Source organism: Acartia tonsa, chromosome 4 (assembly GCF_053477335.1).
Source record: "Acartia tonsa isolate MP-2025a chromosome 4, ASM5347733v1, whole genome shotgun sequence".
NCBI lineage: Eukaryota > Metazoa > Arthropoda > Copepoda > Calanoida > Acartiidae > Acartia > Acartia tonsa.
In genome coordinates this window covers 7,596,857-7,741,035 of record NC_137263.1, presented here as the reverse complement: position 1 = coordinate 7,741,035, position 144,179 = coordinate 7,596,857, and the positions used below count along the sequence as shown (strand labels likewise).

The following is a 144,179-nucleotide window of genomic DNA, read 5'->3' as shown; positions in this document are numbered from 1 at the left end:
AGCCGGGAAGGGGATAGGGTGAAGGAGGTGAATGGGGGGTAACGTTGTTTTAGCCAGCTTGGAAATATCACTTTATAAGAGTACATGAAAATCTCGTGCAACATCCAAGTAATAATATATCGATTACACCAACTTATGGACGACACAGACAATCAAAATTATAAATAAATTGTCGATTTTTTCGTTAATTTAGGCATGTTAGAATTGTCCTATCGATTTCAAACTTTGAATGGTGATTCCTTTAGATGTTACGATTTAGAAGGCGTAGCAACTCTATAATCATTACAAGAATGTCCGTACGTCCATTTTAAACATGTTGATTTTTTTACTTTTTTATCAACAAATTTCTATGTGATCTAATCATCTGATTGATCTGATTTTTGGTATGCTGATTCCTGGGACAACAAAGAATAATGTTATAAGCGAAGCAATTCTATAATCAAGTCCTAAAAATGTAAGTATGTCCATAAACATATTTCAATAAATTTACATACAATTTTGCTTCGACTCGTATACATTTATATTCTGATTATTCAGTTCTGACACTATATAAGTGTTAATGTCCGTTTGTCCTACCGTTTCAGTGCTTCGCTTTTATGGATGTTGTCATCCTTGTTTTATCAAAAATACTTGTAATGGATTTACTTTATTAAGTTTCTGGACAGCCTCAAGGGTTCCGTAGCGTAACGAAGGGGTGTGTATCAACCCATCTGGCTAAATTATAGGCATTTGTCAATAATGTGCCCCAGGGGCTTCAACCTAGATACCCATCTAACCTGCCTTGATACCTCACCTAAAATGTCAAAGAGGGATGTCAAATTAAAGGTCAATATACAATTATTTTTCTTTTTTTATTGAATCTCAGTCCCTCGTCCAAGATATATATTTACACTGAACAGCCATAAAAATTAGAATAAAATAAAGATTGTAATGTTGTTATCAAAGAACTTTCCTTCCAAATTTCTTATTTGTCATTACACCCCTCCTCAACTAAAAGCAATGTTTTAAAATATATTGTAAAGTTGATCTGGTATAACACAAGTCTTATTCTGGTATACCTATTCTAATCATGCTTTTGATTACGTGTCCAACGTCTTATGGACAATCAAATCTTTGATTGCACGAAGTTTGTCATATTTTACCTTTCATGGTCCATATCCCTTAAAATGGTATGCGCATTAACGATCGAAATAACACCATATTATTATACTAGCCTGCTGCATCTAGGGGCTTTGTAGTCGAAGGCAGAAAGGAATTGTTAGAAAAATAGCTTAAATACAATTCTAAAACCATCACGAGACCTCTGTAAAGCTTACCCAAAATAGAGAACAAGTTTAGTAGATATCAATATCGTAATATTCAGACAAAAATCTCTTACTACTTTTTAAATACCATACCATAGAGTGATCAACACAGTTTAATTAAACATATTATTTTTATTTGATAGGATAAGTATTAAATATACATTTTTAGGAATTAAAATTTTGTCTTTATTATATGCTTTAACTTTTCATCTTTTGTTTCTATTTCATTTTTTCCAATTACTTTTACTTTTTTTCTAAATATCTCTCATGATTTTCTTCCCTTATATCTTTTTTTTCTTCATCCATCTTAATCTTACTTTGTTTTTAGAAGTATATACCTTAGGACAATGAAAAATTAAACAAGTATTTTTGGTACAATCTTTTTGAAAGTATAGCTTTTCTTTAATTATGGTTTGTCCCTACACCCGTCAGTACGTCACGGTTAGTTCTTATCATTAATCTAACAATGTTAGAATTGTCCTATCGATTTAAAACTCTAAAGAGAATTCCTTATAACAGTTCGATTTAGAAAGCGGGGCAATGCTACCAGAAAGTCTCTCTGTTCATATAAAACGAGCGCATTTTTTTTTACTTTTTGACAACATTTTGTTGTCTGATAGATTTTTCCTATTGATTTTATTTTTGGAATATTCCTAGGACAACAAGGTACAATATTATAAGCGATGCATTTTTATAATAAATTCCTAAAAATTTAGGAATGTCCGAAAACAGTAACCTTTATTTACGCTTTTTTATTGCATTTACTTAAAAATTGAAATAAGTTCTTACACTAGTTCGTTTGTAATATCGTTTAATTTTGGAGCTTCGCTTTTATGGATGTTGTCATCCTTGTTGTTTTTTAATCAAATAAATTTAAAATGCTTAGTATGAAAATTTAAAATAATAGAGAGAGAAGAGTCTATGCAACTTTGCTCCTTTACACCTAGTCGCACCTTTTTTTCGGCCAAGACATTCCACCTTCTTTTACTAATAAATCCATAGCTCTCACACACATGTATTAGGCCTTTCGACAACGCTTAAGTAATAGCCTTTGCTTAAAGTTTAATGAATATAACATTATTTTCCTAAAATGTGTATGTTGTCCCAAACTACCCAGTATGTTTTCAAGTAAATGTTGACAAGCAAATCAGCGATGTTACCAGAATTTCAGGCAATAAACACGCTCATTATGCCATTGTAAACTTGTTTCATACAGCTGTAAAAAAAAAGTCAGGGTACCATATAAGTGTCCCACCTCTATTATACATGTCCTAATTTATATGGGAAAATTAGAAAACTTTTTCTTATTATTTAGGCCAAACGTTACATTTTTGATCGTTTGAAGGAGTGTAAATACATTTAAAACAAGGATGAAACCATCCATATGTTCATAACTCAACAAATCGGACGGAAGGACCGGCCTTAAAAACAGACAAAATTCTTTTATTGGATGACTACATCCATAAAAGCAAAGCAAAAGGAACTGGATAAACGAAAGTTGAATAAAAATAAATTATTTTGATGCTACGCTTATAATCATGTGTCTTATTGTCATAGGAATCATAATTTTGACATAAAGCTTAATTTTAGAATGATTTTTATTTCCATGCTATATCCAAAATCCTACTAGAACAAGTATGGCAACATCCATCCTAGCAGGGCTAAACTTCGTCAAAACAGAAAGTCAGACAAACAAACATAAAACAAATGTAACAAAGTTAAATTTAATAATTAAATTTTTTGAAAATATTTTAAATATATGTTTCGTTTTTAAATATATTATAAATTCTTATGTAGATAAACCTCAGAATGATTTAATAACATCCATTTGAGATGAAACTATTTTTAATTTGATAATTCAATTAAAATAAAAGAATATTATGCACGCAATATTGCACAGTTCATGGACGCCAAATCTCGGTTTTTATTTTCGTCATTTTTGTAGTTTATTAAATACTAGAGTCGGGGTTGGGTAAGCGAACCTCTACTTTACATTTTAGTTTTAAAATAAGTTTTTAAAAATTTGGTGGGGTATCTTCTCGGATGATTTCTCTAACACAAGGAAGAAAGGGGGGGTATAAAAACCTACCTGAAATTTCAAAACGATTGTTTTTGACGTTTTTTGGATCTTACTGAAGATATAGACAGACAGACACACATTTTGTTACTTAATTATATAGGAATATGGTCGATAAAAAGCTTTTACTGACGCGGCGTTTTAACGACGACCTTAATGGCCACATACACAAACAATCATTCAACAACCTAGTATATTTTTATTAAAAGTTGGCAACCACGCCCATGCTTGATTTGAATATTTTGAGGATAAAACTTCGCTGTCAGCCCATGTATGTCAGCTGTAGACATGCACAATTAGATTTGGCTTGTAACAATTCGTCTCAACAACATGGGCGGCGATATAAACAAGCATGTTTGCATCCAAAGCAGAACTACAGACGGACAGACTGAGCAAGATTACATCCTCGTTTGGGTGAGGCTGCTGCCGTGGACAATTTACTCCAGGATAAGGAAAGCATGGCAACTTTTTTTCTGTCTTAACACCTTATGTTATAGGATTAGTAACACCCAACAGACAACCAACGGTGCATTGTTAATATTAGGGTTGGGCCGGATATCCGGTGTGGCCAGATATCCGGCCGGATACCGGATATTGAAACTATCCGGCTGGATATCCGGCTCTATATTTTTATACTTTACACCAAAAATCTCTGCTTTTTAAAATTTTAAATGGCTATAATTTTCTTATTATTGAAGCTAGAAGAACATTTTTTCTGAACAAGTTTAACTTTATGTAAATTTATATAAGATTTCTGAAGAAATTTTTTTTTGCTATTTTAGTATCTGGTAATTTGGCCGGATATCCGGTAATTTGGCCGGATAACCGGTATCCGGCCAAAAAAGTATCCAGCCCAACCCTAATTGTTATCAGTTGCGCGATTTTGAACTAAGGCATTTCACCTGCTAATAATCTTGATAAAGCAACAGTAGATATTATTTTGGTGTTGTTTAACCTGATACCTCCTCAAATGTAAACATTTACCTCTGGAGTAGCTGTGTGCGCCTAATAAAAAGAGTTCAATGTTGCCGACTCTCAGTGTGTTCACTTAATATAATGGAGATAGATAGAGTGCCCGTATATTTTTAAAAATAATTTTTTTCTTCTGTTACAGTTAATCTACAGTTAAATTATAAAAAAATCGAAGCACGATAAAATAATTTTTTTAAATTTTAAATTTAATTTTCTGCTGGGCAATTAATGAGCTTTCATTATTTTAGAAAATTATCGCTTCGAAAAAGATAAACCTTTAAATCATGTCTCTATGATGCTGTGAGTATTGGTGCAAAAAATATGACGTAACAGAAAAAATTAGCCAATGAGAGGCCGTTATTGACCAATGGTAAAATTTATAGTGGCTTCTCATTGGCTATTTTTTTTGTTACGTCATATTTTTTGCACCAATACTCGCAGCATCTGTCTCTATGTCTAATATCTAGTGTCTACTACATGTTATCTGCATATTATACATATTTAAATACAAAAAATGAACATTAATAAAAAATGTGAAAATGCATGTTTGTTTTAATTATATTATTTAATATACTTTGCCACAACAATTCTAATATGCTGTAAGAAGGTTTTTTGTCTAAAGCTAAAGCTCATGGAAATTCCTGCTTTTAATGATTTATACTTTTCAGGGGGTTGTTTTAGACGATTTTCTAGACCTCCAAAATCTTCCCCACTAATAGGGGCAAAGCAACTAGAACTAAACATAGAGCTATATATTTCTGTCTTCAGTCAAATCAATTATTTATAGAAGCTTGATGTCTGTCCGTCCTTCTTTCCGTCCGTCTGAAGCTTAATATCTAGGTAACCACTAAACCGAACGGATTCTACTCTTTAGGGATTATAGCTACTGGTCCTGTGGTGGTTTTAAAGCTATTTTCTTGGCGGGTGGGACAAATGATAAGATGTTAAAACAAAAAGAGAAAATACGATAAATCATAGAAAAACACGGAATCTTTATCATAAATGTCAGCTGTCTAAATAAAATAGCAGCCGAGAAAATCAGATTTTCCCAATAGCGTTAGAGAGTGACTGATGAACGGACATAGAGAGTAAATTATAGAGTAGCCTCACTACTAAAAAATATTAAAATTATATCCTGGAAACATTCAGATAGAAAACCTTTACTTAATAAATTATAGAGTTGCTGCGATACTAAAAAGTTGAAAATTATAGTGTATTGCAAAATTAAGTCACAAACTTTTATAGATTTAGTACATTTTCTCAACTAAGACAACATATACAGCTAAAAATTAAACTTAAACAAGAAATATTACTTCCAATAGCAGCAAAGCTTTTTTATACAATAAAAATAAAAGTAATTAATAAACAAAAATTATATTAAATATTTGTAGATGAAAAAGAATAAAGAAGAAAATAGAAACATAAAAAGGACGAACGTACAGACTTTAGTTGATTTTTAGTTTAGCTTCGCTACTAAAAAAGCTATATAATAGAGGCATTTTACTTACAACTGAAGCCAAAAACTAGCCGATACAACCGGCTAATGAATTTTTCAATATCGATTTCCCCAGAGATAAGCCTACCGATAATTAAAGATAATTACAACTAATTTAATTTTCTCACCTATAAATTATCCTATTAAAAAGCACCCCGCTCCTTATTGATTGGTGAAATTAATGAATGATTTAATTATTGTTGAGCTAATATACTATTTATAGCAGTAGCACTAATACAATTTTACCTACACGTACATGAGAAATAGTTGTTTGTTTGTAATTGTTTTACTTCAGGGTTCCTAGGTGATAAGACATTGGAGATCAATTGACGTAAAATATAAAAACATCCCTCCGGTACCAACCACTCAATTTTCAATAAAAGTGTGAACAAATGTAATGCCAACGAATAAGCGTTTCGATACCAGTATAATTTACGTCTTTAAGTACAGAATACTGCCTAAGGACATATTTACATTCCTAATACTTGATTTTAGAGATTCTTCGCTCATAATATATTACCTAATTGTCTTTGGAATCCTTATTTAAAAGATCAAACGAATTTGATAAATATATACAACTTTTGTCAAAATTAGTTTTCATTGGTAAAATGGTTATTTATTACCGAGTTTTTTTAAAATTGTTTAGTCCCAAAAAAACAAAGCCAAATATTTGTTGGGTAGAAAATTTGTGGATGATAAATATGTTTCATTAGTGTTAAATTTACCAGTAACAAAGAAAGCCGATGTTTATTTTATCCTTTCATTTACCACAATGGATCAAAAGAGGTCAAAATTAAATTAATAAATGGTGCTTTGAACCCAACTTTCTTCTTGGCCACTGTAAAGCACCTGCGAAATTTATTACTCCAATTATAAAAGCTTTATTTTAGCCCCATCAGTGTTCCCTAACACAAATTTATGATTTTTGAAAAAAAAGTACGTTTTGGTCTACAACTGTGCTTCATTGAAAATAACGCAAAAAAATTAATATAATGAACATTGAATGATTTTATTCAAGCCAATAAAAAAAATACCAAACTTATTCAATTCTATTTATGACCAAATTGGTTTATCCAAGAAACTTTTTCTTCATTTTACGATGTTTACTTATGAAAAGATGTAATCACTATTTTAAAATTATGTTCTAAAACTTCCAATTGTGATTTTAGATTAAATTTTCGGACACACACACAAAAGCACACAAACACACACACACACAGAGCATCCAATGAGAAAGTTCATTAGTTTTAATTATCCACGCACAGGGGTTACTATTTCTAGTAGCGTGGCTACTTTAGTTTAGAATAGGTCAAAATTTCATAAGAAACAACTTTCCAGTATGGCTTCAAAACTGATTGCTTTCCGCTGGATTAGAACTGGTTCTCATCCAAACTGAAACTTCGTAAATATCATCGTATGATGGACAGCTTTCAACGAATAATAAAATAAAAATCATAAAATTAATACCAGTTTTGTTACCCCAGGGCTTACAAACTTGTTTTTAATCTTTTCATTTTAATATCTGCAAAAAGCTGACTATAATACGAGGCGATAAATAACTATTCTTGTATGTTGGTTTATCATGAAAAAAAATATCCCAAAAGTAACAAAATGCATTACTCTCTAATTGATAATTTTTGATCTTTCCAAAATCATATATAATTACCTTGATATTGCTTCGCTTCTTATAGACATAATTGTTCTTGTTATATGGGTATATTATTTTATTTCTCTCTCTCTTTAAATCTTTTTTTTTCATTTAACAGTATTATTGGCCGTACACGTATTTTCAAGGATGACAAAATTCATAAAAGCTAAGCTATAAAATAATACAGTAGGACAAACGAACATTAAAACTTGTAGAGTGTCAGAACTTAATGAGCACCTTTAAATCTTAACAAAATTGTATATAAATTTACTATAAAATTGTATAAATACAGGATACAGTATAAGGACATACATCTTTAGGACTTTATAGAGATGCTTCTCTTAAAGTATTTTAAAATGTCTGAATAATTTCTTTACTTATTTAGATATGGTAAATAATATAAAAATATATAAAACGATTTGTCAATAAGTATCAAAACTTTAAAAAGTTTTTTAGGCGAAATTAATGAATTTTTGAAGTTTATTTGTCATTTATTTTTTCTCCGCTCTTTGTTTAGGCTAAGATTTTCAGGGATGGAATGAACTTTGGCAATAATCTTCAAACCGTTTTTCTTACCCATTAACTACTGGCTATCAAAGGCAATCTTTTGTTGAATTTCTTGTTGATTTTGCTATGCCTGTTTCCCTGAAAGTTGCTGCTTTGTCTTCTGGTCTTACACTTTAATAATAAATTATTTATTGAAAAGGATGCTATTCTATAACCAGGGTCTGTACGTTACCACGACATTTAATACCAAAGAATTATAATAACCATTTCTTATTCGTTGGTTCAACAACTTTGGGGACTTTTTTAAATTTGATTAGTTGGTTCATTAAGTTAAGTGTCCAAACATTTCAACCACTAATTGTAATCTACAGAAGGGGTTATTGTGTGTATAATCTTTGGGGATGTACATCAATTTATCGACCAATGTCATATTCTTTTAGGCCCTGGGCAAATGTGACTTAATATAATTTTAGCTTTAAAAGTTTTGAAAGAATAAAATAAATTATTAAGTTTTGTAATTCATGTGAATTTTGTCATCCTTGTTTATATTTTTGGATGACCCATTTTTATCATAAATTATAAAACATGGTATCATAGCAAAACAAGGATAACAATATCCAGGAAAGCGACTATAGCTAGTAAAATGGTTTTATCTTATAACATAAAGTATTATTTTTTTGTTATCTGAAGCCAAAGATCCCGGAAACTGATAGTTCGAATATATTGTACTTCTCAGGGAACCTTTAAAATGTTTTTGGTGGTTTAAGGCTATTTTCCTGACCGTAGACTGGGGGAGAAACAACAAGTAAGGTTATTAAAGTATTAAAACAAATATAATAGTTTCAATTTAAAAAAAGAATTACAAATAAATTTTACCTCATTTAAATGACATTAAGTTAAAAAAATTAGATTTCTGATAAAAAAGTTATCATACTATCAAGATAGGCCATGTAAACACTACTATAAAAGTTGAAAAGCTTTGCCTTTAAAAATGATGAAGAGAAAAGTTTATTAAGACCAAGTCATTGAAAAAGTTTCATTAAGGCTCTTTTATTATACCAGCCTTACCCTCACATCATAATAGTCAGGAATCCTATGGGATAAGTCAACAGATAATTAATATTTTTAAAAAATATATTTCAACATAAGCGTACAAAAAATAATATTATACACATATTTACATAATTTTATGCCAGGTTTGGTACTTTCATAACCTGGGTTAACATTCAGTAGATTTATAAATATTGGTCGAAAATTTTGGACATTGCAAGTTTGTACAACTAGAATAAGATTTAATAAAAGTACCCATAGTTTTCAGTCAATTAGAGCGTGTTTATAAAAATTTGGAGACTAATAAAATTTGGTGTCCAGTGTCCTCTACCTTCCTGCAAATAATGCACTTTCCACCTATTTACTACAGGGATAGAACAATGAATTAATTTTTCCTCCAATCTTTCCTTCATTGTTTTGTGTGAAATTCCTCCTTTGATAGCCTGGAATTATTTGGAAGAAAAAATGGTTGTAGATCAATTGTCATTGTCATTTTCCTCCTGGATTTTTTGCTCTTTTCCCTTCATAATGGAAAATTTAGACGGCCCCCCAACCCCTGAAAAATAATACCCCCCCCCCCTACATCTAGTGGCGGCCCCCCTGACTTCACACTCACGAACAAAATTCGTGGCCGTAACAAATTTGTGAAGACAAATTGTTGTTGAAACAATTATCTATGTTGTGTTTGAGTTTCTGTGTGCGTGTATGTGTGTGTGTGTATGTGTGTGTGTATGTGTGTGTGTTTGTGAGTGCACATGGTTTTGTGTTCACACATACACACACACACACACACACACTCACACAGAGATAAAAGGCCCCATATAAATGTTAGATTAAAAATATTTTTTTTCTGAACTTACAGAGTTTTTAAAATGTTTAGATGGTACCTAACTGTTACATGAATCACCATTCCAAGTTTGAAATTGATAGGACATTTTATATATAAATTAAATTATTTATAAATTAACTATAAGTGCTGTCCGATACGAACAGCCGTAGGTACCCCCTAAAATTTTGAAGTTTGAAATTTTATCCCCCCCCCGGCCCCCCCCCCTTGCGTAAGAAAAAAATTAAAAAGCTTGGACGTCCTTACCTATATTATATAAAGATCCCCCCCAAAAGAAAAAGCTTTGACGCCCTTGACGTACGGACCAACTCTAATTACATAAAAGTTTCGGTTTAAAATAGTAGCCACTAAACATTTTGTAATTTATTTCAAGAACAAATTATTTTTCCCTTTTTAAATACCTAACGAAAATAGCTAACATTTATATATTTGATAAAAATACTCCTTTATCTTAGCTTAATATGAGTGGCTACTGACTGCATTGCTATACAGTTACAATCCTCCTGGTCCCAAGGAGTCTTTCAGTCACAGTAAAGAATATGCCTTCATTTACTTTTTTATTGTAATAATGCAATTAATAGTTTATTTTTGAACTATTGTAAGAAAGTCCAGGTGTTTTTTACGAAGCTTTTCTATAATCGGTCCGTTCGTAACTGTTAGCTATATTCGGTAATTTAAACATGTTTAAACATTTAAACGGGGAATTTCTATACTCAAATCATAAAAAGTTCTTTAACCGTATCCTGTATTGACACAATTTTGGAACAAATTTTACGTACAATTTTGTTCAGACTTACATATAATTATCCTGCTTATTAAGTTCTGACACGCACCGTACAAGAGTTAGTGTTGGTTTGTGAATACTTCTGATTTTATGGATGTTGTCATCCTTGTTTTCATTATAAGCGAAGTTACACTTTGTGTATGGGCGGCTCTCATTCAAACATCAATTCAAGTAAATAATGATCATAATCTCTTTAGTCTCAGGTTAATTCATACAGCATCTACGCAGTTTCATTTCACAGAATAAAGTGTGAGCAGACTCTTGGCACTAATACAAGAGGGGACCATAGTTCAAAAGATGAGCTGTCATCATGGTTACTTTCATACCTTCCAGGTGACCATCACTACAAATAAGAGCACCTTTTATATAAAAAATCAAGGTTTAGGAATTTTTTATTGACATACTACAAAAAAATTTTGTATAAAATGTTTGCACATTTAAATTGTAATAAATGTGCTTTTCGATTCGTGTTTTCGTTTGATGTTTCACTTATACAGATATTTTACTAAACTGGTCCTGTCATAGAGTTTTCTAATCTTACTGTATTTCAGTTCACTGTTCTATATTATCTAGACTTTTGTCATTTTTGTTGTTCATCTTAGCATGTACAAAATAGTTTGTGCCTCTTTAATTAATCAGATATACGAGCAGTAATGAATTCAGTGGAAAATATTTCTGCCGCCAATTTTAATTTTATTTATTCATGTTTTACTTTTAACCACTGGCAGTTGCATCTAGAAGGACATATAATTTTTGTCTTTTACAGCTTCAATAAATATTTAAATATTGCTAAATCAAAATTTATATTTGTTTTAAAATTAAATTAAATAAATCCTAAATATGACATTTTGTGTTAATAGCAAATTCTGACTTGAAAATTCTACAATAAGCAAGAAAGATATGGTTCATTTTCCTAACATTGTGGCGAACATACCCCGGTTATAAAAGCTATAAAAAAGCTAGGAGAAATCTTTTCAAAATTTTAAAAACTACATTTTTTTGCTTCCTCAAGTGAACACCTTTTTTTGAGTCGGCCCCATTTTTGGACAAAGGGATCCTTAAGTGAAAAGAAATGACCCCAGAACGTGGGGTTATCAAGAGGCAGGCGGGGGGCACATGCAACATAAATACATTTTCAGTAGCGCAGCTACTGTACACTAATGGTATGTCTGTACGTCCGTAAAAGTTTACCTGGAATATAGTTATCAACACACGAAGAGAAAATTTATTTTATAGTTTCCATTTTTCTCTTATATTTTTATCTTGCTGCGCTTTTTGAACACAAGTGGCCTTATTTCTTTAATTATGACACAATTTCAGTTTAACCCTAAATACTTTTGCTTTAATGATAATGATTTGTTTATCAAGTAGCTCCCCATAAAAAGGTAACTATCCCAAAATGTGGCAAACACCTTGACAGAAAAACATTTTCAAAACTAAAAACCCTACTTCTAAAGAGTTTGGAAACATTTCTTAAATTCCTAATAAAGGAAGCAAAATGTTATTTCAGAGATGCTAATTTACCTTTTTTATTATCTATATATAAATTTAGAGTAATACTAGACATTCTTTCATTGATTTATTTTATTTGGACAAGGGATTGGCACTTAAAGGTTCAATTAAGATAAAGAGCTAATTTTTTTTTATATTTTTAAAGCTCAAAAAATATTTCCTTGAAACTGGATAAAAATGTATGAGGTACAGAGTTATATAAATATTTGAGTAAATACTTGTTTCTGATAAGAATTAAGAAATTATGTCCCTAGGTAACACAGATCTAGGGATAGGGCAATAAACAATAAAATAATCTTCCCACTATAAAGGCAGACAAAAATCTGCACTTTTGGGAGTAAAACTAGGAACATGTCATTTTAAATTAAATTATACAAACAACTTCCTAAACAATTTTAAGCTACCGAAGGCAGAAATTAGTTTTAGTGTTTATTTGAAATATTTCATTATCCCTTTTCCCCTGGTGTAAGTAAGGGAATACATAATATTGTGTGGGGGGATATGCCTCATTGAGAATACAAGTAGCCACCAAATTATATTATCCCTTTTCCCCTGGTGTAAAGTAAGGGAATACATAATATTGTGTGGGGGGATATGCCTCATTGAGAATACAAGTAGCCACCAAATTGGCCAACAAAATATCTACTTCCCCTACAACATGACCTCTTACCCCACTTTTTTTAATAGCAAAGCTACTCTATAAATCAAATATCTGTCTTTATCTGTAAATATAAGAGAAATGTTATGGAAAATGCTATTTTCTCGGCTTCTATTAAAGATAGAAGACTGAAATTTATTCAAAAACATATTTAAGATTGTTGTAAAGGTTCCTAAGATTATAGAGCAATTCCTTAATAACTTACTTTGTCTGTCTATCCATTAAGCAGTCGAAAAAATGTTGAATTCATGCGATCAATTATTAGACTAATGGATTTATTATTACTTGGATCTTGCACCAGATTATTATGTATTCTAATAAAGTGAAACTTGTAGCTGGCCAAAATAACTATCACCCTCATCCACCCCCTTTACCCCATTCCCTCTCTTCTTACTGGATGAACGAACTGACAAATAATTGATGTCAATGTTAGCAACCTACAGTTTTTCTTCTATCATGCATAATATCCACGTATATTCTACATACATTTATACTCTATTACGCCAATAGTTAGTCAGTCCTTATTATTGTGATTTATTATTTTCTATCTAAGATCTTTGCTCCTACTGGAAACTTTAGTCCTTGGTTCTCCTTGCATTGCTCCGCTCAATTCTTAATAAATGAATTATGCCCACACGTCTAATATTTCTACAATTTTTTACAATTTGTCCGATATCTGGTGCATAACATTCGGGGAAACGGATATATTTCTAATTTTAAAATTATAAAAATTGAGATTTCTTCAATGAAGCCTAACTTAGCTTCCCCATAGAATATAGAGCTCCTCAATGCTAAGGACGCAGCATCTACTTTTTGATTAATGAAAAAATTAGGGAAAAGAATAGTTATTTAGTGCATCGTATTATAGACAGCTTTCTGCGGAAATAAATGAGTTTTAACTTATTATTCGGAAAAAAACTGTCTGTAATTTATACATGATCTTTCATTATGGGTAAGAACCAATTCTAATACAGCGGGTAATTACATCTTTCGAAGCCATACTGAAAAAATGTTTCAATGTTTTGAAATATTTGTCTCTGTCCCATATCAGTTAATTTATTACCAATTTGTTAAAACTAACTACTTCAGCAAAATATAGAAATTTAAATCATTATTAGGTCACAAGCGGATTCGCCTCTGGCTTCTAGGGGCTCTGTATTCAAAAAGGCAGAAAGGGGTTAGAAAAATATCTTAAAATCATCCAAAGACTGAAATCTGAAATAAACTAGCCTAAAACCATCACGTGACCTCTGTCATCACGTCTTTAGTGCGACACATTTGGTCCAGATTTGAAACTGGCAATTCCCTAACAGCAAGCAGACATGGTAAAAATTTACTCATTTGAATATTATGCTTTTTTATTTACTAGCGGCTTCGCCCCTAGCCTCTAGGGGCTTTGCCCCAAGAGGTCTAGAGGCTTGATCAACCTAAATTTTCGTATTTTAGATTTAAAAAGAAAAAGTAAAAAAAAATTTTTTTTTTTGGGGGGGGGGGTATTTTTCATTTTTCGGGGGGGTTGGGGGTGTCCCACCCTCCAAGAAAATAGCTTAAAACCATCACAGGACCAGTAGGTATATTCCCTGAAGAGTAGAGCCCAATCGGTTCAGTGGTTACTGAGATCTTAAGCTTCAGACGGACAGACGGACAGACAGACGGACAGACATCGTTCTTTCGCCCCTAGCCTCTAGGGGCTTTGCCCCAAGAGGTTTGATCAACCTAAATTTTCGTATTTTAGATTTAAAAATAAAAAGTAAAAAAAAAAATTTTTTTGGGGGGGGGTATTTTTCATTTTTCGGGGGGGTTGGGGGTGTCCCACCCTCCAAAAAATAGCTTAAAACCATCACAGGACCAGTAGGTATATTCCCTGAAGAGTAGAGCCCAATCGGTTCAGTGGTTACTGAGATCTTAAGCTTCAGACGGACAGACGGACAGACATCGAAACACTGTGTATTGGAGTTATCACCCCATGTAGGCACTGAGATATAAAATTCCTAGATATATATTTGATTAAAACCATTGATGACATGCAGAGCTGTAGACATATAGTCGTTTTACAGGGACAGTACGCTGTCCGCGGTTCAAAAAATAGTGTTCAAATTTTGCCTTCCACCAGCCCAAATTGTGATTCAATTAGGTAAAAAAAATTAGCCATGCAAGCAAAATATTTTTTTTTCATTCATGAAAACAAATGAAGTTTAAAACATCTGCAAAAATACAAATTTGTTCCTCCTTTTTGAAGCTTTTTTACCGTCTCAGTTTGAAAGAATTCTTGAAAATTTTAATTCTGTAGGGTTAGAAATTTGAGATTTAATTTTTGATAATTGGAGTAATCTCAAATAAAAAGAGAGAAAGCCGTAGTAAGTATTTTGCTTAGTCAATATTTGGGATTATTGATAATAAGAAAAAAAAGTAAATAAACATTTAAAATCCATAAAAATATGTTATTTTTAAATATAAATTTCATATATATCCATAGACACATCATCATGGCTCAATTCATCAGAGTATGGCTCAATTCATCAGAGTTAATATTACACGTTGCTGGGCTTGAACTGGGAACCCAGATTACCAGTCCAACACCCTACCAATTGTGCTATTAAACCCATGATGAGTAAGGAATGAAATTTTGACCAAAGAGCTGTCATTTTGTATAAATAATCAACCTTTACACAAGTAAAATACTACGCAGGTGCCATACCTCTGTCCCTGTTATATTCACTAAAGCAAAGAAAAATTTTATTGATAGAATAGAGATAATCTAGAGACATACTCTATAAAGCAGCCAATAAGACAACAGTGGAGGTACATTCCGGACATGTCATTGGCTAAAATTGTGTACAGATTTGGGAAGGAAAAGGCTTAATTTTTTCATTTTGTTCGCATAATGAGTCAGCCATAAATATTAGCATATTTTAAAATAAGCTTTTCTTTGGTTAATAATATCGTATAATAATTTATTTGCTTGTATAGTGTAAAGCACATGACAAAGCCAATAAGTCAACTCTGAATAGTTGAATTCCTTAGGATAAGATTAGCTTTCTAGAATCCTTTTTAAAGTTTGACTAATTTTGGGGTCAGATGGAGCATCTAGAAATAATAAGTCTATTATGAAAGGGAAAAGGAGGGGAGAGGGTGGAAGGATAAAGAAAGACAGTTATTAATTTTGTGAGAAGGTTTGAAGATTGGTTGAAAGTGAATAGGCTACACGATATGGCATGTAAGCGGGGGGCCTCTCACACCACCCCTGTGTGTGTGTGTGTGTGAGGTGCGAATATCCTGCCAGGGGGTCCCATTACTTTCAATAAAACAAAGGAAGCGCCCCCCCCCCCCACTCCCCACATATATTGTATTAAACCTGTGTACCCAAACCCATATTACAAAATGTTAATATCCGCTCCTCTCTCCCTTTTATTTCATCCCTCATATTTCAGGGGTGTCAAAATTATTATTTAGAAAACCAATATTTATTAATTGAAATAAAAATTTTATAATTCATTTGTCAGAAACAACAGGCAAAGAAATTAAGATTTCTATTAAAAATAGCAAAAATATCTAAGGAAAATAGCCTAAAACCGATCTAAATCCTGATGAACACATCTAGTAATTCTTTTAAACCGTAATATTTTTAACTTGTATTTTTTGGGTATCTGACGCCCATGTTGAAGTTTTCAGAAGCCACCAACATCCCAATATCTTGAGTTTGAAAAGATGAAAGCAATTTTATATTGTTGGGTAAGCAGGAGGGTGGTCCCAGGAGTTATATTTATTATGAAGTAGGACCTTACTCTATGCTCCTTGCTTACCTTTCATATATATAAGTTTATTTTTGTCAGTCCATTTAGATATCACCACTGATAACCACTGAATCGACTGAGTTCTCTACTTTAGGAGTGTTTCCCATAGGTTAAGAGATGGTTTTCAGCTATTTGATTAATGGGTTTAGGTCTTTGGGTGGTTCTAGGCTATTTTCTGCTTCACTCACTCCTTCGAATACAGTGTTTTTAGATGTTACGGGCGGTGCCACTACAATAAACCAATAATCAAACAAACACTGCGTCATTCTAAAGACATTAAATTGATATTTTTACTACTTTTACAAATACCAAACAATGAGGACAAGGACAATCTGAAATAGCCTTTTTAAAACTATTATGCTGTGTGTTGTTATTATTTCAACCAAAGTAAGTAGCTATAATGTCATAAGACTGTCGATTAGGATATATAAGTTGGAAGGAATTTTAATGTTAGAGGGAGATTTGAAATCTGCATCAAATTTTAAGGATTTTTTATAAAATTCGTTTTTTGTATAATTCTTTATCTAAAAGCGTAAATACAATTTAAGTTCATAAATTTTGACCAATAGGATAGGTGGATTGGAAACTACCTGCGCTCTAATTGGTTGAATGATGTGCGTCACTTAAGCTTCTCCAATCAGAGCGCAGATAATTTTCAATCCACCAATCACAGATGTCAAAATTAATTAACTTAAATTGTATTTCCGCTTTTAGATAAAGAATTATACAAAAACGAATTTTATAAAAAAAAAATCCTTAAAATTTGATGCAGATTTCAAATCTCCCTCTAACATTAAAATTCTTTCTAACTTATATATCTTACTGTAGATATCTCGATATTAAAAAAACCATGGCCACTTTTTTATTTATGCCATGTAGTCGTTATAAACAACAGAAATTTAATATTTACTTAATGCCAACAGTTTTTTAAGGCGTTTTGAAAATCAATGATGATAAAATGTAATATTTTTGACCGCGAATATAAATATAAATTTTTGAGCACCTCTCAATCTATAAAACTAATAATAAAATATATGGATCCCTAACAAAATCACAGTCAAAAAATGAATACTTTTTTTGCTCTAGAATAGTTATTTATCGCATCATATTATAGACAGCTTTCCGCGGATATTAAAATGAAAAATATAAGATTAAAACCAGTTCTGTCAGCCCCGAGGGGCTGAAGTCCTTGGCCACCAAACTGGTATTAAGTTTATATTTTTAATTTTCATATTCGCAGAATATTGTCTGTAATACGATGCTATACATGACTTTTCAGTTTTCTGAGAACAGGTTTTAATCCAGCGGATATTGATAGGTTTTGATGCCATACGGGAAAATTGATTACACCATTAGCAATAACATACAAAATTATATTTTAAATAATAATATAAGCCTCAAAAACATTTTAAAAGGGTTAATTTCAAATTTTACAATCCTATTTAACAAAATAAAGTTTGTCTGCATGTTAGTTAAGGTTTTGTAAACGGCTTTATAAAAACTTTTGACACAAGTGTTTTATTCCTCTGAAACGTTGGTAAACTCTTTTGAAAGACCAATTCTTTTAAATTTTCTAATATTTTTTTTCGTGTTCGAGTTAATCGATTATTTATGAGAAATCCTAAAAAACATCTATTCTGTGTAAGAATGTTAATCCTACAACTCCTATTTCCACAACCCAAGTCTGACCGACAAAATGATGTTGGCAATAGGAACGCTGCTCCTCAAAAATAGTTACCCATATGTTAGTGGCAAAAAGAATCAAGTTTCGGGGCAATTTACTTAACCCTTGCAACGACTTTATTTCCACCTGCTGTTCCTGCACTTTAATTGCAATCATTCAACATTTACACTTTCTCTTTTATATGTGGAGCTACTATTCAATCAGTATCCTCTAGTATAAGTTTTATTGTTTGTCTGTTAAGATCTCGCTAACCACTGAACCAATTGAGTTTTTCATGTCATAATGGCTTTACATAAGGCCCGAAATAATTTTAGTCTATTTAGAAAAAAAGTCTTGGGATTGTTTTATGCAATTGTGCTGTCCTCATACTCCCCCCTTATTAAACTCCCTAGACGCTAGGGGCCCGCCGCTAGTATATTTATATAGTTAATAAGTGAAAAAAACAAGAAATATAAATTCTTTAAAATCAGTCTTTTGTAAAATAAAGAAGTATTATTTTAATATGGTTAATTTGTTATTTCCGGCCAACTACTAAAACCTTTTCTTATATAAAAACAAAACTCTTAGTTGTAGTTTTTAAATTATTTTCAATTGTACCTATAATGGATGTTGTCATTCTTGTTTTTTATTTCATGTATGCAAAGTAAAGACCGTCAAAGGCCACGCAAATTTATTTCAATCTTTATATATTAACATTTTATATTGCAAACCTTTAACACTTTCAACTTTTTAAAGCGTAGCTTTTTTATAAAAAAAAGTTGGGATATCCGTCCGTCCGTTACTGATTGCTCTTATCATTAACGTTAGAATTAAAGCTTGGAATGATGTTTCCTGTAACAATTCAAAAAAATTTACGGACTACTTGGTTAGTTTGATAGTGTTATGACATACCTCATGGTTACAGGAATCTTCATACAAGGATAACAATATAGGACTCTTCTAACATGCCTGCATTGTGATTAAAATTAAAGCTACCCGTTAAAACATATGGATGGACATACATTACTTGAAGAAAAGTCTTAGCCTCTAATGTGAAGTGATAAATGAGAAGGGGAGAGAATATGTTATAGAGAAAATAAGTTCTAAATCCTGCTTTAATTGAAAAAGTGGCGCTATCGGAAATCATTGATCACTGAACATCCGGCCATGTAACACCTACCATCTCCCACCCACACACACTCACACACACCTACACACACACACAGACACAGACACACACATAATATTTCGTGGTGGTGGTATATTAGTTTTTGTTTCAATTGAACATATAAAATTTGGAATTTGAGTGGATAGGTAATTTATAAAGTGACTGTATAGTACATTTTTTAATATATAGTTTAGACTATAATCAAAATTTAAGGTTGTCTTTTTTGTTGGATCAAAAACTTTTATTAAATTTTGATTAGATGGTTCGAATCAGTGACCCAACTTCTCAACCAATAATTTTAATCTACATAAGTGGTAATTTTGTTTTTTGGGTCTTATATAAATTTATCTTCTATTGTCTCATCTCTTTAGTTCCTCTATCTCTTAAAGAAAACTGTAATATTTGTTTAAATAATTACTATTCAACTGAAGTACCTCACTAATAAATATATGAGAATCAATTCATGATGTTAATATGTAATAAAAGAAATTAGCGGGTCACTTCAATGTAGAGGCTACAGGGTGGTCCCGAGTTAATATACAGAAAATATTACAAGGAAAATATTATACAAAGCAAAGTCTCTCACTATGTGATCGTGTCTGTCTCTAATGGTTCTCAGTGTTTCTCTCTCTCGAATAGATGATTCAAGTTTCCATTTTCTTAATTTTTAATTCACTTTCCCTTCTCTTCTCTTTTCGCTTATTACTTAACTCCAACATATAAAAATTGTTTTTAAAAAGGAGAAAACTTATAACACCCTTTTTAGTTGGATTCATACTATATGTAGGAAAATTGTCTGTAATACGATGCTATACATGATTTTTCAGTATAGCTTAGTAACCGATTGATATCCGATGGATTAGAACCGGTTCTCAGCCAAACTGAAAAATCATGTACAGCATCGTATTACAGACAATTTTCCACGAGTATCTAAATAAAAATCATAGAATAATAACAGTTATAATGTAAGCCCTCGCACATAACAAATCTGGATTTAATCTTATAATTTTTTATTTTAATATACGCGGAATACGATTCGATAAATAACTCTTTAATATTAGTTGTAATAGTCCTTTTTATCTTTTGCCGTTCTAAAACGATTTTAAGTAAAAAAAAATATTTACAAGAATGAAAACCATTTATTAACAATAACAATTATATCTATATACACAAGAATAATTAGGTAAATTAATAAAAAAAAACTAATTAATAGTTAATAATAATTAATTTTTAACTATCTGTGGACGGAGTTTTGATCACATTAGCTTAAATTAGATACAAAATATATTTGACTCTTTATCTGGCCAGTTAGGTTTTCTTAAGGGTGTTGATAGGGACGTTTAAGCTTTTTATTTTGAAGAGGTAAAATAAGGGGGGTTATCTAATGTATAAGTAAAACTTTTGTTGGGAGTAAAACATAGGGTTTCCGACTTTAAGGGGGGTAAACACCCCTTTACCCCCAACCTTGGACGTTTATGGTTGGTGATGGTTAATTGTTAAAATTAAAGTAAAAGTTCACTATAATAAACCTAACTCAAAAAGGGCATCACAAAAACTTTTTAGGGGTCCACCAGAAAAAAATTGGAATTTAAGTAATATAAAAATAATAATGACAATTTATTATAGTTAGTAACATGTATAAAAATATAATTTGAATGACTTTATGATATAATATAAAAAGACACGCTTAGTGGAAAGCCTTTTGTTATAGTAAAATTGTTGTAAACATGAAAGCTGTATTTTTATTAACATTTTATGAATATAAAAAATATTGGATATTTATACTTTTATTTTGTAAGCATTTAAGGCAAAATATGACATTTGATTAATCAAATTGTAAAAATGTATATATGTTACATTTTTACAGCTAAATAATGAGTAAAAATATTTAAATAAATTATTACGTTTCTAGTACTGCTGAAACCGATTGATATCCGCTAGTTTAGAACCAGTTCTCAGCCATACTGAAAGATCACGGATAGCATCGTCTTACAGACAATTTTCCATAAATACTAAAATAAAAATCTTAAGATTAATACCAGTCTTGTTAGCCTAGGTCTACGGACCCTAAAGGCATACAAAACTGGTTTTAATCTTTTATCTTCTCATTTTAATATACCCGGAAAGCTGTCTATTATACGTTGCGATAAATAACTATTGCCAACAAATGAAACACAATTTGTTTAAAAACAGAATGAATATGATATATATATGAATACTTGCTAAGTTAAAAATATGATATAGCACCTTTTTAAAACAAAATCTAAAATCAAAATACAGACTTCCGGAAAAAGAAGCAGCTTATAGTGCCTAATAAAAAATGACCTAATACAATACAAATGACCATTAATAGGCCATTGACGTCATTTTTTATTTGGCACTATAAGCTGCTTCAAAATAACCATTTTTTTTTCAAACTGTCCTACCATTCGAAAAAGTTATTCTGTTGATAATAATTACAGCCTGCAATTACTGTAATTAGCATGCAAAATCAAAGAAATCTTTCTTATGTCGCTTTGTTCCAGTGCAGTGTAATTAAATTAGTAAAAGTCAAAAAATATTAAGAACAATTTTCTTTTTCAAAATTCTAAAAAAAATTGCAATAATTAAAATGAAAGAAAATTATTTTGAGCAAATTTGTACACATGTTCACAGTGTTCATCAATTCCATGTGTAATTATTTTGCACCTGCAGTTTTAAGTTACATTTCAAAATAGCACAGCTACTATATAACTCAGGCTTATCCGTATGTTACAACGTTGCAACCTCTCTGGGGGTAAGTTATTCAATTGAAGATTCTAATTTAGAAAGTCTTCAAGATTTTCTATAATATTACTGTTTGACAGTTTTACTTTTATTTATCTAAAATATTACTCTTTAGCTGGGCTGCTCATGGACAAAATTCTCTTGATTTTACATATAATTGATAACATTTTCTTTTTCTAGCTTAAAATATGTTAAATGATCCATAAAATTTGAACTGGGTAAGGCACAGTAAACTATTATACATCTCACTTTGCTAATAATTATTCACCTGACAAATTGTTTATAAAAATAGGCAACAAGAATATAAAAAAAAATAATTTGATTGATAACTAAAGTTTGTTTAATATTTACACTATCTGTTGGTTATCATAAAATGTTCTATTTTTTAACAGATTTTTTTAATGGTTTAACTAAAACACTTTAAATTGTTTGATTGTCAGTGGTTATAACATTAGTACCAATCATACATTGTAGATGGCGCGCCTGTGCTAAACTGTTGGCGGGGGAAGGAGCCCGCCGTGTTTGAGGGGAAGGTGGACTGCGACAGCGACACAGGATGACCGCCACCTGGAGCTGACGAGAAGCTGCCTGGCGGCGGGGCCGACCCGACCATGTGGCCGCCCAAGGAGCTGATACCGGTGGGTGACGGAGGGTTGTTGGTTAGCCCGGGGGGCTGGTTGTGCAATCCATTGTGGTTGGCGGGGTTATCACTGTTGTTGCTTGGGAACATGTTCTTTGACACGTTGTTGTTCACGGGAGATATCTGAAATATTATTAATGTAGACGATTATGATAATAAATATTGATTAACAATTTATTTGTAAGCTTAACACAGATGTTTTTTTCTCAGAAAGATAGATTTTTAGTGCGGTACTATTTATGAACATAATTCTTTGTTGGAAATCTACACTTAAAATGAAAAATAGGTATATTTTATGAATAAAAAGAGTAGTTTTTAAAATTATGTCTGAAATAATTATTAAAATAATAAGTTAATAAGTTGCAGACAGAATATTTTTTTAAAAATTATATCTTGCTGAAAAATGCTTATTTACCTGGGTAGTTAAGAGAGAAGACTGGGCAGCATACTGGTTCATAGTGTGACCCATTATATTATTGGCATAGCTTGACAACCCTTGCATAGCACTGTTATACAGTTGACTTGATCCCTGATAATTATATATAATATTATTAGTATAGCTAGATATACTATACATAGCACTGTTATATAGTTGACTTGATCCCTGATAATTATATATAATATTATTAGAATAGCTAGATATACTATACATAGCACTGTTATATAGTTGACTTGATCTCTGATAATTATATATAATATTATTAGTATAGCTAGATATACTCTACATAGCACTGTTATATAGTTGACTTGATCAATGATTATTATATTAATAAGAGGTTAACTCACATACAAAATATGAATTTTACATATTCATTCAGAGATTACAAGTTGTGTCATTCATGTTTACAAACTTTACACTCTTCAGATGTCAATGTAATTATATATTGTTTATTTACATAATATAGGTACCCTTGTGGGGCTCTAATTCTGTGGGGATACCCAGCACCCAATATGATGTAACCTAACTTGATCAAATATATTAAAAACAATCAACCACCCTCCCTTTTTTTAATTTCTTTTAAAAATTATGGGAGTTTTTTGTGCTAAACAATGAACTTTAAGGAAAAATGCTTAGATGCTTAGTAGATATGAAAACATAATTTACCTGATTTTCCATAATTGACTGTTGCATGTACGGGGCAGGGTAGGACATTGAAAGAGCTAGAGGGTTGTACCCGGGAGAAGAACAGGTTTGGGCAGTTTTGCGCAGCCGGGCACGACGGTTGGAAAACCAGACCTAAATAAAAATTGTCATTAATATTCATTTCATTACCAAAATTTGAAAATATTTTATGCTGAAGAAGAGTTTATGAAGATCATACAAAAACTATTCTTTTAACTTATGTATTGTTCATTAATTCAATTTATTCATTTTATAAAATAGTTTAAATGATAAAATTTAATTATTTATATTACTTACATAATACTATAGCAAAAAAAGAAAACGAGAAGAGCAAAACATAAATTTGTACTCTTAATGCTTTAATTTCAAAGCATGGTTGCCAAATTTTTATTTTTAAGTCTTCTAAGATAAATTTGTGCTTTCACCCATACCTTCCATTAAACCACTGAAATTTCTCACTCCCAATGCCATTTTTTGAAGGAAAAAACATGTTTTAGCCCCTGCAGGATTATAACCCTAAACAGAACTCTCCCTTAGGGGCACTTCTTACCTTTACTTAACCTAACCTAACCCAAAATAAGCATATGAAATACCTTTGGGAAAAAATAATTTGCAATATGAGGGGAACGACCAGACGAAGACCAAAATACATAACTTTTGCACCACTTTCGACGTCATATTCTGCATTTTTTTTTTAGGGGTTTTCTTTCCCACTTCTCCTCTCATCTTCCTCATTATATGACGTCACAGGAATCAAAAGTGACACAAAAGTTATGTATTTTGGTCTTCGTCGAACGACCAAATTGAATTTTAAAAATAGTTTAGCAAATGTCTAATTCTTTTATAAAAAATTGCTAGCGCTGTTTGAGAACGTGCCTTATGCAGACAAAATAGAATCAGTTCCACTCAATCAAAACTAAATAAATTCTATATTCAAAACTCAAAAAGCAAGATTGTAGGCTTATTATTTTAATTATTTTTAAATTTTTTTTCTTTGGAAAGATAAAAATATAATTACTAAAAGCATTTCTTAAATAATTGTTTATTAGAAATCTGTTTGATAAGTTTTAGATAATATCAAAAAAACTAATATTATATATGAGATTTGTTAAATATTGCTCGGTAGATGAAACTTTTTCAAGATGTTTAAAGTCTAATTTTAATGAAGTGAATATTGCATTACTTGTTAACTCATAAATCTATTTGCAACTATTTATAACCCTTAAATCGCCAATGAATCACCAAACATCAACCATTCCCATCATTTGTTCTTGTTTTATGTTAGGTAAAACAAGGTACAGGAAAGCCAGAAATTATTAGAGATTACTAGAAAAAAATTAAATTTAAAAAAGATTTAAAAAGATTTTTGTTGATTTTACAGGATTACTTAAGGTTATTTTTCACCACCCCCCCCCCCCCCCTCCCAAATGCCCAATTAGATAAAAAAAATACTTGAGGGGGGGGGGGGATGTGCTTTAAGTCGATCTAAGAGATTAACCCATAATTTTTATCTAAATTATTAAATTAAATATGTAGATTACTCTTTGACCTCTAGTTAGCACATAAAATATCAAACATATTTTAACAAATAATAAATCTTTCAAATTTAATACCAAAGATTAACTATACTAAACATTTGTGAGAAAATTTTAAATAGCTTTAAAAAGGAAGAAAAAATATGAAAGGTTGAAAACAATTTTGAATATAATTCACATTAACAAGAGAGAAGGATATTTTAAAGAAAATTTCAAATAAAATTATAGTGTAGCTTCGTTACTAAAAAAATAGGATCATGGAAAGAAAACGAAGTAGCGGGTTTTGTCTTAATTCACAATAGCTTTTCTCCTATTTCTAGCTCCTGCGGGGGGGGGGGGGCTCTAACCATGCGAGGTAGACATTAACATTTAACTAACCTAACCTAAAATAACCAATCAAAAGCTACTATGAAAATACGAAAAACCCGTTACTTCGTTTTCTTTCCAAGATCCAAAAATTATATAAACCCAAAACTAAATCTGACCTGTATCCTGGCCTCGCTAAGCTTTGTCCTCTGACTGAGCTCCTCCCTAGTGTATATATCGGGGTACTGTGTCCTCTCAAACGCCTTCTCCAACTCGTCCAGCTGGTAGGCGGTGAAGGTGGTGCGGGACCTGCGCTGCTTGCGCTTCAAGGGGATGCCGGGCTCCGCCTCCATGTCGGACCCCTCCTCGGAACCCTCGGGTTTTACTAAAATAATATTGTGTAAGAAGTGTTTATTGTAATGTTTAATTTGTAAGCCAGTCATAGGTGAGATAATTTGTTCAAATCCCAACGCAGCCCAAGACATTGTTGAAAAAATAAGAAATGGCTTTAAAGGAAATTTATATTTATCCTTATAATGAAGTAGCAGGTGTCTGTCTGCCTGTGTGTACCAAAGAGTCTCTGTAACCATTGAACCGATATTATTCTCCTTTACAAGTTAACTGTTAATGGGTTCTGGTAAAGTTTTATAAGTATTCACTTGATCAACCCTCCTAAGAAAAATCTCGCCTAAAAGAAATTACCCCCTATTCTTAAACTATTAGTAAAAACTATGTCTTGCATTTATGGAGAATACAAATGTTAGCTTTAAAACTTAATATGAAGAAGCGTGTTCTTTTAATCTATATTCATATCTATTTAAGATATTAAGGAACCCTTTGTACTACAAAGGCAAATATAATATTAAAATGATTATTATCTTGCTGTAAAATTTTTCCAAGATGAAACTTTGTTAGTAGCGAAGCTAATATGCAACTCACTGTCCGTCTGTCCGCCTGATCACACAACCTATCCTCCGTCAAAAAAAGGGGGCATAGACTTTTGTTTGAGATATGCGTCTAAAATTTCTTTTGAATATTCTTTGACCATCCGTCTGTTCAGTTTTCTTGATATTTAGGATTAGAAATTATTTGTTTCGAAACTTTTTGCATGTGGTCATCCTTGTTCCATTAAGTTTTATTGAAAATGTAAAGAATGCGTGTAGAGCTATGAAGCTTGGGGAGGGGGGGGGGTGGACCAGGTACCTCCACCTTTTAATAATAATCGTGAACCATTTCGGACACGCTAAAATTGTGCCTGAAAAGAACCCCCCAGAATTGTACAAAGCAAATGTCCCAGCATGGGGCATATTCTACCAACTCCTTACAATTATTTAATAACACTCTGTATTTCTCTTTCTTTCTTTCTCTCTTTCTCTTTCTCTTACTCTCTCTCTCTCTCTCTCTTTCTCTCTCTCTCTCTCTCTCTCTCTATCTCTCTCGTTGGGCATATTCTACCAACTCCTTACAATTATTTAATAATACTCTGTATTTCTCTTTCTTTCTTTCTCTTTCTCTCTTTCTCTCTTTCTCTCTTTCTCTCTTTCTCTTTCTCTTTCTCTTTCTCTTTCTCTTACTCTCTCTCTCTCTATCTCTCGTTGGGCATATTCTACCAACTCCTTACAATGATTTAATAACACTCTGTATTTCTCTTTCTTTCTTTCTTTCTTTCTTTCTTTCTTTCTCTCTTTCTCTTTCTCTTACTCTCTCTCTCTCTCTCGTTGGGCATATTCTACCAACTCCTTACAATTATTTAATAACACTCTGTATTTTGCTTTCTTTCTTTCTCTCTTTCTCTTTCTCTCTCTCTCTCTCGTTGGGCATATTCTACCAACTCCTTACAATGATTTAATAACACTCTGTATTTCTCTTTCTTTCTTTCTCTCTTTCTCTTACTCTCTTACTCTCTCTCTCTCTCTCGTTGGGCATATTCTACCAACTCCTTACAATGATTTAATAACACTATGTATTTCTCTTTCTTTCTTTCTCTCTCTTTTTTTTTCTCTATTTCCCTCTCTCTTTCTCTTTTTTTCTCTTTCCCTCTCTCTTTCTCTTTTTTTCTCTCTCTCTAAGAATAAAATATTAAAATAAAATCATGGTAAATTCATTGAATGTTATTATGTTGAGTAAAATTTTATCACATATTATAGGTATTTCTTCCTTGAAATAAATTATTCTAAAAGATCAAATTGTAATAAAATATTTTTGCTTTAAAATATTCCACTTTTTTATCCATCATTTTATTTCCATCTTTTTTATAATCTTTATACCTCTTTTTCATAATCTTTATACCTCTTTTTCATAATATTTATACCTCTTTTTCTTAATATTTATACCTCTTTTTCATAATATTTATACCTCTTTTTCTTAATATTTATACCTATTTGCCCCTTCATTTAATTCACTTATTTTACCCCCTAGGCTTTTGATATTTTTTCATCTTCAAAATAATTTTTTTCTGGTGGTCCAATATGAAATGAAATTACATCTTTTAATGGCATGGAACAAATTTGTATTAAAACTAATTTTCTATGCAAAATGGAATAAAAATATTCATAGAAACCACAGTTTTTTTTTGAGAATTAGTCATAGAATAGCAGTTAAAAGTGTAGCTGCAAAATATGAGATTCCACTTACTTGTTTTCTTAACCTCTTCATCGTCTCTGCCCCTGAGGAGTCGTGAGATTGCGGAAACACTCGGTACTGATGACTTGTCACATATTCCCTCTTTTATCAACCTATATAAATATGTGATATTATGGAAACACTAGGTACTGATGACTTGTCACATATACCCTCTTTTATCAACCTAATATAAAAATGAGATATTATGGAAACACTCAGTACTAGTGACTTGTCTCATATGCCCTACAAAACAAGACAAAATTTTGTTTCATTTGATTTTCGAGGGCTTTTATTGAAGGTTATTTTTACAATAAATTTGTTTGTCAGTATGTCTATCTTTCATAATCCAGAATATTTAAAACAAAATCAAGTAAAAATCACCTGTCCCTAATCTCCCAACTGAAAACTCCAGGATTTTCTTTTTTATAATTTTCTATCTTCATTTCAATTTCTGGGGTGGCCAGCTTGGGCTTTGACCCTCCCAGGACTCCTGGACGGATGCTCCCTGTCTCCTGGTACCTGAATATACACACTATTAATACTAGATCCTACCAGGACTCCTGGACGGATGCTCCCTGTCTCCTGGTACCTGAATATACACAATATTAATACTGGATCCTACCAGGACTCCTGGACGGATGCTCCCTGTCTCCTGGAACCTGAATATACACAATATTAATACTGGATCCTACCAGGACTCCTGGACGGATGCTCCCTGTCTCCTGGTACCTGAATATACACAATATTAATACGAGATCCTACCAGGACTCCTGGACGGATGCTCCCTGTCTCCTGGTACCTGAATATACACAATATTAAACCAGGATCCTGCTATGCCCCCTGGACGGATGCTTCCTGTCTCCAGGTACCTGAATATACACAATATTAATACTGGATCCTGGACGAAAGCTACCTGTCTCCTGGTATCTGAAAATACAAAAAATTAATACCAGATTCTACCAGGACTCCTAGACAAATGTCATATTTTTTCTGATACCTAACTATACACCAAAAATAATCTTTTTCTAAAAAGTTGAAATGAAAAACAAACAATAATGTTTAGTTTTACCTAATTTGTTAAAAAGTGGTTTCCGTGTATCAGGTCTAAAATTTTAAATCAAAATTTGCATTAGTCTTGGTCCAGATTTAGACTAGTTTACGGAGGGCTAAAAAATCACCCTCTATAATTGGAAATAGCATAAAGAACCCGGTATTAGTGTCTTAGAAATTATCTTAGTGACGTAACTAAAAACGAGGGATTAGAGGGGAGGTGGGAAAGGTAACCCCTAAAAAAGAGATGGATAATAGAGGTGATTGATAATTAATAATTGATAAAGAAAATGTAGGAAATAATTTATACTCTCTGTACTTTCTACCATAGATTAATTAATTTGTATTTTCTAGACAAGGATGACAACATCCATAAAAACGAAGCACAAAAATCAGAAGGTAGAACAAACGCACAATAGCTAGAGTGTCAGAACTTAATAAGCAGAATATTAATTTTGAAGTCTAAATGAAATTGCACATAAATTTGTTGCAAAATTGCGTAAATATAGCATACAGTAAAAGGACATACTTCCGTGCAAAATTTGAAATCAATAGTATAATTCTAATATGTCTAATAAATGTTGTCAAAAAAAGGTTGAAAAAAGTCTGCATATTTGATTAAATTTTTCTTAAAATCCGCATATTATGTTGATATAAACTATAATATATTATCACTAGCAGTAACATCACTAGAAGCTTTTAGGGTGGTAAGGGGGAAAGTTCATTCTTCCAATTTTCAATTTAAGTTTTAAAACAAAGAAGTAAAATTGCGGAGATGGTACTTTTTTCTAGGTGTTATTTTTTTTGGAGAGTGGAGAGCCCTCTTCCTAAATAGTTATAAACTTCTCTATACCTATAATAAGCTTCACTGTAAAGAAGAACCCTTTAGGTTCAGCGGTTAACAAGATCCGTTGCTACAGTCAAAAAAAGCTTAGCTTACTAATTTATATAATAGGATATAATAAAGTAACAGGATGTCTGTTTGTCTGTCTCTTTGTTTGTTTGTTTGTCTTTTTCTTTTAAAATCTAGAAAAATAAATTGGTTTATAAAATTGGACTCTCTCCTCCTCAAGTGCCCCAAGAGGCCTCTAAGGCGTAGCCGCTAGTAATAGGATACAGTAACAAAATGCTAATCCTTATATCAAAGTAAAAGAATGTTTGTGTGTGTGTGTCTATTTATATGGAAGGATCTTCCTAACTAATATGCTTCTCCTTTGCAGGGACATAGGTCATAGGTCATGGGAAAATAATGTATAGAGTAGATGCAGGGGGGGGGAAGGGGTGATTACTTGAGGGCACCCTCAAATTTTGGAAGTCGTTAAGTAGATGCACATATATCTTGGGTATAGTCCCTTTCATGACAATGCCTCTTAAGGGACGTTTCTTGGCATTTTCACAGTAGATTTTATCCTATTTCTAGCCACTGCGGGGGGGTGGGGGGGGCTCTATCCATGCGGGGCCATTTTCCTAACCCTGCAGGGCAATCACCTAACCTAACCTGAAATAATCCATCAAAAGCTACTGAAAAAAAAAATACATTAAAACACCTCTTAAAAGACCTTTTCACTTAAAATTTCAGTTGTCTTTCTTCAATAGCAGCCAAAAAACACACAAAGCATGTTTTAAATGGACGTACTGACTTTCTGTTAACAATGATAGAGTTGCTTTCTAAATTATACCTAACTGTCATAGGAATCATCATGAAGAGTTTGAAATTGATAGGATAATTCTAACATGTCTTGTTTAATAATCTAAAATCAATTAATAATTTTATCTAATTTCAATTTCAATTTATCTATGAAATAAATGTAAAGCTGTACAGGTTAAGGCTACTATCTGACTCAATACATTTCTTTTTCTCCTCTTTTTAGCAACCGAATGAAAGTAATTCTTTTCAATTCCAGATAATTATAAGAATTGGTAACATTTGCTTAGATATTTATTTTATAAAAACATAGCAAAAAAAATAATAACCGTATTATAATACAGGTATTAAATATTTATATACAAACAATAAAATTGAATATGAATAAAAATTAAGGATAGATCAATCAAATAATAATTATGTACAGTGTCAAAGGACTAAACAATCTTGTGAGAGGTAATATAACTTATGCATTTTAAAAAGATATTTGTTAAATAGACTGATTATTTAAAGACATATTTGTTAAATATGTTGCTCTACTGGATATCATTACCCTTGTTAGAATGTACCATTCATAAAGAAGGTTATTTTTTAATGGCAAAACTGTTAAAGCTAGCTTTTTTTAAATTACGTTCAAATTCCGTTAAATATATTGATATAAATAATCTAATAATTGATTGTTTTGTTTTTATTCGTAATTGTCTTTTTTATATATACATTATTATGCTTAATTAAAAATTTCTGATAAACATCTCATTATATTTAAAGAAAAATTAGCTGTCTCTAAATTTAATATAGAAATAAAATTATTATGGAAAATCAATTGATTTTTCATGGTAACAGCTATAAGTTATAAAATACAGACGAATTTATAGATGTAATCTTGAAAAGATAGCTTTAATTTAAAATGATAAATATGCGTTATTTTTACCAAAAACTAGACAAAACCCTTTTTTGTTGTTGTTGATAGCAATATCTTATTTCTTTACTCTCGTTTATATATAGTTTTAACCTAATATCTTTTGATTTAATTGTTATTGGTTTGAAATTTTGACTAAAAAGCTGGCTTAAAAAATAGCTCATATGTGATAAAATATATAGCATTTGCGCTAACTTATGAAGGGTTTATACAATAAGTATAATTATAAAAGCAAATATTTGAAAATTATTTAAAATCATTCAATGTTTAATGTAAGATTAAGCCAATTATTAATCACAAAATTACATATAGGTTTTTTATTATTTTGCTAAATAATCTATAAAATATTTACACATTGTAAGTCAACTCTTGAGTTATGTAAGAAGTACAATATCAGCTGATAGATCTTATTTCAATTTTGAAAGATAATTTTATAAAAAAAAAATAAAAAAAGTTGATTTTGTTTTTTAAAAGTGAGCAAAAATAATGTAGAATTTTTAGAAATATTTTTAATATTTTTTAAAAGCACAAAAAATCTTGATTTCAGGCCTATATTAACAATTCTTAAAAATCCTAGTAGTATCGACACATCCTATTTTTTTTACGTCACTAAGATAATTTCTAAGACACTAATACCGGGTTCAGCATAAATGATTCCTCACATTCTCTACAAAAAAAAGATTTTAAAATCTTTAAAGGTTTAAGTTGAAGAGATAAAACATTTAAAAAACAGATATTTCATTAATTTCTTTAAAAGTTCGATTATATTTTCAGGAAGTTCATTATTGAAAGTAAGATCTAGAATAAAAACATATGTTTTAATCATTTACTTTTAAATGCTTTTTAATTTTATAAATTGTTTAGTTATTGATAAGAACACTAATAGTATCATTAGTTTCAATAATATAATTTATATTAATATATTGGTTCCCTCCCATCCCATTAGAGAGGCAGTTTACATGATAGATTATCAAACTTAACCAGCCAAATTGATAAATTACATTACCAAACACCAATACTGTTCATTAAATTCCTCCCATTACAGATGTTTTCCTCCTCCTGCATGTAGCATTACGGATGTGCAGCCAGACTGTTTGTGTGTGTGTGTGTGTGTGTGTGTGTGTGTGTGTGTGTGTGTGTGTGTGTGTGAGTGTGTGTGTGTGTGCAGGAGGTTTGAATTTTTTTGATATAGGTTGTTAATAAGGGTGAGGAGGTTGTTTTATTCCCATTCATTACCATTCTAACATTGCCTGCCTAACTAACTAGAACATATAATTTACCTTCATCCGCTAGTGGATCAATAATCTCCCCCCCCCCCCCTTAGGCCCTTTTTAAAATTTTGAAAAATCTATGAGTTTGTTCTTTCATTTAGGCCCAGTAATGTTTAATAGTGTCTTTGTGGGTAGTGCCTGTATTAACAAAATGATGACTTATAATAACAATATGGTATTTAATAAAAGTGGCCAAGACTGACAAGGAATCGACATACTGTTGTAAGATATACTTTCTTGATATATACAACTTGACAGTTACACGTATTGATTTGAAGAAAAATAATATATTAATCCTGTAACTGTATTGACTTTAGTCTTATGTTGATATGATAAAAGCTCAACCACAAAATAGTTTTTCTTCTCTAGAAGAAAAAAAGTAGGGTGGGGGGGGCACGTCTACCCTAGTCGTGAATTTACCCAGATATATGGTATAGGAACATAATATTACATTACACCAAATTATACCTTTTCAATAACATTCCGTTTAGCGCGGCATTGACCATAATTATCTTCAATTAGTCATTAGCAAAACTTTGGAAAAACAAGGAGAATTTGACAGGGCTGGCGGATGAACGATGTGTGTAATGTTCAGGAATAAAGTGGGTATGCAATTCTAGACAATTTTAAAAAATCATTTATGGTTTTAAACTTTATTTTAAATGTTTCAAGTTTCAAGATAACCCATCAAAGTATTTTTAAAGAAAATATTATTTAAACCCTTTATGTGATAGAAGTAATATTTTTACTTTTTATATTTTATCATCAAATGCGAGGGGGGGAGGGTTAAACTACACTAAATCACAAATAATTGCAATACCCATTTTTACATTCCTCAATCAATATTGCTAAAAAAAACCGTGAAAATCCATAAGCACGCTACTACTAATAATGCTTTTTCAGATATTTTTAAAAACTTACAATAATTCCTTACTCCCTGGTAATGTATAAGATTATATAGGTGTTAGAAAAACATCCTTTAAAGAGAAATTAATGTATATTTGTCTGTTATTATCATACCAGCTATCCGAAAGAATTAAAGTCTATCATTTAACTACTCAGTCAATCATTCAATTAAGGATGAAATTATCTTAAACATCGAAGAATAATGTATTAAAAATTAAAATTACAGGGATAAACAATGGACGATAAATTGATCTTCTCTCAATTTTTAAATTTGAAAACACGCAATTTTTTTTCGTTGATTTTACAAAAAAATTGAGGGGGGGGGGTGGTGGAGGGTTCTTCCAAAATGGCAATACTTAATGACACTTTACCTCAAATATCGAGATTATTTCAATATTATTACCAAAACAAGGAATATCAACAGCTGAATAAATATTATTTTTGAAAGAAGCTTTGTATTGGTCAAGTATAAAGTAAAAAATTACCTATTTAATATTTTGCTAACACAACCATGGCTAACTCTGAGCTGTCTGCTGATGACACAGGGTCGGATCCCAGCCGCTGCCATCTCGATAATTTTTAACCTTAACATGTTTCATCAGTAAATAAGCGATTTGGAAATTTTACTTCTAAGGTTAGGTTAGGGTATCTTACGTAAGACTGATTGATGCTCCGCAGGACTTAAAAAATGGGAGAGGGGTGCATTTGGTCAAATAATCGCAATAAGTAATTCTAGCAACAATTTTTAAAAATCTGAACATATATCATATTTAAAATGTAAGTAATCAGACCTCTAAAAAAATGCAAGAACTTTAAATATTACGTTTCTGGGGACAATTTCTCAATAACAAAATAAAAGATTTAGTCTTGAAGCAGCTTATAATGCTTAATAAAAAATGACGTCATACAATACGAATGACCAATGAGAGCCAATATACATAATAATTGATGCTGGCCTATCATTAGTCATTTGTATCGTATGACGTAATTTTTATTAAGCACTATAAGCTGTTTCTTTAGTCTTTAATGCATATGCAGATTAATAGCTGAATAGGACATTGTTGAAACCTACCTGATATGATTTGGTAGAGGCCTTCCATTTATGAAAACGCCGCCCAACTGATTTACTCGTCCTTGCCCTAAGTATAAGATTATTAATTACTTTTTTTATAATCATCATAATCATAAAAATAAAAATCATTTTAAGAAGTGGTTTTTTATTCATCGCTCTATCCGAGTAAGACAATATCTTCTTTGTTTATTGATGAATTTTAATAATTCATAGGCTCAAGATTTAAGCATGTCATATTTATTTTAAAAGTTAATAATCTTTACATCTAAATTAATAATTTTCAAACATTAATTGAATTTAAAAAAACTCTAAAGTATTACTGTGCCTTAATAGGTTTTTTTTATTTAGTTTTTTTTATAACTACGCTTTTTACGAAAACCATTATCCTAGTAAACTTTATCTCATATTTTAAAAGTTTATATTTAGATTACTTATGTTTTGGGAAGTTAGTTATCTTATGCCAGTTCTTTGTTTTTATGTATGCTATTAGAGGGGGGGAATTAATATATCATTCGTTAAACGGGAATTTGCCAAGTTTTAAAACCCATTAAATCCCAACAATTTGATGAAGTAATGTTTTTTTGGGGGGGTTGAAATAAACCAAGCTTACCTTCTTAATTTATTTGTAAAACCACGATGAAACAATAAATTGTTTCTAATTCTTATTTCCATATTAGACATTTTAATAACTTAACAATAAGGTTTCTTTAAAGAAATGTATTTCTTACTCTCTATATTTTAGTTATTGCTCTATAAATTAAAGGTAAAGGAAGGGGGCAAAAATCAACCTAAGATTTTAAATAAAATTAATTATGACCCCTTGGAAGTGAAGAACTTATCTTTTCAAAAGGTTTTTTTAGGTTAAATGATTTATTCGTCTTTTGGAAGAAATCTCACAGAATAAAATAATAATATTCTATTTTTTGAACAAATTATTGTTTTGAACCCCCTTTATTCAATGCATGTCACCTATCGAATTTAACATAAGCTAGACGAGTGAAAATATTTTAAATTGCCGCCAAATTAGTCAACAACTTTGCCGCCAAAATATTAGAGATGTGCGCTGGAGCGCGCGCGCCACAAATTCTGAGTTCGTCACTTTTTTAAGAGTAGCGCCGCGCTGTGTCTTTCAATAATTGTGTGTGTGGATGTTATGGGTTGTGTTTTGTATACGTGTTTGTGTGTGAGTGAATTAGCGCTAAAGAATTGAAAATGAGGCTTAATATCACGACAGCTATTCACGGTTTGGCGGCTAAAAATTGACTACTTGAAAATTGCTCTGCCATCTAAATTATCGCCACCTCTAATAACAAGTTTTAGCTACCTTTTAGTCCATAATTTTTAGAACAAGGTTTTTAAAAGCATTTTGAAGATCAAATTTAAAGATTTTGGTTTTACATAAAAAAGCTCTTTTAGAATATTTTTCATATCACTCAGTATTCTGAATAAAGAAATTTTTAAAATAATGTAGAAATACTTAAGAAATTAACCTTTTAACGTAATATACATTATTTCTAAAATTAAGACTTATTCTACCTACATAATAAGTACAATGGAAAAGGTGAAACTCAAAAAAATATATTTTATTATGTGTCATAAAAAAAGTAAAAAATATAAATTTGCAAAAAGAGGCCGAAATGTGAGGGTTGTATAAAAAGTAAAAACTGGAGATTCAACTCATTTTCTCTCCACATCAAGTGAAAAACCTTCCCAGGAATAAATGGAGAGGATAAAATAGGGGATCTGCTTAAAGTACATAAAAATTTTAAGTCAACCGATCTAAAAATACGCGTTCTTTTCCCAAATAAAGGTATAAATATCTTCAAAATGTCAAAATATATTATAGATAAACAAATTTAGTTTTAACTTTTTAGATAATCCTTTCATTCCTGTAAACCTATCCGACTTTCCTAAGAGTTTGATTTATAAAATAGTAAAAAGAGAAATTTAGAGGAGCACAGTATAAAGGGGGTCAAATATATTAGTCACTAATTTCCCCTGACATAGCAAATGGGGAAAGTGGGGAGGGTATGTGCATATGAATAAAGCCGAAATAAAACAGGTCATATATCTATATAACTATCTTTCTATCTATCTACTGCCCGTGACAATCTTATTAAAGCCTATTTCTGGTTAACTAGGGGGGAAAGTATGTTTGAAAATGGATAGTTCAGTAGCACGGACAGTTTTTGGGGGCTGTGCACTTTTCAAATTTGATTTATGTATTTTCAAGATAATTTTGAAAAGCTCCTTTAACTTGATAAGGTAAAGAGTAACAAAATCTTTGAAATGATATCCTATTTCTTTTATACATTTTATAAGGGAGGGAGGTGATATTGGATTTAAAATTATACTGGCCAAGAAAATTTTATGCTGAAGGTTATATATAGGCTTTAAGATAAAAGCTTCGTAAAAAGTTGGTAGATATAGAAGACTGCTCAGAGACTGTAACCATAACAATCGTTTTATGTGGATGAGGGAGGGGAGGGGGGGGGGGGGGTAGAACACAGCCCAAACCCATCCCAAGGCATAAATTAAAACTTAAAAGCCTAAAACCTTCTCTGGATGTATATATAATGTTAAAATCAATCGGTTTGGCGGTTTGAGAGATCTTAAAGGACAAATAAACAAATCTTACTATTTTGTAATGTTAAACAAATAGGACATTTTCAATTAAATTAAAACGCCATTACATTTTGGGATATATGATGGCTTATATTTATCTAGATTTTGCTTTTGTCTTTCTGCCTTTAATCAGGTGTTTGGTCTTGGTGTCATTTCAGCAGGTTTAACAAGGATATGACAATTCCATTTGAAAGCTATGTCGATTTATTAGGGTTAATATAAGAATTTTGAACAGTATGTGATTTTAAAACAATAATATCCTTAAAAATATACATCAGATTATATAATTGAGAAACATTAAATTACAAAAGTTTTTCCCTCTCTTTAACTCTTTTATTATATATGTATCTCCAAGAAAACGATATTATTGGGGGCGCAGCTATTCAATAATTACGGTCTGTCTGTTTGTCACTCCGTATGGGTAAGTTTAAGAAATTGTTCCAAACAAATGTGATTATTGGTAAAATTAATGGATTTTATTATTACTTGGATCTTAAACCAGATTATAATGTACATCAATAAAGTGAAACATGTAGCGGGTTAAAATAACAATCCCAACCATCACTCCCTCCTTTACCCCCTCACCCTCCCTCCTACTGGGTGAACGAACTGACCAAAAAATGTCAGGGGAAATAGCAATCTACTTTTCCCTGTCAATATCCATGGATATTCTACATTTATTGTGCTATAACTAAAACAATCCCCCCTTCCCCCCCCCCAAAAAAAAAAATTTGTATTATTTGAAATATTTTTAAAACTAGATTTCTAGCCTCTCCAGAGCCTTATCACTGCGGAGTCTTTCTCACCTTATCTTAACCTAATTTAATATAAACATAAAAAATTCAATCAGTTTATTTGTAGTCCCCATGTGATTTGCGGAAAACTGTTAATACGTTATTCGTATACAGTTTCTCATTGTTTAGCTACAAAAAAAACCAATAGGACAAATTGAGACAGAGTGTAGGAATAATCCGACCACATTATTGTTTTTAAATTGTACAAAGGGTAGGTTTTGTTTAATTTTATCCACATGATTAGTGAGGTATAAACAGTTTGATTTCTTATTATAGAGCTTTACTTGTGGAAATTCTATTATCAAAAATTTTATCATCTTGAATAAATATAAGCAGAAATTTTCTTTTGCTGTAAATTCCTTTTTAAGGTAGACGGCTCATTGTGTCTAACTGACCATCTAGTGTATTAAATCTGTAGCAAAAGTCTTTTTATGCTTGTAAGATCCGTGCAAGAGGGTAATATTGTAAGGTTTTCAATAATTGTCTAAATTTATTGATACTATTTTATGAGATTTTCAAAAAATTTAACTTCTTTATTATGCTAAAAATAATCTGTAATACTAAAAAAGTTAAACAAGAAATAATAATTAAAGATTTTTTATATTTATACCTGTCAGTTAGTGTTTTTATTTAATTTAATAAATGGCTCAAGTGTAGTTTTTTACATATTGTATATTTGTTTATTGATAATAAAAAGAATATCAATCAATATTTTAATGCTTTTACCTTTCTAAAATGCATTGTAATATTCAGAAAATCATCTAAACTAAATATGTCCCATTCATAAAATCCCTACCACAACTCCATGTCTTGTAAATTTAAAGAGTGAATAACTCCACCCACAAATGGTGTATGGTGAAGGAGGCTACCCTCGAGGTTATCCTCCTTCATGTGAGCCGATAACTACACCTTGGGTACAATGAATATTTACCTTGGAAAGGATATCCACTGAATGGTATCGGATGCATCATTATAATTCGTAAGATTTAACTTTTCAATTCTCAAACTGTCTTTTACAATAAATCACAATATATATGTTCTAATATATTTGTTAATAACAACCATTTAATTTTATTAGTGTATGAAGATTTATTTGTTGGGTGGCTGTAGTAGGGTTATGTTTGTATCAAGTGTGGCTAATTAGACCACAACTATAAAGCAGACAATCCACACTTTTTATTCACAATTACACACCATTCAATGTGTTTAGTTAAAATGTGTAATCAAGCTTGTAATGATGATTTCTCCACGCTAATTTCAAGCCAAGCCTCTTCCAATTTTTAGGCTTCTTTTCTGCAAACTAAAGCATTAAACTTTGATTTTCCGCGCATGCAATAATTCTCTGTGTGTCATATAGAGGCTTGATACGGCGGAAGACTGAACTATGTTCCGCTCATTATTACCTCGGTTCCGCTCCCTCTCTCTCCCTCCCTTAGCAACTCTCTCACTCCCTCCCTCACCATTATTAAAATGTAGAGAGAGGGGAGAGAGAGAGAGAGAGAGAGAGCTTTCCAAGCCTTAGGCAGTAATATGTGGTATAGGTATAAAATTCATGCTGAATCTACGAATGCACACACCCACACACATACTACCCTTTTCAAACCTCCCCCCCCCCCCTCTGGTTGAATGTTAAGCCCAATCTGGCCCCTGCTAGCGCCTGCTAGCGCCTCTGGCTGAGCAACGCCTACCTCTCCTGGCCCACCTCATCTGGCCGGACAGCCAATAGAAAGCTTACTTTCAACTTGACTTCACCCCCCCCCCCCTCCCCTCCCTCCTTTTCTGAAACTATTGTCTTTCTCCTTCTCTTTTTGTACATATTTTTCTTACCTTTTGAGACTAAAGCAAAAAGTTTACATCATAGCCTGTATAACTTTTTATGTTATTATAATGAGTTTTTTTTTTCTATTTTATATATTTTACCACTTAAAAACTATCATTTTTAATTTCTTATAGCCTCTTTCATCTTAGGTTTGATGTTTTTCCCGTTTTTTCCCTTCTATCATTTTCTGTCTTTTTTCCCCTATTTTGCTGTTTCTTTTTTCTCTCCATCTCTCTTTTGAAATGGTTCCACGTCATGGGTTTTTAAAGCTGAAAAGTTGTGTTATTCGGTTGTAATGAAGATTATCAGTTAATCAATTTTATAATTCTATAATATACTTGTACAACAAATATAATGAAAATAAAATGAACAATTACAACTAAATAAATCTGTACTTGAAATCATTTCTTTTAACTTATTGAAATTAATTTGGATTTAACTAAAATTTCTTCCTGTTGGTTAAGTGGTGGTTTTAGGCTATAAGTAGGGCACAATAAGTTTTATATGTTTATTGTTGACTACAGTAAAGAATATGTAGCTATTATTATCTTTTGTCAATTTTTCTTCAGCAATAATATGCACCTGTGGATGTGTCCATTCTTGTTGTATACAAGGACTATTATATCTATAAGTAGTGAAGCAAGAACAAAAAAAGATGATAAAAGTATCATACAGAAAAACTAATGAAATTATTGCAAAACTTCCTTAGGTCTAGAAACTATCAAGATTAATATAATATTTGTAACTATTGATAGAAGCACAACTTAGTTTTTTTTTCATTTCATTCATAGATACAAATGTTTCACTAATATATTTTTATATTTCAAATAGAAATGTTAAAAAAATAAGAATTTGAAAAATATAAATCTTTGCCTTTTGAATCTTTATAACACTTTTAAAAGATTATTAAAGAAATTCATGTTTTAAATTAATTAAAAATTTATTACTAGAAATGTCGTATAGACAGACGTATATTCCCTAGACATACAGATGCTGCGCTACTAATAATCTGGACAATTTAGGAGTTGGCAGAGGGAGTGAGGTATCAGGTTCAGATACCTTTCATTCATTTCTAAATTTAAGATTAGATAAACTTTACTGAAAACATTTAGTTTTATTACAGTTCTTTCAACCTTTTAATTATCAGACAGACAATAACAGGGAGATGATATCCATAGAAAAAAAAACTTTCTGCATGTCAAAAATACAGGGCAGCCGCGACTAAGCCTCAAATTTAATACCCGTTTAGATCCATTTAAGTTTTTTTTAAGAGGGATTGCCATATATGATTCAGGTTTAGACCTTGCAAAAGAAAAAACTCTAAAGAAAGCATACTGGATAGCAAAAAAGTAAGAGACAAAAGATATTTTCTTCCGTGGACAACTAATATATTTATTATTTTTCTGTGTTTTTTCTGTGCATCTTCATCTTCATCGTCTGCATCATCAAAAAAAAATTTAGGAGGAATTTTTTTTATTTTTGGGGTGGTTGGGGGTGTCCCACGCCCCAAGAAAATAGCCTAAAACCACCACAGGACCAGTAGGTATATTTTCTAAAGAGTAGAATCCGATCGGTTCAGTGGTTACCGAGATCTCAAGGGACAGACGGACGGACAGACAGACATCAAGCTACTTTGTATTATAGACTAGCGGCTTCGCCCCTAGCCTCTAGGGGCTTTGCCCCAAGAGATGGTAAAAAAAGTGTAAGGTGAAATTTGTAAAAAAAAATATTCCTCAAAGGAAATCTTCCACAAAGGAAATCTTCTACAAAGGACCAAGGATATTTCTTACAAAAAAAAAAAAATGGGGGGGATTTTTTTTTGTTTTTGGGGGGGTTGGGGGTGTCCCACCCCCCAAGAAAATAGCTTAAAACCACCACAGGACCAATAGGTATATACCCTAAAGAGTAGAATCCAATTGGTTAAGTGGTTACAGAGATCTTAAGGGACAGACAGACGGACAGACAGACGGACAGACGGACAAACATCAAGCTACTTTGTATTATAGATATAATTAAATAAGTAATTCATTGTAAGAAAAAAAGTTTTGTCTTAATTCAAAAGAAAAAGGATGACAAACATTAATTTACTTTTTTATAGACAACCTATAAACAGTTTTATAAAAAAGGATGGTAACATACATAAAAGCAAAGCTTAACAAATAAAATGTATCAACTCATTGAATAGTTAAGAATGATTAGAAGTTTGAACAAAAATTATTCCGTACTATAAACCTATCCAAAAATGACTTAAATACATGATGCTTAATATGTAATATTATATGATATTATCATATTCAATCTATGTAGGATTTTTTCTAGTAAGATGAATAAATTATTTAAAGCACACAAAAATCAACAAAATGTTCGGACTTTGTGGTATTAATTATAGAGTTGCTTTCTTTTCTAAATTGAAAATTAATATTACAGAAATCACCATACCTTAAGTATGGACAATTCTAACGTGCCTAAATTATGGACATATAGACTAAAACTAGATGAAAAGCTTCGCTTTTAATAAAGATAAAAAGGATTTTATCATGCTACGAGTATAAAAAGTTAAAAACTGTAACTTGTCGAGATAATTTTATTACTAAACTATCATAATGAGCAAAGCTACTCTATAATGCATAACAAATGTCAGTAAGTCCAGTATTTTCTTATTTATTGCTGGGTTTTCAATAGATTTAATAAAAAAAACTGCTTATTCTCAAAAGACACAATGATTTATTGGTAACAATTTAGCCTATTCCAGGTAGAGAGGTATGTAGTGGCGTGCACATGGTTTTGCCAGGGGGTGCAGGGGGTGTGCGAAACGCAATTAAAAATGTTGTCACCAAATTTTAGGGGGGTGTAATAGAGATAACAAGGGGGTGTTGTTATCCCCCGTTTTCACGCCTTCTACGACCCACTTCTGTACTCCTTAGAAGTTGTATTATTGCTGCGCTACAAATTACAAAAAGTGCCCTTATTTTTAAAAGCGAAGCTTTTCTATAATTAGGGTCGGTCCGTCCGTCCGTCCGTACGTCCGTCCGTCCGTCCGTACGTCCGTCCGTCCGAGATAGATAGCTTTTATTCGTTAATTTAGGCATGTTAGAATTGTCCTATCGATTTCAAACTTTGCATGATGATTCCTGTAGTAGTTGGGTACGATTTAGAAAGCGTAGCAACTCTATAATCATTACCAGAATGTCCGTACGTCCATTTTAATGAGAAAATAGCATAAAACCACTACCTGGGCTTAATGCAGGCGGACACACACAATGCAACGTCTAAGCTCCCATCCTCCTAGGATCTGTAAAACGAGATTCACATAAACTTAGCTGCCACAGAAGTAAATATTAAAAACCCCAGGGCTTCTCTGGAATTACAAATGTTCATATCAGTAAGCATAATAAATGCAATAAGGCAGTTATCATAAAGGCACATAATAATCAAATATTTATACAGGATAAAATTGGTTTGGTTGTTGATGTAGTTGATGATCTTGTCCATCTCCTCCTCGGTATTGCTCCTAGATCATAAACATACATTTGACATGTTATTTTACGCATTCATTATATTTTAATCTTTTTGATCATCTTTTTCTTAACAGCTTAGTATCTTCTGGCACGTTTAGGCCCCTTGTTAAAAACCCTTGCTCTGTCTGCTATCTCTCGCCATTCTTCACAATCTACCTCCGCTCTAGCCAAATCCCTCCTTAGCTCTGAGACTAATCTTTCTTTCTCCTTTAGCTTGTCCTTCAGCCGATCAATCTCACGTTCAAATTCTTCATACTTTGTCTTGCTTCTACTCCTTGCTCTCAGACTCTCCAACTTCAGTTTGCTAACCTCCAGGGTGAGTTGATGCTCCTTGTCTTCTTTTCTTTTCTTGTCTCTAGCTTCTAATCTTTCTTTACCGCTCTTCATTCCATTTTCTTTTCCTCCTTTCTTTGGCTGTTTTTCTTTCTCTCCCCTCTCTTCAAAATTGTCGCCGTATCTTGCCTTGCTCTCTTCTGCAAACTTTTTAGCAGTTGCCCTAGCCTTGTCCATCTTTTTCTGTAGGTCTGACCTGTTATCACCCATTGGCTTCACCGGTACCCTCAACCCTTTAGCCTTCATGATCTCCAACATCTTTTCATTACCTTTGTAACCTCTTGTATGGCACAGCGGAGCAGGAGACCCATCACCTCCAATGGCTCTGACCATCGGTCCTTGTTGTTCCTTGAAGCCTCCTTGATGAATATATTTGAGGAGGTAATTTTTGTATCTTGTGAGCCCCTCAAAATTTAAGGTGGCTCCTACCCCTGATGAATTCATCCGCTCAACCCAAACGTTGTATCTAACATAGCTCACTTTACCCTGGTTGAAGGAGTAAGTTAAACTTTTGTGTACATTGTTGGGGGTCATTCCCATGTCCAGATTGAGTAAACGCAAATGTTGGTTCAACATGGAAACCTTGTCCCATATCTTCTCCTCCTCAGGCACATGAAAGAAGGTACCTAGAGAAATCTTGTGAATTTTTGAATCCACTGCTGCTCTTGTTATCTTGGAAAGGTGTTTTTCAATTGTAGCACTATCATGAGTCGACAAGAATTGTTGATAAGCCGTCACCGTTATCCATTTCGGATCTTTCCCCTTCAGTTCTGCCAGAATTTTATTGGTGACAGAGTCAATACTAACTCTAGGCGTTCCTATCCACTGTATTCCTACTTCTCTTGTGTCCAAAACTGATTGAGGCATGGAAAATGGCGCAATAATTATAATACTCGGCTCAATATTTATCTTGTCCGCAGTTTTCAGATTCTCTAGAGTCCCCGTTATCTGTTGCACGTCATCCTTGGTGCATACCTCCATTTCTCCTTCAATGCTTTCAGTTTGGCAACCCTTGTCTTCAACATAATACTCATCATCACCTGGCGGTGATAACTGCTCTTCCATTGACACATCCCCTTTCACCTCCTGAAAACTAGCCATTATTCTATTCTGAAAGAGAAAAAAAAAAATAATTGGCAACTGTTTTCTGATATGTAAAAAAAATAACCCTAAAGAAAAATTTTTACAAAAGAGCCTTTCTTCCATAGCTGTCTAGAAATAATAAATTTACGAATTCTAAATGTTTTAATAGAAATATATAGATAAAAAATATATTGATTGTTAAGATAAAGAAATGCCTTGTAAAAAAAAAACATTCGATCGAGAAATGTCCTTGATTTCTGATAAGAATTAAAAAATTGTATGCATTAAATTTTTCTGATGCTATGCAACACAAAAATTTAAAACTTATATCTATCTGATTCCTAAAAAAATAATATTATCCACAATCGTGAACCAAACCATAACTAAAAAAATAAACATGAATACGATATAATAGTTAAAAAATGAATAAAATAAGCGTTATACTAAGAAAAAAAAACATGAATAATATTTTTCGACACGTAACGAATAATATAAAAAAATACTCGTTTCACTGTGAAAATTGTGTAAAATAGGCAATTTTTAACTTTCACATGCCTACGGCACGTTTCTCTGTTTACAATGCGCAGATCACTTCAAAAAATGCCGCGAATTTTTGTTTTCTGCTTCTGCCTTCTTTGGATTAGACGATGACTTTCTAATTATTTATGATTCAGGGATAAGGGATGATTTTCGTTGTATATATAAAAAAAAAAACGATTTTTGCCTAATGTAAAAAAAATAATTTTTAAACTTAAACTGAACTTTGCCAGTGAAATTTGTTTCCTAAAAAAAACAAAATTATTCAATTTTTGATGATGAGAGATACTTGATGATGTTATAACCTATTACTAAAAAAAAAAATAAGATAAGATAAGATAAGATAAGACAAACCAAAAAAAAAACTTTTGTAGGTAATAACAAAAAAATGAAAAAAAAAAAATAAGAATAAAATATATTTCTCCTAAAAATAAAATAAATAAAATAAATTTTAGATTGATCTGATATAAATCTAAATTGAAGTAAAATAAGAATAAAATATATTTTTCCTAGAAATAAAAAAAAAATCTTAGATTGTTCTGATATAAATCTAATTCATGCAGATGTTCAGTAGCTCTTGTTCAATTCTCCCTTGTTGCATGACATTGATCAGAGGCAGTGGATTTACCCCTCTCTTCGTCATCACATCCGCCAACATATGTTGTCCGCGCACCCATTTCACTTCTGACACTATCTTCTCTTGTCTTAGTTCTTTGATCATCGCAATTTCAGCTCTTAGTCTCCTTTCATCTACGCATGTTGATGAGTAAACTGCATCTCTGGTTGACTTGTTATCAACTATCGCTTTGATCTGAAGATCAATCTTTGCATTCGTTATCTCCAGTAGCATATCTCTTAATGCTATAGCTGCATCCAGCGCTGTTCCCAGACTAATTGCTTCTGCTGCTAATGTTGACGCTACTTTTCTCTTGATCTTGTTCGCTTTCCAATCTAAGGGTGAACATTTCCCTGTTTTGATGTTAACCAAGAGAATCACAAAACCTCCTGCCGAATCTTCTTTGTCATTTAGGTTCCTAAATGCTGAATCTGAAAAACACCATATCTGACAGTCTCTTATGTTCTGAACATTTGAGAATCTGACAGTTGCTAGATTCCTTTGTAGATTGGCCAAAGTCTTTTGAGCTTGGCACAAGTCCCTGACATATCCACCTTTGAATTTTGTAGATAGGTCTATCATTTCAAAGCATAAATCAGGACGTGTTGCTCTCACAGCCCAATTCAAAGAGCCTACCATTTGTCTCAACATTGAGAGCTCTTCTTGCGTCATCTCTTTGTCCTTTTCCTTCAGTCTTGATGCTTCAACACTTGGAATCTGAATATTCTTAACAAATCCAGATTGATCAAGAGTTATTCCTGAGTTATCCTGCTTGATATTGAACCCAGTATACATAAACTCTTTAATCTCACTCTTTCCAATCTTGAAGGACTTGAGTACTTCAGGCATTATATGCTTGTTAAAATACTCTGTGCCTCCTTGTAAGAAATCGTCTACATGAATCCCTATCATTCCTATAAGTTCACCTCCATGTATATAATAAAATAGACCAGGATCGTACTTGCTTTTCTTGAAACCTAATGCAAGTAACCTGTTTTCAATTTTATCATACCATTTTCTGCTTGCATCCTTGAGACCGTATAGGCATTTTAATAGCTTCCATAGCTTTCCGACTACATTTGCCTCTTTAGGTGGTTTGACATACACCTCACGATCTAGTTTGTTACCTTGGAGGAATGCACTAGCTACATCTATGGTCTGAATTACCCATCCAAACAGTGTTGTCAGTGTCAGCAGTAGTCTTAACGATGACTTCTGCATCGTAGGTGAATCTTTTGGGAATTCCTGTGTTTCCTCATACCCTCTAGCTGTCAACCTTGCTCTAATTTCATCACCTTTCTCGGTAAGAACCCATGTTGTGGTAATATGTTCTTGACCTTTGTCTGCTACTACTTTATAAGTATCAAAGCTTTTAAGCTTCTCCAGCTCAGCATCTTTTGCAGCCAGACATTCTGGAGTATTCCTTCTTTCTTTTGGTAACATTACAGCAAGGACTTCCTCATGAGCCCAATTGTACAGGACATCCTCTGGCAGCATTTTTCTGATCTTTTGATCTTCTACATGTGTTGAAAATGCTTTTGATCCATTGTCCAACTTTACTGTTACCCAATTTACCTCTTCAATTTGCCTCTCTCTTTCCTCTGTATTGTCTACTAGACCTTCTCCCATCTCTTCTTTCCTAATATGCTCATTATCCATTACATCTGTACTGAAAGGTTTTGTTCCATCATCCAATTGTATATTCATCCAATTAGCGACAGTTCCTGTTGCTTTGCCTGCTTTTCCTGTTACTATACCTGGGTACCATTTATCCCCGATCTTCCATTCTATCCTGTCATTTTTCTTGAAACCATGCTCTTGCGTCTTCTTTTTCTTAGTGATTGTTCTACTCCTAGATTGTGTACGTGTAGGTATTGATGGTCTACTTGTTATCTGTTGCTCTTCATCCTCATCTGTTTCAGGAAACTCTGCTGTTCTCTTAGGAGTGCTTGTGTGATGATTTGTGTTCTCTTCCATTGTCTGTTCTCTTCTCTTTTCTCTTTTTGTTCTTTCTTCAGCATACAGTTCTGGAACATACTTTTGTTCAGCCTCATCCTTCTCTTTCACCTTATCTTTGTGAGTCTCTTTTTCTTTTGTCTCCTTCTTTGTTTTATCATCACTTTTCTCACTGGCTGTTCTTTCAACTGTGATTGAAAAATCTCCATTCTTTCGTTTTATCTTCTCTACCAGCTCATCCTTTGCTTTCACGAGTCTATTTGCACTTACTCTTATGCCAAAGCTTCCATGTCTAACATAGATAACTTTACCATCCTGAAACATCACTGTTGCCGGGCCCTTCCATCTGTCTTCGTTCTCCCTTTTGTAGTACACTATGTCACCATACTGATATACAGTGTCACTTGTTCTGATTCTGTGTTTCAACGCTTTCTTGATCTTTTCACAGCTCTCTGTCTTCATGAACTCCTTTCTTGTAGCATGAAGTGCAGTCAGATGTTCAGTCAATTTCTTGCTCATTGATTTGACTTCCCATGCTGGTGGTTGATCCTCAAGTATGTTGGGTAGCCTAGGATTCTTTCCTAACACAAGCTGATAGGGGCTGTATCCATAGACATTCGCTAGTGTGTTCTTTGCTGTACACGCCCAAGCTAAGGCTGTATCCAAAGGCATGTCAGGATGTTCATCTTTCACTCCACCTAGCATACCATCACATACATGGTGGTTCTTCTCACATGTGCCGTTCTGCCAACCGGCTTCTGCACCTGTGGTATAATGCGCTACTCCTAACAGACTTGTCACATCACTCATGAGATGCGACACAAATTCTCCCCCATTGTCAGAGATTATTCCTTCCATTATTCCAAAATACTTGATCCAATGTCGCATGATCTTATCCACAATCGTTTCAGGCTTCTTATCCTTGATCACTTCCCCTACTGTGAATCTTGTGAAGACATCAACCATATAGAGTATATACTTGTCTTCCCATACCTTCAAATCAATTGACACTACTTGGTTGAAATCGTTTGCCATATTCATTGCTACAACTGGTCTATCTGGAGTTTTTCGTCTTAACACACAACCCTCACATCCATCAATGATTTTATCAATGATCTTGGAAAAGCTATCATCCCACTTATCTGCTGCTTTTAGTAGATTGACAAAGGACTGCTTACTTCTATGTCCAAACTGGGCATGAAGCTTCTCAAGAACTTTCTTTTGTTCCTTTGAGTCAGCTCTTTTGATATCTACCATAAGGACTTGTTGCATGTCATATATTACCCCTTTGTCTAGTAAGTCTATGATATAATGTCCTGCAGATGTCGTGTTAACTACTAAGGGTTTATCGTTGATTGTCACTCTATCTCTTTTCATGTCAATACCTATCCCTAATCTTCTCATCTCGTTCTTAGATAGTAGTAGTGGAATATCTGAATCAATGATATCCACTTCTATCTTGTAATCTTCACCTCCAATCTTCACTGGAAGTCTATAGAAGCCAATAGATGACAACTCTCCTTGGTTTCCAAACCTAAAAGCTGTTTCACTCTTGTACGGTCCCTCTATTCTCTTTCTCATGCTGTCCGTCATTGAGTTTATGAATATATCTGTCCACTTCTTTCCAGCAACATTTGCCGTACAGCATGTGTCCATTGCAGCACAGTTTATTGTCTCTGCTGTAAACTTGCTTAGTTCAACTTTATTCGTGGTCAGATGAACCGATTGCGTGTTTCTGGACCTACGGCTTTCTCTTGAGCTATCCCTGTCATCCCTGTGTCTTCTTGGACTATCTTCGTATCTCCTATTATGTCCACGGCTTCTGTCTTCTTCTTCACTTCCACTTGATGACTCTACAAGAGATTCTTCTGATGATTCTTTCTTTCTCTCTGCCATGTAAGTATCCCTTGTCCCTGATCTTTTCTCTTTGTATCTCTTATTCTTCTTGTCATATTCCTTACCTCGTCTGTCTTGTCTATCATGTCTATCATTTCTATCTTGTCTATTCCTATTCTCATGCGAGTCTGGACAGTTGGCAAGCAAGTGCTTATTGCTTCCACAACGATGACATTTAAGCCTTGTACCTGTAGCACCTATTGGATTTAAATCTCTATCACGGCTGTTGTCCCTGCTAGGCAGTTTCTGGTATGATTTTCTATTGCCTTTCCTTGGTGGACGCCATCCGTTTGCTACTAGAACGTCATGGTCATGTGTAGATAGAAATGCATCATTCTGACTGCTAACATGTCCCATTGCATTACATAAAACGTCTGTCATTCTATCTTTAATCTCCTTGTAGAGTGTGTTTGCTTCGAAATTTTTCTTAATATTTACCCCTGTCATTACCATCTTGTAATCTATATCTGATAATTTTGCTTTCTTTAAAAGCATATAGGCTGTAACATTATCTTTAAATTCAATTTCATTTGCCGCCGCTAGTTGTATAACTTCCTCAAATCCTGAAATGTATTCTGATATAGACATACTTACTGTCTTTACATAATCATAGAATTGTGTGAATACTTCTAATTGTCTACAGTGCTCACTTTTACCAATCTTTTCTTCTAAGAAATCCATAATTTTCTTTACCCCCTCACTATCATTTGCTAAAGATGTTGGTTTTACTACTTTCATCAACTTCTTCCTTAAATTTCCCCCAAACTTTTTGGAATCAATCGGTATGGTTGAAAAAAGCATTGGAGCCCTACGATTTTCATCTATATCTGTACATAGTTCCCACAAATCTACTAGTTCCTTATACTCTTCAAATGTATCACAATCATCCAAGTATGGTATAGGCATGGACGTGTGATGTCTGGTTCGATGTTGATTATTCATCCTACTAAAAGACCTATACCTATCCTCCTCGTCGCTCATTTTTAGTTAATTGCCTGGGGTTTAATTTTTATCTGAATAAAAAATGACTCTAAAAAAAAAAACTTTTTGTTGTCTGAAAAAAAATACACAAAAGTACAATCTTTAAAATTGTTACTCTTGTTATCTGAAAAGAAAAAAATAAAAGAAACTAAAATAAATGAACACACATATTCTTTATTTTATTTATTTTATTTTTATAGAAAATAATTTATTTATTCTGATTAAACAAAGCTGGTATAAGTTCAAACAGTATAAATTATGAACACACAAAAATATATATGACTTAGGCTGATATAAAGTCTTTATTTTTATGTTTCTATTTTTATGTTATAACTGGTATAAAACATAAATACACTATTCCGCCAGTGTAACTAATCTATATCCCGCTTATAGATTTACTGCTAACAAAAAAAAAATCCTGTATACTTTCCGCTAGTATACGTTTGCATATCTTCCACTTATGCTTGATTAGGTGTTGTATTGTGTGCTCCTACTTTTCCTTACTGATTAAATGGTCCATAGATCTTTTTCCCACTTTTGACAATGCTACCATTGAGAAAATAGCATAAAACCACTACCTGGGCTTAATGCAGGCGGACACACACAATGCAACGTCTAAGCTCCCATCCTCCTAGGATCTGTAAAACGAGATTCACATAAACTTAGCTGCCACAGAAGTAAATATTAAAAACCCCAGGGCTTCTCTGGAATTACAAATGTTCATATCAGTAAGCATAATAAATGCAATAAGGCAGTTATCATAAAGGCACATAATAATCAAATATTTATACAGGATAAAATTGGTTTGGTTGTTGATGTAGTTGATGATCTTGTCCATCTCCTCCTCGGTATTGCTCCTAGATCATAAACATACATTTGACATGTTATTTTACGCATTTAAATATGTTGATTTTTCTACTTTTTAACAACAAATTTTCAAGTGTTTTAATTATCCGTTTGATCTGATTTTTGGTATATTTATTCCTGGGACAACAAAGAACAATATTATAAGCGAAGCAACTCTATAATCAAGTCCAAAAATGTAAGTATGTCCATAAACATTATCCTGTTTTTAAGCAGTTTATCAACAAATTTACCTACAATTTTGATTCGACATTTATACATTTATGTTCCGATTTTTCAGTTCAGAAACTATACAAGTGTTAATGTCCGTTTGTCCTACCGTTTCAGTGCTTCGCTTTTATGGATGTTGTCATCCTTGTTTTTTTAAAGGAACTGTTGAAGTGTACAAAAATGTTGTTACATGTGTGTGTGTGTGTGCGTGTGTAATTTTACTGTAATTTTTAGAATTAGTTACGGAAATGTGATACACACAATTATAATATCTTTATATCATCAAAGATATATCTCTTGTCTCTTAGCTTTTATCTATAATACAAAGTAGAACGATGTCTGTCTGTCCGTCCGTCTGAAGCTTAAGATCTCAGTAACCGCTGAACCGATTGGGCTCTACTTTTCAGGGATTATACCTACTGGTCCTGTGATGGTTTTAAGCTATTTTCTTGGGGGGGTGGGACACCCCCAACATCCCCCCAAATTTTTTTTTTAACTTTTCTTTTAAATCTAAAATACGAAAAATTAGTTTGATTAAACCTCTTGGGGCAAAGCCCCTAGAGGCTAGGGGCGAAGCCGCTAGTATATATATATATATCTCTCTCTCTCTTTGCAAAACTACTCTAACCATACAGATGTACGTCTGTCCGACTTCAGAGTCAGACGCTACGAGAAACGAGTTTTTTCTTGCCTGCTATTTAAAATAGATATCTGTATTTCAGTATAAAGATCCTTTTGCCAATGAGCATCTAATCTTATGTTTGACTATTGAGTAAGTTTGGATACTTAATAGTCAAGTACATAATATCAGTACTACCCTTATCCCAAGCTCCTCTGCGGAGAGCGTCATTCATTACGGTGACTTAATTTGGGACACCTGCCATACTCGGCGAGGGTGAGGTAATAATGAGTAGCTCTCATGAGATAGCGGGTCAAGTCATAATGTGCTTGAACGTGGAGCTTGATAGCCCTAGTGGCTATACAAAAGTGTCTCAGCCTGCTCCATGACTACTTAGGTCCAAACCCTAAGAGACTATGGCTAATCAATCAATCACTATGTCCGTTGTCTCATTGAGGATTATACAATACATATATGTATCTATTTAATAAAGCAACAGGATGTCTTTTTGTCTGTTGTCTGTGTGTAGCGAAGGATCTCTTTAACCGCTGAACCGATCGGTTTATAACTATTTTGGGGGAGGGTACCACCACCTACCCAAGAGAAATCGCCACTAGAAAAAATTCCCCCCTCCCAATTTAAAAAAATTTTTTTTACCTAAAATAAAGATTATTTCTTTTAACTCAAGAGTTTATAGTGATTGTTGAGTAAAAAACATCCATAAAAGTGAAGTGCACGGGATTTCTGGTACGTACGGACGGACCTTAATTATAGAAAAGCTTCGCCTTTAAATGTGTTTTTCAAAGAATGGCTAATGCACATTTCTTAGCAGCACGTTGCAATTTTTTATGCTTTTCTAGCATTATTTTTTTACAAGTCAAGCTTTTATACAATAAGGATCTGACAGTACATGTATAATCATTTATTCTGGCATGTTAGAATCTTCCTATCGATCTCAAACTTTGCATCATAACTCCTGCAATAGTTTGTAAAAATTTGAAAATAGTAGCAACTCTATAATATTACCTAAAAGTCCTTTTTCATTTTAAAGATGTTGATTTTTAGCTTTTTTGCAAACAGTTTCTTACATGTTTGTTTTAGATTCTTTGTGCTTCGCTAATGGATGATGACACCCTTGTTTTTTTTTCACAGTTGAGTCAAGAGCATTCTTTTGTTAGAGCATACGTTTTCCTATATAAATAGGATTTTGGTAAAAGCATTTTTTTTAAATTTGCGAGAATAAATTTTTGATATTTTCTTAATTCATTATTAGCTGGAGTCGGAACCGCCTTTTTATAAAAGAAAAGCAGAAACGTTGTCGTTCCTAAAAAACGGCCCATAAACATTGCTGTCGCGACTGTAGCTCCACGGTCTTGATTCGCTGGGGCCGCAGCCAGATAGGAGGTGCCCAATAAAGCAGCATAATATCGCTGAGGAGGACATACTAACCGTGTACAAGCCCGTATTAATAAAGATTATCAATCAAGACAAAAAAAAAAGATTAAAAAAGAACTTGCCAATGCCCTAACTGATAATTTAGGAAAAACTGCTCCTACTACAGTTTAATATCATTCCCTTTTAAAAGAATTTATTATACTATGAACACACACACACACACACACACAAACACATACACATACACATCCCCTTCTTGGTTTTATATAAATTGCTTATTTAAGGTGATATGCCTTAATTTTAAGACTAAATATAAAGAATGCATATTTACTTTACGACCTAGTTGCACGTGGGTTTGGAAGGGGGAGGGGGGATTATATGGATATAACCCTGTTATACTTTGTTACTATAATTATATCGACATAACACTAGGGTCATAAAAAGCATTTCATGATCACTAAGATTAATAGCAGTGATAATAAATGTTTATTTAATTATTAGACAAAATTAAAGATGTCTATAAAGGAAGTCTTTTAAATTATTTGGTTGGTTGGAGGGGGGGATTCAAACTGAGAATGTTTTTTAATGTTGGGGGGGGGGGGGGGGTTAACACATTTACCCCCACCTACCTGGAGACCTTGATGCCTATACAAAATCCAGCTCATTTGACATAAAGATAAAAAATTATCGGACAACGTAATGCTTTTAAGTCTGATTAAGAAAGCCTTTAAATTAATGCATTATAAATTTCTTTAAGTTTCTAAGAATTTGTTTTTCAAATGCTTAGGAACAGGTTGGGATTTGATTATACGTCTCGAAGAGCTTAAGTCTGAAATAAGTAATACAAAGATGACAACAATCATGAAAGCGAAGCTTTACAAGTCACGGAAAGACGAACACTAAATTTTCAGTTTATTTTTAACAGCTATAAATTTGGCAAAAATGGTCGATTATTTTGAGTAGGTTATGTCAGTCAGTCCGTTTGTCCATATGTTGCAACGTAAAAAAAAATAGCGAACAGGGTTTCGTGATGTTTTTTTTGTATTTACATACTTCATTTTCTTAATTTCACCATCTTCCTGTTGAAGTAATTAACTGTTTACTCTTCTTTTCTACATCCAAGATATTGTACTTCTAATGCTGCGTTACTTATATACACAAATTTTCTTGTTTTTAGTAGGGGGGGGGGGGGGAAGTCTCTTGCAAATAAAACTAACAAATTAAAGCAAAGAATGTAAATAGTATATTTATTATGATATGCATTTACATTTTATAAGTCTTGGAAAAATCTTAATTTTAATAGTGCATTCAATAATCAATTAGGGAATGTACGTATGCAGGGATCTGATGGGGTAGGACAATGGTCAATAACTTGATGTTCATCACTAATTATGATACACAAATTTACCCCTTCTGTAGATTACAATTAGTAGTTGAAACGTTTGGACACTCAACTTGATGAATCAACGAATCAAAATTCAATAAAAGTCTTTAAAGTTGTTAATCTAACGAATAAGAAAATGTTAATATAAAACTTTGGGAACTAGTGTAATAAACAGTCCATTGTCAACTCCCTCCTTGGTACGTATGTACGTTTTTGCACTGTTAATAGTCGCATATGAAAATATTCTTTCATTTTATTTAAATTCTAACTCTAAATATGTTTTAAGGGTGCTCTATTTATATGTTTATGTTTTCAGTTCGAATTAAAGACAAGCCAAAAATTTTACATTTGTGGATGAATTTTATCTTGGCTTCTAGAAGTAAATTCAATATGAAGTAATTAGTTTATCACGTGAATAAAAATATATTGAACCTTTGAACTTAAGAGAATGACGTTCCATTCATCTAAAACCCAAAAACGACCCCCGGGACCAATAGATAACATCTCTGAAAATAACAGCTTACAAGGTTCTGCTGTGAAGAATATAAGTAACATGATGTCGACGTGTCTGTGTGTACCAAAAAATCTCGCTAACAGATATACCTTAGCCGCTAGTGTAGATTACAATTTTGAAGCGGCTACTTAATTAACGCATCTGACTAAGCAATACCAAGATTACTATATACCCGTTTCTTGTAATCAACCCAGAGTTAACTTTACAGATAACCTAAAAGATATGTTAAAAATGTCCTTAACCTTGTAAAACTTGGCATACTCATGATATTTTATTATAAAGCCTTTAGATAACATGATAAAAGATGTCCAGAATTTATTTATTATTCATTTTATATACAACATACATTCCTTAACATTATAAAAACCACTAGCGGCTGCTCCCCTGTAAGCCTCTAGAGGCACTTAAGGTGAGGTTGAACTACCCCATTTCAATTTTTAAAATAGAAAATTAATTTGGTTGGGGGTAATTTTATTAGAATGGTGGAATTACCCTCCCCCGAAATAGTTATACATTACCAATGAGAAGCTACATTGTAAAGGAGAACCATATTGGTTGAGCGGTTAGCTTGATCCTTCAGTACACACACAAAGACAGACAAATAGACAGAGATCCTGTTACTTTATCATAAGGACTAGTGGTTGCACCCTAGCATCCGTAGGCTCTATATTCAGAGTGGGCAAAAATAGCATAGAACTATCCCATGTCCATAAAATGGTATCAACAGATGGATAAAATTGAAGGATATGTTATATTTTAATTGGTCCTCGAAATCTTCACAAGAAATTCTAAATACCTACATTAAACTGCAGCCGAGTAAATTATTTTTTTTACTTATTTAAAATATTACAATTTATCTGACTATTTTATCACCATAGGTTATAAAACTGCCTTAAAATTTGGATTTACTTTTTTATATATAAATTTGATGTTTTGATAACACTTTTATGACTACGTATTTTAAGCCTATGTTAAATACGTTTTTTATGTTAATATGATAAAGTTTTTATGTTGATATATTTTTTGGCGCGTGTCTCTCAACAAATTCCTATCAACAACGACTAATACCAAACTTATACCAGTGCAGTGATAAAGAAATAAGAAAATTAATTAAAGGCTATTTTTCTCCTAAGTAAATAATTGTATTATAGTATTTCAAATATCACAGAAACCTCTGAACTAATAGGTCTGTACATTATCACTTGTATTTTTTTAGAAGAAAAAAATTGATAGAAGCGCTTTTCAGCTAATAAGCCTATAAAGACTTTGAGCGAAGTTTTAATTAAGAGCAATTGGTTTCTAGTAACAAAACTACACTATAAGTTATTGGGGCTTTTAACTCTGCTTACCTCGGCCAACAAGACTGAATTTAAAAACGTATGTCAAAGCTTTAAAAACATTCTTTTCAACAAAAATTAGGTAAAGTAACGCAGAGTAAAAAATCTTCTTTCTTGCATTTATTCACTTGAATTATTAAAATTACTGGCTTTTAATGATTCTTTTATACTTATTACACTGTTTTTAACCATTATTTCAATCAGCTATCCCTGAAAATAAAAATAGGAGAAAGGTTAGATCAGGAATATGGGATATGATAACCAATTTTCAAATGGTTGATATTTAAATTAACTGTTCTTTTACCTGATTGATATCTCTAGGGACGGTTGATAACAACGCAGGGCCTTTATAGTAGGTCCAAAATGCAATAACATCTCAAATAGTTTAGACAACCAGCCCATTGATTGCACGACATTTGTCCTAACTGCTTTGTTGTGTCTGTTTTAGGCCAAGTCATTTCCATGATGAGCGGATTCGCTAGATGATACGCTACTGTCGCGGGGTAATTCACTCTTCTTTCGAATTGTGTATTAGAATGTATTAATAAAATTGACCAATCTTAGAAATTTTTATTATAATAATTAAATAACAAAATTTAACTGGAGAGAAATCCTTCTTTACTTATCACATACATTCCTGGTTTGTAGGAGGATTATTCACATTTTTTCAATTTTATAGAGATTATAAAAATCTATATCTAAACACTGCTTCTTAACAAGGGTATATTTAGGAGGCAGCAAGATGGGGTACCTCTCTAAATTGGAAGATATTATGGCTTTTAAACAACATATTGAATTATTTTAAAATGTTACAAATATTTTTATAGTAACAAATATTTGCGGAAACGTTAAAAAAACGATTTGGTCCTTCAAGCTATTTTTTTTTTTGTGGGTCGGGGAGGTAAAATCTAGATAATCTCTTTTTTTATGGAGTGGGGGGGGGGGTGAAATGGCGTTCTGAATTTTTTACATCCTACGTATAAAAGGTATAACTGTGCTCCATATGCGATATGATAAAAATTGAGATTCAATGGATCCGATGGTATTAATTATTTCTATGGACATAATCGTCAAGGTAAAACTGTAAGGCTCTTGACACCCTAATTCTGGTAAAATGTATGAATATAGCCTAGAGGCAGACATTTCTAAGTTGCACAGCTATTCTATAATTGAGCACAGACATAAACAAACATTTTTCTATAATTATTTTTACGTCCATCCACCAGTACGTCCGTTCGTACGTTTCGTAATTTAGGCATTTTATGAACAATGTTTTATAGTAAAACAAAGTACACTTTTTTTAGAGAAGCATCTCTATAATCAAGTTTGTATTGTAAAATAGATTAATATTCTGGTTATTAAGTTTTAGTATTCTGGTTTTGATTTTAGAGATTTGCTTTCATGGATGTGGTCATCTTTGTTATTATTTTTTACTTATTTATATTTAGATTATGATAAAAGTTATTTACATAAAATCCTATTTTAAAAATCTTTAGACATTTACTAACAAATTATTCAATTGTAGCTTTTTAGCATAATACCATAAAAAAAGTCCTATTAATGAAGAAAAAGTTTTATAGGAAATATTTCTTGACCAAGACATGAAAACCCTTTTTGATCCAATCTTTTAATCTAGGGAATTTACAAGCTATCAGTATCTATAAATATAAATTAGACCTGTTCAATAATTGAACTTTTTGGATTTTTAGTGTTGTTTAGAGCAAAAATATTCAAAATTTGGACGCTAATTAATCCATATTTCAAGGCAAAAATAAGTAGTATTTTGTTCCAATATTAGGCTAACTCCTATTAAATTTCCCAGACAAGCAGGGACGTCCAGGGAGGGGGGGGGGGGGAGTAAAGATATTATTAAAGCTCTATCCCCCCTACGCCACTCCCAAATTTTAATTTTTACCCCCACCCCTCCAAAATAAAAAGGCTTGAAAGTCCTTGTAGGCAAGCATAAAAGTTAGGATTTTCTTAGCCTTGCATAAGTTAAAAATAATTTGTAAGAATTAGTAATCTCCTAGGCTTACTTTATTCTTTTAATGCTTTAGCCCATTTTCTTAGTTAGGACAAAAAATATTAAATGTCTGGATGAGATGTATTATATACCAGTTGATTTTTGATTGTATATAAAAAAAAGTTCTTTGAATGCCCGGACTGATGAAGAAAGATGCCTTCTTTCGAAAATTTGGAAATAAATATTGAAATGAAGTAGCTTGAGTATTTTACTGGGGTTAGTAGTTGTTGAGACGTGTATTTTTCTCATAGCAGGATAACTTTCAGTGGCGTGTTATAGTGGGGAGTTAACCCCACCACTTAAAAAATTAAAATTGGGAAGGCCTGTCTTCCTTTGTTGTATTCCATAAGCATATTTAACAAACGAATATTGAAACTTTAAGAGTATCAGAACTGTTTAAACAAAATTTTTAGTAAATTTATTGCAAAACTTAAATACAGGGTACTGTCTATAGGGACATACTTAAATTTTTAGGTCTTGATTATAGAGAAGCTTCGCTTGTAACATTGTACTATATTGTTCTAGAAAGCAGTGTTTTAAAAATCAGATTAATGTTTTTAAGAAATATTTTAAGTTTTTATTGTTGCGCTTTCTAAGGATCTAATGGTTTTTGTAAATTAACATCTAAAAGTATTAAAAACTAATTACGGATGATATGACAAATTATTAAAGACGTTTTATTATCACTGTCATTCTCTTTTATGTCTTTGACCGAAAAAATATTAAATTTTGTATCTATAGAATATTTTTAGTAATTACACTCATTTAATTCTTATGTGACCAAGTATTTTGAAAGCATTACCTAACGGATTAAATTATTCAAATAGTTTTCATGAAAAAAGATACTTTTTAGAGATTAAATGGATTCTAAGCCATTCTAAAATATGTTTCTCATTAGCTAAAGCTAATAAATAATCTATAATTGAATAATAAAAAACTAGCACTTGCTTGCTGTATGATTATATTGTGTATGAATGGGAAAAGAAACAAGTTTTTACATTTATATTGGGACAGCGGAAAGTGTCATGTGTGACGTCATAAAAATACCTCTATTATCTATCTCTTTATAGGGGTTTCCTTTCCAACTTCTCCTCTCATCCTTCTTTTTTAGACGTATTTTCATGACGTCACACATGACACTTTCCACTGTCCCATTTATATTACAAAAGTTAAAACCTGTATGAAACGAAAGCAATAAAAAATATATTTTTTATCAAATACGCACAGTAGGTGTTCTTGTTGAAAAATAAAACATTAATTAAAATATGAAAAATATGCTATATAACTTTAAAAATTCTTAAATATTAAGATCCGTTAGAAAAAATTTAAATCTTTCAGAAGCCGTTTTTTTGTTTAATGAATGAAAAAATGAATATCCATAAAATTGTAAAAAATAAAACCTTTATGGCATGAAGTTAGTGTTCAAATTAAACCGCAAAAATACGGTTCTAAATTACATGATATTGAAATTTACAGTCATTGTGTTATTAATTTTTTTCATCAAATAATAAAGCTCTCTCTTGTAGTATATAACTATTTATACAGTTTGGTCGATTTTCTGATTTTAAATAGATTTTTTTTGTGAATTTGATTAAACTCCTTCTCTCTCTCTCTCTCTCTCTCTCTCTCTCTCTCTTTCTCTCAATATAAAGTTAGATCTAATGGTTTGCCCCCATAAAAAGGTATAAGTAGAAGCAGGGACAAGACAATGACCTATGAGTTTATGTACATCCTCAATGATGATAACAAAATTACCCCTTCTGTAGACAACAATTAGTGGTTAAAACGTTTTGACACTGAACTTATGAATCAAACAATCAAAATTTAATAAATGTTCACAAAGTTGTTGAGCAAACGAATACAAAAAAACATTTATCTAAAACTTTGGGGGCTAGTGTAATAAACAGCCCAATGACCCCTCCCTTCCTCCCTGAGCAAGAAGGCAGAAATATTGGATCTAAGTAGTGGCTAGTAATACAGGGATATAGCAATGCAAGATAATTTATTCGTTAATCTATTTTTCCAACCTCGCCTGTCTTCAAAAGTAACCTTTTATATTTTTTTGTGGCTTCAGAGATTAAAAAAACGGCTGTTTGCTGCTGCTACTCTTAAAAGGTCTGCATAGCAATTTTGAAAACTTATTTAATTCTTTCTATTAGTGTTTACTAATTGGTATTTAATTAACCCTTAACGGTCGGGGGGGGGGGGGCGTTGAACGCCCCCCCCCTCCGGTTTTTTCTATCTCATTTTCTGTGTGTGAAAGATGAAGAGCCCAAACTGCTTGACTTTTTAAGTATGGGTATGACACATAACTGAGAGTTGGAATTTTTTGAATATCTCCATCCTGGCGGGCACAGGATGCCAGCAAACCTGGCAGGGTCATCCAGGTAAAGAGCAAAAATATTTTTTTGACTAAAACAAAGCATTTTATCATACCAAAATACTAAAAAATCCTCTAGTAGTACATCCTTATATGAAATACAGGTGTTCAAGTCACTTTCAGGTTCCAGGTATGATCCTGCAGGTCCTGATCCTCCAGGTCTCCAGAAATCTTTAAAAGGCTCCTGTGGCCGCAATTTTTGACTTAGAGACTTCAAATTTTAAACGTAAGCTTTTCTTACATGTCTACATAACGTATTAAAATTTCATGAAGATCCGCCGCCATTTTCCTGTCGACCGCCGACTGCGGCGGCTGGCAGCTGCCAAGTACAGCTGCGGCCGCTGAAATTTATATTTTGATATTTCTAATGTAAAATTTACATAAAGATAAACATTTTCTGGAAAAAAATTTTTCTTCTAGCTTCAAAAATAAGAAAATTACAGCCGTTTGAAATTTTTAAGTAAAAAAGGACCTAAAACAAAGGTTGTTAAATAAAAGGGTGAAGGAAGCGAAAATTGACTTAGTCTTATAAAAGGTCGGAAATTCATTATCAAACAGGGGACTTGCACAAAAAAATTTAGCCCTCTAGCTCTAATAGGAACTGAGATAATAAGGGGGGGGCGTTGAACGCCCCCCCCCCCCCGACTGATTAAGGTGCGGCAAGGGGCCCGACTGTAAAGGGTTAAAGTACTCATAACTTACAAATAACACTTAGATGTAGTATTTAATTCGACACCACCAGGAACGCTATTTTAATGATGATATTATGACTCCTATTGACCTATTCCTTTATTCCTGATGTTAATACTGGTTAAAAAATGAGATAAAATCTGGTCAAATTCTTTAATATTGCCCTAATTTTTATGGAATACATTTTTGTCATTATGTATGTTGTACATATTTTAGTACTTAAAATGTATTTTAAAATTTGGATTTGGTAAACTTATAAGAAAATGATTTGCTGAAAAAATCCTTAAACAAAATTATAGGATTTTTTTGTAGTTTGTGTTACTTTCACGTTTTTGTAATTTTTGTCTTTATAAAATTATTACACTGTACATTGACTTTTTGATCGCTTTTTTAGTAATTTTCAGATAAGTAACGTATTGGTCAAAGTATCAATAATTTTCTGTTGATATGTAACTAAAAAAGTTACTTACTCAATCCTTCCATCAATTTAAAGGTGCGTAAATGGTGTTTACCTTTCCTACTCTAGGTCTCAATACCCAGGAAGAGGAAGAATGGATTGTAAATCTTACTAGTACCCAAAGTTCCATAATCTTGTTATTTTATTCGTTAGCAAATGAAAACTATGGTTACTTTTTAAAATTTTCATTGGGTGATTTCAAACTAATAGTGTTGAAACTTTTCATCCGAAAATTTTAAACTGCAGAAAGGGTAATTTTGTTTATTATCACATACACATAATTTTACCGTCTAATATCTTATCCCATAAGATCCATGCTCGGAACTAAAGGCTGGCTAGGGGCGCAGCAACTAGTATTAAAAATGTAAATGATGTTTAAAATGAAAATATCTGCCACCCAGATTGTTTTCATTCAATGGTGAAGGGGTGTCGCAAGGTACTGGCTGGTGTAGCATGGTTTAACACCCGCTAGCCGCATCCGCAATCACTTGGGCACATTTTAGCATTTTTGAGAGTGGTTCAACCCCTAAACTTTACACACTAAATCTTATTTCGGTGTATATCTGAATCATTTTTTTAATGATGTGCATGATTATATGGTAAACACTTATCAGACAACCAACCCTTTTGTTGCAAGTCTTGAAGTCCTAATTATGCATTGTAATGAGATCCACCTGTTTTCAGCAAAGGCATTCCTACTATAACTTTTTTGTCCCACCTTTTGACATTTGAAAGGGCCATTTTTTAACGTCTTTAGTTATAATGTATTGTACAATATATTCTCAACAACGAGTGGATGTACGGTAAGGCATTTACCCGCATACAAAACTGAAAAAATAAAAGTGAGCGGCTAACGAACATATCTATAGTATAGATGTATATACAGATATCTACCTACCATCCTTTTTTAACGACCTTATTCGTCTGCTACCAAATTATTTCCTGCTACTTTCCCTTTCTAGTGTTTTACCCTAATGGCTAGCGATCCCTTTTGACAGGAAGTGATTCTTAACACTTACCTACCTTTTAATTTCCTTTTTATTCTTTCTTATCTTACAGATCTTACACTACACACCACAGATATTATCATTTTATTCAAAACATATTATATTAAAAAAGATTTTAATCAAGAAAAATCTTGTTCAAAGCAAAGTTCATGTTTCACAAAATTTTTGGATTTTTATACTTATTTAATCTCTACTTTAAACTTTTCGGAAAAAAAATTCTAATGGGCTTAGCTTTTTTTGTGTCTCAATTTTTAAGGCGAAGGTTTTCTATAATTAGGGTAGATCTGTACATCCTTCTGTGTGTCCGTTCGTAATGGATAGCTCTTAATGTTAATTCAGGCATGTAAGAATTGTCTTATCGATTTCAAACTTTAGATGATGATTTAAAATACACAATATATAATCTATATAGTCGTTAGGGTAAGAAGGGGCTAATCCGGAAATTTTTTCAGTTTAAAAAATGGGGTAAATATTGATATTTTTAAACGAAACCAAGACCATTAAAAAGCGTACGGAAAAGTCTATTTGTCCTATTACTACATTATCCTGGGACTTTAAGAAGTTGGTCAAAATTGGACTTCGCTTACATTTTTTTGACAACATATATTAATAAGGAGCACAATTAACTATAAAACATCAATGGCGGTCGGAGCGCTTTTTAGCAGGTTTTGGGCTATTTTTGTATTTTTTTTTACATTTTTCTCCATATCTTTGGTGTTTATGGTCCGATTTCCAAAATTTTTTCAGTTTTAGAAATCAAAATTAAATTTCCTGTCGTTTAAAGAAAACAACTATGACGGTCAGACTACCTTTAAACAGGTTTTAGGCTATTTATGTATTTTTCACATTTTTCTCCATATCTTTGGTGTTTATGGTCCGATTTCCAAAATTTTTTCAGTTATAGATATCAAAATTAAATTTTCTGTCATTTAAAGAAAACAACTATGACAGTCAGACTACCTTTAAACAGGTTTTAGGCTATTTTTGTATTTTTCACATTTTTCTCCACATCTTTGGTGTTTATGGTCTGGTTTTCAAAATTTTTTCAGTTATAGAAAACAACCATGACAGTCAAACTGCTTTTTTTTGCAGGTTTTTGGCTTTTGTTAATTTTTTCCTTATTTTTCTATTTCTCTTATGTATAGAGTCCGATTTTCAAAATTTTTTAAGTTAAGGATATCAAAATTGAATTTCCTGTCGTTTTAAGAAAACAACCGTATTCCCATCCATGAATTTTTGGACTTTGTTACTTATGGATGTTGTCATCCTTGTTTCAATTATATTAGTTAGATTGATTTCCATGTGCAACATATAAACATAATTTTCCTTGTAAAACAAAAAGTTCTGTGAGACAAGAAATTTGAACATCAAAATATGTACATTTAATAATAAATGTCTAAAAAAAGTTATAAGAATATGTAAAAATTCACATGTGAAAATGAAGAAAGAAAAAAAGAGTTCTCTGTACAAAAAGAAACGATGCGATTAATATGAGTATTTGTTCCAGTTATATACACAGATAGATCAGTGTATATTGGAGCTTCTGAACTATTGTGTTTTTGTTTTAAGATTTTATTTTATAATTTATTCTGATTCTTTTATCTACATCGCTTTTAAGGAGACTTTTAAGATTTTTCACCAATGTTTTAGAACTATTAAAGAGAGGTGTAAATCTATTTGGGAGTGAAAAAGGTGGAAGGCATGGCTAACTAAATAGACACCACTGAAAAGACGTATGGAGAAAAACTGTGGCTCACATGAAGGAGACTAGCACCGGTGCTAGTTTCCTTCATTCTAGACCATTTGGTGCTAGGGTTCTTCATTAAGCTATAAAAATTGGAAAGGATTTTAATGAATATAATAGATTTGAAATCTGATGCTGTCTAAAATGGTGCAAAAAATGGGGACAAATTTCAAATTGTTTTGGCGTGTGACGTCATACCCCCATCTCTTTTCTAGGGGGTTTCTTTCCTCCTTCCCTTTTCTTTCCCCTCACTTGTGACGTAAATAAATAGCCCCGTCAAATCAATTTGAAATCTGTCCCCATTTTTTGCAACTTTTTAGACAGCATCTGAAATCTGCATAAAATTTTAAGGAATTTTTATAAAATTCGTTTTTTGTATAATTCTTTATCTATAAGCGAAAATACAAATTAAGTTAAATAATTTTGACATCTGTGATTGGTGGATTGAAAACTATCTGCGCCCTGATTGGAGAAACTTAAGTAACGTACATCATTCAACCAATTAGAGCGCAGGTAGTTTCCAATCCACCTATCCTATAGGTCAAAATTTATAAACTTAAATTGGATTTGCGCTTTTAAATAATGAATTACATAAATCTATTATATTCATTAAAATCCTTTCCAATTTTTATAGCTTAATGAAGAACGCTAGCACCAAATGGTGTAGAATGAAGGAAACTAGCACCGGTGCTAGTCTCCTTCATGTGAGCCAAAACTGTTATAGGGTAGCTTCGATAACAAAAATTGTATATAAGACCTCCAAATTAACAAAAATCTATTCGTGTATCTAACTGTAATTTTCCATGAGATATTTTTTCTCTGTAAACATAAATTATCGGGGACCTTGGGTTGGGTTTCAAGGTATTTTCTCAACATATATTTTCAACGGTAGCTTTGTCAGTCGGGTTAACATTCTATACAGACGCAAATTTTTTAACCTTTCAATCCTAGATTTTTTATATGTTTATGGGATATCTAACTTTGAAATTTTAATAATACATTAATCATTAAGGACATTAACATGCACAGAATTTTGCCTAAAGGGGGGGGGGGGGCGGGCGGATAGGTAGCCATTACTAATACATAACAAAACGTTATATCGTTGTTATATTGTCTATAGTCTGACTATACTATGTCAGCCATGGCCACTTTTTAAATTGCATATTGAAACTGCCAACCATTTTAACAAAAAACGTGGGGGGGGGGGAAGGGGGTTACTCAACCATCTTCCGAGCACCTATGATAAAATATTATAATAAATTTAGAAGAAACATGAAGTGTGCTGTAAACACACTATAATAGAAATAAACGTAGTTTGACAAAGTGTCTCAAGAATTAGCCAATTGACGTCTTAAAAATAAGAAAGATGAGAGGAGAAGTGGAGAAAAAAAACGAAAAAAGAGATGGATAATCCCTCGTATTTATGACGTCACAAGGCTGATTTTTGAGACACTTTGGCCATTTACAAATATACAAATAAAATTATCAAAAAAATCTAAAGCAAAAAAAAACAACTTTTTTTTATGTAAAATAATGATTGAAATCCAGGGTTAAAAAATTAGAAAATTTTGTTAAGGAAATTGATTTAGCTTGAGCATGTAATTGGTGTGTGTAACTGTAATGGATATAATATTACTTGGATCTTACACAAAATTTTTCATGTTATCTAATAAAGTAAAATTTGCAGCGGGCTATAATAACGACTCCCCCCTTTCCAACATTTTACCACAAACCCCTCCCCTGGTACTGAATAAACTGACCAAAAAACAAGTTCCATGTTATCAAGCTTAATTGATGACAATTATTACCCTGTCATAATATCCAGATATATTGTTCATCCATTGTAACTGTGGTGTATATTATTCCCTGAGGGAGAAGAAGTAAGTACAAATAGAGATAGCCTGATATCTAGTTGCCGAATGTGTACGCAGTTTCCTGGGTGTTTCCTCATCCTCGCTCAATATTTACTACTAGCTACAAATCTTCAAACTTCCCTTAAAAAAATCAAAATTTGAATGTGTAAACGATTTATACAATATACATTATAAATTTGAATTTTTTAAATTTTGATTTTTTTTTTTTGAAGTTTGAAGCTTTTTTAGCTAGTAGTAAATATTGAGCTAGGATGAGGAAACACTCAGGAAACTGCGTACACATTCGGCAACTAGATATCAGGCTATCCAAATAGAAATGCAGTCAAAGGAGACTCTCCACTTTCATTTGATATCGTTCAACAAATTTAAATAATTGAAAATTAGATTAAACTTATTAAAAATCCGCGACCGTACCTCATCCGCTCGTCGATGTAGAGGTGATATAGACGAATATCGACCCAAACCGTGTCATACCTAAAGACTAACTAGCTGTACCTACCTCTGCTAACACAGATGTGCGACGTGAGTAGTAAGAATGCCCCCCCCCCCCCAAAAAAAAAAGGCAAAAAGTTAGGGCTTGCAAAAAAAAGGTCATGTGATCAAAGGGTTGGTTGTCTGTAATGGTTAGCACCTAAGTTTACCTAACCTATGCTAGACAACTAATATGCCTCAACCAGTGTTTTATCTAAAATCTAAAGTGTATACTAGTTTATTTTTTGTATATTTGGTCAGCTTTAATTATGAATAGGTTAATAACAAAGGCTCGACTATAAATTTCCCATTACAGTACAGAATGGGCCTTATTAAACAGACAGACTAACATTTAGAATAGAATCAATGCAAAGCAAGATTTAAGAAATGGATAAGCGGCACCTTAAGAAAATTTCAGCAGAAAAAATAAAATTTCATAATAATTAATTTTTCATAGCAAGACAAAATCTATCCTGTTTTCAATTAAATGTAAATAAACAATTAATTTTTACTGAGAAAGGAATAGATTTCACCGGCGGAAAATTAGAGCCAATTTTTTTTCTGCCGATGCCCTAACCCTGCTTCTGGTTACAGTGCAGTGTATGAAGACAAAATATGAACTCAGTGGGATGATAAATTATCTGTCTGTCTCCCTTTTTTATACATCATTTTATTCTCAATGGTTTTGTCGGGTTTGTCATACAAACAATTAATTATAAAATCACAATTTAAGAAGATTAATTATTGGTTAATGGTTAATTAACTAAGATTTTCTCTTCAAAATGAAACTTAGATCTAGGGTTCGGAAGCCGCGCCTCAGCCGCGCATAAGCCTCAGTTTTAAACCTGCTTGTGAGCAAAAAAAGAAATTTCAAAAAGAAGGATTGTCTGCTAAAGAGCAGGTTTTGACATCTAGCTGAATTTTAGAGTGATAAAATGACGATTTCACTGAGGCTTACACGCGGCTTACGCGCGGCTTCCGATCCCTGCTTAGATCTCCTGCAATAATTTTCAGAAAAACTAAAGAAGTTTAAATTATTTTTGACTAACCAAATTCTAAATATAAAAAAAATTTGCTCGGTTGCGACTGAACAAAATACAAAAAAAGCAGCTGGCTGAATAATCTTATTCAGCAGCTATGATAGTGGCTGCTGATTGTCCAATAGTAGTGCGGGACAGGCTGCTGCAGCTAAAGATTACAGAGAGGTGGGCGGTTTAAATCTATTATCAAACAGCAAGTCTGATTTATATCAGCTTTTATTGGTAAGAATATTTATATCAACAAATAAAAATGTAAACTTTTTAAACAATAAGCTTTATTAACTTTAAATAATGAAAAGACAATTTATACATTATATTTATGATTGATTATATAAAAAAAGAAGCAGAATTGTGTATTTATTGACAAAAGAGAATGTTAATTCATCAAAAATATGATTCATAAGCCTACTAACTTTATTGTCTTGCTAAATGAAAATCAAGTGTTCCATCATGTTGTCAAATTCAATTTTTTTCGTTTATTTAGTTATTAATCGCATATCGTATTATAGGCAGATTTCCTTGGATATTAAGATGAAAAATTATAAGATTTAAACCAGTTTTGTTAGCCCCGACATTCCGATGGCTCGATCTTGCAAAACTGGTTTTAATTTTATGATTTTTGTTGAAAATTGTTTGTAATAGGATGCCGTACATGATTTTTCCGTATGGCTGAGAACCGGTTCTAATCCAGCGGATATTAATCGGTTTCGAAGTCATACAGGAAAATAAATGAAATTGTTCCTAACTACAAAACAAAGCAGCAAAGCTCAAGTTTCCCTCCACTATCATAGGATTACAAAGTTTTAAAAACTGTGTCACAATAAAGTGTTATCGGTGTTATGTCAGCACAGCTATCCTCAACAGTTTAGCGGATTTATAACCAACACGCTCCAAGCGGTCAATGGATCCTAAAAATAGACATACTTGCTGAATCATACCTGGTTTTACCTAAATTATACCTGCTCCTTCTTCGGGACTATAGGCTTTTAAAGATTTTCACTTGAATTACCCTATTATTTGACTTAAAAATAGCGTTCGATATGACATCCTGTCACTGTTTATAAGTTTTAATACAAAAAAGGAGTCATTTGTATTTAATATATTGATAAAATTGTTAACAGCGTTTGCTAAAACCATTATTTACAGTGTTTGTTTTTATACAAAATTACCATTCAAATATTAGAATGTTAATTCATACATTCACAAAACTTACTACTTAACATTATAAGATTACTAATTGGTCAACCTGATACTCTAGGGAAGGCGGGGGAGGAGGAAAATAGCCTAAAATAACTAAAAAAAAATTGATTGTGCTTTCTTGAAAAGTACAACCTAACAACTTTTCAGATCTTGAGCTTTATAAAACAAACTGGCTAATGTGAAGGAAACAAAGTTGCGGTTTTCGTTATATTTTCACATTAGCTTTTATCCTATTTCTAGCTCCTGCTGGTGCTCTAACCCGGCGGGGCCAATTGCCTAACCTTGCGGGGCAATCGCCTAACCTAACCTAATATAACCTTTCAAAAGCTACTGTTAATATACGACGAAACCCGCAACTTCGTTTCCTTTACATGACCCAAAAAAACTTACTACTTTATAAAGTAGGATTGGTGACATTATGACTACAGTTTTAAGCTGAAATAGATATCAAAACAAAATATGAAATGTAATTAGTAAATTACAGGGCAGTAAGAAAAAAATATCATCAGAAAATGATCTAGTGTACGTTTAATTCTCCAGCTAGTCAAGAATAGCGGTTCCTAAAAATTAATTATATTGCCTAAGATTACAGTATAATATACTAACATAAATTTAGGATCAAATTTTTTTTATTGGCACAAATGTAAAATGTATTTAAATGTATTTTTTAAAGTTTTAAGGTTTTTTTTGTTTGTAGCTAGCTTAAGATTTCAATAACTAATGATTTGATTGAATTCTCGAAATAATGGAAAATTTAAATCGGTCTCAGAATGGTTTTAGGCTATTTTTCTGCCTTTTCCTTCCATTTTGAATACAAATCCCCTGGATGTTAAAGGGCAACCATATGTTTATTTATAGTAATAAAAGACATGTAACAATTTATGGAAAACAAAAGTAGCAGCATGTTTATCACAGGTTGATTTTTATTTTTTGAGGAATGGATGGTAGAAATATGATCAGCTTATTTGACTTCAAATTAAGTTAGCAGAGTATACTTAACAAAAATACATCTATGTGTTTTAAGTTTTTAATAGCGAAAATATTACCTAATTGGGGTGGGTTTATCCTTTGATTTCAAAATCCGCGCGCTTGTCATGGGAGCTCTACCGCCCACTGTTAGATATTCATTTAAGTAACATTCAACAGACAACCAACACTTTGTCTGAGAAGGGAAAGGGGACATTGGGCTGTAGCAAAAGTTTTATAATAATGTTTTCTTATTTGTTGGCTTACAACTTTGGAGACTTTTATTAAGTTTTGATTGATTGGTATTTAAGTTGAGTTTCCAAGCTTTTCAACCACTAAGTGTTAGCTAAATAAGGGGTAAATTTGTGTATCATCATTGGGGATTTACATCACTTTATAAGTCATTGTCTTATCCCTTTAGATTCCTGTCTCCCTACTCTAACTATTTATGCCGCCCACCTAATATAGTAACTGTAGGAACAATTTTTAACTTCTTTAATTGTACCGCGAACCTATCACATCCCCAACGAAGAGCGGATGCGCTAAATGACGAGCCATAGTTGCGGGTTAGTAGCAGAACTACTTTATAATTCATCTTGTCTGTCAGTCCATAACAATATGGTAAAATTTAATTTTAACCAATACTATTTCAGATATATAAGTCAATTTTTGTGAAGATATCCCTTAACAAAAAGTAACAGCATACAACTAACTTACTTTTTCTGTCAGTCTGTTGGTCATGCTACATTTTTTATATTTATATTTAAGGGTTTCTCTGTTTTCTTATATATTCTCCTATCATTCTTTTCTTTTATTTCTATTCCTCTATTTCCTATTTATTATAACAACTTAACTGATCATTTACTTTATAATTTACTTTGTCCCACCATTATATTTACGTTTTTCTTGAGGTTAACATTGTTAAACCTTATATTAGATAAAATTACTTTAGTCTTAATACTAATATACTATCATTAACTTAGTTTTTACTTATCCTCTCAACACTTTTCTTATTTTCTCGTCAACTCTTTCATATGGTTTTAATTTCATGAAATATGGATAGAATCGGCAGAGGGAACCAATAACAATTATATCGGTTAAATTTAAATCTAATAAAAGACATTTGGATGGCCTTAAAAGAAAATAATAACATCTTTTTTGTATTAAAACTTATAAACAGCGACAGGATGTCTTGTCGAACGCTATTTTTAAGTCAAATAATAGGGTAATTTAAGTAAAAAGCTTTAAAAGCCTATAGTCCCGAAGAAGGAGCAGGTATAATTTAGGTAAAACCAGGTATGATTCAGCAAGTTTGTCTATTTTTAGGATCCATTGACCGCTTGGAGCGTGTTGGTTATAAATCCGCTAAACTGTTGAGGATTCAGCCATAACCACTTTTCTCGTATTCATTCGAATCCGGTGGATAGGAACCGGTTCTCATCCATACGAAAAAAACATGTCTAGCATCGTATTATATCCAGTTTTCTACGAATATAGAAATGTACAATCATAAGATTAAAACTAGTTTTTTTAGCCGGTGCCTTCGGCACCACGGGGCTAAAAAAACTAGTTTTAATCTTATAATTGTACATTCTATATCCGCGGAAAGCCGTTTATAATACGATGCGAGAAATAACTATTCTCGTATTCATTCGAATCCGGTGGATAGGAACCGGTTCTCATCCATACGAAAAAACTATGTCTAGCATCGTATTATATCCAGCTTTCTACGAATATAAGAATGTACAATCAAAAGATTAAAACCAGTTTTTTTAGCCGGTGCCTCCGGCACCTCGGGGCTAAAAAAACTAGTTTTAATCTTTTAATTGTACATTCTATATCCGCGGAAAGCCGTTTATAATACGATGCGAGAAATAACTAATACTTAATTCCATATTTTCAGCATAAATGCTGTCACGAATTATCCTTAGAATTGTAGCATGATTAATACAATGTGATATTAGTAAAATTTATACATGTTTGGCGGAAATATTTGCACACCAATAATTGAAAGCTAAAGAATGAAAACAATTCTTTTTTATTTGTTGATTAGAGACAAAATAATAAGTTGCAGTGGCGTGCGGTAGGGGGGTGTAGAAGGGTGTCAACACCCATTTATAATTGAAAATGGGAAGATCTTCACTGTTTTCATCCTCAAATGGCTTTACAACCCCTGGGTGAATCGCTGTGCACGTCACTGGTTGAAAGGTATTTTTTTTTATATTTTAAAACCCAAATTGCAGGTAAACTAATTGCACATAAAAGTCCTAGCAACTTCATTTACAAAATAAAAGAATGATAGGGAAAGAAAAGTGCAATTTTTATTTAGAGCATAAAACCAACTAGGCTTCGTTTTCAATGAATTGCTGGAAAATGACTGTAGGTTTTTTTTTGGCCGAGGAAACGGAGCTTTTTTTAAAAAAAATTTTAAAAGCGAAGCTTTTCTATAATTAGGGTCGGTCAGTCAGTCCGCAAAGGATAGCTTTTTTCGTTAATTTAAGCATGCTAGAATTGTCCTATCGATTTCAAACTTTGCATGATGATTCCTGTAGTAGTTAGGTAGGATTTAGAAAACGTAGCAACTTTATATTCCGTCGTTACCAGAATGCCCGTACGTCCATTTTAAACATGTTTTTTCTTTTCTTTATTAACAACATTTTTTTATGTGATAAAATCATCCGATTGATCTGATTTTTGGATTACTGATTCAAATTACAATATGGTACAATATTATGAGCGAAGAATCTCTATAATCAAGTCCTAAAAATGTTAGTATGTCCTTAAACAGAAATCTGTATTTAAGAAATTTTGCAACAAACTTGCGTATACTTTTGTCGAAACTTATATATTCTTATTTTGCATATTCAGTTCCGACACACTACAAGAGTAAATGTTCGTCTGTCATACCGTTTCCGAGCTTCGCTTTTATGGATGTTGTCATCCTTGTTTATTCTATAAATCATTTCTTATTTCTAAAGTTGGTCTAAAAATTAAGATAACCTAATATATAAAGTAGAAATCTTTTTTGTCTGAAGCTCAAAATTTCAATATCTACTGGACTGATTGAGTTCTGATTTAAGCTTTACGTAACAACTGGGGTGGTTTCAGGCTATTTTTCAGTCCTCTTCTTACCCCTTTTAATATAAAGCCCCTAGAAACTAGTTTAAAAAAGGATAATTATACCAATAGTTAAAAAAAAGTACACTATTTTTAGAAGAAATTATTCGGTGCTTTACCTCAAGTCTATTTTATAACCACCCCAACCCAATACAATAAGTATTACTAGCGGCTGTGCCACTAGAGCACTTAAAGTGGGGGGAAGTGGACCCCGCCCTCAATTTCAAAAAGAAAGGTCTTTCGCTACAGACAAAAACCAATTAATACTTTTTCTCGTATTAATTCGAATCCGGTGGATAGGAACCGGTTCTCATTCATACGGAAAAACTATGTCTAGCATCGTATTATATCCAGCTTTCTACGAATATAAAAATGTACAATCATAAGATTAAAACCAGTTTTTTTAGCCCGTGCCTGCGGCACCTCGGGGCTAAAAAAACTGGTTTTAATCTCATAATTGTACATTTTATATCCGCGGAAAGCCGTTTATAATACTATGCGAAAAATAACTATTATAATAGTCATTTTAATCATAAGGTTTAGTGATAAATAAGTTTACATAGCATAAAAAAAGACAAACCTAACCTAGGCATTAGATTTATGACATTTTGCTAATTATTTTGTCAATTTTGACTTAAATACTAAAATATTTGAAATGTATTTGTATTTGTATGCATGACTTATAATACAATACAGAGAAGCTTTCTGATTGGTGCAAGCTGGCGGCATTTTCTCAACTTTATAAATTCTTTTTTTTGGCGGCGAATAATATTTACATCTTTTTAGAAAAATAATAAATAAGCAGAATAATATGAAAATTATTATGAAAAAATAATTATATTTTTACATTTCAGACATTTAAAAAAAAATTATTATTTTTCAAAATTCAAATTCCTTTTTTTATCAGTTATGTATATTTTTAGACATGTTAGACATTTTTAGACATGTAAGAAATTCTAAAAGTTTAAAGAATAAAATTGTTTTGATTATTAAATTTCGAAATTATATTCCATTTTTTTTTAAATTTAATTATAATAAACCTAATGTTGTGTAAGGTTGCGTGATTTTACAATTAAATACATTCAGACTAAAACTGCCACTTCTTAGACTTGCCGGTAAAAGCAACAGCATTGCTACGCTCTTAAACGTGTACCTTACTATTACAGGAATCATCATGCCAAGTTAAAAATCCAAAGGACAATTCTAACTTGCCTAGATAAGCGATAGAAGATATCCGATGCGGACGTACAGACTATGGACGTTCAAAGTGGGGTGTAAACGGGTGTTTACCCCCTCTCTAACTTTGAAACACCTAGGGAGTAAGGGAGGGGACAATGGGCAATTATTTCAATTTAAGTGGGTTCGCTGAAAAACACCAAAGATATAGAGAAAAATACAAAAATAGCCTAAAACCTGTTTAAAGGTAGTCTGGCTGTCATAGTTGTTTACTTTAAATGACAGAAAATTTAATTTTGATATCTATAACTGAAAACATTTTGAAAATCGGACCATAAACACCAAAGATATAGAGAAAAATACAAAAATAGCCTAAAACCTGTTTAAAGGTAGTCTGACCGTCATAGTTGTTTTCTTTAAAGGACAGGAAATTTAATTTTGATTTCTATAACTGAAAAACTTTTGAAAATCGGACCATAAATACCAAAGATATAGAGAAAAATACAAAAATAGCCTAAAACCTGTTTAAAGGTAGTCTGACCGTCATAGCTGTTTTCTTTAAAGGACAGGAAATTTAATTTTGATTTCTATAACTGAAAAACTTTTGAAAATCGGACCATAAACACCAAAGATATGCAGAAAAATATGAAAAATACAAAAATAGCGTAAAACCTGCTAAACAGCGGTCCGACCGCCATTGTTTTTTTTATAGTTAATTGTGCTCCTTACTAATATAGGAGCTGAGTAAATCCCATTTCCCCCATAGCGTTACGGACTTACTGACTGACGGACAGACAAAGTGAATTATAGAGTAGCTTCGCTACTAAAAATAAAAACATGCCGTTTAGGTAATAAAAAAAATAGTAAATTAGAAAAAAAAATTTATTTGCAAAACAAGTAGGTATATAGATAATTAAATATCCATATTTGAATTGAGGTGGCTCATCTCTGGGTCTACTGGATACGGGTCATATGTCCACTAAAATTTAAATTAATAGTTAGATATCGCATCGTATTATAAACAGTATAAAAATGAACAATTATGAGGTTAAACTGGTTTTATAAATATTATGATTGTACATTTTATATTATATTTATATTCTTAGAAGACTGGATATAATACGATACGATACGTGATTTTTCAGTATGGCTCAGAATCTGTTCTTATCCAGCAGATATTAATCGGTTTCTAAGCCATACTGGAAATATTATTATCACTTGATTGATTTGAATGTTAACGGAAACATAAAAACAACCATATAATGTAACATAGCTATGACCAAACAGACTGAGCAATAAGTTAAGCTGGTTATCTGACTGGTGTTTTTTTTGCCTAGCTGCCTGTGAAAGTGGTGCATAAAATTTTAAACTTTGGGGTACTTAAGACTTATGTGAAAATAGTGGTGTCCAAGCTTTTTAACCAATAACTTAAATCTAAAACAGAGAAATTCTGTTTCTCATTATTAAAGATGAACATTGTCTTATCCCTAAAAATCCCGGACTCTAATTACAACCAAAACTAATCTCCAGCAGAAGAAGTAAATCATGCAAATAAATATATACCTTAGGAAAAACTCTCTTGTAAAGGTTGAGAAGAACCGGATCCTGCTGAGACATAATTCCATCAAATATACACTTCATGTGTCCATGTGTGCCCAGAGGCTCCTTGATGTGACCTCGGAGTCCTTGCTTGGTCCTCAGCTCTATGGGTTTGAACCACAGGATATCCTCGCGGTTAAAGAACATGAAGCGCACAGTGGCACTTCTCTTTTGCACCTAAAATAAATTGAAACATGCATTTTTATTTACTTTCTGGATTAGCACTTTTTTTTATGAATTTTGTACAAATAGATTATTTTTTAATTCTAGTGTGTAAGTTTATTTTTCAGTCCTAAAAAAATAAAAAATTCTAAAATACAATAAAGTCTTTTTTGGTGTTATATTTCTAGCATAAAAGAAATAGAAATAATTCCGAATTTTATTCTAGATCTATCACCAATATGTAAAGGGTACTTGAAAAATTACCTTGAAAGGATGTCCAGAAAGGATAGTTCTCTTGATGACCAATCTGTCCGGGTCTGAGTTTATAACAGTTCCAGTCGCCAACAAACTATGGCCTTGTCCAGGCAAATCCTAAAAAAAAGACCAAATCAATTTTGAGTTATTCCACTGGAAAATCAACAAAATTTTTCACATGGAAGTTATCTAAATTAAACTGAACTGAACATTACATACTAAATGCGCTGTTATTATTAATTGTATCGAATATATTTTTTTTACAATTATTAAGTGTCATCTGCTACCAAATTCGTTTATCTTTGTAACCTATTTGATGATAAGAAATGGGAAATGTACAAAAACGAATAAATGGCAGTATTTTTGTCCTAGACTTTTGGATATGGGATGTAAACGATTCGAGTATGAAGAAAATTAGAAGGCATTTTCAATCTTAATAATCATCTGGTGATAGATTATGTATTCCTTCAAATTTGAAAATTATTAACTGTGTTATTATGCTGTAAGTAATCATGATAATTTTTATAGTTTGTTTATGAAATTTCATGTTACGTAAATATATTCTTTGTATGTATCAAAAAAAAAGTTCATACACCCTACACCCACTTCTGCACCGCATATTTGGATTAATACCTGGAACACCAGAACAGGAGCTGGAGGGAACATGATGGGAGCAAATGTTGTCATGACCACCGTGTCTCCGTCTCGGAAATATCTCTCATACTTGTGTTTGTTCCCGGAGGTATGCTGGCTGAAGATTGGCTGAGAACAAAATCTTCTCCATCCACATTGGAATATTAGATTGCTCTAAAAATAAGATTATTACATCCAGGATCAAAGAGGAACAGGGCGTCAGTTAAATAGCCTAAAAACATCCCTAAATCCTTCATCAGTTCGGTGGATAACGAGATCTTAATTGATCAAACCTTACTACTTTATGTCATTGGACAAAGAAAATCGACAAAGTCTTTGGATCAGTAACAGATCTATAGTATGGATGTATATATAGAGAACCAGATTCCTCCGTTTTTCAATGACCTTATTCGACTGCTACCAAATTGTTTTCTGCTACTGGGCTGTGTTAATACACATCACACCATTGGATTAATTTTAATTACCCAAATGAGAGTCGACACAAGGAAAGTGCGAAGGCGAGATACAGTTATTTAACCATTCCCCCCTCCAGTGTTTTACTCTAATGGATCAGAACTGTCTTGGAACTTTTTTATCTTTTCTTTTTTATTACCCTATCTAATTTTAATCCCAACAGCTAAACTTGATAAACATTATTCATAAATCTATCACTGCACTTTTAAAAAAGCATATTTACCTTTGATTTGACGGGAAGCTTGTGTGATATTTGTGATCTTCTGACCGCCATATTAATGACCGACATCCTGTGTTCATGGGGTAACAAGGATGTCACGCTCAGGACACGACCTGCAAATTATTTAGAATATTACATCGCTGAAAACTAGATTTACTAAATATTCAAGTAAGGGCCTGTTCGTTCAAAAGCTTTTTAAAACATTATCAACAATAAACTCCCTTATCTTCTTTCCAATTTTTTTCTCCTTAAACCTCTAAAGTTTAGTTTTAATCATCATGTGAATAAGTATTTACCTTCAAATTGTGGTTTAAGATGCGCTCCAACGTTCTTGAGAACAAGCTTGACATACCATCCAACCTCGGCGCAACAAAAACCATCCATCTCCTGGCTCAGAACGCGCTTGCGCGTGCGCAGAAAGTTCTCAAACTGGAAGATCCTGGCATAGTCCTGGGGCAGGTTCTCCTTCTTGTCCCAGACCGAGGTACGGAAACTCTTGAGGCCTCTGTACCTCTGGAACCTGATCCTGGCGGGAGAGTCTATGGGCGTGTCAACTTCGTCGGGGAACATGGCTTCTAACCGCTCAGCTTTCAGGCGCTCTAGCTCATTTACCTCTTCGCTAAATAAAAATTAGCTTAAAGTCCGACTTTCAAAACAAGAATTAAAATTATAAGAAATTTATCTTTACTAAAGGTGGGAGAGAGCAGGGGAAAGCTTACCTAAACACAATGAAAAGTAGTCTAAAAGAAATATTTTTTACCGCTTGACATTATTAGGCTAGATATAAAAAATAAACATTTTTGATGGCAATGTTTCTTATTAGCGCTTTAGTGGTTTATTTATAACCAGACTACAAATCTTCTGGACTAAAATATATGTCCGTGTTTTATTTATTAGAATCATCAAATATTTTACCTAAAATTGACATGTTTCTTATCATAATCCTCCATGTCATTATATGTGCTGCCAGCCACGCTCATTGTATCCATCTCATCCTCTCTCTCCTCTCCATCACTCTCCTCTTGTTCAACAGCTGGCTCCAGGTTGTCCATGTCCTCCCCAAGGTCTCCATCCTCCATTTCTAGTTCCTATTTTAAAGGGGGGGGGGGGGGTTTTAATGCAACCATCTCGTAATCAATGTATAAATGGCACTTAGAATTCGAATTTCGATCTCAAATTTTGCATGAGTAATCCTTGGTAGGTTTATTTTCCCTAAATCGAACAAAAAGTTGGAAAAGTAACGGCTGGCAGCTGGCGGCTCAGCCGTTTAGCCGTTTTTTGCCTTTTTTCAGGGCAAATTCATCATTAATTACGTAGGAATCAACTTTTAAAAACAGATTTTAGGTTTAATTCATGTTAAATGATAGCAATAACCATTTTTTAAATTTCTACTACCAGCTGCTAAACGGCTAGAATCGGCTGAAAACGGCTGGGAGCTGCCAAGAGTATGAAGAGTTGATAGAGTATGTGACATGTCTAGGGGTAGGTTTTTATGGTTGCTGAGCTCAAAAATGCTACCAAAAATAGTGGCAGCCCATCCATATGGCAGCTGGGTAACAGCTGCAGCTCAGCTGGTAGCGGCCAAGAGTAGAATGAGTAGATAGGGCTTGTAACGTGTCTAATGGTAGGTTTTTATGGGCGCTGAGCTCAAAAATACTACCAAAAATAGTGGCAGCTCAATCATATGGCAGCTGGGTAACGGCCGCTGCTGAGCTGGGAGCTGCCAAGAGTTGAATGTGTAGATAGGGCTTGTGACGTGTCTAGGGGTAGGTTTTTAGGGGTGCTAAGCTCAAAAATACTACCAAAAATAGTGGCCGCCCATCCATATGGCAGCTGGGTAACAGCTGCAGCTCACCTTGGAGCGACCAAGAGTAGAATGAGTACATAGGGCTTGTGACATGTCTAGGGGTAGGTTTTTAGGGGTGCTAAACTCAAAAATGCTACCAAAAGTAGTGGCAGCCCATCCGTATGGCAGCTGGGTAACAGCTGCAGCTCAGCTGGGAGCGGACAAGATTAGAATGAGTAGATAGGGCTTGTGACGTGTCAAGGGGTAGGTTTTTATGGGTGCTGAGCTCAATACTACTACCAAAAATAGTGGCCGCCCATCCATATGGCAGCTGGGTAACGGCCGCAGCTCACCTTGGAGCGGCCAAGAGTAGAATAAGTAGTTAGGACTTGTGACGTGTCTAGGGGTAGGTTTTCGGAGTGCTGAGCTCAAAAATACTATTAAAAATAGTGGCGGCCCATCCACATGGCAGCTGGGTAACAGCTACAGCTCAGCTAGGAGGGGCCAATAGTAGAATGAGTAGATGGGGCTTGTGACGTGTCTAGGGGTAGGCTTTTATGGTTGCTTAGCTCAAAAATACTACCAAAAATAGTGGCCGCCCATCCATATGGCAGCCGGGTAACAGCTGCAGCTCAGCTGGGAGCGGCCAAAAGTAGATGAGTAGATAGGGCTTCTGATGTGTCTAGGGGTAGGTTTTAATGGACGCTGAGCACAAAAATTAGTGCCGTCCCTTCTATATGGCAGCTGGGTAATGGCCACAGCTCAGCTGTTTTTTGAGGCTTAAAAAATTGATTATTTCAGTGGATTTAAACTTCTCCCTATTAACATTTTACCTTTTTTTCATGGATATATTACTAATAACTCTTTTTAATTACTACATTTCACTGTTTCAAGAGCTGAAAACTACCAAAAAACGGCTGAAAAAAGCTAACAATAGCCAAAAGTACATAGCATGTGACGTGTCTAGGGGTCGGTTTTTATGGGTGTTGAGCTCTAAAATACTACCAATAAAAGTTCGGGCCTGTCTATATGGCAGCTGGGTAACAGATACAGCTGAGCAGCAGCCCTTACCATGCTGCCATTTGGATGGGCTTTTCTATTTTTGGGAGTATTAATGAGCTTGGCACCTATAAAAACTTACACCTCTTTGACACATCACAAGCAATGTCTTTATCCTTCAATAGTCCCAATAGTCAATGAGTCTTAAACGGCTTACTGCTAAGCTTAGCTGTTACCCAGCTGCAATATGGATGGGCGGCCACTTTTTTTAGTAGTATTTTTGAGCTCAGCACCCATGAAAACCTACCCCTAAGCACGTCACAAGCCCTATGAACTCATTCTACTCTTGGCCGCTCCCAGCTGAGCTGTAGCTTTTACCCAGCTGCCATGTGAATGGGCCGCCACTATTTTTGATAGCATTTTTGAGCTCAGCACCCATAAAAACCTACCCCTAAACATGTCACAATCCCTATCTACCCATTCTACTCTTGGCCGCTACCAGCTGAGCTGCAGCTGTTACCCAGCTGCCATATTGCTAGGCGGCCACTATTTTTGGTAGTATTTTTGAGCTCAGCACCCAATAAAACCTATCCCTAAACACCTCACAGGCGCTATGTACTCATTCTACTCTTGGCCGCTCCCAGCTGAGCTGTAGCTTTTACCCAGCTGCCATGTGGATGGGCCGCCACTATTTTTAATAGTATTTATGAGCTCAGCACCCCTAAAAACCTACCCCTAGACATGTCACAAGCCCTATCTACCCATTCTACTCTTGGCCGCTACCAGCTGAGCTGCAGCTGTTACCCAGCTGCCATATTGATGGGCTGCCACTATTTTTGGTAGCATTTTTGAGCTCAGCAACCATAAAAACCTACCCCTAGACATGTCACAAGCCCTATCTACACATTCAACTCTTGGCAGCTCCCAGCTCAGCAGCGGCCGTTACCCAGCTGCCATATGATTGAGCTGCCACTATTTTTGGTAGTATTTTTGAGCTCAGCAACCATAAAAACCTACCCCTAGACATGTCACATGCCCTATCAACTATTCATACTCTTGGCAGCTCCCAGCCGTTTTCAGCCGGTTCTAGCCGTTTAGCAGCTGGTACAAGAAATTTTAAAAATGGTTATTGCTATCATTTAACATGAATTAAACCAAAAATATGTTTTAAAAAGTTGATTCCTACGTAATTAATGATGAATTTGCCCTGAAATTAGGCAAAAAACGGCTAAACGGCTGAGCCGACAGCTGCCAGCCGTTACTTTTCCAACTTTTTGTTCGATTTAGGGAAAATAGACCTACCAAGGATTACTCATGCAAAATTTGAGGTCGAAATTCGAATTCTAAGTGCCATTTATACATTGATTACGAGATGGTTGCATTAAAAACCCCCCCCTTATATTATACTATGGGCTTGTATTAGCCCCAAGGAGTTTCATTGTAAGAGATAGGTAAATATGAGAGGGCAGGGTAATTAGGGAATTATCCTCTGTAATTATTTTTTTTTATGTATGGTAAATATTTAGCCGCAAAATGGCCGCAAACTAAAAAGACCATTTAAAGAAAATCCAGCTACGCCCCTAAAGACCTCTATGAGCGCTTAAATAAATGAGGGAAGTGGTAGAAAGTCGATCTTAGTAAAAAAGGGTTAAAAATGTTTATTGGAAGGTAATTTTTTTTCTAGGAGAGATTTATCTTGACGTGGTTTTACCCTTCCCCAAAATAGTTTTAAAAACCCCCCCTTGACCTATTAGAATCTTTACGGTAAAGGAAACCAAATCGTTAATAGACATCCTGTTATTTTTAAATAAGAATAATTACTTCTCTATTTTCATCATTTTCTTCATCTTCATCAAGAATCCAAGCAGCCTGATAATCACTTGTTCCCTTAGGCACACGCTTCACTATTCTTATAGCTGAAACAAATTATATTTAATTTGAATAAAAAGTTTGATTAATAATAAAGAATTTTATACTTTATACAAGTTAAAAGAAATATTTCGTGACAAGCAGACAAAATATACCTAGTCTAAAGTACAAAGAAGAATTTAAACATCTGAAAGCGATGCTTGCATTGTTAAATACACGGCCGAAGCATTAACAAACCAAACTAATTAAATTTTGTGTAATTTTATGCTAAACAAGACAAAAAAATTAATTTATTGATATGTAAAAACTAAAAATTACCATTCTGTTGTTCAGCTTCTTGCAGTTCTTCCTGTGTTGGCCAGGTTTGTTCTCCATCCATTCCATCTGGAGCATTCTCTACCTCCAGGTCTTCCTGTTCTTCAGTAGGGACCAGTATTCTAAATACAAATTTTGCGTTCTTGCGTAATTAAAAAATGAAGTAGCCCTCCACTCATCAAAAAAGCAAAATAACAATAATGGTGCTCTGAAAAGACGACACTTTATTGTTTTATCCGTTCCAAAAAAATATGTTAAAACTAGCACAAGCACATGAACATAACAAGCATCACTGAAAATTTAAGACTTAACAGACAAAGGGTGACGACATCCTGACACGCGGACACACATCCAACTGCTGTATAACACAGTGGTCATATACTTATCGGGTGATTATCAGAAGTATTAAAACATCATTCGAGTATTGAAATACTTTTTCTATATTCCTGCTTTAAATTGTTGAGGTGATAATACTTTCGGATCATGGAAAGAAAACGAAGTAACGGGTTTCGTTTTTATTTTCACAGTACCTTTTAATAGGTTATTTTAAGTTAAGTAAATATTAATGTTTGCCCCAAAGAGATAGAAAATAGGCCCAGCAGGGTAAGAGCTCCCCGCATGGGCTAGAAATAGGAGAAAAGCTACTGTGAAAATAAGACGAAACCAACTACTTCATTTTCTTTCCATGATCCAAACTTTCTTACCTGACTTCTTCCATGTCATGTCTCTTGTTAATAGGACAAGGGTCTTGCAATTTCTCAATTCTAAAGCAAAATTTTATAATAGAATTGAGAATAAAGTTTAAAGAAATGATTCTAGTTAATTATACACTTTATACAATAAATTTCTATCTTATTTTGGTCATTAACCCTAAAACCCTTTTGTGCCTTTTATTTACAAGATTAATTTCAGAATCTGAAAAGCCAAATAAAAATTCAGACATAAATAAATAGGTATATCTAAACAATTAAAACAAAAACTTTTTAAATTTTTGTGCTTTATTCGCTTTGAGAATCAAGGATAATTTTAAACTAGATAAGGATAACCGATTAAGAAATCTAAAGAACTTCAGACCAACAACAAAAATTCATAATTTTTAATTTCTTTATTTTCTAAAAAAAATCTCAACTATAGAAAGAATTGACTGACCTTTCTAGCTGGAAGTCTCCAAGTCCAGGTACATGAACCAGCCTGTTTACTGATAGCTTGGCTCCACGCACAAAACCTGTCAACTCAAGTTGACCGCTTGATATATCCTCTCCTAATCATAAGTTTTATCATTCATTTTAAAATGCCATAAAGGTCTTCAACATTTGTTCAGAAACTTTACAAAAGAAAAGATTTATCCTTGTGTTATTTATCAGGGTTCAGGCCTATTTGCTTAAAGAGAAAAAGAAACATTGTTTAAAGATTTTTATTGATTAAGTTGCCATAGCTTCTTAGGGTTTAGACCTAGGACGTTATTGAGTAGGTAGAGACATTTTCGTATAGCCACTAGGGCCAGCTCAAGCTCCACGTTCAAGCACATTATGACTTGGCACGCTGTTTCATGAGATTAAAATGAACCCCTACCTTGAATATATTTAACAGATTCTGCAATCAAGTTTGCTCGTCTTTCTCTCATTACACTACTACGCTTCCTCTGAGTTCCGATGTAACGAACTGAAAATAAAAACGATTATGTCAATAAGTAGCGCATAAACCGAAATATTTTATATGAAAAATAGAATAGGGGGGGGGGGGGGGGGTAATGCAACCATCTCGTAAACTATGCGCAAATGGCACTTAGAATCCGAATTTCGTTTTGAAACTTGGCATGAGTAATCCTTGGTAGGTCTATTTTCCCTAAATCGAAAAAAAAGTTGGAAAAGTAACGGCGTAAGAATATACACCTGTGTTTACGCGCCTAGTGACATAAATCCGCCTACACAATTATCTTACCCATGCTGACAGCCTCTGAGGTAGAAGATAGTGTATGAATCTTCTCCACGGGAAATTTTCTTTCTAAAGCTTTTATCATCAGCTTTTTAACCTGATAAAAAAAGGTTAAAATGAAGTTTTTAAGCATAGGTAATTTGATTATTTAAGAAATTATTACATTATTAATCTTCTAAATAATATAATATTACGAACTCCTACTATCCAGTAAGCTTTTTTGGTCAGTAGCGAATGAAATCACTAACCGCTGGACCGATTTGGTTCTCCTTTACAATGAAGCCCAAGGAAGGTTTTTAACTAATTTGGGCGAGGTTATTTCCGCAATTAATTGACCCTAGAGGCTTCTAGGGGGCGTATCCGTATGTTCTTATTATAACTGAGGCAGGCTTTTGATTTTACCACTGCACCATAAAATACGTTTTGCTGACGGTGGCTATCGTTATGCCTTAGCTGCTAAAAAAACTAACCTCGTTAATTTTGCCAGGATGAACTTCGTCCGGAGAACCCAAAACAACAATAGGATCTGTTGGGAGTGACTGGGCCATCACACTTGATAATATTAGGTCTCCACGGTCTAAACATAAAAAAATATTGATGAGCTTTTTTTTTCAAATGTCGGTTCTTCCGTCCGAAAGGAATGACCTTTAATTTAATCATGTTATATGCCCTTTTGATTACGAATTACGACAAATACCATATGTTATAAACATATTGAAGTTTTAGCTAATCTGACACTAAATTATTAAAATATAGATCAGCAGTAGGTGCAAATTTTATGTCTTTAGAGCAGATATGTTACATGTTTCACTGGAGTTGTGGGTTATGAAATGAATAAAGAAAAGCTTCTGTATAAAATTGTTAAACTTACCTGACATACCAGTGTGTGGGCACAATAAGAACATTACACTATCACAAACCTTAATTAATTCATAATATTTTTTTTACATACGTTGTAGAAGGAGTGGGTTGGGGGTGTATTGTGCGAAACTATACTGCATTAAGGTAGTGTCTGTCCGTCCGTAAAGGATAGCTCTTCGTACGTCTATTCTAAACATGAAGAATTTTAGGTTATTTTGACAACATATTAGAAAAGCGCTGTCTCACTATGTTTGTTGCATGTTAAAGGCTACGCCCCTAGCTTCTAGGGGCTCTGTATTCGAAGGTAAATAAATAGCTTGAAACTATCCCAAACTCCAAATCTGACAATTAAATAGTCTAAGGCCATCAAAAGACCTTTGTAAAGCTTACCAGAAATAAAGTACCCTATCGGTTCAAAGTTGATATATTAAGCTTCATTCAAAAAAATCTTACTACTTCATATAATAGGATTTGTCTGTTTGTCCCATTGTCTGATATGTTAAGTTTTATCTTTTTATGAAACTAAAATGTGTTTACCTTAGTGGCATCAAGAATCTCATATAGAGAATCAAATCTGGGAGTTATGAAGGAAAATCTTTGTTTAAACCGAGGTACAATCACATGTTTCATTAGACTTGATACAGGGCAAACCTTAATAAAAAAATTATTTAATATAATATTGAAGATCAAAGTTTTCTTTGTTTTCACATAGATTATCGACAACAGTATTAGGTTGGTAACAAAGCGAAAGTTACAGATTTGCTATTTAGCATGGCAGATGCTTAAATATTTGTTTATAGGTATCTAATTACAAAATCCCTTCCTCCTTTTTAAATTTTAATAAGTTATATCAGGGTTTATAGAGAACTATTATTTTTACTGTATTTTTTTATATGCCAATAAAAAAAAATTCGATACCTGAGAATCTTCTACAGCGTTTGTAAGCATGTCAATACTTGTGTTAATATATTGTTGTTGAGACTCAGCCAGAGGTATGACAGCCACCAGATAGGGAGGGAATCCGTCACCTCCTTGTCTCTTCTTCTTTTCTTGAGCCTATAGGTACAATGTTTATAAAGAAAAAGTGGAATTGGTTGTAGAAAGGGGGGGGGGGGTTAATGCAACCATCTCGTAATAAATGTATCAATGGCACTTAGAATTCGAATTTCGATCTGAAATTATGCAGAAGTAATCCTTGGTAGGTCTATTTTCCCTAAATCGAACAAAAATTTGGAAAAATAACGGCTAACAGCTGGCGGCTCAGCAGTTTAGCCATTTTTTGGGCTATTTTCAATGAAAATAATCACGAAACCTATCTCCACATAATACTATTTTTTGCTCTAAAATGTTTTCAAACGGTTCTAGCCGGTAGTTGCTGGTACAAGAAATATGAAAATGTTGTTTTTGAACCACTTCACATGATTTAAAGCAAAAATATGTTTCAAAAAGTTGATTCCTACGTAATTTATAACAGATTTGCCCTAAAAATAGCCAAAAAACGGCTAAACGGCTGAGCCTATAGCCGTTACTTTTTCAACTTTTTTGTTCAATTTAGGGAAAATAGACCTACCAAGGATTACTCAAGCAAAATTTCAGATCGAAATTCGAATTGTAAGTGCCATTTGCTCACTGATTACGAGATGGTTGCATTAAAAACTCCCCACTTTGCTAATCTTACATTATTGCATTCTCATAAGCAGGTTAATTTGTCAATTCTCTAAATAGATAATAGATATTTAGTAGGGAAACCCTAATCCTAAATATAACAAAAGGGAAAAGTATTTTCTTTAAATAGCGAATAAAGGGATAGTTGCATGAAGTGCATTTCAGAACACTGATTTCAAGCATAAGTTACATTACAAGTATACCATCAAATATGTATAATTTTGTATTACAATAAATAACAAACAATTCGACATCAATAAATTAGTCGTCAAGCTGTTTTTGTGAAAATGAGCAAGCTTCAAAATTGCATGTATCACAAGAATACTTTTTTCAAGGCTTGATATTTTCAAACTCCATGGTAGAAAATTTAAATTCTGTCAAATATATGCCCTATACATGTAGTTTAAAAGATTGAACAGGAAAAAATATGTAGTTTACTAAATTCAAGTTTAAATGAATGCATTTCGCGCAACTACCCCTTTAAAAAAGGTTTATTTACCTCTAACATGGCTTGACTTCTTGCCATAACCATTTGATTCTTCCGGTTTATGCGACTCATCACTTTAATTCCTTTCTTACTCACAACCTGGAATTATAGACTATGTTGAATCAAGAATAAGGTATAATAAATAACAAGCAAAATGAATAAAAAATAAAATTTAGGGGCTCATTAAAAGGTCGTCATTTTTACTAAGACACCCTAGCCGCCCCACCCCCCCCAAAAAAATCCCTGAAATTACGAATGTAGCTTCAAATTAATTCATTGTTGGTTACAAACTTTGCATGTTTCAATATATGACATAATAGGAAACACTTTATTATGAGTCTTGTTGTTTAGCTCTTATCCTATTCCTAACATATCAAATGGTAGGTATTTTTCCTTTTTCCTGTCATTGCTTTTCATTAGTGTTTGATGTTCATAATTTTCATTCAATTTTGCATTGTAAATATAAAAAAAAATGCATCGTACCTTGCCGCCAATTCTGCCTCTGTTGATCCTATCAACAGCTCCCTTGCTCCTGTGCCTGCCAGACTTGTGCTCCTTGTTGCTCTGCTTCCACAGGCCAGGCCTATGTACCTCATGGATGGGCGCCATAGCTAAGTGCTTGTGATTTTTAACTTCTGAAATTTTTACTAATTTTGTTTAAATATTCAAGACAAACAAATTCTACAAGAACTTGTGTAGGTAATGTGTATTCCTTAAAGAGGACTATCCACGAACAAGAGCACGTGATTCTAAGTACCTTCCAGCATTGATCCTGAGTATTTTCTTTCAGAATATAATAGGTCACTATCAATAATTAATATATTGACGAGAAAATTTAAGTTCCACCACTTCAAGTTGAAAAAAAGTAAAAAGTGTTCAGCTTTTTTAGTCAAAATTCTATCAAACGTTTTGTTGAGTTCGGGGTGTCTTTAATTGTCCATGTTGTCAAATGATAAAAATTAAAAAAAGTCAAAAGCACATTTACTATATCTCATACTAGCGGCTTCGCCCCTAGCCTCTAGGGGCTTTGCCCCAAGAGGTGATAAAAAAAATTATTGCGAAAATCGTAAAGGACCATGGAAATCTCCTTCAAAAAAAAAAAAAAAAAAAAAAAAAAATGGGGGGGGGGACTTTTTGGTTTTTGGGGGGGTTGGGGGTGTCCCACCCCCCGAGAAAATAGCTTAAAACCACCACAGGACCAATAGGTAGATACCCTGAAGAGTAGAATCCGATCGGTTCAGTGGTTACCGAGATCTTAAGGGACAGACAGACAGACGGACAGACAGACATCGTTCTACTTTGTATTATAGATTATAGATGTATGTTAAATTAATGCTAATATGGATTAATTTACAATCTATATAACACGAGTATTCGCATATGTGTCATCAAATATCCATTTTATTAAAAGAATTAGCTTCATAAAAGTTTTCAAAATCAATTAAAATACCTAAAAAAACATGGTGAAACATAAATTTTCTCGTCAATACATTAATGATATATGGTTACCTATTATATTCTGAAAGAAAATACTTAGGATCAATGCTGGAAGGTACTAAGAATCATGTGCTCTCGTTCGTGGATAGTCCCCTTTAGTTCTACTCTTTGATTTATAAACATTAAACATACTCGACAACAATTTCTAATTTGTAATCATTAGTACACCAAAAAGAATCACAAGCGAATGATAAAAATATTAAAAAGATTACACAAATTAAAATAAATACAAAACATATGATACAATACACTACATTACAGGTACAAAATATTCATTATCAAAGAAATTTACAAAGTGCTAAAAAATTTATCTTTATAATAGAAAATTGTAATAAATATTAGTTTTAATTTCTTGTAACCTTAACATTGATTATACAATAAGCATAGCAAACATTGACTTTATCTATTAATCCTGAACACTTATTAAGTATTTTGATATCACAAATTCTTATTTCCCTCCTTTGAACCGGAGGTAGCTGAATGTTATTTTGATCCCTGAAAAAAAAAACATATCGTTCAAAATTAATACGGTCAAAGTAGGTAGGTATGATTTAAAGGAAAAATATTTTAAACATTTTTAAAAAGATGAAAACTAAAAAATATACACACCTGAACGTATTTAACTTCATCAAAAGCCTTTCTGGCCTTCTTCAGCTCTTCATTCATTGTCAACAACTCTCTGACACGCGCATACATCCTCGGGTGCTTGCGTACCAGAAATATAATATCCTCGACCTGAACTCTGCCAGGGCGTCCTATATCCATACACTTCTGTGTCATATCTGTGATAAACTCCATCACAAGATCCTCCAGAAATTCTACCGTCTCTGTGTACGGATTCTTGTCGTCGCCGAAGCCGTAAAGCATGCACTTAAGCTCCTTATTAAATATACGCCTACGGCCTCCCTCAGACTCTACTATGACGTCATCGTCCTCGTCTTCAAAGCTTCTGTTCAGTTCCTCGGGGTTAGCTGTGGAGGCTGCGGCCGAACCGCTAGGACCACCACCAGACGAACCGTCACCAGATGACATTTATTATTATCTGAAATAACAAAAAAATATAAATTTGTGGTTAACAACAAGGGTTTAAAAAAGAAATCACAGTTGAACAGTTGGAGGCCAAATTTTCTTGACATCCTCATGCAGGACCTCCGGCACCCAGGCCAGGTAAGACGACAACAAAAATTTTGAATCGCTTTCAAACTTTTTCTTTAACAGACGGCCGTTCTCAATCTTGTTGGCGGCAAGCTCGCGATACATCTTCTCTGTCCTTGGCTGCAGGTTCGACCAGGTTTTGGTCATTATCAGAGGGTTGGACAACAAGCTTGTTCGGAACTGTTTAAGATCACTGCACACATCGCCTTCCAAAATATACCTGAAAAATTATCAAGATGAAGGGAACAATTCCTTTGTAAATTTTTGTTACAACTCGAAAAAGTTTACTCAACAATCATTGGGAAGTCGCAATAGAAAATATTGAAATTTATCAAATGAAACCTAACTAAATTCAACTTTCATCTTCATGCCAGTTTTCCAATTTTGAAGACAAACAAAAGTATAATTATGTATTTCGTAATAATAAATACACCCTATTTAAACTTATTTCATGAAGTTAAAACTTTGGATAAAATGAAATATAAGTTTATAAATACCTTGAGAACAATTTGTATTTTTCAATGCCAGAATTGCTGGGAAATTCAACTTCAACTAGAGGCAATGGTAAAGATCCAGGTCCAAATGTTCCCTGGAAACTTGCTCTCAGTGTCCCTGTGGTTGCACAATATCTAGAAAGACACAAGTTTTATTTTAACCATTGTCAGCAATTATCTTGGGTACAATTTGAAATTTGATACTTTGCTAATGATTCTTATAGGTTGAAACCTAAATAAGTCATCAATTTCGTTTTGGCTTAAGATTACTTGCGCTTTTTTCATTCTGTTAATGTCCATATTTATATATGTATTAAAGGTGGTAAATTACATGTAGGACTAAAATATTAAAACAAGTAAAGCTCTGTATATAGTACAGCCTGTAACGCGTGATTACCTGGGCTCTGGAACCTCCAGATGTTTTCTAAGGTTGCATAAACCTGGCAAAAATCTGGGCAACCATTCTGGCTGAATTTGTGTTATTCCTCGCATATACATCTTATCTGTTTCATAAATTTCCTAACAAAAAAAACATGATTAGGTAATAATTAGACAATTTTAAATTCTAATATCAATAAATATCTATGGAACGGGCTAAAATGATTGAGCAATTCATTTTCCTTTAAAGATTTCCGATGTAATTAGAACGTCCATTGAAATATTTAAGGGGTTATTTTAAAGAAATCATTTTTTACCTGATAAATAATCCAGTCTGGTTTAACTTTTTTCAGCACAGATGTTGAGTGAATGAAAGCTGGTTCTTCCATCTGCCCAACTTTGTAACCACCCTTTACATAACCTGGCTCACCTACAATAATTTTACAGTACAAGTAGCCTGTTTATTTTTGTCATAAACATGGCTTAATAGTTACAAAGATCAAGAATTCAGAATACGATAGGTACAAAATAACAATTTAATCTGATTTATTCTTTAACTTGAGAGGAAGAAAAAATACCGAAAGCATGGATAGGACTCTAGGTTTCTACCTTCTTTTAATCTCATAGCAACCTGATCTCCGCAGCCAGCTACTAACAGCTGTTGAAGAAGCTTAGCCTCAGCAGCTGTTGGAACTGCCAAACCTGGCTGCAACAGCTGACCAACCTAAATACAGGGTATGTTTCATGATATAGTCCATGGATTTCATATAAGGTGTAATTAAATTGTTTGCTTCTTAGCTCAAATATCCCAACTTTTACAACAGAAATAAACCTAAACCTGTAAAAATGTATTAATTTATTTCAAGGTAAATGTTAATAATATTTTATTCTATTTAATCTCTTAACTATCTGCAGATTTACCTTTACATTAAATATATTCTCCTGTCTGTTGTACTAATTTGATTATTTTTCTTACTAACAATGAGATAGGTAGCTAGTGTACAAAGAAACCTGGATGTATGGCATTTTCAAAGCTGTCCTTGTAGTGCGCCTTTGTATGAATAAAAATAACCTGTGGAATCAAAGCTTCAACTTCAGTACAAAGTTGTCTCCTAAGCTTTCTAATTTCCTTCAGTGCTTTGGGTCTCAACCCAATAGTGGCGCAGAATTGTTGTTCATCATCTCCAACTTGTTCAGTGAGACACAGGGCAGACAACAGCACCATAGGGTCACCAAGACTTAGGGTAGAGCCTTGTCCACACCATTCTCGTCGAATCTACAAAACAAGCCTCTTAGAACTCAAAATTAACAAACGTGTACTTGTATTGTTTAAAAATCTACAAACTAAATCTTAACTTTATGGCAACTTTAAACTTTACAAAAAGAACTTACTTGATGAAGTTGTTTTGGTGGTTTCCCATTACTTTGTTCAATTGGTTGACCTATTCCTGTCTCAACTAAAACTTCCTAAAACAATATAAAATTAAAAGATTTATTAGGTATCTTATTGTTTAGAATTTATTCAAAATCACTTTGTGTTTACTTATTTTATAGCAACTGCAGATTGTCGTAATACGGACAGCTAGGGTTTACAGCTAGTGAGTTGTATAACATTTACCTGAACGGATAAACAAGAGACTAGGGCAATTGACAAAGGCAGAAGGTCGTGTTGATGAGAGAGGGCTAAAATTTTGCCAAACCTGAAATAGTTTTAATTAATTTTACAAGGTAAATGGTGAGTAAGCTTTTAGAAAAAGATAAGTTGATCTCAGCGACAGTCCTTTTATTACAAATTTCGGAATAATTCGTTATTTTGGTAAATGTAACACTAAAATTATTAGTAGAAAGTTGGGATTATTTCAACTAAAATAAATTACCCATTACCAACCTAACCACAAATATTTCAAGCTGCAAAAAGTATAAATTTTTTCATAATAATTGGAGAAGACTCCATTAATTTACGACTCCTCTCCCCCCCCCCCCACCTAAAAAAATAACATTTACGCAAGAAAATTTAACATCTTAACATTACGGAGAAGATTAATGTATAATTTTTGACATCCCTCTGAACAAATACAAAGAGTAAAAATCAAAATTATTAGTTTACCTTGGCGATATAGGAAGACTTGAAACAACTTTACCAAGAGGGGTCACGTGACTCGTGTATTTTATTCTTTCTATTTCCTTTAATATAATATAAGGATTATGAAAGATATTATTAACAAATTGATTTTTGACAAAAAGGAAGTTTGGTTTTAAACTTACTTTCAAGGGTAAATTTGGAGGAGGCTGTGACAACAATCCCAACATCTGTAACCTTTCCTCTGCTGTTCTTAGCTGGACAGTGTTTGGTGGGGTTGGGAAGGGAAAATTAACCACTTTGTCAATATTCATCGCTTTCATCTGCAGAAGAATTCCATCCACTGGCTTTTCCTGGATTTCTGGAGGTGCAAATTCCATTAGGTCACTGGTGAAGACGGCACTACTGTACAGACGGTAGGCGTGACCAGGGGCTGTTCGACCCGCACGGCCAGCTCGCTGGTTGGCGGCAGCTTGGCTTGTCCATGTCACCACAAAGGATGTTACACCAGTTAACTAAACAAACATTAAAATATTTTTCCCATTTATGTGTATACATATTTTTCATAAAAAATAGAAGGGGTTGAGTGGATTTGTATAATCGATACACTCTCACGTCTCCTAACGAGAAAATAGAAAAAAAAACGTATTAAATAAGAAACCTGAAAAGCATATTTCAATCGAGGAAACTATTTTGCCCCCTGAGGATTTTAGGGGCACTTAAGTGAAGCAAGGTGGTGGGAAGTCGACACTCCAATTTTAAAAAGAAAAAGTAAAAAATTGGGTTGAGGGACATTTTCCTAGTCTATATTTATATTAGGAGTGTGGTGGTACCTTCTCCCAAATTAGTTATGAACCTTCTTTGGGCATATAATAAGCTTCACTGTAAAGGACAACCAGATCAGTCAAGCGTTTACCTTACAATCAAAAATAAAATAAAGTAGAGAACAGCTACACTTCAAGAACAATATATACTGACCTTATCATAAAACTTTGTTTTAACTTTGCCAGTATCTACAACATATTTTATTCCAGGGATGGTTAAGGATGTCTCAGCAATGTTGGTCGCCACAACACAAAGTCTTATCATTATATTTCTTTATGGTGACATGCTTTTAAGTTTTACAAAAATTTAATAATCTAAATATTAATGTAGTGATAATATAAATCAATATTGCTGGCGGCTGCAACCTTGCATCTAGGGGTAAGCAAGGGCTTTAAAAATAGCACCAAACTGACACTTCTTTTTTTGAAACCTTGAATGTTCCCTCGACTTCTTAGGCTCCACACAAAAAAAACCTTGCTACATTATACAAGAAAATTCTGCACTTAAAACAGCAAAAGCATCATTTAATACCAAGTGCATTAAAGCAAAAAAAAAACATTAAGAAAGTCCTGCCTGCTCCCCTCAGGGGATCCTTCAAATATTTTATTCTGTCTTTCTTGAGGAAGCAGAGAATACAGAGGAAGTACATGAAGGGGCTGTCCACCGCCTTCACTAGACTCTAGCTCTTCAAGCAAGCCTTCTTCACCATCTTCGTCTTCAGAGATATCCCCTTCACATTCCAACTCTTCTGGGGGCTGGATACAGTAGTTGTCGAGGTTTATTTCTGGCGCGCTATCCAACATTTTCGGTTGGTCTTCCGGTGTACTTTCTTCCGCTTTAGCATCGTTTTTCTTCTTCGTTTTTTGATTATCTGGTTTAATTTTTCCCTTATGTTCTGTAATATTATTTGAGGCTCCTGTAAAAACAAAAAAAAATATGGTTATTTATTTATAAAACAATGAAAGCTTTTATTTTAAATATCACTAATTTTACAAATACCCAAGCAGCTGCTCCAATAATAAATATAAAATATTTAAAAAATAAAATAACATACAACAATTTCTTTATATATCGAATGAAAATTATATTAACTGAAAAGACTATTAGAATTCTGTGTTAATACTGCATTATAGTTTAGTGTTCCTTCAATGTCTACGTAAAAGATTTAAAGGAAAGTTGTTGCGCTACTAGTAAACATAATCGTTCCTTTCCTGCAAAATAATACCTGGAAATGTCTTTCTCAGCTTGTTAACCAATTGATTGACCTCTGCCTGACCAGTAACAAAAACAAGAATACCACCATCTGGAAGCTGACGGTGAACTTTACAAACTTTCTTATACGCTTCACCCATATAATCTTCTTTAGTATGCTTGTTGAAGTGAATTGTGACCGGGAACTGACGTGATTCGACGTTGATTACTGGTGGCACTGACTTAAAAAGTCTGCTGTTCTGCGTAAAATCTTCAACTCTTAAAGTTGCAGACATGATTACCAACTTAAGAGGATCATTTTTCTTATGACGCAAAGGAACAATTCTTGACAGGAGTCCAATTAAAATATCTGTAAAGACTGACCGCTCGTGGGCTTCGTCTAAGATAATCACAGAATACTTGGACAAAAGAAAATCCTTTTCGACTTCTCTAAGAAGAACACCGTCTGTCATAAATTTGATCTTTGTTTTGGGGGTAACATTACCCTGAAATCTGATTTGATAGGAAACTTCTGATGTTGGTAAACCTAAAATAAGGAAGGAGTTAGGGTAAGATACCAATTTACAATCCATAAAATATATGTTTTTTTTAGTGTCATTGTCTGTAATGGCACTTTTACAAATCACACACAGAGCATTAAATTATTAATTATTCTAAATTGTCTAAATAAACGCAAATTAACATTAGTTTCCGTTCTTGTTCAATATAGCTAACAAAGTTTAGTTATGAAATATATTTGATAAATGTACCACGCTGTGCACTTAGAAAATAAAAAGTGTTCTTGATACCTAACTCTTTTGCCACGCGAATTGACATGGCTGTGGCAGCAACTCTTCTTGGTTCTGTAATACCAATGATCTTATCATCAGATCCATATCCGGCTTCATACAAAAACTGTGGAACCTGGGTTGTTTTTCCAGAACCAGTTTCCCCAGAAAGAACAATAACCTGCATATTTTTTTATTTAGTTTAATTTTTATCAATAATATTGTATTTTAAGAAGTATAAAGTTATACCTGATTGTTGTTTATGATTTCCATAATTCTTTGTTCTTCTCCAATAATTGGCAATTTGTTTCTAAAATATATTTCTTATATTAGAAAATGTCTAAGAAATCAAGTTTTAAATTTTCAAAAGTAGCTTGAATAAAAGATCTTTAATCACCTAGAAGCAATAATTTCTGGATCTCTTTGTACAGGAACAAATACAACAGATTTAACAGGTTTGTAACTGTTTTTGGTTTCTTCTATTTCCTCGTCATCATCTCTGTTTGCATAATTGTAATTATTCAAAGACTCAGCAGGCTTATCATCAAGCTTACTTGAAACTTCATTATTACTATTTTCTACAACATCAATTTCTTTGTTTTTATTCAACTGATCTTCCTTATCCTTACTAACTTCATTATTATCGGTGTCTTCTTTCTCATCCTCACTTTTTTCTGAATCCTCGCTTTCCTCAGAGCTCTCTGAGTCGAATCCTAAAACATCTTCACCAGAAGGAAGACTTTTTTTAACCGCAGGATTGTATAGTTTGAGCCTTTTTTTCTTGGATGCTTTTATTTCTTCTTGAACTTCTATTAGTGATTTACCTAAATTAATAATTTTTTAAATTAAACCTATCATTTGATTTTTTAGGACTGGCTTTGGAGGATTAAGAAACCACTAACTAAAGGATATTAGAGTGTATATAAATTTATATTTCTTATACCCCCCCCCCCCAAAAAAAAAACAACATAATTTATAAACATGCGCCAGGTTTATTCCAATGAAAAATTTGTCTAAAATGTATCAATTAAAATTAAGAATTTATACCTTGTGTTTGCATAATTTTGATTGAATGGGTTTCTTCGACTCTTTGTCGTTTTACTCCTTTTGTTTGTGCAGTCGAAAGAGATTCATAACTTGCGATTACGGATGGGTCAACTTGAACTTCTGTTAGAGCTTTTAATAGATTTTCTCTTTCAGCCTGGATAAAGTTATTTACAATATGTTTGTTTCAAATTCTAATAGATTAGATAAAGCAACTCGTGTTTACTATTTATTGCAAATAAGATAAAATACTTCTTTTAATGTATTTAAAAACAAAATACAATTTTTACATCATACCTTTTTCTTTTTCACATCGACAATCTTTTCCAGTCTTTTTCGCTGCTTTTTGGACAAAATTCTTCCAATATGCTGAACTTCCTTACTTTTCTTGAATTTCAGTTTCTTTGCAGGCAAAATATATGAATTAGATCCTGAAAAATTCGTATTCATAGAATTAACTTATTTCAAAATGATATGACAACTTAAAAGGATAATTTAAAAAATATTTAGGTATAATTTGCCATGTATATAAAAAGAGACAGTAAAATAAATTCTAACTATTTTATTATTACCTAAAAACTCATCATTCTCGTTTTCTCCAGTGGACAAGCTTTTATTGAGCTCTTTAACTTCATCATAGTCTACTTCTCCGCTCGGTTGTTGTCTCGCCTTCCAATTATATCCCTTCTTGCCCATTTTTGAGAATGTTAATTCTCTAACAATTCTGAAGTAAATAAAAGTCGATCAACAGAGTTTAACAAAGAATGGCATAAAAACCATATTTAGAACTATATGAAATGGCATTTTCAATAACTTTTGTATGATGATTGCACTTTAGTGATATGAGCAAGGGGAAATATTTTTTTCATATTTTAATATTTATTTATTAATGTCTAGATTACAGGTACTAACAACATATATGATTAGCTTTTAATCCTTTAAAAAATAGTATACACGTTTCAAGTTGAATTTAATCTAATAATTAAAGCTTAATTCGGTTGCCTATGGTTATACTTGAAATTTTTTGTAGCAACAAGATTAGTAAATAGATTTGGTAGGCTTTTATAATTTATTACTTCTAAAATTTAGAACATATAGTCTACTAAGAAATTAAAAAAAACTATCCCTTTTAACATTTAATTTAGAAAGTTAGGATAAAAATCACCTCCTAAAATATTTTTAAAATTGTTAAATAAGCAAGCATTGCTTTAAATAAGGCATATTGCTTCATGTTTGTTATGAAATGTATAGCGGCAAGTGCGCACAAACTAAAATAAGGGGTGGCAGACTATTTGTAGAAAATAATTGTATAATATTAAAACACTTTGTTTCAAACATTTAATAACGAGAACAAAATAAAAGAAGTTTTTTTTCAATAAAGAATAAGAAAAAAAAAATCATAAGATATAAAGGCGGCTATAATAAAATAATTTATTATTTTTTAGTCTACAAAATGCAGAAAGGTCATAATGAATGCCGCGTGAAACGTGTAATGAAGAGTAAAGAGAGGAGAAAGAGGGAAAGAAGAAAAAGGTAAGGCAAGAAAGCAGAAAATGGGGTCGGCTAGAAAAGGAGGACTTATCCTCTAGAAAAAAAAGAGTGATAAAGAAAAGGCGGGAGAAAGAGAAGGAAATGCCTTGCCCTACACACCTCACAGTTCGGTTCATATTTGTACTTTCATAATTTGTATTGCGAAATCTCAATGCTATTTTAATAATGCAGTTTTAGGCATTAAAAATAGTGTATTATCAAAGATATGCTGCTTATAATATGTCTTAATGATTTATGTATTGATTTTAACTATAATAAAGTGTCAAACATTTATATCTGGACTAAGGCTTCACCTACAAAATTTATTTTTTTAATTATATGTATTACTCATATTCGGTGACCTTCTAATACTGTAACTAAAAATATTTTTCTAGTATTCTCTATTATGTATTTTAGTGTTGCTTTGTGTTCCCATCCCCCTCCTAAAATTGCTTGTAAATTCGACAAAGGGTATGCGTCGCTGAAATAAACACATATTTCGCTATTTTAAGTTGTTTGTAAAAGAACATTTTACAATATGGTAGGAACTTACAATAGTTTTAACTTACTTATTTCAGAAAAAAATGTTAATATTGTCAAGAACAAAAGATCTCGTAGTCGGACCTTTACAATCTTTAACAAGACAAGCTCCATTAATAGATCAGGTAATATTGTTTCTAATTATAAATTATAATTAGGTGTAGAATATTTAAAATAAATGAAAAATAATGAATCTATACATATTTTCACTATGGGGAGGGAGGTTCTTAGTTAGCGTGAGTTAAGTAGCGCGCCTCCATCTGAGCTTACCATCCTATGCCAAGAGTTTTAATAATACAAAAGATTGATGTTTTGTAAATGCAACATCATACATTTTCTTTTGATATTAAATTTGTTAAAGGTTCGACACCGACACAACGTGCGGATTTTTAAACCCAGGCGAGCCCCAGTATTCAGAGCTAAGTTATTGGAGATCAGTAAACCAGTTTGGCAACAAGAAAATGTTTTTGAAGACTTATGGAAGTAAGTTACCACCGTCTGATATATCCTAAATTGTAAAGTATTTTTTTTCTATAGGGAGGATTGAGGTACATTACCCAAAATAATTATAAATCTTCCTTCGGCCCACTAGTAGCTTCATTGTAAAGAAGAACCATTTTAATTTACCGGTTACTAATATCTGTTGCAACAAATAAACATCTTGTTACTTTCATATTGGTATGAAAAACGTGTTAACATTAGTATTTTTTTTTTTGTAGAGACTGTAGTTATGCAGCCAAAGAGAAGGAGAAGAAAGAATGGGATCTTCAAATCAATCAACTTGAAAAATTTTACGTCAAGTAAGTTTGATCTCAGATTTATGAGAATAAAAGTTTAAAAACAAATAGAAAATAAAACTGTTTACTAAATTGATTATTTTCAAATGAATTATTTTACAATGAGCAAAGTAGTTTAATAAGGGGGGGGGGGCGGTTTTAACATTTTTGCGTAAACAGGGTGCATAGGCTTTGTCTTAGGAGTGAGAGAAGAGGTTATTTGGGGAAAAAGGTTACTTTTGGGATGTATTTTTCTTACATTTAAAAAATTTTTGATAGGGTCTCCAGGCTCAGGTACTGCAGGCTAAAGGTTGTATCTGGATAGGTAAAAATAAATAAAAAAATTTTTTTGGAAGAATTAGAAGTCAAATAATAAAACAAAATACCTATGCACCTTTTTGAATGTTATGTTGAAGATAAAAGATACATATTTTGTTTTATAAGTTAAACTCTAACTATTAAAAAAAAATTTCATTATTACCTGTCCAGATACAACTTGGAGGCCTGCAGCCCCTGAACCTGGAGGCCAAATCCAATTTTTTTAAATATAAGAAAAATACATCCCAAAAGTAAACTTTTTTCTTTAATAACCTATCCTCTCACTCCTAAGACAAAGCCTATGCACCCTGTATACGCAAAAGTGTCAGAACCGCTTCCCCCCTTAACATGGTAAAGTGCATAACAAGAATAAATGTAGAAGGTCCCAAATACTTAACTTTAACCATTTGGAAGTTGGAACACAGTGTAAGAAAAATTCGTTCACATCATTTGGTATTCACATTTGGGTTCAAAAGCACAGTTTTTTTAAATCTTTAATAAGTTTAATTTTCTAGAATAAAGCTTTACTTACGGAAATTATATCGTGAGATTGAATCATGTGGACTAAATGAAAACAAAAATCTTTGTCAGCTAGATATTACCTTACTAGTTAAATGCATTATTGTTTCTAATTGGTCATTTAGAGTAACAAATGCTCAGTTTTTAATTAACCTTATATTTAGAGAAATGATGGAAAATTTTGAAAAAAGCCAAGTTATAGGATTTTTCTACTCTAACCCCATTAAAGAGATAAAAAGGCGAGTAGCATGGCAGGTAAAATAAATGAAAATAATCAAATAAAATAATGTCTTAAGTTTTTAATTCTATGCAATTTTTTAAAGTGCAGATACCAGGTATCATAATAAAGATTCATGTGTACCTTTGCATATAGCAAATATACATATGTGCTATAGATGTGCTATTAAACTATTGAACAGAAAAAAATATGCAGTTCACTAAATTCAAGTTTAAATGCACCTCGTGCAGCTACTCCTTTGCTTTAAACATTACACTTACTAAATATGTATTGTATACCTGCTTTATTGCAGTTTATTTCTATATTTTGAATTAAAATGAAAAAATGTTTCAGAATGCCAAAAGAGCTGGTATGGAATTAGAACAATATCATTATAGAGTTGGAGTGGCAGGATTGAAAGGAACTAAATGGGAAAATTGTCTACATTTCTGGTTCAAATTTCCGTAAGTAGATTATATATATTTAGAACGCTTAGAATCGTTATAAAAATTTTGAACGGTTTGTTAAATCCGTTAAAAAACATTAATCACGGATCTTGGAAGATTTGAAAAAGTAAGAATTGCCTATTATTCTAGATTGTTTATAAGTTGCCCTAATACCAGGATTACTAGATTCCTGCTACGTATAGTACGAAACTCTTACACGCATACCCAGGGGTGTAAAGGGGGGGGGGGGATACAAATTATGTGGTGGTGGGGGGAGGGGATGTTAAGATTAAGAGAACTCAAAATATTTATTTTCTCCACTCCTTGGTGAAAAAAAAAAACAAGAAGAATATGTAAGGTGTGTGGGGGGGGGAATAATATGAATAAAATAAAGAGTTCTGAAAATATCAGGGGTGTATATTCTGCACAAGATTTATTTTTTTTCCCCTGCTACAAAATTTTTTATTTTTTTTCCCCCCTAGATTTTTCCTTAAAATAGAAAAATATTTAAAGAACTCTATATTTTATTTATTTTATCCCTCCTACCACACATTTTTTTAGTTTTTTTAACCAAGGAGGGAGGCGAAATGGAAAAAATGTTTTTAGTTTTCTTAATTTTTACATTTTTTTTCCCTCCAACCACTTAATTTTTTATTCCCCCGCCCCCCCCTGAGCAGGGAATCCCATGCAGAATATACACCCCTGGAAAATATTTTTCCATTTTTCCCCTTCCTTGCTGGAAAAAAGTAGTAGGTGAAAAAAAATATAAAAAAATTGCGGCAGAGTAAAAACTTTTTCAGAATATACCTACCTACACCTCTGCGCATACCTTAATTTTTCATTCGTATATTTTTAGTGGCGAAATGAATCTTCAGCCCATAGTATTTTCACCGGATTTAAACGCTGACAAACTTCTGAAATTTGAGCGGAAGGTTCCAGAATTTACACTCTTGGGAGCTGTTGTAGGCGACAGAATTATGTCAAAAAAACAGGGATGATGATTTTTCTTACATATTGTAGTTAACTTATACACTTTAAATATCTGAACTACATAAAATATTAATTTATCTAAATCTAGAGCTTGATTTCAATTTTCCTTGTTTTATTTCATTCATAGAAAAAATGTACAAACTACAAATTGTTTAAAATGTCTAATGCATTTATATTCATACAAATGTTTATTTTATCGTCTAATACGTAGTGGGTTTTGCTTTGTCCGTAAATATCTCGCCAACCACTTAAATTACAAAGTTCTTTGTTTTAGTGAAACTATATGTAGTTTCTAGTATAGTTTTAAGCTAATTTATTGCTCCTTCAACCAATTCTAATGCAAAACCTCTAGATGCTTTGGGCGCAGCCACTATTTATTTACAACAAATGATAGAATGATTATTTTCAATGAATAAGCATGTTTATTAAGATATATAAGTTTTCCGGAATTTTAATGTTAGGGGGAGATTTGAAATCTGCATCAAATTTTAAGGATTTTTTATAAAATTCGTTTTTTGTATAATTCTTTATCTAAAAGCGGAAATGCATTTTAAGTAAATTAATTTTGACCAATAGGATAGGTGGATTTTAAACTACCTGCGCTCTAATTGGTTGAATGATCCAATCAGAGCGCAGATTTTTTGAATCCACCAATCATAGATGCAAAAATTAATTAACTTAAATTGCATTTCCGCTTTTAGATAAAGAATTATAGAAAAAACGAATTTTATAAAAAATCCTCAAAATTTGATGCAGATTTCAAATCTCCCCCTAACTTTAAAATTCCGGAAAACTTATATATGTTTATAAATCATCTTTATCTGTGAACAGATTCAAGAAATGAAGAATTTACCAAGTCTAGAGCAAAGTCGGGGAGAGCTTGTATCCATACTTGGATATCAACAACAGCGAACACTTCAGCTTTTAACATCAAACCAACAACAGTTGTCAACTAATCTGTCACAGCTGATCAAAGATAAATCGCCTAACAAAGAAGAAAAAACGGAATCTGAATAAGTTTAATATTATTTAATTTTATAGACTTTCAAAGTACAAAAGAGTTTTGAAAAATGAAAAGTGTTTGAATACATATTAAAATATGGACTATCTCATAAATTTAAAAACAAATTGAAATTAAGCAATTTTATTAATATTTATAAATTGTTGGTTAGGTTTTAAAGTAAATTTTTCAGTCGGGATTGTTAAACCCCCGAACAAAACAGAGGAATTTGTAAGATTATTAAGAGAAAGGCCACAACTTGGTTTTATGCTACAAGCTGAAATTATTTCTTTGCAATATTAAATTCGTAACCAGATTAATTTTTTTTGTGTGTCTTTGGACGTTAAATTATCATTATTTCTCAGGGGTGTATATTCTGCACAAGACAGGGGTGTATATTCTGCATGGGATCCCCTGCTCAGGGGGGGGGGGGGGGAAATAATAAAAAATAAGTGGTTGGAGGGAAAAAAAATGTAAAAATTAAGAAAACTGAAAACATTTTTTCCATTTCGCCCCCCTCCTTGGTTAAAAAACTAAAAAAATGTGTGGTAGGAGGGATAAAATAAATAAAATATAGAGTTCTTTAAATATTTATCTATTTTCCCCCCTACTTTTTAGGAAAAATCTAGGGGGGAAAAAAATAAAAAAAAATTGTAGCAGGGGAAAAAAAATAAATCTTGTGCAGAATATACACCCCTGGCACAAGATTTATTTTTTTTCCCCTGCTACAAAATTTTTTATTTTTTCCCCCCCTAGTTTTTTCTCACCAAGTAGGGGGGAAATGGAAAAATATTTAAAGAACATATTTTATTTATTTTATCCCTCCTACCACACTTTTTAAAAAGTTTTTTTCACCAAGGGGGGGGGTGGGGAAATGGAAAAAATGTTTTCAGTTTTCTTAATTCAGGGGATCCCATGTAGAATATACACCCCTGTTATTTCTTATTTATTGGGATAGCCTTTAAACAATAAAAACTAATGTTACTCAATGATGCACTGCGATATTCTACAATATATTGCATATTTTATGACATATATTTGATATTTCAGAGTGTTTTAAGGTCGTACTATCTGAGCAAAAATGCCGTCAGATAACAAGAAAAAACGTGATGCCAGAAAGAAGGAACTGGCCAAGGTTGGTCTTATCACGAGCAATATTATTTATCCTTTTTACGACAGTTTGAACGTCTGTTTGTCCCTTTATTAGTCTAGCTTGTCTAGTCTGTTTATTAGTCCTGTATGTCTGACGCTTAGTCTACAAAGACAAGTTAAGCCCACTACGCGCGGTCTAAGGGTGGAAATTTGGCAAAAAAGTCATTAGATTTTCTTATTTCTTGATATTAATGATTTACATAATATAAATAATAAATAACGTTTGGAACTAAGTTTTTTTTTTACTTTAAAGTTGGGTCAAATCAATTTTTTTAAAGGTCAAAAATCTACTTTTTATTTTTTACCTAGATATGAAAAATAATTTGTTTTGCATTTATATCTATTAAAAACTAATTTCGTTCATATTCTTTACAAATATATACACCAAATCACTAAATAATAACATTTTTCTTATATATTTTACATTATAAGTGTTAATTTTATGCTTTGAAAGTAAATTTATGAAATAATTTTCGTCATTTTTTACTAAAAAATTGAGCAAAAAAATTTGTTTTTGTCATTTTAAAGTTGCGCTACCGACCCCATACCAAACCATGTATGATTCTAAAGGGTGAGCAAAAAAAAATGCGTACCTTTTTAAAATTGAAATTGCGCGGCTTGTGTTAATAGTAGAAAAATGTTATGCATATCGTTAGAACCGCTATGAAGTCTATTTTCAGGAAATATAAAAACGATTCTTGTGCTACGCATAGTTTAGGAGCTACGTGTTAAAATGTCCCAACTGACTTAAAACTTGACTTGCGAGTAAATTTTGGGACATTTTATCATCTGGCTCCTTAACTATGCGTAGCACAGGAACCATTCTTATATTTCCAAAAAATACAGTTCATAGCGGTTCTAACGGTATGCGTAACATTTTTCTACTATTAACACAAGCTGTGCAATTTGAAATTTAAAAATGTAGGTATCTCTTTTTGCAAAATATCTTCTCTAATTTTAAGTTATATTTTAAAATTTACTCGCAAGTCAAGTTTTACATCAGTTGGGACATTTTAACACGTAGCTCCCTAACTATACATAGCAGAGGAATCGTTCTTATATTTCCAAAAAATAGAGTTCATAGCGGTTCTAACGATATGCATAACATTTTTCTACAATTAACACAAGCCGTGCAATTTGAATTTTAAAAAGGTACGCATTTTTTTTGCTCACCCTTTAAATTTTGAGAATATAATACAACTTTTAGTTAAGTTTCCAGAGTGGGGTCGGTAGCGCATATTTAAAAAAATTTAATCTCAAAATTGCATATAATACCTAAATTTGAGGGGGGGGGGGGGTTTACAAATCATAACAGCAATCTTAATTTCTCTGTTATTCCATTACTATTAAAGATAATTGAGTAAAACTTTTTAAAATTAATCAGTAATGACTTGAACAATAATATTAAAGGAAAACCGCGACTTACCCGCAGTTTAAGTTTAATAAGACCTAACCCCTCTTAAATAGATTAAAAATATTAAAAAGCAGTTGTAAGTTGGTAGAAAAAGGTGTATTATAATACTTAACTTTTATTCAAATAGATCACTTTTTTCTATTGACTCCAAACAGCCAAATGAGGCAGCAAATAACACGGTGGTTTCGGCGGAAAATCCCTATTATTTATTAATAATCGTTTACCTAAGGTAGTAATTGAATCAGGGAAAAAATTTGGTTCAATTATCTATAAAAATAACAGAGTAGTAACAAAAATTATATTATAAAAATCACCCCTTTTTGGTCACCCCCCAATCACATTCCTGTGCACGCACCTATACATGACCAACTTTAAAAAGTTGCCTAATGTTATGTATTACTCAAAACTTTTTATTTTAATGAATTGGGACTGGTAGAATGGTAAATATTTAAATTTGAAAAAAGCTATACCAAACTTCCACTAAACCCCTTAAATAGACCGTAGTGAAGCCGTTATAAGAGTTGAGAGGGTTATTTGTCATCTATTAATATAATTATGCTTAAAATTAGCTTCTGAGTTTTGATAGTCTGCCCTTAGTACATCTTTAAGAAGCAACACTTGAAATAACCAAACTGATTTAACTTTATTTGAGATTCTAATAAATTTTTTCAATATAAATAGCCTTTGCTCAATATAGTTTGTGCATCACAAACTTATTAACATTAAAATACATTTTTAAATTTCTGATAGTTCATAATTTGTATTTTCATAAATCTTATTTCATTTTAGGCCAAGAATGAGACTAGGAATGGCAAAAAGGAGGAAACTTCCAACGGTGCCACTAATGGCACCTCTGAAGAACCTGATATTGGTAAGCTATCTCTGGAGGAGACAGATAACATGACTTCGGAGGAAAAACTGTGTTTTAGACTTCAGGAAGAGGCCAGGTAAAGTTTTTTAAACATAAATACTTCAATTTTGTTGCTTTATTTTCTGGCCAAATTAGACAATTTTGAATGATTTGAGACAAATCATTACTTTTTAAAAAAATTCTCTGAAGTCTCTCTTAGCTTTTTTTGAATAATTATAGTTTAAAAATTTAGAACAAAAAATTCAAAAATAATATTTACTTAAATTTATATAGCCTTAAAAACTTATTATTATAGTATAAAATTAGCAACCAATAAATCCCCTTTTAAAAAAAATATAATTTGTTATGCTTAACCATTATTTAGGCTGGCAGCCGAGGCTCGGGCATGCACGGGAGTTCTTGGAATCCATCCCATGGCTAGAGACATTAAAATTGATAATTTTTCCGTAACCTTTTACGGAGCTGAGCTCCTACAGGCAAGTTTTTTTTATAATTTTTACTGTATTTAGTTAAGTATTGTTATACTTACAAATGTGCCAATTTATTTACCTAGTATTTATATCTATAAAAAAAAACATTGGTAGAAAATAAGCAATTGATTTTTGTACTATGCCTCTTTTTTCATTCGATAATATTTTGCCCTACTTTTCCATGTTACATTGAACTTGACAGAAACATTGATGCTCGCTTTCTGATTTCACAAAATTGCATAAGATCTATAATTTTCCTAAAGTCACTGTTTCTCGTTCATGCATACTACATAGTCCTCTTTTATTTATTTATAAGACATTCAATGAATTAATATTTTAGGACACCAAGCTTGAGTTGTCCTGTGGTAATAGGTACGGTCTCATGGGAGTTAATGGATGCGGCAAATCTTGCTTGCTGGCTGTTCTTGGTAATAGAGAAGTTCCTATTCAAGAACACATTGATATCTTTTATCTGGGTAAGTTATATAAATAAAGAATTGATAGAATAGCTTCTTTCTATTCAGAGTTCTCCTTAGACCACTTCTTTGTCAAGTATTGTCAAGTAAAATTTTATAAAGAATATAACTTAGCGTGTTCTCTGATTATTTGTAAAAAAGGATCAAATTTGCAAAGGGTTTTGTTTAAATCAAGCAAATCCATTATTCTCGCAGAAAGTTTATTTTTGGAGCCAAAAATGCATGAATTCACAATTTTACCATATCAGTAGTAAGCTTTTATTTAATCTGTAGCGAAGGATCTTCCTAACCACTGAACCTATATGATTCTTCTATACAGTGAAGCCTTCCCTGGATTTCAACTATTATGGGGTTGGGTATCTCCACCCTCCCTTATTTTTTTAAAACTCAAATTGAAAATGGAGGGATGAAGGATGACTTTTCTCCCTCCCAATGGGGCGTATCCGCTAGTATCATATAACTTGTAACAAACGTAATATTGACGTAGATCGTGAGGTTCCCGCCAGTGAGAAAACAGCCCTGGAAGCTGTTATGGAGGCTGATGAGGAAAGAATAAAGCTGGAGAAACTTGCAGAAGAGCTGGCCACTATGGAAGATGATGAAAGTCAGGATTATCTTATGCAGGTGTGTTTTATCTAGATGCTTTAAAACGACATTTTTTACTTATGTGATGAGAATCTAATGAATGCAGACTGGTTTTGTACTTATTATGTGTTTGTGTAGTCTGTATAAAAATTAATTTTCACCAATAAAACCATAATTTGCGACACTACATAATAACCAGCCAACATTCCCCCACAAGATTTGCTGAAAAACATCTCTAAATGTTGTCATAGGTTTGCGTAATTTTATCATTAGTTCGGTTTAAGTGATTTAGCTACCAACTTAACGCTTCCTAATTAATTTTGAAATAGTAGCTAAAACGCTACCTTGAACCTATAGAAATGTTTTAAGTTTGGTTGAACTTTTTAAAAAAGATAAGCTCTAATTTACAGATATTGTATTTAATTAGATATTTAGAAAATTGCTTTAGAGTTGTGTATTTTTAGATTTATGAGAGATTGGATGAACTTGGTTCCGATACTGCCGAAGCTAGAGCCTCTCATCTTCTTAGGTAAGTATTTAATTAAGATAAGTAATGATTGATTAGATAAAAACTTCACGAAACTTGAAGTTATCTGAAAAGAAAAATAACATGGATGGCAACAACCATAAGAAGAAAAATAATCTGTCCATCTTAAATAGTCGCCGATGAAACTTCAATTTACCCATATTGTACGGATTGACTGACGGACGGACAGGCTCAAAGAAATCTACGATCAAGAGCAAGTATCTTACAAACTTGATTTATAGTTTGTTTGGTCTAATTTGATATGTTAATTTAAATAACATTAAAATTCCCAACCCTACCCAATGAAACAAATGTATAACATGTTGGCGTTTTCATTTTTTCAAAATTAGCCTAAAACCTTGTTCTTGACTGATGGTCTATTTCTTTAAAAGCAGAACACAATTGCTTAAGAGATTACAGACATCTTTATATGGCCCGGGCGAAAGTGAACTTTGCACCATAGTTTGTAGGATCTAAAGGTTGCAGTATATCTTTTTCTACTAATATAACTTTGATGAAAACTTGTTTATTCTAGTGGTCTTCAGTTTACACATGAAATGCAGAATAAGAAATGTAAGGACTTCTCTGGAGGATGGCGTATGCGTGTGGCTCTGGCCAGAGCACTTTTTATCAAACCCCATCTCTTGTTACTTGATGAACCTACAAATCACTTGGATCTGGAGGCCTGTGTCTGGCTTGAGGAGGAATTAAAGGTATTTTTACTCAAATATTGTGCTCTTATTAGATTACTCGATACGAAAAGTATATTAGTTTGTCCATATATTGTATACTCTCACTCGATTTTGGACATTTTTTTCTGAGACCAAAGCGGAGATCTGCGAATCTTTTTTATGAGTATGATACGTACATATCTAGGATGATTTATCTTAAAACCGCTGGCGACCAGACATTCAATTGTATAGCTATTTGTAAATGGGTGTAAACAAATTTATTGAACCAAAACTATGGCTTCATGGTGCTCCCAGGAAAGGCATTGAAGAGTAGAATCAGGAATTTTTTGTCGTTTCAAAAAATCTCGTTTCTAGCCTGAGAAAAGGTTTTAGAGATAATTGAGTGAAATCTTTTTGGTTGTGTCACTAATTACCCAAACTTTTCGTATCTTTCAAAATAAACGGCGGTGGGACCGCCATTTTCTGCCGCCGCCAAAAAAAATCTATTGCATTTCTCGCCGAATTAGGCAATTTGGAATCATTTAAGACCATGTTTTTTTTCTTCAAAAAACCTCTACAAATTGGACAATTCTCAATAAGCCTTTAACAAGGATGACAGCATCCATAAGTAGCGAAGCTCAGAAATTATGAATGTATATTATGAATATATATACAATTTACCAGTGTCATCCTATATGTTTCATGAAATAGGGAAATGACAAAAACTTCAAAATCATGCAACCTTTCAATCACAATTAATGAAAAATCTAGGAATCGATCTAGCACCACAATTTATAAACAAATCTTTATGAAACTTGATGGAAATATGTAGAATATGAGCAAATTCAATCCCTGATAATTTCAGCCGCAAATCCTGAATAGGAATTGAGAAAAGAATAGAAAACCTAAAAATCTAGGAATCGATCTAGCACCCCTATTAATATAAAAAATCGTAATAAAACTTAAGGAAAATATGTAAAATGTAAATTTAAGCAATCCCTGAAAATTTCAGCCCATTATTTTAAAAAGGAGTTGAGAAAATCAGAAAAACATGAAAATGTAGGAATCGATCTAGCACCCAAATAACAGACAGATGGACAAAACAATATATAGATTAGATGGGCATATGTTATAAGAATCTTCACTAAAAATTTCAGCTTTCTATCTTTTATAGGAGCCGAGAAAATCACGTTTCCCCCACTTTGTCTCAGACGGACGGACGGACAGACGGACGGACATTTCGAATTATAGAGTAGCTTCGCTACTAAAAATGGTGTGTTTTTTGTCATTTCTAAGGCTAGGAACCAGATATTTTGAAACGGACAAATAGTTCCTGATTCTACTCCTTAAGCCTTTCCTGGGAGCACAATGAAGCCAAAGTTATGATTCAATAATTTTTTTACTCTCATTTACAAATAGCTATACAATTGTATGTCTGGTCGTTGGTAAATAGGAGATAAGTGGGGATGACTTGAATGTCGTCTTTGCATATTTTATATTAATGAAATAATTTTTAAGTGGTCTCTTTCTAAAACTCAATTTTTTAAATTTCCTTTTCGGTCATTAATTTTATTCAAGTTAGTTTTATCTGTTGCACATCCCCTCTTTGTCTAATTCCGATATGAACCCGCCCTACTATAGGGCGATTAACTGAAGCTATAGGTATAATGTGTCTGAATTCAGTTTTAAAAAGAAAAAGAAAAAAAAATTTTTGTTGTTGTTTTGGAGGTCTTTTTTCCAGGGCCGATTCCTCTTGGAAGATAGATCATGGTAACCTCCCCTCAAATAAGACCTGTAAAAAAATTCACTGTAAAGGAGAAGCATAAAGTCTATCGGTTTACTAAAGCGTTAATGTACATTACCTAAAAATTAAGCACTAAGAGATACATAAATTCAAGTTAGCTCGGCTTTTTTACGAAAATCTTGGCTATTCTGGGCATAATATACATGATCACTATTTTTGAAAAGAAAAACATGCTTGTCATAAGATTTTTAATTGTATTTTTTAGGCGTACCCAACCATCCTGGTGCTTATTTCTCATTCACAAGATTTCTTGAACGGTGTCTGTAACAATATTATGTTCTTGACTGAAAGGTAAGATTATCTTTATTAATATACAGAGATAGTCAACAACAACAACAATCGGAAGTAACACGGAATAGAAAAAAAATCATTGTCCAAGTTCTATAATATTGATTGGAATGTACATCAATTTAACGCCTAATAAAAAAGCTTGATCAGAACCTCACATAGGATAATGATTATATTATAAACATATACTTAGTTTTAAAAGTATCCAAACTACTATCTCTTATTTAAATGTTTAGGAAACTGAAAGTGTACGGTGGTAACTATAATACATTCGTAAAGACTAAAGCTGAACAGGATGAAAGCCAGATGAAACAATATAACTGGGAACAGGACCAGATTGCCCACATGAAGAATTATATTGCTAGGTAAATCTGATACACTAATTTACAGTTTATAGAAACTACGAGTTTGTTTTTTAAAAAAGTACAAAGATTTCAATTAAGTATTAAAAATTATTCTTAGTTTCAAATATTGAAATAATACAATAATATTTATTACTAAAGATTCGGTCACGGTTCTGCCAAGCTTGCCCGCCAGGCCCAGTCCAAGGAGAAGACCCTGGCCAAGATGGTTGCTAGCGGCCTGACTGAGAAGGTGGGCCGGGAGTGCGCTGTATCATTCCAGTTCTACAGCTGTGGCACTCTGCCTCCCCCTGTTCTGGCTGTACAGGTACGAACAGTATAGGGACGTCCATAGGGGGGGGGGGGGGGGCGTAAAGGGGTGATTGCCCCCCACCAAATAAAAATGGCTTGGATGTCCTTACCTATTAAAGATTACCCCCCCCCCCCCCTAATGATTTTTTAAAGATTTTCAATACCCCCCTCCCCCCCACTCCCCCAAATATAAAAGCTCGGACGTCCTTGGAACATTATTTCCTTTTTAGTAGCGAAGGTGCTCTATGCCTTTGTTTTGCTGTGTGTCAGACATTGCGTACATTATCGCTATTGGGGAAAAGTAAGGGGGGGGGGGAAGTTCTGACACATTTGCGTAAACCTGGTGTATAGGCTTTATCTTTGGACTGAGCGGATAGGTTATTAGGCATAAAATCATTTTTATATGATGAATTTCCCCCAGATTTAAGATTTTTTGGATAGGCCTCCAGGTTCCGGAGCTCCAGGCCTCCAGGTTGTCTCTACAGGTAAAAATGAAAAAAAAAAAAATTTTTAAGAGTTAGATGTCAGCTTATGAGACAAAATATGTATGTTTTTTTTCTTCAAATATGTGAATAACAATCAAAAAGAAGCATATTTTGTTTTATAAGTTAACTTCTAACTTTTTTTTAAAAAAATCTTATTTTTAATTTTTACCTGTACAGAGACCACCTGGAGGCCTATCCAAAAAAATCTTAAATCTGGGGGAAATAAGAATGATTTTATCCCTAATAACCTATCCGCTCAGTCCAAAGATAAAGCCTATACACCAGGTTTACGAAAATGTGTCAGAACTTCCCCCCCCCCCTTTATTCGACTGTTATTAAAAATAAACAGATAAATTTTAAAAGACATTATAAGCATTTGTATTAACATTGTTATATTATTTTGTAGAACATTAGTTTTCGGTACAACGAAAACACACCCTGGATCTATAAAGACCTTGACTTTGGTATGGACTTGGACACTAGAGTGGCTCTGGTAGGACCTAATGGAGCTGGAAAATCTACACTATTGAAATTGATCTACGGAGAACTCTCACCGACATCGGTATGACTTTTTTTTATATAAAATAGTAAATATTCTAGGATTATTTGTTTAACATTCTTCTCTTTAAGATTAATAAAAAAGAGTGGGTATAATCCCTTTCGTAACATCGCACCTTATGGTGCGATTCTTCGTATTTTTCACGGTAGCTTTCCTCCTATTTCTAGGCCCTGCGGGGGGCTCTAACTCTGCGGGGCCAATTACCTTACCCTGTGGGGCAATCACCTAACCCAATATAACCTAACCTAAAATAACCTATAAAAAGCCATTTTAAAAATACGACGAATCGCCCCTTATGGGGCGATGTTACGAGTTACGAAAGGGACTACTCCCAAAAGAGTTGTGCTTTTAACAACTGTATCAAAGAAGTAGAATAGTATAGTGGCTTAAATATTTCAAGTTGTTGTAAAAAGCTATTTACCTATTGTGTTTTAGTTTAAGGAAAATTTATCTTTTCAATCTCGACAAAAAAAATAAACAGTTAATACCTAGCAAGAAACATATATGACATTTAAATAATTTTTTTTTAAAGAAGAATGTTTTTTAATTACCAAAAATATGACAATATGGAATGATTGTAGGGCATGGTCAGGCGGCACAACCATCTGAAGATGGCAAGATACCACCAGCATCTACACGAGCTCCTTGAGATGGACATGACCCCCTTGGACTACATGCTCCACATGTTCCCTGACTTCAAGGATAGGGAGGGCATGAGGAAGGTGATTGGAAGATACGGAATCACAGGAAAGGCCCAGACTGCCCCCATCAAGCAGCTGTCTGATGGACAAAAGTGTAGAGTTGTTTTTGCTTGGTTATCCTGGCAGGTAGGTGTTGCACACATATATGTCCATTTCCAATAATAGTTTTGTATCATCATTGGAGAGATGTACATCAATTTATCGGCCATTGTCTTATCCCTTTAGATCTCTGGTTTCTTTTTAAAAAAATGTTTAACGTTACAAAACGTGTACTGAACCTTATATAACTGTAATAATATACCTTTTTACTTCTTTTAAAAAAAGGGAAAACAAACTGTGCCAAGATCCTGTGCTTACCCTTTTTATTTAGAAACATTCTAGAAAGATAAAAATATAGATTTCTAAAAAAATGGACATTAATGAAATTAAACAAAACTCATTTTTTTATTATTTGTTTTAAAATCTAAGTGTCAGTATTGCTATGCGGTTTACAGCGTTTAATGTTAGTAAATGGATAAGATTGTAACAAATACAGACGATAAACGATAAATTGCGATAAGTATTTATTGGTTTAAACTAATATTTTAATATTTGTTTCATTGAAGGTTCTTATTTAAGTTTATAGGAATACATGCATAATTTGTAGCTAGGGTCTAGGGTGTTTCTGTCTAGGGTGTTTCTTATTGGTTTTATAGGATCATGTTGTAAATTTTTCAACCTTTTTTAATGGATCAACAACAACAAAATATTTGTCTAGGTTCCTCACATGTTGTTACTTGACGAGCCTACCAATCACTTGGACATGGAGACCATTGACGCTCTTGCTGACGCCATCAATGGATTCGATGGTGGTGTTGTTCTTGTCTCTCACGACTTTAGACTTATTGATCAGGTGAACATCAGCTTATACTAATAACGAAATTAATTCGGATAAAAATCACGAAACCTTTACGTGTTTTTCAGCTGTCGTTGGGGGGCAACATTTATTTTCTATAGCATGATTTACGCTAAATGTATAAGTCATTTTGTAACTTGGTATAATGACCTATTCAAAAAGTAAAAGATTAGGCGTCTGACATTGTGTTGGTTATAACACCCTCCCGTGCTCTAATCACTGCCTGGCTGAATTAACATTATTTCACCCCCATCTCACCCTATTTATTTTCTGTTTGCCAAAAGAAAAAAAAATTTCATATATTATTTATATAATAACGCCAAATAGCCTAAGAACAAAAATCTTCCATGAAAATTGCTGAACGTTTTGTCCAGCCGTTCACTACATCTCATTGGACATACACACAACCTACTTCTTTCAAAATCTCCCTAAAATTTTTGTTTTGTTTGAAGGTTGCAGATCAGATCTGGATCTGTGAGAAGCAGACCGTGACCAAGTGGGACGGGGATATCTCCAGCTACAAGGATCAACTCAAGGCCAAGGTCATGAAGCAGAACAACAAGGATGCCAAGAGTAAGTTTTTAAACACAGAATACCTAAAATAAAAATGTTTCTCTGACCTGAATAAAACTGCAAAATACTATCGAAAAAATACATTATTGTTAAAATTCGTTAAGCTCTAAAATTCGACGTCCATTTAAGTATTAAAAGCACTTTTAGTATATTTGATAAATAAAAATTTAAAGTGTTTTCTTTAGTTAGAACGGCAGATAAAGTCTTTCTTAATTGTGCTAAATAATGCAAGTCAAACTTGACACATCTTCTAATCCTTCTTAATTCATTCTAATCAAATAAATATTTTCAGACAAGGGTCTTGATAAATCTTCCCGCGGCAACTGGTAAACATCCAACCTTCTTTGGGGTATCAATATCAAGTCCTGCTGTTGGTATACAATGATACACAACCAAATAACACAATATCTAGCTTCTTTGCTTTACTTTCAACAGTTAAATGTCTTGTTTTTATAAAATTCTTGTAGATGTATAATAAATTGCCCTGTTAATAATCTCTCCACTTGTATAGAAAATAATTAAAAATTACACCAACACATTTAAAAAAAACTGAAGCATGTAAAAATGTTGATTATACACAAAAAATTTGCCAATTAAATTATTTATATAAATAAAACCTAATAAAAGTTGGAGGAGAAATGTTAATAGATATGACTTATACATAGTTAGATTGTTATGGGTTTAGGTTTATGATTTATTTGGCAAATATTTTGCTGGTATCCAGCTTGTAACACCATTCAAACATTATGGCGACAACTAACAACATCTTTAAGTCCATAATTATAATCAAGTAATCAGCTCAGCTCAGATATAAAACAATTCCAAGTGTTATAACTTGCCTTAATATAGAATAAAATTGCAGTTTAAACTTTAGCATTATCGTCTTATTCACCCTAAAATGCTTTTTGGAAAGAATTAGCCACTTTTATAATTTTATGGTTCATTATCTGAATTTTCGGTATTTGAAATTGTTAAACTGCTGCTGTTCTCATCAAAATATTTTTGAGACGCCAAAAAAATGAAATAATTTTTTCAAACCTGTTCTTAATTTCATCTTACGGCAAGAATGATAATTCAAAAGTAGCGAGAAGTATAAAGCAGCTTGATGCCTGTTTTTTTAGAGTGATCAGAAAGATCTCATAAAGGTCAGGATTGATCGTTCATGAGGAGCCAAAAATCTAAAAATTCCGTTCTATGTTTTTTTTTTAAACAAAAAAATAAATATTATAACAATTAAAAGAAGCGAATCACAATAAAATCGTGAATGGGAAAACGCACAAGTAGATTTAGAGAGAATTTGTCAAAATCAAGAATAGATTTACTAACGAAAATAAACACGAAACCTTATTTCATTTTGTATGATGACCGACAGAACGAAAGTCAAAGTAAATTATACAAGCTGGATGCTTGGAACATGCTGTCATCTACAGAAAAGTTTGAAAAAACGGACCAAAAACACCAAAGATAAGGGGAAATATGGAAATAGCCGAAAGCCCGATAAAAGGCAGTCTGACCGCCATGGATGTTTTCTTAAAACGGTCCATAAACACTAAAGAAATGAGGAAATATGTGTAAAAGATAAAATTGCCAAAAATCCCTTAAGGCAGTCCGAGCGCCTTGGCATGGATGTTTTATAGTTGATTAAGCTACTTAATGATGGGAATGTCATCAAAAAGATTAGCCTTCTAACTCTTATAGGAGCCGAGAAAATCACGTTTCTTCCTGTTTATGTCTAACGGCGGATAGTTGGAACCATAGAATAGCTCCGCTTAAAAAATGTGATACTACTTTTTAATAAAACCAAAGTTGTAATTGGAAATCATATGCAAGATGATATGTAGCTTATACCAATAACTAAATTAATTCGAAAAAATCACGAAACCTATACGTGGTAAAGTAGTAATATGGTTTTTCAGCTGTCGTTGGGGGGCAACACATCGTAAAATTGACGACCTCACCATTTGGCCCCCAAATATTATTATATTATATATCTTTTTGGTTCACCCCCAAATGCTGTTTTTAAGATCTTGTGCTTCATTGGTGCTGATTAATAAAAAATTAACAGTGGAAACTTGTAACCAAAAGATGCATCTACATTTTATATTTACAGTAAAATCATCCTAAATGAATAATAAAGCACTATGGGCTAGAATTGAATCAAGACAAAAGTAAGTGCCGAGCCCTGGGAACTATGTATGGTGAAAATAGACATAAAACCATGATGATTCCAGGTAAAACCAAAATATTTCAGCGGGGGCTTTTTGAGAAAATTAGATTTGAAAATTTCAAGTTCAATTTTCACCCACTAGGAGTTGCCGCATAATCATGACAAGAAAAGCAAATATTATTTATTTAAAATTTTGAACAACTTTGCTTTTATAAACTTCTTCATAAACCCACTCCTGAAGGCAGTTTATAAATGGCCATTTTTATTACTTGCTTTGCAAAAGTCACGAAAATTCAGCCTAAAATAAATCATATATAGAGAGGTTTTAAGAAGGACTTCATAAAAGCAAAGTTGTTCAAAATTTAAAATAAATAATATTTGCTTTTCTTGTCATGATTATGCGGCAACTCCTAGGGGGTGAAAATTAAACTTGAAATTTTCAAATCTAATTTTCTCAAAAAGCCCCCGCTGAAATATTTTGGTTTTACCTGGAATCATCATGGTTTTATGTCTATTTTCACATTGCAAAGGGCTCGGCACTTGCTTTTGTCTTGATTCAATTCTAGCCCACAATGAAAGCTGATATTCAATTCAGACTTGCCTATTTTTTTGGTTCGGAGTTTATATTCCTAATGGTAGAAAACTAAGAAACCTCTTATGTAGATTAAAATTAGTAGTTGAAACGTTTGGACACTTAACCCAATTAAAATTCAGTAAAAGTCCCCAAAGTTGTTACGCCAACAGATAAGAAAACGGTATAATGAAGCTTTGGTGACTAAATGTAATAAAAAGCCGAATGTTTCCTCCCTCCCTGGCTGGAACCCCAATTTTCCAAGGGACAAGACAACGGATAATAAATCGATATTCATCAATAATGACAGATAAGCAGCGTTTCGGAGCTGGGACCCGTCATATTTTGCCGGAGCCGTAATTTTTGTCAAAAAAACGGCTCCGGACTAGATAATAAAGAGATTTTTTTATAAATTATAATTTGGTAACTCTGTTTTGTCATGTGCAAATGCCCTTTTTAAGTTTTTACAAGTCCATTTTTATCAAAAATTGAACTTTTAAAACCTTCAAAAGTAAAAAATTAAAAATATTTTTTTATGGGGAAAAAAATATGTCGAGCTTTTCTTGATTTTAGGTCGGAGCTGGAGTTGGAGCCGTATTTCCAGATACGGCTCCCCGGAGCTGCATCAAAATTAAACGGCTCAGACACGCTGCAGATAAGATACCCTTAATACCAACTAAGTTACCCTTCTGAAGATTAAATTAATTGTTGAAAAAATTGGAACCGACCAATCAAAAATAAATTTGAGTTCCTCTATTGTTTAGCCAACGAATATGATAGCATAGCACTAGTGTAATTTGATGAGGCCCTTGCTAAGAATAAGAATGATAGATATTGATATGTTTATTCGTGATGAAGACAATTTATTTGAACACAGAGTTAACATTGAATAGGTATAAATATATGTAGATTGTAAGAATAATGATTATGGGAATTTAGCATTTTAAAATGTTAGATTTTTTGTAAACATAACATTGCAGGTTTAAATGAGCAAGATTTTTGGTTTCAAATTTTAATACTTACAGTTAAATATTAATTGTAATTTTGGAATATACATATAAAAAGATGTGTTTGAATTGATTAAAATTGAAAGAAAATGTACCTAACTTAATTTCATTTTGAACATTAGAAAAGCTTTTGATATATGTATATTAATATATATATATAAAAATTATGTATTATCAAATTTGAATAAAACATTTAAATGCTAATTTTAGGGGTATAGTTCCTTTCGTTGCAACGCCCCTTAAGGGGCGTTTCTTCGTTTTTTTTCACAATAGCTTTTCTCCTATTTCTAGCCCCTGCGGGGGGGTCTAACCCTAAGTGGCCAATTGCCTAACTCTGTGAGGCAATCACCTAACCCAATATAACCAAAAATAACTTATCAAAAGCCATTTTAAAAATACGACGAATCGCCCCTTAAGGGTGTTGCCACGAAAAGGACTATTCCCATTTTACGATTTTTTCTAAATATTTGAAATTAATTCCTTATTTTTTGTTCCTACGCAAAGTTACCTACTTTTTAAGAAATCTTTGAACAAGCTATGAATTAAATATTTTAAGGACTAGGCTGATAAATAATATTTTAACCAGATTTACAACAATGAATTAATTAAGTTTGGAATGAGATTCTAATTACTAAAATGGTACCTTTACAAAATACATCTTACATATAATACTTTTGACACTTTTTATGTTAATTAATTTTATTTAGCAGAAATCAGTGGTTTTTAATTTGATAAAGTCAAATTTGAGTGAGACTGAAATAACCAAAAAATGATACAATACATGGCAATTTAATACCTGTATTTGCGACAACTTTCGTTTATTGAAACCTTCCAATTTTTAACATTTACAAAATTGCCTGCTTTATTGCATCAAGATCCGTGGCAGATCTATATAGGAAATAAATGTCTATAAATGAGCTCATGTTTTCCAAATGATAAGCGTTTATATTTTTATATCAAAACTTTTAAATCCCCTTTAAACTAAAATTTGGGAGGGGTGTATATCAGACTAGAGGGGTGTTATTTTATAGTCAGGGGGCCGGATAAACTCCTTGGTTTACAAACTCTCTACAAAGTCAATGAAGGGTTCTTATTAAATTTTTTTCCCATTCCCCTTAAATCTAACTGGTTTCACTTTAATATGACTTGAATCAATTAGAAGACCACTGAAAAATGCTTAAATGGAAAAATACACATAAAATAGAAAATTTAAAGCATTAACAAATGATTAAAATGCAGATTCTATACAACGATGTGAGCCACCTTTTCTCGCTGAAGCAACAATAAAAACGGTGCGGTGTAGCCCAGGTCTGATGACTTTCCATGCTGGAGCCTTCTTATTACGTCCGATGGGAGCCGCGCCAAAAAAAACGGCGGCCTCACAACGCTGATAAAAATGACACATAAAAAAATGAACTAATAATTTTGTGCTCATTATCTAATAAAGTTTTTATTATCAAGTCCCAACATTATAACTGTTGAAGGTTAAATTTTAAAATCTAACTAATGAAGTAAAAACAAACATAAGCTATTATTTTTCTCAATTCTAAATAATAATTCTAATACTAAACAAATTACGTTTATCTATTGTCTTTTTAACTTTTATACAGTCAATATAAATACTGATTTATTTTGGCCTCTTTTATTTTTTCTTTGCAAAAAAATTTTCACCCAAACTTATAACAAGCAGTAGATTAATTTTATTTCTTCTACTAAGAATTGTTCACTAAATATCTTACTTTGAAGTTTTAGGAAGAATTGTTTGATATTACCCTGTCAAACTTTGCTATGTGCTTTTATCATCAACAATGTCATAATATTGATAATGTGTCAACATTTTTATTCCACATTACATAGTCAACATTGATGAAATCACTAGAGTAATTTTAGTTGACATAAACCATTATTAAAGTTGTTGTCGACACAATATATTTGGGGTTGAAAATATAACATACCCCAAGCAAGTTTAGGAATGACTAGGGCATTGAATTTTTAACTTCTGGAATGATTTTTTCTCTTCACATTTTACAGTTTCTAACATGTAGTTTTCAGTTATTGTTGACTTTACATAAATCCCATATCAAGAGCATTGTAGAATGCGACGAGATCATTGTGTGACTGTATCCTCCAGAATGGAAAGTTCATGTTCCTGGCGGCCACCTCCTCGTCCTTCCCATCTCCTGAAAATATACACTTATTAAGTGGTGTGCACAGGGTTTTGTCAGGGGGTGCTAAATTTGTAAATCTCCTTTTAAACTATCTGATAGGTTTGAGCTTCATAGGGGATAAAAAAATGAGTGCTTTTTTATTATCACACCGCCCTACATAATCATAATCAACATAACAAAAAGTCAGACAAACGCTTATAAATGATAAATTAAGCGCAAAGCACCCTTCCTTATGCTAAGGGGGTGGATAAATCTTCCCTCTGCAAGCTTCAGAACTTATGAGCGGGCGCATGTACAAAATTTTATTTCAGGTGATAGTAAAGGGTAACACAATTAGAGATTAGAGATTTTGCGGAGGAAAGCAGGTCGCCATAAAAATCAATTTATTAAGCTACATTAACATCAGAATTGTACAGACTGCTTGATAATTTTTAAAAATCTTGTTTGCTATTTACATTTTAATTACCAATTATTTAAGAAATACTAAACTCTAAACAGTAAATCTTATTCCACATTTAACCCCGGGTTAGGGTATAATTAACAGTCAAATGACCTCCCTCTCTCTGAATAAATGTCCAAATTCAATGATTCATCCTTCGAGGTGTAGCCTACAATTTATAACTAAGGTTGAATTCCTTACCTACAACGACGTACGTTGACTTCCTGCCGAATTTGGTCATGATGCGCTCAAAGCAGGCGTCCTTCCCGATCTTGGTGGAGCTGTACACGTTCTCCACGGGGAATATTGATCCCAGGCCAAATAATAAAATCTTGGTCAACGCAGCTACCAACTAAAAATATCAATTAATGTAAAAAAATATTTTCCTGAAAAATCACGAAACCTTTGACATTAAAACAAAGAACTTCAGAAAGGTTGTGATTTTTAAAATTAAATCGAAAGGGATCTTGTGGACAAGGAAAATCAATGTAACCCCCAATTATGATAAACAAACTTGTACCTTATTTAGTGAAAATCTGTTCATAATCCAACTAATTGCAGAACGCGTTCATAAACTTTGGAGACTGTATTGTCCCCTCCATTCCTGGGGTTTTATTAAATTTATATTTATTGTTAAAAATGATAATAAAAACGTATTTATTAACCTGTGTTTGTGTAACTATAACATTTACACATTCAGATCTTGACTCAATAAGGTTCAAACATTTGAGTGCCAGGTTGAGCCACTGGTCTGTGCTGGTCTCCAGGTCTGTCCGCAGGTTCAGCCATTCCTCGCGCTTACCTGACCCCAGCAGGCCTCCAACATTGCTTCCTACAGATATAATATAATTGAAACTATGAGACAAAATAAAACTATTTTGGAGTTTAGAGCTGTTGAGTTGAGTCAATGAGTTGAAAATGTTATTGGGACCTACTTATTAAAAATATTTTTAAAAGACGATGATTTGAAATTAAACTGCATAGAATTTAAAGTTAATAGCAATTTATCAGTCGCCTTTGGATTGCTGCAGCTTTTTTTTACAGCTGCCAATAAGCTAACAGTTTAAATTTGAGCCGACTGTTTTTTTTATCTTTTCTTCGTTTATACCAAAAAGTTATTTAGGAAAATAGAACCTAGACTTTTGATTAATATTTTTGCTATCGATAAAATGTTATTTCATAACTAATATATTGTTTAAAATTATATGCTTAAAATTGCTACTTAACCTGCGATTAACACTTTTAAAAATTCTATAAGCTATTTTTGCAAAATATTCATTGTAAGTTTAAAGAAGCGTAATTAAAAAGTAAAAATGTTTATTCTTTACGGATTTTATTGCATTTCTAGATGCAGTAAAAATTATTTGAACTAAGTAGAATATTATTTTCTTCCCTTCTCCACTTGAGACACAAAAATTGTTTTAATTTTGTAAAATATATCACATTTCTAAACTCCTAATCCCAAAGCTGTTCCCCTTCCCTTCTTCCTTGCTCATTCTCTTTACATCCCCCTTAATTTGCTCTCTCTCTAAAATGCCTCTCTAGAAGGTTTAAACACACAATTGACGTACAAGAATAGATTTTTATTAGAGAACCCTAAATGACGAAAATGTATTGACCCTTATGATAGCAGAACAAAAAAGACTATCTATAATACAAAGTAGCTTGATGTCTGTCCGTCTGTCTGTCTGTCTGTCCGTCTGAAGCTTAAGATCTCGGTAACCGCTGAACCCAATGGGCTCTACTCTTCAGGGATTATACCTACTGGTCCTGTGGTGGTTTTAAGATATTTTCTTGGGGGGTGGGACACCCCCAACCCCCCCAAAAACAAAAAAATTTCCCCCCTCCTTTTTTTTTTTGCAGGAGATTTCCTTGGTCCTTTTACGAATTTCACCTTAATTTTTTTTTATCACCTCTTGGGGCAAAGCCCCTAGAGGCTAGGGGCGAAGCCGCTAGTTTTAATTATAAACTGTTTAGAAATATCGGTAGTTTTTATTATATGCTATTACTTTTTTTGAATTAAAGGTCAATGCGATTTGGAAATATTTTGATGTAACTCATTAGTACTCTATTCTGTAACTTAATTAAATACACAAGACTGTATTTTTAAGAATTTAATCTTGCCTTAATGCTTACATAGCAGAAAAGATTTTGCTTTGAAGTAATTAAATACTGTACAAGCACAAATGATTAACAATTTTGATTAAATAGCATCTTTTAACAAATTTGAATTTTTTCATTACAAAAAAGTAAAAGATAAAACTTTAAGATAATTAAATATTCAATTTCATATCCTCTTCCATTATTAGGTTAATTTTTTACATTTCGTTTCCCTAAAGAGAGTTGACCTCACCTCCTAAAAATAGATAGAATCTGAGAATAGAAAAGATCCAAATAGGTCTAGGCGTTATTGAGATCTTAGCTGACATAGAAGCAGTCATACGTTAATATTATGAATTCTTAAATAGAAGCATTTTTCTACGTAAAAGAATTGAGTTTACTTTTTACTGTTAACTCAAATTTGTATCAATAAAAACACTTTCTTCCCTGGCACCTTCCCTTAGTTTTTTCCCCCTTCCACCCTTTTTCCGCTTCTTGTTTAAAATTTATTTAAAAACACATTTCTCAGTTTTGTATAAGTCAAGAATATTTCACAACATTTCAAATTTCAACCTTTTCTATATTTGATTTTGCAGACACCTGGGGCCAAATTCTGAAAAATGTTTAAGCCTGAAGGATTTTACTGCAGGTCAAGTTTTTTTAGGGAACAGGATTGTTATTTTTAGGTCAATTTCTATAGAATTTTGTATGTCTGTCTGTTATTTTAGTATAAAATCTATTTAAGTAGGTATTGACAGTCATATTTAAATAGAACGCATAAAGAATTACATATTTGTGATTATTAAGTCCATATAAAAACATTTGCCTTTTGCCATTTTTTACATTTCGTTTGTCATAAAAACCGTTAAATAATTGTACACCAGAATATTCATCAGGAAGAGTGACCCGTAAGTAAGGTATACCTATCTTCATGGACAGGTAAATACATATATTTGATGTTAGGGTATTATAAAGTTATTTATTTTGAAATGTGCACTATATTTTTATGAGATTTCAGAAGAAGAAGAAATGTTTTTTAAATGTACTTTTAGTTAGAACTAAATCGTCTGAACGTTTTTTTTATTATAAACAAAACTTACTGTATGAATTATAATTTTCTTTGATTTTTCTAAATCTGAAGGCCATTTTTCTCATCCAGTCCACCCCTCCCCTCATTCCTCCACCGGCCATAAAAACCTAAAATTAAAATTCATTAAGAATTTGTAGTATTCATTGTAGGAATTTATAGACAATTGACCTCATTATTAATAGGATACCGCTGAGTACATTGGATTAGGATAGATATTTATTGATTGCACAACATTTGAACGGAAGTCCTAAATGTGCCTAGTAATTAGTTGTGCCTATTTGGGGCCACAGCCTTCTCTTACTACTTTCCCACTTTAGACACTTTCCCCGGCCCTAAGACTAATCTTGCGCGGATTTTTCTATGCCTTTCTATGCCGGTTTTAACAATGTGCAGCCGTGTTCAGCCGTGTTTGGATGCTAGCAGCTGAAAGGAAAAGTTCGATTCCAACAACATTTTATCGTAAACTGCAGTAGTTGCAAAATTTGAACTAACCTCTGGGTTTGCAGGATTTACTCTGAATCCATCCGATGCAAAATTATAATTTGCAAGATCTTGTCCATTATCATCACTGCTTACATCATCAATATGAACCTTAATAATAAAATAATTATAATTAGTAATATCTTGGCCATTATCATCACTGCTTACATCATCAATATGAACCTTAATAATAAAATAATTATAATTAGTAATATCTTGGCCATTATCATCACTGCTTACATCATCAATATGAACCTTAATAATAAAATAATTATAATTAGTAATATCTTGGCCATTATCATCACTGCTTACATCATCAATATGAACCTTAATAATAAAATAATTATAATTAGTAATATCTTGGCCATTATCATCACTGCTTACATCATCAATATGAACCTTAAGAATAAAATAATTATAATTAGTAATATCTTGGCCATTATCATCACTGCTTACATCATCAATATGAACCTTAATAATAAAATAATTATAATTAGTAATATCTTGGACATTATCATCACTGCTTACATCATCAATATGAACCTTAATAATAAAATAATTATAATTAGTAATATCTTGGCCATTATCATCACTGCTTACATCATCAATATGAACCTTAATAATAAAATAATTATAATTAGTAATATCTTGGCCATTATCATCACTGCTTACATCATCAATATAAACCTTAATAATATAATAATTATAATTAGTAATATCTTGGCCATTATCATCACTACTTACATCATCAATGTGAACCTTGATAATATAATAATTATCATCATTAATATAAAATTCTTCTTCTTAGCAGTTGAATTGCTTGCTCAGGGTTTTGCCAGGCCCCTTTCGATTGATAGCATTTTAATTTGCATCCCCCATAAATTTTATTGGGAGTTGCCACTATTTCAACTTTTTTCTCCCCTTGGGTGTATTGAGTGTGTGTATCAGGGGGGTGTAAACCCTTATCCAAAGGAGTGCATGGGGGTGTTGGGGACTGGAAACCTAGGTTTTATTAACACCCTCCACATAATTTTCCCGGGGGGGGGGAGGGGTGGATAGGATACACCCTCTTTCTGCATGCCTCAGCTCTAAAAGAATAATGATAATATATTGTATTTGTGTATCCTGGAAATATTACTCATTGTCCTCTCCCTCCCTGCCTCATAATTTTAACAACATACCTGATCGCATTCCTCCAGATCATTGAAGAAGAAGTTGTTGTCTGCCACGTGGAAGATCAGATCCTCCAGCTTCTGGGCCAGCGAGTGCAGGTGGTTCATGTCTTTAGAATACCTGAAAGATAGCATGATAATATTTTTAGTTGTTTATTTAGTAATATTGATCATTCGGGAATTGGCATTCTAAATTTTCTGTACATGCGCGATAAATCACATGGATGATGAAGAAAGTCTGACATCATAAAAATGAGGAATGAGGAGAGGAGGAGTGGGAAAGAAAACCCCTAAAGAAGAGATGGATAATCCCTCGTTTTTATGACGTAATATGCTGATTTTTTGAGGGACTTTCTTCGTCTTTAATCACATGGCAAAAACTTTCTTTGCTTTGGGGACGAAGAAGGTAGAAATTACAACTTTTGCTATGTGAACATGAATTATATTGACAGAAAAATTTTTAATCTTAAAATTTTTTTGAGGTTTATAATCTTTAATTAATGTCATAAAATGTGATTATACAGATAACTAGATATAGTTCTAAAGTTCCCTTAAAAACCTACCATAAATTTAAATTTTAAAATCTTATGATACTGCGATTTTAGGGCATTTATTAACATTGACAAAGGAGCGACTAGGATATGACACATGAAGAAAAAAATATCTGTACCCGAAACTTTACAAACAATCAAATAAAGCACTTAATTTGTAACCTATGTTCCGATAAAATTGGATTTTTGGTCTAAATCCATATTAGCATACTAATGTCCAATAAAATGCTGAGTTACAACAAATTTTGCCCTAATATTAGGTAAAGATAATTTTTACTAGCCCTTTCCCTGCCAGTCTTGGATGTGAGTGTTGAACATGGTGTAGGTCACACATGTAGTGAGATTTATGGATCAGGCTCACAATCTTGATGCCACAACTTCTAGCAGTGAAATAATGTGACAACCTACATAAATTCCACCAAGTGTGTGCGTGTGTGTATGAGTGTTTGTATATGCCTATTTTAAGAAGCATATCAACTCTATAAGCAGAAAATGTCCGTTGTCCGCCCCTCGCACAAGCAAATGTAATTAAAGTGACCTGGTCAAATACAGTGTAAATACTCAACAATTAATCTACAATATCTTAGGACTATATTAGCAACCTAAATTGACGACAAGCGTATCTATTCATTTGTAATAATTTCATATTTTAAAAGTTTTGTTATTACCTTAATCATTTAGCAAGTTTTAAAAGTAAAATTACCTAAGCTAAATAACTTTTAGTTTTTTTTAAATCATCAATAATCATGGGTCGTGTTGTTGCTGCACTATTTAGGGACAATATTGTCCTAGCTTAAGAACAGTGCACAGTGTTCTAACTCGAGTAATGCTTGTTTTGTGGGCTTGTAAAATTTTTAACACATAGAAGGAATCCAAACAAAAAAGTATTAGTGAATTTTTAACAAATTTAAGTGAGAATAATCGACTGAATAACTAAAATTGCAAAATAACTTCCCCCCCCCCCCCCCCCATATTCGGTGGTGTAATGAATCAATGTAAAAATGTTTCTACCAAGTGATAATTTTGTTTATTATAAGTAGTACAGTAAAAAAAAAAATAATATCCCTATTCTGTGAACCTAATGAACCCCCCTCCAAAAAATTACACTTTAATTCAAAAAATTACAAAATAATGTAAAGCTAGTAGGAGGGGTGTTTATTATTTGTTTTACTGCTGAAATAAGAGATGCTACAAAATTGCCTTATCAAAGGAATTTTCTTGAACACAGTAATAGTGTCTGACTGATTATTACGTTGTTGTTGTTTTAAAATTTATTTCAATGAAACAAATTAAACACATTTAATATTTGGTATAATTATCATGTTATGATAATACAATATTGTAAATTATAATATCTAACTAATGCGAAATAAGTGGACATTATTTTTACTGAGCATCAAATAATCAATAAATTTATCAATTAAGTTACTATTAATTCCAGTGTTATTGAGAATTTTAGAAGCAAATTGAGCAATAAACATTGTCTGAGCAAAACAATTAAAATCGCTGAATTTCAATATTTGTTCATCCTTGCTTATTTTTAATGATCTGTCTTTTGCTATAAGTGTTAAAATACTAATTTGAATATATTCATCATTTTGATATACAGGAAAATGTATATTGAACAGATAAAAGTTTTCTTTCAAAAAAATAAAATCTGGTTTACCATCATTGTAGTAATTATCAAGAAATAATGCGAGACAATGCGTAAAATAACTAGGGAAGTAGCATTCCATAATTGAATGATCAGTGTCTGCTTTTACGTTACATTTCAAGCAAAGATTATTATCCAATAATTTCATTTCATACAATTTGCTTCTACTTATAAGAGTACGGTTAAATTGTTCAAACAGAAAACTTTTATAGTATAAAACAATAGGAAGCGACAGAATTTTATTAAAGCTATTTTTGAAAACCTCAAATTCTGGATTGTATTTTTTATCCATTTTTCTAGTTTTAAATGAAGGGGGGACAAATTGATCTTGCAATAATTCTTTGTTTGTTTTTTTAAAATAAAAGGTATATATTCTGGGAGAGTTTTCAAAAAGCTTTATGATAGGCTTCAAAACAAACTTTTGTTTTGATTCAGTTAAACAGATTAAGTTATTAAATTCAAAACCACTACACATATTTTCCACCACTTTTTGTAGTTTTAATAAAACTGGTTTCTCAGTAAGATTTTCTTTAATGGCAGAATTTAACAATGGCCGATATAAAACTTTGTGCTGTATTTTGATGAAATCAAGAATTGATGCAATGGTGTTTAGTCCATGCTCGTTTAGTTCCATTATATCAACATTGTTAAATTTGACATTTTTTGCCCAAACAGATGAAGTAATATTTGAATGAAGAAAGGTTTCTCTATGCTTTTCTAAAAGTACTAAAAATCCTTTGGCTTTTCTAAACATTAGTCCACTTTCTAATGGATAAAAGGTTCTAAAATTTTTAATATAATTATGAAAGATTTCAGATCCAAGGTTATCAAAAATACTACTTATTGGTACATGTTTGTGAGACAAAAGTCTTGCAATATTTGAGTTTGGAAAAAGATGGGCGTGCTTGATTAAATTTAAAAAAGCATTAAACCAAATAATAAATGATTGTTGAGATGGTAGCAACATATTTAGCCCACCGTGAGAAAAATCCATCTCTATTCTATTTTTTGCAACCTTGTATCTATAAGAATTGTTGCCTTCATTGCTTTTTGAAGACCAAAGAAATTTTGCTGTTATTTTCCAAAGTTTTTTTATTTGCTTTTGATTAGGAGCATAAATTCTAAAAATATGAAAAGCCATGGTGTTCATTAAGGAGAAAGTAATATTTCTACGTTTGAAAACATTATCACTGCAAAAAAATGCAATTTTTTAGATTTTGTGTTAAGTTTTTCAAATAACTGTTCATATGTATAATCTGCTGCTTGAGTCAAATTAAAAGATAAATATACCCCTAAATGTTTTACTATATCACATTTAGTCCCTAGAATTGATATGTTAAGAGGACACTCCCAATTTGTAAGAATTTTAGTTTTTTGAAAGTTGATTTTGATGTTTACTGTTGACTCTAATTTTTGAAGTGAGTTGGAAACCAATTGTATGTCTTCATTTGATTTTAATTGAAAGGCATTAAAGCCATCGTCAGCAAAAAAAAATGGATCAAATGGTTTTCCATCCAACTTCAAAGTTAGGTTTTTAATTTTAGAACTTGTTAAACAACAATAAAATATGTGGTTGTAAATATCAAATAAACTTCCACTTGAAGGTGCCCCTTGAGAGAAACCAATTTTATTTTTATATTTCTTAGATGAGTTTCCTTTTACAACAATTTTAAAGCTTCCGCCATTTGTAAGAGAGATCCAAGATTTTGCAAAATTGCCTTCTGGAAAAATATGTTTAATTATAGTATTTGATACACAATGTAATGCCTTATCATATGCACGTTGTAGATCAAAAAATATAAGTTGGCTATTGTAGTTGTGCGCTTTTATATGATTTATTATGCTTACAATAGAAATAGTGGCATTGGCCATATGACGCTTAGGTATAAATCCATATTGGTCAGAATGACAAATTTTAGAAAGTAAAGGAGTAACTTTTTTATTAATTGCTTTATCAAGAATTTTCAAAACATTTTCCATTTGTGCAATAGGGCGGCGGTTTCCAGGTATTGTTGGATCAAGTCCTGGTTTGGGAATATATGTAATATTTCTTTCCTTAACAAATGATAAACTAGAATTATCCAAATCAATATCATACATGTTGTTAAAAGCTTTAGTGGTGAATTTAGGTAAATTATCAAGCAAGAAAGCAAATAATTGTGTTGGTTGTGAAGTTGGACCAGGCATGCTATTTGACTTCATGCTCTTGATTACTTTTCTAAATTCACCTGTTGTTGAATATGGATTCGTTAAGTGCTTAATTTTAGGGTACATATTATCAAGCTTTAAATCAAAAAAATTAAGTAATTCATCTAAATTCGAATTAGGCATAACATTTGGGCACACTAGTTGTGCATGCAAATCACCAAAAATGTTGGCTATTTTCTTTGGACAATCAATCAATTCATTATCAACCAGCAAGTTTGAACATTGTTTTTTTGAGTTTCTAAAGTTTTTATAAGTAAAGTTGTTTGGTAAACCATCTAGTAAGAGGGCTCTCATTTGAAAAGTTTCAGAATTGGTTTGAACAAGCATTTTAAAATATTCTTGCTGTTGTTGTATAAGCCGATTGATTTCCTTACTAGCCTGGCCACAATTTATATTTGAATCAATCATATCATAAAGCAAATTAATTTGTTTGTCAAATTCTTTAGTCTTGTTATAAGATTTGAACTTTAATTTAGAAAAAAATCTATCATGCGCTTTTTTGAGATGATTTATTAAATCAAATAAAACTGTGCTATTTTGATGTTCTGAGCTTACATATGTAAAATCATTATCTATTAACCCAAAATTATTACTATAATTGTGACTGCTAATTTTAAAAGAAATAGGATCTGCATTTTCAATTAGAAATTTAGATGTTTCTTCTTTCATTAAATTAATAAAATCCTTATTATTAAATAGATACCCTTGCCATTTTGGTGCTGAATATTTAAATTTTTTCTTGTTTCCAATTCTCATTGATTTATGATCAGAGAAAGAATTGTAAGAAAATTCAATAAAGTTAAAAAAATCCATATTTGTATAAAAATGATCAATATATGAATAAGAATTAATTCTTTGCTTCGTACCCCTCCAGGTATAGCCTGGTTCAATATTTAGTTTATTTGCTAAATCATGCATATTATATTTTTCAAGAAAGGATTGAATAAGGATGTTCCTGTTATTATGTCGTTTTTGATTAAAATCACAATTGGTATCACCAAACATACTAAAATTTGTTATGTTGTTTCTGTCTAAAAATGAGCTAACTTTTTTTAATATTTTGTTGCACTCCTCCCTATTTGAGGGCAAGTAGACAGGGACTAGATTCAAATATTCATTCCCAATTTTTACCCTTACAAACATAGCATGTTTAGAGACAATAACTTTTACATCTCTTTTTCTGTCCTCAATTGAATAACAATTATCCATGAATCCAAAAATGCCTCCTTGCCCCGAATCACATGAAGTCTCCCCAATATATTTCATCCCCTTGGGTAATCGAATCCTTCTGTGAAAAGATTTAAGTTTAGTTTCAAGGCAAAAATAAATAGTTGGAATATGTCTGCAAGAAGAAACCATTTCCTTAATTTTATACGGGACACCATTTAATCTATATCTATTTTTCTTAAACTGTCCCAAACCTCTGACGTTTGTACATAGTATATTTACAGGGCTTTTAGGTAAACTATTCATTCCCTAAAAGTATTACACTATTGCTGTTGGTTAGCAAACCAATACAATCTAAGGTCTATTTATCAAATAAACCCCTTAAACCAATGTTCAAAATTGATGGGTTGGTTTTTTCCCTTGTAGAGTAATTATCAAAAGAAGCAGAAGAACTATTAATATCTTAAAATATAGAGGACTTTCCTAAATAAATTTTTTGAAACAGAATTATAATCTAGAAGTATTTTACCAGTCTAGTGTGTATGTGTGAAAATTTTTATTTTTGTATCTAAACTTTCCTCCCTGATTATTACGTAACAAAAAAAATTAGCCAATGAGAGGCCACTATAAATTTTACCATTGGTCTATAACGGCCTCTCATTGGCTAATTTTTTTTTGTTACGTCATAATCAGTCAGACACTATTACTGTGTTCAATTTTCTTTCATGTTATGTTAGATCAGGGCTGAATATTAAAATCTTATGATTACCTAATTAAATTAATTTCTTGTTTTAGTTTTGCGAAATAGCTTCGCTTACAATTAAAAATCTTTAGTTTTCATTAAGTTAGATTAGGCTTAAAATGTTACACTTGATAGTTAGATTTGATATCTAAAACCATATTTCAGAGATGTCATATGTTAAAAAGACATAATGCTTTTTAATTCAAAAGGTAAATGTGATTTATTGTCAATGAAATTTAGAAAAATTAAAATTTTATATTTTTTGATATATGATTATTTCTGTAAAACGAATAAATCATTTCAACACACACATATTTTTGCTAAATCCTGGGAAAGAAACTGCATCAGCTGTCATTCAAATAAAAACAAACAATTCCATGTTTTCTAAAGGATTGTGTCCAATCACTGGCGCAATATGCTTTTCATTTTCTAAAATATACTAGACAATAAATTGAATGGTATGGCATGTCTCATGATTAAAGTGATGCAAAAATAGAAATGACAGTTTGAGCTTTTGAAAATATTGCGGCTTTGGTAATTAAATAATGAGATACACTTAGCGGAAGTAATGTCACACCTCAATTCCATGTTTTCTAAAGTAACTGTCATTCTATTCCCTATATCCCCCCCCCCCTGTTTTTATCTTCCCCCACATCCCAAATTGCCCAATTTCTGTTTGAAAGAAATTAAAGTAAGAAAATATTTGTTTAAAATGTAAAGTCTGTCTCCTAAATCACTTATGTCAACCAATTTTTCACAAATTTTGTAAAAAATTAGGAATAAAGCACCTCTTCAAACTAATCACACACTAAAATGGTGTCTGCACTACTAAAACTTATAAACCTCTCCTTTTTATCCCACTCAAAAATTATATTAGATTACCGCTCTTAAACCTTGAAAACCCCTTATTTTACCCCTACCCCCTCAAAAAAAGCTTGGGGGTCCCTGTTATGAATTTCGTAGTTTTATTGGGGGTATCTTTGAGTTAAAATAATTTTTATGGCTACTTATTATCATGTTCTACATTGAAGATAAATAAACGTTTTCTTTTGGATTAATCTAACATGTAAAGTATTCTTTTTAAAATAACAAAAGTTAACCTATCCAACAATTCTAAAATATTAACAAACTACTGAAAACAGAATTTCGAAAAACAGGTGGAGGACTTATAAAGCCAAATCTTTTACATATTTCTAGGCTACCCTATATACCTAGTGTTTAAGGTTTCCTAACCTTACATAAATACTTGTACAGCTAGGAAAATGTAAAACCTAGCCAAAGAATTTTTATAGGAATTGATCCATTGTTTATTCCTATTACTGTTTGACTAAGAATAAAATCTTACTTGTTAGCATAAGTTCCAGTTAGTAGAGAATGGAAAAGGATTATTGTTTCATCTAAATCCCAAATAAATACTCTCTCAACCTAAATGATTAACAAGATTTCTTATATTTCATGTAAAGCCAGGGGTGTATATTCTGCATGGGATCCCCTGCTCAGGGGGGGGGGGGGGAAATAAAAAATAAGTGGTTGGAGGGAAAAAAAATGTAAAAATTAAGAAAACTGAAAACATTTTTTCCATTTCGCCCCCCTCCTTGGTTAAAAAAAACTAAAAAATGTGTGGTAGGAGGGATAAAATAAATAAAATATAGAGTTCTTTAAATATTTTTCTATTTCCCCCCCCTACTTTTTAAGAAAAATCTAGGGGGGAAAAAAATAAAAAATTTTGTAGCAGGGGAAAAAAATAAATCTTGTGCAGAACATACACCCCTGTGTAAAGCTTAATGAATTGAAAATCCGAAGAAAATGGTCAAGATGCGCAAAATTTCATTTGGACAAACAGACAAGACATACAAAAAATTGAACATGCGATGATTATGGATAATATACTTAAAATAAATTACATATAGGCAGGCTCAAATAAGTCCTATACTAGTTTAATAGATATACTTCTAATTAATACATAAAAGAACTGGAAATTATTATCCGCTGTATTAGAACCATATTTTATCCATACAAAAAATCGTTTATCGTATGGTATTATAGATATTTTTTACGAGTAATACGATGCGATAAATAACCATTCCATAGCATTTGGCAAAAGATGCAACCCATCCTCCCAAACAACTATTAATTTGAGCCCCTAAAAGCTCGAGTTGTTATTATTTAGATAAGATAAAGTGTGCCAACTCTGGCTCTACCTGGTTTTCAGGATCTGGAGATCCACTGTTACGCCGTTTACTCCTACCTCGCGAACCTAAAACATTTACAATTCACATGGAATACTATATATTTAAAAATATAATAAAAATTTACACTTTAATCATCCACATATCTTGGATATAAAATTATTCAGAATAATGCTGTTATATGTTATAAAACAAAAGAGGTGATTTTGTTTATCATAATAATAAGTGTGCATACACAAATTTATATTCATTTATCATACAAAAACAATGATGACAACATCCAAATAGCGAAGGCCTAAAATCAGACAGTATCATCACATCATCCAGAAACCATATGAATTGTATCATAGTGGAAATTATTTTAAAAAATTCAAGAATCCGAATGTTTTCGATGGACGTCATTGAAATTTCTGCTAGGGTTTCTAAATCGTACCTTACTGTTTCCGGAATCATAATAAAGAGTTTACAATCGATATGGCGTTTTTAACTTGTCTAAATTAACGATAAGAGCTCTCCGTTACTGACTGACGGATCAACCCTAATCATAGAAAAGTTTTGCTATAAAAAAATCCATACTTGAGGACTTAAGAAGATCCGTGTCAAGGGTGACTCCATCTGTTAGGGATGCTGGGGGTGGCAGGTTTGATAACTGGTAAATAGTTGGTGCACTGCTGGTAGACGGCGAACTAGAACCGGTCATGTAACTAAATTTTTTAAAAGATAAGTTTATTTATGTTAAATTAAATCTAGGGTTTATTTTATTGAAGTAATACAGATATCTGCAATTGTTAAGTCTATTAAGGTTAATAAAGTTTCTGAAAATGTCTTGGCAAGTAAACAGGTGTATTTATTGTTACCAGTTTCAGACAATGATTTTTGTTTTGAAAGTGTTTAATACTTAATGCTGAGATTTAAAGAAAGAAGAAATTTTACTAAATAATAGATGATATTAGCAATAGCAAATTATGCATACCTATTTGGATGATAGGTACTCCTTAATATGTATATAATAGATAGCTTTATATTTACTTACTTGTATTGATTTACAGATTGGTAGAAATAATTTCCATAATAGCTGGCTCCATAGTCACTCCCACCTTTTCCTGTAAAACCTTAAAAAAAACTATCAGCACATGTGTAATATAGATGAGTTATATTTTTGCATCAATTCAAAAGTTTTTAACAGGCTTCCCTACTTAAATCTCATATTTTTATTTGTTAACAATTTGTGTCATGTTTTTCTAATCAGAAATTTTGATAGGTTGGTAAATTAAAAAAATTCTGCTAACCTTGAGGTTGTGTCCAAGGATAATTGTGATAATACTGACTGTAAAGACTTGGACTATACAGATCATAACCCCGTGACAGGTAGGGACTGCTAGACGGATTATTACCCGCCGCTGCACCACCATTTCCCGCCGTGCCGTTGCCGGCGGCCCCGTTAAATGTGTATGGGTAGGCTGACTGTGGCGTATCCGTGTCCTCCATATTTGTTACTCCAGGTGTTCCTGTACCTTCACCACTTATATCATAATAATTGGAGTTTATATATCCAGAATCTTGATCATGTGACGTGCTGTTGTTTAAATCTATGTTGTTGTTGTTGTTGTGGCAAGGGGAATTATTATTAGTTTGATGTTGAGCTGCTGCCGGATGTAGAGAGGTTAGATTAAGAACATCTCCAGCACTGGACAGGTCCAGATGGATTTGCAGCTGACCAGATTGTAAATCAAGCTTGTAGCCTGGCTCAGAAAAGTCAGAAAGTCTAAATGTTGAGCTGGCTGGACTGGTTGTCTCCTCCTGGATGCTGGTCACCTGATTATTATTTGGAGAAGATGTGTGGAGGGGTGTGAATCCTGAGGATACAGTCAGTGATGCTGCTTCCAGTGGTGGTGTGCTTGATGAACAAGCCTCGGGTATACGGTACACAGGAGGTGAGAGATTTGTGTAAGATCTCTCTTGTTGCTCAACCTGGTAAGAACCGACAGGCGTTAATTCTTGATAGTGATGATGATGTCGTGATACAAGATTGTGGCCGTGTGGGTCAGCGTGTGGGTCAATGTGTAAAGAAACTGTCGGCGCAGTATAATTATCACATTCAACAGTGTTGGTACCTGGCGTGTCGGCTGCTCGGTTGGGGTACGAGTTGACAAGCGCTGGATTAGCTGATGGCAACGAAGGACTTGATGAGCGGTAGATGTGTAGCTCTGTCGGGGACTGAACAAGGCTACCGGCTCCTAAAGCTTCGCTATGGTGATGATCGACGGTTGAAAATTGTTTGTGATCATGCGTATGAAGGTCTTCTTTATCACCTGAAGATCCTAGGACTGTTAAAGTTGTTTGACTCTGGGGTTGGGGAGATAGTCCTTCTCTGGTGTGATGATACTCTGGTTGGCCTCCAGGATCAACCTCCTGGTCACGTGATTCAATGTTATAATGTGGATGGTGGCGCTGAGCTTCTACTCCTCTCTCCTCACAGCTTGTAGAGGTTGGGGACCTAGACATTTAAAAACTTTTGTTAAAAAAACTGTTAAAATAATAGAATATGAAAAACAGTAAAAACAAACAATAAAAATCGCATTACACTAAATATTTACAGATTTATTCATATAACTTTACTAGAAAGCTTTATTTTAAATCTCATGTATTATTATCTTAAGTTCTATATTGTATTTTGTTTTTTTTAAGAATATTTAATTTGCATATCGATAAATGCTAAATGTTACTAAAGCTTGAACACGGATTTCAAAAATTGCAACGTGAAGCTTGAATATTTTAATGTTTGATTTATTTACTTCAGTAAAATTAAAATTTTTAATGCGACAACATGTCAATTTTAAGATACAAAGAATTTGTTGAAAAGCAAGGACGGTTCCATCCTAAAGTAGCAAAACTTCATCCTTTTAAGAAGTAACAAAAAGTGTCTCTCTCTATATATATATCTTAAGAATTCGCTAACCCTTGGGCTTATATGGTTCTCCTTTACAGTGAAGCTTCTAGGTTTGGCTTATGGCTATTTATGTAGAGGGTAAATCCAGCCTCCCAAGAATAAAGGTACTAAGAAAGAGAGGGAATGTCTGATTGAGCCAATAGGAGAATCGCATCGGTACATACATTTAATTTCATTGGTTGAAATTTTGTACACATCTTGTTACGAATGCATGTTTTTTTTCATTTCATACATAGATAAAAGTCAGCTGTAAACAGTATATTTTCTTAGTAGAAAGCTTTGCGGAATCAGAATTAACTGCCCAAAAATTTCGTTTAAATTTGAAAGCTTAGTAACGAGGTGGATTCTTAAAAAAAAAGTTAGGCTGGCTACTCGCTGGTGAGGCAAAATTATTTTTATGAAAAATCCTCCAAAATCGAATAAAAAAATTTACAAAAATTAAATAAAATCTTAAAAGGGTTATTAACATATGATTTTGTTTAATTTTTGTAGATTTTTAATGTGCTTTTGGATGATATTTCACAAAAATAATTTTGCCTCACTATCGAGTAGCGAGTCTATAATTTCTTAAGAATCCACATCAGCTTGAGTCGAAAGTAAACATACTTTTTTCTGCTAGAAATGTTCCTTCTTAGATTTGACGAAAAAAGGGTTCAGAATATGCTTCTATTCTTATATTTCTATTCTCCCAAGAGAATCGCCCTTACTTTTTCTTCCTAAACTAAACTTAAAATTGGAGGGTCGAGTTTCGTACCTTACAGGCAGCTAGGGGCGTATCCGCCAGCGTTAAATATTCAAAATGAAAAATGTAGAAAGAGAGTGGACAAAAAAAACTAAAACTAACCTACATGAACTTATAGTGAAGCTTTGCCACTGACAAAGGTGAATACCTCAAATGTTTCAGATTACAAGTAAATTTACAGTGAGTATCTTTTGTGTGTGTGTGTGTGTGAGTTTCTGTGTGTGTGTGAGTATATTTGTATTCAGCCCATGTAGGGTTCAGACCTCAAATTGGTTGGAAATAATGGTTTCAAATGGTTTTAAAATTATGTATAGACAATGCCACTCTCTCCGGGGAACAAAAGAGCAGACAAAGCCCCCCCCCCCCCCCCCCCATTGTTATTTTTATTCAAATACAAAAAAAAATGTAAAAGGCCTCTGCAATTTTTACTCTCCAATAAATAATTCTTTATACTTTAAATTTGTTTAAATAATCAATTTAAACAATACAATTCAATATAAATATACATTAAATATAATCAATATTGAAGAGAAAATAATATTTTGAAGGTTTAACAGTTTAAATAAAATTTTAAATGTAATATAAATGCCTTTTTTAGCGGATGCAACTAAATTTATGTACGATAATGAACACCATATGTATAAAATAATTCTTTTTTTTTAAGTCTTTACTGGGAGGGACGAAACCACTGGTCTAATTTTCTTGAATCGAGAATGATGTAGAAAGAATAAGTGAGTGAGTGAGTAGAGGAGAAGAACACATACAGAGATGCTACGCTACCAAAAATCAATAATGAACCTCTGCTCTATAAAACAAAGTTTCATATTTCACAATTACTAGCCTTAATTAGATTTATTTTATTTAATTAAGAAAATAGAATTTTCTCTCAACCAGGGTTCTATTTGTTTTAATAATGGCTTTGCCCCAATAGCCTCTAGGGGCCTTTACCTATAAGTTCAGGGGAGATTTGAGAAGATCTTTTTTATTTAAAAAAAATATGTTTTTAAAAAATTTCTTTCTTTTTTTACCGAGATCTTAAGCTTTAGACGGACAGTGAGACATCGTTCTACTTTGTATTATAGTAGATAATAATATAAAGTACTAAGCTTTTTGGTTTGTAGCGAAGGATCTCGCTAACCACGGAACCGATATGGTTCTCCTTTAGAGGGAAGCTTAGTATGAGCCCTGAGATGGTTTTAGGATATTTTATTTTTTAAAACAAGTCTGGGTATGGTTTTAAGCTATTTTCTGCTCTTCAAATTTAGAGCCCCTAGTTGCTAGGGGCACAGCCGCTAGTTATAGATAAAGTAGCTGAGTGGGGTACCCCTTTTTTAAGTGGGTTTTCATTTTTATTCTCGGGGCTAAACCTCTTCAGGGGGAGAGGGGTGATGAACGTCCCAATCTTAATAGCATAAAATCACTAAATCTGTCCACCAACCTGTAACCGTTTACGAAATCTTACCGTTCATACAAACATACAACTTTACATTAAAAGATATATCATTTAAAAGTTTGCTGTTTTATATTGATGTAAAACAATGTTCGTATGCATATGTATCTTATTAGAGTTTCTAGAGTATTTTTATTTTATTTTAGATGGAAGATCACCTAAACCCCCGACCCCTGTTTTGTAATCCAAAACAGGGGTCGGGTGTTTACATCAATGTGTCGAGGCAAGCAAAGAAACCTACACCTTATTTTGAAATGAAATTAAAAATGGAAGGTTATTTTTTCTTTTGCTTGATTAACTATTTAGGTCAGGTAGTGTTATTTTGGGTATTTCGCAGGTACAGGCATGATAGGGTTCGGGCTTCCCTGTTAAGGTTAGGCATTGGAATTGATTTTTAATTCATTTCAAAATTAAGAGTGAATGGCTTGAGTACTTCACAGGGAACTGTGAGGGAAAGTACCCAAAAGAATGGCAAAAAAAGAACTAACATGAAACAAGAATAACAAAGATATTTTTTTTTTTAAAATATTTCCTTTGAGGGTGAGATGGCTCATATAATGAAAAAAGTTTAAAATCGGTTTAAAAAGTTATGCTCTAGTTATGACTATCGGACATTATAGAGTATCTGTGCTAATTAAATGTTGGATTATTATTCAGTGTTGAAAAATTTACAATTTTCTGTACAATTTGTGTTAGTTTCTTTCAGGTAAAATACAATACAAACAGTGCATTAATTAATTCAATGAAAATAGAATTTAAAGAAGACCATCCCAAAAATATACTAATACTAATAAATTTTTCCATAACGAAACATTGTCAAACATTGTTAAAAAAAATGCCAATTACTTCCTATTTTTTAAAAAGAAATAAGTTTTATGTTTTCATAGGTATAATTTTAATAATTTTTGAAACAGTATATCGAGAGAAATAGATTTAATTGCATTTATAGGATATCTTTTTTACAATGTTTTTTTGGAAACTAAACGCATTACTTTTCTATTCTTTTTATTAAAAACAAATTAAACCAGTTACCCAAAGAGCCAAAAATATTTTAACATAAGAACAAAATTATTACTTTGTATCTGAATATATCTTCTTAATTTTTGTTTTCATAACCGTTGGGTAAGTTTTTAAAAAAATAATTTGAGAGAAAAAACAAAGGTTATGTTTTTATTTAAAATATATTTACGCATCGGAAATAGGTTTAAAAATATCAAAATATTTATAGAACTTGATTTTAACGGCTTTGAAATAATTTTTATTAGTACAACATAGTCCAAAATAATAAATATATCCAATAACGAAATTAATTTCAATAATAATATTTACCTTAAAATTTGAAGTTAATATTGGTTGGAAGATAATTGTGCTAGGAAGACAGAAGAAGAGTGCTTTAGTGGTAAAGATGTGAACTTTTATATCAACAGGACAAATTAGCAACCAGTCTCCGCTGAGAAAACCTGACAAAAGTGCAACACACACAAAATATTATAGAAATAGTCAAAAGTGCAAAAAAATTGGTGAGTGTTCTGTTAGAAATGTGCTTTTTGATTCTTTTCACTTTATATATATATTGATGTGCGTTTTTAGGTTAGGTTAGGTTAAAATATGACACACCCGGGGCTCATTTGTTGCGGGGCTTCTGTTATATCAGCCGGCATCACTATCAATTTAGTTTACAATAAAATAATATAACTTGGTAAAGCACTATTTTTTTCTCTCACTTTTTTAGAAATCACTTTATATTTGTGTTGCTCATTTTTGAGATAGATAGATAAATGAGATTAAAATCTAACTTTTAACTATTAAATTACTTTAATATTGTTTTTTTTACAAGAATACTGTGAAGGATATACAGTTGAGACAGTTTGATAATGTTGAAGGAGATGAGATACTGTAGCTGTGTCTGTGTGTGATGAACATAACAGAGTCAATAATGTGAATTGTGATCACTAAACATAGGGGACGGGGAAAGGGGGTGCATCATGTAGGAGCATATCCCGGTAGAAATGTTTCCTCCACAGAAGAGTGAAAAGGGAGGGGGAGGGGGGTTAGACTTAAGAAGGAAGTTAACTCTTTCATTCTCCTCCTCTTTCTCTTTCTCTAGGTAGCGGCAGTTTTTTGTTCAGGGTTGCAGAAAATTTTTGTTTATATTAATCTACATAAAGTTTTGCTTTAAGAAAATCTATTCATTTTGGCAA

The 144,179-nt window shown here is 32.5% G+C and overlaps 7 protein-coding genes across 8 annotated transcripts; 2 read left to right on the top strand and 5 right to left on the bottom strand.

Annotated features, from left to right (window-relative positions):
• Positions 1-22,032: 22,032 nt before the first annotated feature.
• On the bottom strand, positions 22,033-40,126 carry LOC145315887 (protein gooseberry-like). The gene is made up of 9 exons (XM_080156019.1): positions 39,685-40,126; positions 35,335-35,401; positions 34,748-34,846; positions 28,853-28,990; positions 28,484-28,584; positions 26,029-26,234; positions 23,991-24,122; positions 23,301-23,414; positions 22,033-23,008 (listed from the first exon to the last, which is right to left on the bottom strand). Exons 1-9 carry the CDS (start codon positions 39,722-39,724, stop codon positions 22,697-22,699), a joined length of 1,209 nt encoding a protein of 402 aa, XP_080012145.1. The 5' UTR covers positions 39,725-40,126; the 3' UTR covers positions 22,033-22,696.
• Positions 40,127-76,828: 36,702 nt separating this feature from the next.
• Positions 76,829-89,856, bottom strand: Tsr1 (Tsr1 ribosome assembly factor). The gene is made up of 19 exons (XM_080156013.1): positions 89,704-89,856; positions 89,233-89,319; positions 87,987-88,124; positions 87,606-87,719; positions 87,079-87,127; positions 86,678-86,784; positions 86,214-86,304; positions 85,845-85,934; positions 85,422-85,533; positions 84,977-85,036; positions 84,276-84,394; positions 83,910-84,004; positions 80,219-80,391; positions 79,600-79,922; positions 79,307-79,416; positions 78,610-78,783; positions 77,986-78,093; positions 77,524-77,736; positions 76,829-76,939 (listed from the first exon to the last, which is right to left on the bottom strand). Exons 1-19 carry the CDS (start codon positions 89,827-89,829, stop codon positions 76,874-76,876), a joined length of 2,355 nt encoding a protein of 784 aa, XP_080012139.1. The 5' UTR covers positions 89,830-89,856; the 3' UTR covers positions 76,829-76,873.
• Positions 89,857-90,811: 955 nt separating this feature from the next.
• On the bottom strand, positions 90,812-91,749 carry Taf13 (TATA-box binding protein associated factor 13). The gene is made up of 2 exons (XM_080156014.1): positions 91,327-91,749; positions 90,812-91,212 (listed from the first exon to the last, which is right to left on the bottom strand). Exons 1-2 carry the CDS (start codon positions 91,747-91,749, stop codon positions 91,201-91,203), a joined length of 435 nt encoding a protein of 144 aa, XP_080012140.1. The 3' UTR covers positions 90,812-91,200.
• Positions 91,749-99,398, bottom strand: kz (putative ATP-dependent RNA helicase kurz). Of its 2 annotated transcripts, XM_080156012.1 has the most exons (19): positions 99,245-99,398; positions 98,970-99,103; positions 98,676-98,829; positions 98,026-98,452; positions 97,878-97,938; positions 97,650-97,809; positions 96,875-97,387; positions 96,223-96,565; positions 95,803-95,905; positions 95,010-95,339; positions 94,852-94,928; positions 94,363-94,444; positions 94,137-94,211; positions 93,817-94,020; positions 93,354-93,468; positions 93,062-93,174; positions 92,764-92,885; positions 92,370-92,501; positions 91,749-92,092 (listed from the first exon to the last, which is right to left on the bottom strand). In XM_080156012.1, exons 1-19 carry the CDS (start codon positions 99,366-99,368, stop codon positions 91,816-91,818), a joined length of 3,546 nt encoding a protein of 1,181 aa, XP_080012138.1. In that variant the 5' UTR covers positions 99,369-99,398; the 3' UTR covers positions 91,749-91,815. The 2 variants fall into 2 exon arrangements, with proteins under 2 accessions (XP_080012138.1, XP_080012137.1); XM_080156011.1 differs by having other exon boundaries at positions 94,852-95,339.
• Positions 99,399-100,735: 1,337 nt separating this feature from the next.
• Positions 100,736-105,158, top strand: mRpL10 (mitochondrial ribosomal protein L10). The gene is made up of 7 exons (XM_080156010.1): positions 100,736-100,867; positions 101,104-101,225; positions 101,462-101,542; positions 102,520-102,610; positions 102,927-103,036; positions 103,875-104,010; positions 104,840-105,158. The coding sequence occupies exons 1-7, from the start codon at positions 100,787-100,789 to the stop codon at positions 105,023-105,025; spliced, it is 807 nt and encodes a 268-aa protein (XP_080012136.1). The 5' UTR covers positions 100,736-100,786; the 3' UTR covers positions 105,026-105,158.
• Positions 105,159-105,985: 827 nt separating this feature from the next.
• Positions 105,986-118,168, top strand: LOC145315877 (ATP-binding cassette sub-family F member 2). The gene is made up of 15 exons (XM_080156009.1): positions 105,986-106,143; positions 108,364-108,521; positions 108,810-108,921; positions 109,256-109,391; positions 109,879-110,015; positions 110,441-110,505; positions 111,038-111,215; positions 113,183-113,268; positions 113,502-113,630; positions 113,769-113,934; positions 114,810-114,965; positions 115,544-115,789; positions 116,421-116,555; positions 117,011-117,131; positions 117,424-118,168. The coding sequence occupies exons 1-15, from the start codon at positions 106,090-106,092 to the stop codon at positions 117,459-117,461; spliced, it is 1,917 nt and encodes a 638-aa protein (XP_080012135.1). The 5' UTR covers positions 105,986-106,089; the 3' UTR covers positions 117,462-118,168.
• Positions 118,169-120,699: 2,531 nt separating this feature from the next.
• eya (eya transcriptional coactivator and phosphatase 2) lies at positions 120,700-143,848 on the bottom strand. Its single transcript, XM_080156007.1, has 12 exons — positions 143,596-143,848; positions 138,126-139,333; positions 137,870-137,948; positions 137,413-137,540; positions 136,849-136,904; positions 135,993-136,072; positions 128,335-128,446; positions 127,166-127,264; positions 126,684-126,780; positions 124,149-124,315; positions 123,685-123,835; positions 120,700-123,056 (listed from the first exon to the last, which is right to left on the bottom strand). The coding sequence occupies exons 1-12, from the start codon at positions 143,637-143,639 to the stop codon at positions 122,941-122,943; spliced, it is 2,337 nt and encodes a 778-aa protein (XP_080012133.1). The 5' UTR covers positions 143,640-143,848; the 3' UTR covers positions 120,700-122,940.
• Positions 143,849-144,179: the final 331 nt, after the last annotated feature.

Bases quoted from the DNA above. Each gene is read 5' to 3' on its own strand.
- LOC145315887 (XM_080156019.1), bottom strand. From the start codon at position 39,724: ATGATGCATCCGATACCATTCAGTGGATATCCTTTCCAAG. The intron at 23,415-23,990 runs GTAAATTATGTT...TATAATTATCAG, and splicing joins AGTCAATTATGGAAAATCAG to GGATCAAGTCAACTGTATAA. The intron at 23,009-23,300 runs GTAAATAAGCAT...ATAATATTTCAG, and splicing joins CTTCTCTCTTAACTACCCAG to ATATCTCCCGTGAACAACAA.
- Tsr1 (XM_080156013.1), bottom strand. From the start codon at position 89,829: ATGGCGCCCATCCATGAGGTACATAGGCCTGGCCTGTGGAAGCAGAGC. The intron at 79,923-80,218 runs GTAAAATATTTG...ATTTTTATTTAG, and splicing joins AAGAAACATGTCAATTTTAG to CGAAGAGGTAAATGAGCTAG. The intron at 79,417-79,599 runs GTAAATACTTAT...AATAATTTGCAG, and splicing joins TCTTAAACCACAATTTGAAG to GTCGTGTCCTGAGCGTGACA.
- Taf13 (XM_080156014.1), bottom strand. From the start codon at position 91,749: ATGTCATCTGGTGACGGTTCGTCTGGTGGTGGTCCTAGCGGTTCGGCC.
- kz (XM_080156011.1), bottom strand. From the start codon at position 99,368: ATGGGCAAGAAGGGATATAATTGGAAGGCGAGACAACAACCGAGCGGA. The intron at 99,104-99,244 runs GTAATAATAAAA...CGAATTTTTCAG, and splicing joins CGAGAATGATGAGTTTTTAG to GATCTAATTCATATATTTTG. The intron at 93,469-93,816 runs GTTATTTTTATT...CCCTGTATTTAG, and splicing joins TTGAAGCTTTGATTCCACAG to GTTGGTCAGCTGTTGCAGCC.
- mRpL10 (XM_080156010.1), top strand. From the start codon at position 100,787: ATGTTAATATTGTCAAGAACAAAAGATCTCGTAGTCGGACCTTTACAA. The intron at 101,543-102,519 runs GTAAGTTTGATC...CCTTATATTTAG, and splicing joins CTTGAAAAATTTTACGTCAA to AGAAATGATGGAAAATTTTG. The intron at 102,611-102,926 runs GTAAAATAAATG...AAAATGTTTCAG, and splicing joins AAAGGCGAGTAGCATGGCAG to AATGCCAAAAGAGCTGGTAT.
- LOC145315877 (XM_080156009.1), top strand. From the start codon at position 106,090: ATGCCGTCAGATAACAAGAAAAAACGTGATGCCAGAAAGAAGGAACTG. The intron at 110,016-110,440 runs GTGTGTTTTATC...GTGTATTTTTAG, and splicing joins GTCAGGATTATCTTATGCAG to ATTTATGAGAGATTGGATGA. The intron at 115,790-116,420 runs GTAGGTGTTGCA...ATATTTGTCTAG, and splicing joins TTGCTTGGTTATCCTGGCAG to GTTCCTCACATGTTGTTACT.
- eya (XM_080156007.1), bottom strand. From the start codon at position 143,639: ATGCCGGCTGATATAACAGAAGCCCCGCAACAAATGAGCCCCGG. The intron at 137,541-137,869 runs GTAAGTAAATAT...TAAAAAATTTAG, and splicing joins CAATCTGTAAATCAATACAA to TTACATGACCGGTTCTAGTT. The intron at 126,781-127,165 runs GTTAGTTCAAAT...TTTTAATTTTAG, and splicing joins TAAATCCTGCAAACCCAGAG to GTTTTTATGGCCGGTGGAGG.